At 41.3% G+C, this 144,179-nt stretch overlaps 1 protein-coding gene across 1 annotated transcript; it reads right to left on the bottom strand.

Annotated features, from left to right (window-relative positions):
* Positions 1 to 74,151: 74,151 nt before the first annotated feature.
* Positions 74,152 to 138,465, bottom strand: CALCRL (calcitonin receptor like receptor). Its single transcript, XM_009911200.2, has 13 exons — positions 138,232 to 138,465; positions 102,878 to 102,974; positions 101,757 to 101,901; positions 99,820 to 99,930; positions 98,389 to 98,501; positions 95,262 to 95,353; positions 90,092 to 90,218; positions 88,390 to 88,543; positions 87,263 to 87,323; positions 87,074 to 87,140; positions 82,232 to 82,450; positions 81,874 to 81,915; positions 74,152 to 75,343 (listed from the first exon to the last, which is right to left on the bottom strand). The coding sequence occupies exons 2-13, from the start codon at positions 102,923 to 102,925 to the stop codon at positions 75,122 to 75,124; spliced, it is 1,401 nt and encodes a 466-aa protein (XP_009909502.1). The 5' UTR covers positions 102,926 to 102,974; positions 138,232 to 138,465; the 3' UTR covers positions 74,152 to 75,121.
* Positions 138,466 to 144,179: the final 5,714 nt, after the last annotated feature.

Raw genomic sequence — 144,179 nt, 5'->3', positions numbered from 1 at the left:
GGAGACAGGCCAGGATATCAGCCCACAGGTGGGCTGGATCCACAGTGCCCTTGAGGGGCACTGTCTAGGCTGCATCACAGTGGGACTTGTAGCTCATGTGGAGGGGGCAAATGAGAGAGGCTCATCTTAAGATCAGCTCCCACAGGAAACACTGTTAATACTTTAAAACTCAGATTTCCCTCCTGCCTTTTAGCCCTTCCCCCAATGGCTGCTATGTGCTTCAACTATAGAACTGAAGTGTTAAAACTGTTTTAAATCCACCACCTGCCATTCTAATTTTTTTCCCCTCTGCATTGCATACATAATTTCTTTTTCCCTTGATATAAACACTGTATGTCTTCTGGATTATATTTCTCCTTGTGTAAAATAAGGCTGGCAGCTCTCTGAGATTGTGTTTCTCGTGCAAACTTAACCAGAAGCACACCCTGCCACAGACTAACAACAAATGCACCGTGTTTTACTAGCATAAATTTCCATGCTGTATGGTAAGAAACTGATTTATCAGCCCTTTAAGGGCCTTTGGAAAAAAAAGGTGTTTGGAAGCCTTTAGTAATTCTGATACAATTCTGTCAGTCCTTTTATCTGCATGAACAGTTTCATGACTGTCAGGGTGAGATGAATGTGGATTGAGTCCTGCGGTTCTAAGTTACTTCGCTGTTGTTGGCTCCCAGCCAGCACCATGAGTAAACATGAAGAATATCTCTCCTTATCCCTGGCATTTGATAACAGTGGCTCCAAACTGATTGTTGCAGCTAGCAAGCAATTCAGTGACCCACAGGAATTCCTAAACTTGTAAGCAGTAACCTATGCCATTCTGAATGGAGCAGCAGTATGGATTTTCTTAGACTTGCTGTGTTGGAGAGAGTGATTACTGCCTGATAATTTTACTTTGACCTTCTCTAAACGTTTTAAAAGGTCAAAATAAACCACCAGTCTATTACAGTAAAGCAAATCTATTTCGTGTTGTTACCTTTTGCATAAACCTTTTTGTTAGTGTGTTACAATTATTTGTTCTGCTGAAAAAACAAGCTGCCTTTATTGTTTCCAGCTTTTCTGGGGTAACCTGTCATTGAGCAGCTAGTTCTTCACTTTTCCACAAAGATAGGACTGCACAGAGTTGATAAATATGGATTTGGATTTCATTTGAGGATCAAAGCACAATTGTACAGACAGATACTTTTTTTTTCCTAAAGCCTTTAGACTTGAAAGAGTCACACTTTCAAAAAATCAGAAGTTAGCAACAAGCAGCAGGTACCTATTGATCTCTCTACTATATATGTTAATCTACTCCACAAGCACAATTCAGTGTGGTTCAAATCTTGCAAGCTGAGATAAGTTCCTGTCTTGGTATTGCCTCATTCACTGAACCTTGGGTAACCTTCTCTCTTAATGAACTTTGAGAAAGCATGTAAGCGTAAGCCTACAGATTAGTTTTTATTTCTGTGTGTACTTTACTGTTTGCCAGGAGAAACTTTTCATTTCCTGGTGACAGGAAGTCCTCTTTGGGGAAAGAATCCCATTTATTTTTTTTTCTGCTGGTATTATGAGGACCAATACTTAATTGCTTTCTCTTCCATTTACAAACAAAGGATCTCTGTGAATCTGCATAAACTAAGTATGTACAGGATCTACTGCTGTTCTCCAGCTTGTATCCTTAACAAAAATATAGTAGTCCAGACCAAGATGCAGATACATCTTTCTGAAATACATTGTTCTGAAGAGCCATAAATGTCCCTTACACTTCCAAAATAGATAAAGCATCTTAAATGTATCTGCAAGTTTAAATGCATCAAAAGCTTCCAAAGCAGAGTTTGCTGTTTGTCGGTAGGTGTCAAATGTCTCTTGCCTTCTGGCAAACAGTAACACTGGAGGCTGGCTCTGGGTCAACTTCTGCTGGTGGAATCTGCAATAGCTTCCTATAGATAGCAGTCAGTAAAGTCTCTGTAATAGAAGATGTTGCCTAATAAAAAGTATAATCCATTCCTGCCAGTGCCAGCTATGACGATTCAGTGATTTGAGTGAGGTCTAAGCTTTGCCTTTTGCTCTTAGGAAAGGTTGATCCTGCTTCAGTTTAATTTCTTTGGGGCTCCCAGATCTTGTCTTGCTGCTTGGGTGCTGCTTTATTGTCACTTAGATGATGATATTTGCAGATTTGTTTAGGCCAATATCTTCTATAGAAACACAGAGCTGTCTATATTTTTCAGTAGGCTTTGAAGTACTTCAATAGGAGGTTGCACCTGATCTATTAACGTATTTTTGGCGGTCCCATCCAACCTCTAATATTCTGTGATTCTATGAATAACTCCTTTCCCTCAAGAATTTTATTATCAATCATAACACTTATTTCAGGATGGTTTTGCCCTCACTGAAGTCAATCACACAACCCACCAAAACTTCCACCTATATGTCAATATACCGAACATCTTAAAATAGCCAATGGGTTCATAGTGTTTACCTGAATTACTGCATATTCAGGGCTAAAATACTAGAGGCAAATGGTGGTTAGAAATACAGAGAACATGAAAGAAAAGAGGGAGACATTAACTGGGTAGTTGTTTTCATTATTTTAAGAAGAGAATTGGTTTTCATTGTGGGTTTGATGTGTGTTATTTTAGTAAAAAACCTGCCATTGCTTTTCTTGGCATTGCTCCCACGTATGACCTGCTTTTTCATACATCTGAAGGACAAGCTGTCTGTAGCAATCTAGGACATTTCAGACATATAACCAGCATGGGCAGAACTTTCCTCATGAGCAAAAGGCTGCCTGCTATAAGAAAATTGGAACAAGGTGCTGGGCATCATAGAAACACCTGCAAGAAGAAAACCCATCAGAACAAATTAGTTCTCATCTCAAAGAAATCTTTGTCTAGGTGGACAGGTGGTAGTAGCTTCCACAGATAAAATGTCTCATTACAGAATCCTAATTCCAGTTTTTCTTCCCTGTTTCGTTTAGCACTGTAGATAACTTCACTGTTGTAATTCAGGTATATTTGAGTAATGACAATGATGAGTACTCAATGCATTATTCTGTGTCCACAACCAAGATGGTTGCTTTTGAATCTGCCTGGGAAAAAGGGGCTGTTCTGATTTCAGTGGGACATATCAGGGCTGCTATCACAGAATCATAGAATTGTCAGGGTTGGAAGGGACCTCAAGGATCATCCAGTCCCACTCCTCCCCCTCGCCCCCGCCGACATGAGGCAGGGACACCTCACACTAGATCAGGTTGCTCAGAGCCCCATCCAGCCTGGCTTTAAAAACCCCCAGGGATGGGGCTTCTACCAGTCAATATTTAATAAAAAGGTAGAGCATTTTGTTTGTGTCCTTTCAGCTACTCATCTTTACAGCTAATACATAATAGAAGGTATATCCATGCACTATTCGTTGTTCTTGTCAGCCTTCTCATACTTCATATTATATCAGCAAGCACAAAAGTGTTTTGCCAAGTGGCCCACATTCTAGTAGCTGACAAATGCTTGGCGAGGGTCCTGCTATAACCACTGCTGTGTTCCTCCTGGGTATAGTACATTGCCCAGGAAAGCAATGGCAAAAGAAAACTGATTTGTAACAGAGATCAGGTATGCTGTTTACAACACCTGAAAGCAACTCTCTTCTCTGTTACAGCTTTTCAAATGTCATAGCAGAAGAGGCTTAGTAATGTTGAGAAGGAAGAACAGATGGTTTGGAATGTGGGCTGTACATCTGCAAAAGGGGAAATCAAACCCTGAGATTATGGTTAGCAATAAAACCACAGACTTGACATGTATAAAGAACTGTCTCTCTTATCAATTGGCTGGAAAACTTTAAGCTTGTTTTGTTTCCATAATCCTCACATCTTGGAAACACATTTGGAGTTTTTTCTTAAGAACCACTTGACCTGGAGTTGCTTGCCTTTTTTTCCTGCTTCTCATCAAATGCATGAAGACCAGAAATACTATATTTTAAAAAGAAAAAGTAAAAAACAACAAACAAAACCCCCAACAACAACAAAAAACAACCAAATCCCCCCCAAAAAATCAACAAAAATAGACTACTAAACCAACCAACCAAAAATCCCCAAACAAACAAAACACAACAATGACAATAAAAAAAAGGGTATTGTGTCCAATTTTGTGCTCCCCAGTTCCAGAGAGACTGGCAGCTGGTGGAGAGAGTCCAATGAAGGGCTACAATGAGGGGGCTGGAACATCTCTCTTACAAGGAGAGGCTGAGACACCTGGAAAAGAGAAGCCAGAGATAGGATCTTTTTGGTGCATATAAATATCTAAAGGGTGGAGGTCGTGAGGATGGGGTTGGTTGGTGATAGAACAAGGGGCAATGGGTACAAACTAGAACACAGGACATTTCACTTCAGCTTCAGGAAAAACTTCTTTGCTTTGAGGGTGCCAAAGCACTGGAACAGTCTGCCCAGAAAGGTTGTGCAGTCTCCTTCTCTGGAGACTTTTGAAACGTGCCTGGATGTGTTCCTGTACAACCTGATCTAGGCATATCTGCTTTAGCAGGGGGGTTAGACTAGATGATCTCTAGAAGTCCTTTCCAACCCTTGCCATTCTGGGATTCATGGTGGTTTGATTTCAATTGAGAGATTTCTTTATTGGAAAACACCAAGGCATTGAGCATATGGAATTATGATTGGAAGAAAAAAATGCATCTGCTGATTTACAGCACAGGACTTGCTTTATGGAATTATTTCTTCAGATGGGGTGGGGAGGGGAAAGAAAGGAGTGTCTCAGCTTTATTTTAGTCAACGTTTGCATCTCTCAGAACCCATACCAATAGCTTCAGCTCTTTTAGAGAAAGATTTCAAAGATGTTTAGTATTTGTTGGATTATTAAATATGTTCTGTAGGACTGCCTTTCTTTTGTATGGATAATTCATTGTGAATGGCACAGTGGGGTCTGCATTTTCCCTATTATTGTGCCAAGTTGAAAGAGTCCACAGTACAAATAAAACTGGACCTCTGAAGGTCAAGAATAGTTTAAAGTGTGTTCTTGAAGAATATTTGTCTTTTTAGATGATGACAGATAACATCCAGATAGGGGACATAATCTGTTAGACAGAAAGCTAATATTCTGTTTGGGGAACTGTAATTAGCTGAAATTCTTCAGAGTCAAAGACAGTGGCTAAATGGCACTCACTGAAGAGAAAAAAAAAAGTCAAGGGAAATGTATTTGAAAGGATTTTATTATAGTACCAGATGCTTTCAAGAAATGTCTGTCAAGGCTCATAGAATCATTGGAATATAGTTGAAAGCAGGCTTCTGTTACTACTCTATGATTAACATATACCCTCAGTGTCCTCGGTGAGTTGTAAAGCTACACAGCTGCCTTTCGAAGTAGAAAAGAGTTGAATTTTTAATGTAGGAAAGAAAATTTTCCGGAGAAGAATACCATGGGAGATTTTCTACACCATAACAACGTTGAATTTCTTCTATTTCTTCGAGATTATCTTTCAGGAGGAAAACAGTCTGGGGACGGAATCTGCATCTCCTCCTCCAAGAAAATAAATCAAAAGTGTGCAAAAAGAAATTCGTTAACACCCTTGTAAGTGGAAACTTGATTTCCAGCCTCCTACCTGGATTGCTCCCAAATAGGGCAGAGAATGTCTTGGGAACAGGAAAGGTAATTAACATTTCTGGGAAGATCATATGCTCCAAGGAAAAATGCTTTGCTTTGCGAAGGCTCCTGACAGGGCTGCATCCTTTTCTGTCCCTCACCAGCCTTATTTGCTACCCCAAGGGAATGGTTTTTTTCTTCTTTGCAAGTAGTAGATTTAATGCTTCAGAAAGATTTCTGGATTCCTGACCAGACATTTAAAAGCAGGGCTTGTTAGAAGCTTTCCAGCTCATTAAACAAATTGAATTAACTTATTTAATCCTTAGGCCTGGGGATGGCAAAATTCAATTCTGTGGAGGTGGCAGCCTGGTCAGTCTTCAGCCTCCTCTTCTATGTGCCTCCACTTCTCTCCTACTCTGTGCCCAGCCCATTTGGAGGGATGCCTGACAGCTGCATGGGCTTTTTCCCCTGAGCTTCTCACGCAGCCTCTGCTTTTATGGTGATTTTCACTGTTCCATTTGAAGCCTCAGGCAACTGCCTTCTTTTCTGACTGCTAAAATTGATGCATGGGAGCAGCCCTGTTTAGAACAAAATTCTCTTACTAGAAAACAATTAACTTGAGGTACAGCTTGTGCTGGGAGAGGATTTCTCAGGCACTGAAGGTGAATATTCAGCTTCCATGTGAATCTGTTTGACACCACATGGTAATTAAACGTTTCTGCTGAGAAGAAACACATGGTGGTGTGTGGTACAACGAGTTAACTGCTCGCCTGAAACAAACAGAAGGCATTCCGTTTCCTTGCTGTATGTCTGAGTGTGTGCACATTTTCAAGACATATTTTAATCAAAGGTTTAAATGCAGATAATTGTGGCCTAGACCAAAGCCAACCCAGCCAAAAGTATTCTGTAGCTTGTCACAAGATGGTGACATCATTCACAACATACAAATACACCCCTGCCAAAGTTTTTCAGAACACAACAGCTGCAAGTTTTCTTTTAGAGGAGAAAGTTACTGAAATAATATCTTCAGGAAATTTATATTTAGAGGAGCTTCTATCACACAAACTTTTAAAATAGAAAATAAGCCAAATTGCTCCCTTAAAGTATTTGTTAGTTGAAAGATACAACAAATAACTAAGATGGCTTTAGCTAACCTATTGTTACACATCTATTTTTATTTAATTTGAGCACAAACAGAGGTTGCATGTGGTGGAACTTCTAATCTGATTGCAAAGATGGAGACTGATATTTGGTTTTAGGAGCACAGTAGTGGCACTTGGTGCCATGGTCTAGTCATGAGGTCTGTGGTGACAGGTTGGACTCAATGATCTTTGAGGTCTCTTCCAACCTTGGTGATACTGTGATACTGTAATCAAGGCATCTAAGGCTTAGTACTTGATAATAAGGAATATTCCTATTCTGCTGTTTCTTTACTTTTTCACCTGGATGGACATGATGAGAGAATCAAAGTCCCTGAAGACAATAATTGAAGTATGCATTCCTAGAAGTATTTCTGACTAAGGTTGAATATGGATGCCAGAGGATATCTTTAGAGGGGTGCTTTCCCCTCCCATTAGAATTAATTTGTTAAACAGAAATAATTGTGTGCTGGTATGGGAAGTGTAATATCCTGTCACACTTGGAACAAACCTCAGGCAAGTAAGAACTATATGATGGTATACAGTAATTAGTGAAGGAAGGGAATGTTTGAAGGAAGCACCTTTCCAATAACATTTTTCATTCAAGCACTTAAGTTGAATTACAGTAAACTAGTTTGTAATTTGTCCTATATTCATCTGGGTGTCATTTGAACAATATACAGATAAGCTAAGAGACGAAAAGTTGACCTGTTACAGCTAAAAGAAGCTTAGCAATTGAGTGGAACAACCACCTTGATTGTGTTTGTGGAGAGCACTCTCATCGTCTCCCTGACTGAGGGGTGGCAGCCAAGCCATAGGGATTGTTCTGAGGACAGTTATGTTTTTCCCCTTGTTCTGTTTCTATTTTAGGTGAAGCAGTGGTCTAGCCAATGAAGGTTATACCTGTGTTTGCTTAGTAAATATATTTGCTCTTCCCTCTTATTTGCTAGCATTTCTGTTGAGGAAAATTTTTTTCACTGTGAGGGTGACAGAGCCCTGGACCAGGCTGCCCAGGGGGGTGGTGGAGTCTCCCTCTCTGGAGATATTCAAAACCCACCTGGACACATTCCTGTGTGATCTGGTAGAGGTGATCCTGCTCTGGCAGGGGGGTTGGACTGGATGGTCTTTCAAGGTCCTTTCCAGCCCCTAACCTTCTAGGCAGCACTTGAAACTGTCTGTTATTTGATTTTTAAAGTGATCTATCAGCTTGTCACTACAGAAGCAAAATTTTATCAGTCTGAATCTATTAGGACAAAACAGTAATCAGCAAATTTTAGATGCCTTCTGTTACTGTAAAACAGCTACAAGTCCTACTCATAACAGACCTAAATCCTTTTTAAGTACTTGTTTTCACATTTACAGCCCAACATATGTAGTATTGGATTGCAAGATGGACTTGAACTGTGCCACAAGCTGAACAGGTATCAGAATGACTTTATTTGTAAGCTTTGTAAGCAGGCATTACTTTCAGAGTGATTCTAAGCTATTGTAGTGTGTTAATGGGCACTCACTTCCAAACTGTTTGCTATACACAGTAGCCACTTGAATATTTTTTTTTGTCTGCTATTTTAACTGTGTAATTGTCTGGCCAGCTGCTGTTTCATCTTTCTTTTCGGAATATTTGCACATTTTCAGTGCATGCTACATAAAAGCAGCAGCCTAAGAGGACAGAAACCTTTTTCTATCCTTGCTATATTGCAAAAGTTATTGTAAAATCTAGTAGGTGTACCTGTTGAAGGCAGCTTGGCCCTTCTCTAGCTCATTCTTTCAGATGTTGTTAAATTTTCAGGACACTTTTTGCCAAATTGCAAATCAATACAGCATTTGTTACAGACTTTCTTAACTATTTCACTGCAGTCCTTTGCTTGTTAATCTGGAAGCTTTCTCCCTCGTTATGAATTTTCCTGCTTCAAGGACACTTTAGATATTAATGGCATAGCTCCAGTGTAATCACTTGTATTACGATGATGCACACCAGCTGGGGAACGGATCTCTTGAATTAAACTGCTTGTACTCAGACCTGCAAAGGAATATTAGAGGAAAATGGTCTTTTTGTTTTCTTCTTTTAATTCATTCTGAGGAAGGTGAGTTAAATATATGACAAAATGGAGTCAGACTGAAAAATAACCAGAGTCACAGAATATTAGGGGCTGGAAGGGACCTTGTGAAGATCATCCAGTCTAACCCTCCTGCCAGAGCAGGATCACCTATACCAGATCATACAGGAACGTATCCAGGTGGGTTTCAAATATCTCCAGAGAGGGAGATAATAATGATTAAAGTTTGCTTAGCATAACAAAAATCAGATTTTCATTTTTTTTTGAAGGGATGCCATAATGAAGAGCTCTGTCATCTTTTTGTTCCTTTTTTTTCCCCCCTTTTTGTTTGTTTGATGTGAATTCTGAAAGTCAGGCTGCAAATTCCATGTTAGAGGATCTGCACCGTGTCTCTGTGTTGGCTTAGCCGTGAAAAGAAAAACATGGTCATGGATGGGATTTTCAAAATCCTATGCAATTCTAGGCCTTATTGTGTAGTAAAATTGAAACAGTCACTTGCCACAACTTGTAATAAAATCTTGTAAGAACTGAGTTGCACGAAAGTCTTGCAAGATCTTCTAGATTACTTCAGTTGATACTTAAAAAGCAGGATGATCCTGATAAGGAGCATAATCTGTAGCAAAAGCCAGGATGTAGAATTAGAGGGGTTTTCCCCATGCTTTGTTCATCCTTGTGCAGTGACATTCATGTTAAAATATTCCACTTATAAAACACACTAAAACCCACCTTTGAGATATCATACTTGCTCACACTACATATTGAAATATAGTCCTTCTCCCAGGCAACCAGTACCAGAACAAGAGGACACAGTCTCAGGCTGCATCAGGGGAGGTTTAGGCTGGAGGTTAGGAGGAAGTTTTACACAGAGAGAGTGATTGCCCACTGGAATGGGCTGCCCGAGGAGGTGGTGGGGTCGCCGTCGCTGGGGGTGTTCAGGGCGAGGCTTGACAGGATGCTTGGTGCCATGGGTTAGTTGATTAGGTGGTGTTGGATGATAGGTTGGACACGATGATCTTGCAGGTCTCTTCCAACCTGGTTTATTCTATTCTATTCTCATAAATTAACAGGACTTGCACCCTTCAAATGAAGTGGAATCTTTGGTATCACTAAGTAGGTGGTAAGAGGAGGTGTCTGAGACCAGAGACCAAATCCTTTACAAAAGCTTGCCCTCTCTGTGGCAAAGCATTAAGGAAAGCAGCAAGCAGCCCTTTTCATTCAGAAAATAAAACCTGGGAAAGTCGCAAGTTGCATTCAGTCCTCTCTGCAAAAGATGTTCTGTTCTCTGGCAGTTTTAGCTATAGCATTTTGTAGAATAACCAGATGTTTTTTCCCCTTGATATTGGCATTAAATTAAAATGAAAAAAAAACCAACACCACCACCACAAAAAAAAAAAAGGCATTTTGGCTTCCATCTTCTCAATAAATCAAGCAAGGGAATGAAAGCCAAGTGTTGTGTTCAATTGTTTGTTTCTACACAAACACTCTTCTCTTCCTTTATTTGGTTTTGTAATGTTTGAAGGGCTTTGATTAGGTTTTTTTTAAGTGTGGTTTTTTTTTTACAGTTGATGCTATTGAGCTGACTGAAATCATAAGCTTGTCCAGAGGAGCCATGTTGAGAAAGATGAACTGTTCCTTTGTGCTAATACTGAAAAGACTTGAAATAAAAGCGTACAAGTCTGAAATTTAGAGGAACGCTGTTTTCCTACTTGTTCTAGCCCTTGTACTCCTCAACATGCAGCTTCTGTGCCTCAGTGGAGCCATCTGTTATGAACATTATGTGCTGATGTATTGTTTAGGGAAGTTTTCTGTGACCTCTGAGTAGTGGGTGCTGGTTCTGTCAGGATATTGAGCATAAATATACAATAAATGAAAATGCTGTCAAATGACAGGACCGTTATTTAAGTTGGAGGACTACCAAACATAAGGCTCGAAAAACTTGTCAGTATGTGAATGTCCTCCGGAAGCAACCAAATTTCAGCAACCCAAAGCAATTGTAAGTGAGCTTCACTTTAAAAAAATATCATTCTCTTCCCTGTGGAACAGGGCAGTAAAGGAAAAATACTCTGTGTGACTCTTCATCTTGTTACTGCCTCTTCTCAACTACTCGGGGCTGCCCAAGGAGGTGGTGGGGTCGCCGTCGCTGGGGGTGTTCAGGGCAAGGCTTGACAGGATGCTTGGTTCCATGGTTTAGTTGATTGGGTGGTGTTGGATGATAGGTTGGACATGATGATCTTGAAGGTCTCTTCCAACCTGGTCTATTCTATTCTATTCTATTCTAAAACTTCCAGCTGTATATTTTCTTTAGTGGGGCTCTTTCTCTCTTGATCTTGTCTGGTGCTGTCTCAGCTGTTTGGTTTGGTTCCATATCCTTCACAGCTTTGTCTTTTGGTTTGTTGGTTTGGGTTTTTTTGTGTGCATGGTGAGTTTTCTTTAAATGATCTTTAAATGCACAAAGGTTCTGGAAAGCTTTTGTTTAATTTCTGGATTAACCTCCTGCAGGGAAAACAAAAGACAGTTAACTGTCTGAAAAAACCCAAACACAAAACAACTAAAACCAACAGGAAAATAATCCATGCTACAAATGAACAAATCTCTTGGCAAAAATGCTAAATAAATAGATTTTGAATCTTCAAGAAGTACCAGGAAATAGTGTAAAGAAGGATTTAAAAACTGTAATTGTAAGACTTTTCCTCCAGGTGGACTGCTGTTGTTGTTGCTTCTGTAGGATGGGTTAGCACGTTGTCAGTTATATCTTCTGGGGGAGTTTGGTCTCTTTAGCATCGAGAAGAGGAGACTGAGAGGTGACCCTATTCATATTTATAAATATGTGAAGGGCAAGTGTTAGGAGGAGGATGGAGCCAGACTCTTATCAGAGACCCCAGTGATAGGGCAAGGGACAATGGGTACAAGAAGGTTCCATGTGAACATAAGGTAAAACTTTTCCACTGTGAGGGTGACAAAACACTGGAACAGGCAGCCCAGAGAGGCTGTGGAGTCTCCTGCTCTGGAGATGTTCAAAACCCACCTGGGTGTGCTCCTCTGTGACCTGCTCTAGGTGGTCCTGTTCTGGCATTGGGGGTGGACTAGGTGCTCTTTCAAGGTCCCTTCCAACCCCTAAGGTCCTGTGATTCTGCGATTCTCTGTTGCAATACCTATGTGGGGATCTGCTGACTGAGCAACTGTGATGGCTGGAAGACTTTTCTCTGAGGGAGGATTAGTTTCTAACCTATGTTCCAGGGCTATGCTGATGTGGAGTATGTTTTACCTGAATCTATTACCTGTTTCCAGAAAACAGGAGCCTGTGAATAGGCTTGTGCTGAGACTGGGTCTCTCATCATCTATACATATCAGAAATATTTGGATAAGACTTAACTAGATTCCCTGTGGGTGTTAGATGCCCAGCTCTACAGACTGGTATGAAGTCATTAGTAGGCCCTTCTAGGAAATAGGTATTCTGCAGACTTTGCATGGACTTCTTCAATCTCAACTGAATTTTCTTTCTTTGCCCGAGCATGTGAAACAATGGCCTCTGTGAAGAAAGTACTAGGATGAGGTCCAAGTTTAGCTGAAACTAAAACAAATCAGTAATTACTTGCATTATGTTCCCATATGGCTCTGTGTTTGCTTGCTTGTCCTGTTTATGAGCTAAACTGATAGAAACTGTTGAGTCATGGATGCACAATGACAAACTCAGATGGTACTTATAAAGATATGAGCAGCAGACACTGAAAACATCCACCAACTAGGAAATTATAAGTTCAGAGACCATGGAAACAAGATTTAATCTCTTGAGCCCTCTTCCCTCCCCTCTCACCCCCACCCTTAAAGGCAAGTGCTGTGTTACATGGAATATATTCCATGGGTACTTCTGGGAATTATTTTCTCGATCAAAATCCACAAGTCAAATCCATCAGTCACTAATGATCATACCTTCGAAGCTGAAAATATTTTTGTGGACATATTTTTTTTTGTAGTCAGTGCTGAGGGAATGATATTACTCAGTGATTGAGAAATATCAAGATTAGGCAACATTTTGCCCATTTATACTAGATAAATGCTAAATATCTGTGACATTCCCAAACGTTCTTGCCAGCCGGTGAACAAGATTTAGCTCTACATAAAAACATCTAAGGATTCTGGCAAGCAGCATAATCTTGATGGTTCTTATCTGAGACTGAAGAAGCTGTAACTTTGTCAGAGCAATGCTTGGCAGTAAGCTCCAGCTATCAACAGGGATTCTTTTGCTTTGTCTTTGTCGCTTTCCTGATCCAGTAGGTTTGGGTTCATGTTTTCTGATATTCTCTCTTTGCTAATTCTATGAAATCCCTTTCTGCTTTGTGTCTTGGTTTTACACTTCACGCACCCCAGCAGCACGAAGAATTACAGCAGCCAGGTTAGACAGCAAGAGCAAATTCTGACTTTCTAAAGTGAAAATCCTCTGAAGTATCAAACCCCATTCATCTTATTTCAGGCAGCTTAAGATGCTTAAGGCAACACTTGATTTTAATTTAAAATATATGTGGAAGACTAATTTGTAATTGAAAATGTTGCTCATTAATGAAAACTGGAATAGGTTTCTCTTTCCATTTTAATACTCTGGGGAGTTTCTGAAGTAATTAAGAATATATTGGATCACTTTTTTTACCTGAAGAGAGGGAAGTTTTGTTCACATATTTTTGTTGAATTAAGATGGACTAAAGGAAGCAAAAAGGATTAAATCCCTCATAATTCATGCTATGTATGATGTAACTATGCTTTAGCTTACCCCTTCCATTATTGGTGCATGTTACTCTTGTCCATGGTAATGTTTGTTTCAAGGAGATGTTACTCAGTCAGTCCTGGGGCTCCAAACTGGAATGCCAAACCTATTGAAGTTTCTGTTGTGGTTTCTTTCTTTCATTCAAAAGAGAAAACAATTTTGAAGTGATAGCTGAAAGGATTCTTCATCTTAATTGTGTTATGGAGTTACACCTAAAGGTAGCAATCAAAGAGCTTCTTGTGCCCATGGATGAATTAGGATTGTGTGGGTAATAAAGAGAACTGAGATGAGGAAGTGACTGAAGTCCAGGAACGATTGAAGATTTATTTATATGTTCTATAACACGGATTAAACTGTCCCCAAACTGAAATGGGAGTAGGACCTGATATTCTGTGGTTAGCAAGGTAGGCAGCCTTGCTAATACGGATGGCAGTTTTAGTAAGTGCCTAAAGTATTGTTCACTGCTAATCATTATTTTGCATTGTGTACCATTCTTATTTTTCTATACCAGAAGAGTAATAATTGGCATGAGCAAGCAAGGACAACATTTTTTGCAGGAGTAAGAGTTTCCATTTTCTTATCTGTCAGGTTGAGGTCAGGTCTTCAGTGGCTGGTAAATCCTCCTTTCATTCAATCAGTCTGTGTTTATTTGATGTCTATTTTGAAACTTTCCTGCAGAGGGATTACGTGGAAGGCAGTAGGCTTAACATTTAATATGTGCTTGAGTTCATGGAACCTTTGCAAGTGGAGAAGAGCTGAAAATGATACCAGTACTCAAGGATTTGTGGTATAGGGAGGGTGGTGGAATTGTTGACAGTTACAGCAAAACAGGAGGGAAGGAGCTGGGAGGAGAGGAGCTCATTTTGACATGCTGATTTTCATTTGGCAAAAGGATGTCTGGTAGAAGATTCCGTAGAAGCAGTTTGAATTACAAGTGTGAACAAAAGGGAAGTGAGTGAGGAGGAAAGAAATCTGGGAATCATTGACAGGGATTGTAATTCAAATCCTTGAGAATAGCTAAGGTTGTGCAAGGACATCCTAATTATGCAGTGTGCATACTACAGAGCCTATTCCATCTTAAGAGCAAAAATTTCAATTGTATACTAATTCTGCAAAAAAGATATTAGGAATGATCACGAAACGTGGGGTTCTGTTGCTCAAACATAAGTTGACAATATTTGTCTCTAGGAAAACTGTAGAAAATTGCAGAACTCCATGAACTGAAAAATAGCTTCTCATTGGACCATAGCATGCCTTCAGAACTGCAAAGGTGAAAACTCAAGTTGATTTCATGGTGTACAATTTCCCTGAACACACAACAGGCAACGTGTTAAAAGCATGGTTTTAGCAAGGAAGCACCAAAGAATTCTCTTGCAGTAACAGTGGGTTTCATGCACTGAATTTTCCTTTAAAAGAAAAGTAAAATCCAAGCCCAGCAATCCCCCTGGTACAAGTTACTTTTTGAATGTGAGGGTTTTTCGTTGCCATGCTTGTGTGAGAAATGCCTCCGATTGCGAGTTTCGCACGCCTGGAAGTTACCGTTCACGCCCAGTGATAAAAGCCATGCAGAATACTGACATAACTGGGTGTACTGGAGTTCATCTCCTGCTGACGTGTCTGCCTCTTGGATCCAGAAAACATCAGCTGTTCAGAACACTGCATGGAGAAAAATAGCCAGAGAGTTAGTTTCCTCAGACATTCAGCCTTGTGACAAAAGTCAGATTATCTGCTTCTGGTTAGAATTTGGTTTCATCTTTTTGTCACAGAGCTAAAGAAAAGTCACAGAATCACAGAAACATGCAGGTTGGAAAAGACCCTCAGACTCGCTAAGTCCAACCCAGAACCCAACCCTGCGAGGTTCACCCCCAAACCATATCCCCAAACACCACATCCAAACCACCTTTAAACACATCCAGGCTTGGGGACTCCACCACCTCCCTGGGTAGCCCACTCGTTCCATGAAAAAATGTTTCCCAATGCCCAACCCACCTAAACAACTAACCCATGGCACCAAGCACCCCATCAAGTCTCCTCCTGAACACCTCCAATGATGGTGACTCCACCACCTCCCTGGGCAGCCCATTCCAATGGGCAATCACTCTCTCTGTGTAGAACTTCTTCCTAACATCCAGCCTAAACCTCCTCTGGTGCAGCCTGAGACTATGTCCTCTTGTTCTGGTACTGGCTGCCTGGCAGAAGAGACCAACATCTGCCTGTCTACAGCCTCCCTTAAGGTAGTTGTAGGGAGTGATAAGGTCACCCCTGAGTCTCCTCCAGACTAAGCAACCCCAGGTCCCTCAGCCTCTCCTCACAGGGCTGTGTTCCAAGCCCCTCACCAACTTCGTTGCCCTTCTCTAGACACATTCCAGCAAGTCAACCTCCTTCGTAAACTGAGGGACCCAGAACTGGACACAGGACTCAAGGTGTGGCCTAAACGGTGCTGTGTCCAGGGGCAGAATGACTTCCCTGCTCCTGCTGGCCACACTGTTCCTGATGCAGGACAGGATGTCATTGGCCCTCTTGGCCACCTGGGCACACTGCAGCCTCCTGTTCAGCCTACCATTGACCAGTGCCCCCAGGTCCCTCTCTGCCTGGCTGCTCTCCAGCCACTCTGACCCCAGCCTGTAGATCTGCATGGGGTTGTTGTGGCCAATGTGCAGAATCCGGCACTTGGATGTGTTCAGTCTCATGCCATTGGATTCTGCCCATCTGTCCAGCCTGTCGAGGTCCCTCTGCAAAGCCTCTCTAACCTCTGTTACTACCTGAAATCCACAGCTCTGCTACTACTCTTCCTTGTTCTGGGAAGTGATGTCAAGCTACAAGGGATGAATCAGATTAAACAAAAATTAATAAGTCCCCAAAGCTCTGGCGTTCAGATTCCCTGCCTTGCAGCTTCCCCCAACTGCTGAAGGTCAACTTTTGTCTCTTGTTGGTTCAGTTCTTGTGTCTCCTTTCTGAGCCTGGCAGAGGAATTGGGAGGAACATTGGCTCAGACCGGGAGGCTCATAAATAGAATCCACTCTATCTATTTATATCCCTTCGTGAAAGGTGGTTGTTGGCGGCTTCGTTAAACAGCTGTTAGCATGCTCTGTGAAGTGGATTAACTTTCTCCTTCAGCGTAAAGACTAGCCTGAACAACTGAAACCTGAAATGAGATTTATCTGACTGAGGAAAATGTAATGCCTGATGCTTCATAAGAGCTACATGAGAAGAGCATTGCTGTGGAATGGCAGAGGATGTGGTTACAATCGAAAATGCACACAAGAGAGCAACCCACTTTGTTCTTTATTGTTTTTACAGAATAATTGGGCAGGCCTTCTAGAACTCAGTGAATCCTTAAATAGAAATCCTGGTGACTCAGAAACTTCTTGGATGTTGGTGTGTACACGGTTACCTTCAATTGTTTTGGAGATGTTCATGCTGATAGTTGACTTGTAGATTCCTGTAATTACCAACCAGGTGGTAGTGGGCTGTATCTGGTGAAATTTCTGGGTAAACTGCCATCTTAACAGCAGTGTAGTAGCTCACTTTGGCTTGAGTGTTTGGATATGCTTTCCTAGTGTTCACAGAAATCATAGTGCTGTAGTGCTGAAAACTTTATTCCAGGAATTTGGAGGCAGTAGTGATTGTGCAAAGACTTTAATTGTGAAGCAGAAAACGTGTGTTCTAATGCCACCACCCAGCTCTTCTCTGACCATTGTTTACTACTTAGACTGTATAGGCAACACTTTATTTGATTTTGCTTTATCCACAGCCTCAGTATGCTATGGGTAACAACCATTACCTTCTCTGAAAAGAGCACTTCATTATTCTGGTTGGTCTGGCAGTTGCTGGTTTTGGTAGCAAAACAGTCCTGCCTCTTAAACCTGAGGGAGGGGGATAACATGCTGGACAAATCCATTCACAGCAATAACATCTGGCTCTGGTTCTCAGTTCCTTTTTAGTTTGGATCTGGTTTGAAAGTCACAGAATCGGCAGGGTTGGAAGGGACCCCAAGGATCATCTGGTTCTAATCCCCCTGCCCTGGGCAGGGACACCCTCCAATAGATCAGGCTGCTCAGAGACACATCCAGGGATGGGGCTTCTACCACTGCCCTGGGCAGCCTGTTCCAGTGTCTCACCACTCTTACGGTGAAGAACTTGACATCTAATCTAAATCTACCCTACTGTAGGTTGGATCCAAAGATGTCTCACTGAGATAAGGCTGGACCCAAATATCACTAAGCACTTTGGTTTGATTGCTTGTCTATGGAGATGAGACAGATGTTGTAAGGCCATAAAATTTTGCTTCTGATATCCTTCTGTTTTCACATTTCTTCTGTAATTTTCTTCCATCTAATAGTTTTCTTCACATTTCTTGGAAGAGCAGCATGCTTTGTGATTTCTGTAGTTTATAATTTATGAGGTACTAGCAGATCAGAGGCTTGGCAACCAGAATTCAGATGGAATTTACAGTCTGATTCTTTGTACTCATGAGAATCTAATGCAGAAATCAAGCAGTTCTACTGTATCTGAAGTAACTGATGCTTAACTTTATTTCTTCTTCTTTTTTATTTTATTTTTTTTTAAAGTTGAATCCTTACTTATTTAGCACTGACAAAATAGCTCCTTTATTTCACCCTGAGGTTTTGTTCCTGCTGGGATAAACTTGTTCCTCTTCTGGCCCTAGCATTAGTCATTAGATTAGAACAGGATCTGTGTTAGGCAGGAGAAAAAGGAAAAATCTGCAATTGAATTAGTCCCAGAGCTCTCCTCATGAGAGCAGAAAGGCAAAATTGCACTTCATTGCTCATGGCATGAAAAGGAGACAAATCTTGTCTGCAGATGTTTTTTCAATATTCAGGACCACACCTGGTGCAAGAGTTACACTATACAAAGCTCTGAAGCTGTAGCTAAGTGGGGGGGGGAGGGGGGAGATAAAGCAGTTCACTAAAGGAAAGAAGCAGCCTGGATTTTGGGAAGTGATATGTAGCTGTAGCTGGTGCCCTGGCACTACTAATAGACTTGAAGAGTAACCTGCTAGCCATAGAGAGGAATATGTGGAGCCTGTGCTTCTTTCTGCAGGAATGTGAATGTTAGAAGTTCCACAGCAGGGTCCTTCTGTCTGTGTATGTTGTGATGTGAAAAATCAAGGAGGAAAAAATAAATGCTGGGTTATTGATATTGTTGTAGTATTAACTCTGTGTGAGGAACACTTTTGTCATACACAACACAACCATAAACTTGCAAAAATGTCATCATGTACGGTCATTTTTCAGTTGCTTGTTGTTTGTGTGTTAGTAATGAACCAGGAGATTGTGATTCTTGTTTGAAAGGCAGTTTATGGTTGGTTGCTGTTGAGAGAATTCCTGTGGAACTAACTGTTCTGAAGGAGCTGTGTGTTTAGGCTAAGGGGAATGAAAATCAGAACTCCTGACCTCTGTTCTCAGTTTTTCTGCTAACTTAATGTGTGTCCTTGTCTGAGATTTAACCTCTGGGTCTCAGCCTCAAATTCTGTAGAATGAGCATAAAATTTTGATTTTTCTCTGAGCGGTTCTGGGTGTGAGTATGCACCCTGAGCCTGGAATGAGAAAGTACTGCTTAAATGCAGTGACTTCAGTAACAAATGCCCCCAGCTTGCCACTGCCTTTGTGATTGTTAAAACCCTCACAATGCTAATAACTAAAGTGAGCTCAGCTGTTATTTGCTTGAAGCATAGAAAACTGCACTAGCCAAAGCTCCACTTCGGTGCTGTGCATGGCTGAACTATACAAAAGCTTTAGAGAAGTGCTGCTGCTGAGTCCCTGAAGTTTGTTGATGAAGTGGAAGTCATTATTCTGTTTTTACCTGTTTCAAGAACATTTCTGTATAAATTGAAGGAACTGACTTTATTCTGCTGCATTCAGCAGGTTAAAAGTGCCAAGACTGGGGAGCTATGTCCCCTTGTCTTCCCATGTACTTCTGGGCTACTTCTGAGCTTGAACGCAGAGGCATCTGTATGGAGTGCAGTGCTGAAATTCCCTCTTATGTAGCATGTGCAAAGCACTGCTGTGACACCAGCTTCTGTCACAAAAGCAAATCAGCATAGCACTGAGCCTGGGACAGCTGAAGAGAGCTAGTTTGTTGCTCCTGGGTTTGGATCAGTATGTGCTTAAGGTGTATTCAGGACACACATCAGAAATAGTCTCTGATTGCTTACTGTGGGCGTAGGTAGGTTGTCTGCACAGCAATGTCAGTCCCTGGTTTGGAAAGGCAAAGTATTAAGATCAGGAGTGTAAAATCTTATTCTTCACCAGTATATGTTGGAAAAAAAAAGAAAATTAAATTAGAATAATTGTATATTTATTTAAAATTACGATTTGGGGGGTAAAGCACATGCAACTAAACTCAATTCAGAGCGGGTATGTGGCTGAATGTGATTAAAGGAGCAAATCTAGTTTCAACCCAGGGATTTTATTTCACTGAGCAGACATTTAAAACAGGGAGATGTGTAGAAATAGATGCAAAATGTCTGTGCTGTAGCCTGGCAAGTGGCAATACCATGTGTAATCTATTATAAGATGAATGGCATGTTGAGAAATGATTCAAGCTGGCTAATTTACAGAGCTCTAATTCTGCAACAATGTCATGGAGGATGCCAACTGAAACAGCAAGTCCCCTGTTAACATTCCGCATTAACATATGTGTATGTATATATTTAATTGGCATATTACAATAGCAGTAATGAGTGAGGTTCAAGATGTTTCCTGGGACTTGGAGATCAGCTGGGTTTCAAAGTCTGAAGCTCAGCCAGGTGCCCTCAGCTCTCACCAGCCAGTCATTAATCCCCAGGAAATGCCTTGCGCTTCAATCTCTGTTCCTTATCTGAAAGTTTTCTTGCTACGATTTCAGCTGTGGCTTCAGACCTTGTGAATAATTAATTTTCCATAGGAACTAATGGCTTCAATAAATTAGAATATTTCCCCCCACCCTGTTATTAGTGCTTAATGAGCTTCCAGTTATATCTGGCTCGCGAAGTCGAGGGGCTGCTTTAACTCCAAAGAGTTTGGCCCCGCATTGGGCTTTTCAGTGGTGTTTTTGTAACATCAGGCGGTGAGCTTGTCAGTTCAGCTGCTGTTCGTGATGGATGTCTTATCTGTCTGCCTTTAAAGTCTGCTCTTCCTGCCTTTACAGCATTTCGGTGCCAGAACTGCTAGCTCTTGTTCCACTGAATGTGCTTGGAGGAACAGGATTTTTTCTGGTGCTTTTTTTAGCGTTCACATACCAAACTTTTCTGTGGAATACTGGGAGTGGGTTAATGGGGAAAAGCACAGGAAACGTTAGAGGAAGGTGCATCCGGGGAGTGTATTTGCCCATCCCTTTTAGGAAGTGACAGTCTAGTCCTATGTCATGTCAGTCAGCTTAAATCCACTTGATGCATCCAGTTTCCTGCAATTCATGGTTGTGTAAGTAGAGCACTGCTAGGCGTTGCTTTTCCAAGTTTCAAAGTCCCCTTCTAGGAAAAAAATATAAAAAAGAAGCTCTAATTCCACCATTTCCTGCAATTGTTCTACCTTAAGCTGAAGAAGATATGTGTATAGCTGGGAAAAGGCAGGATCCTGGAACTCTTAATTGCCTTTGTTACCTGATTTCTTGCCAGAGGGAGGAGGGGGGATGTTGATAAGCTGCAACATCTTTATTGATAATGGAATTTTACAGCAGCATATGAAACTGGGCAGCCGACTGAGCAACGAGAATTTGAACATATAGAATAGACCAGGTTGGAAGAGACCTTCAAGATCATTGCATCCAACCCATCAACCAATCCAACCCACCTAAACAACTAAACTATGGCACCAAGCACCCCGTCAAGTCTCCTCCTGAACATCTCCAATGATGGTAGCAAAGTAGAAAGCAGAATCTTACTGCTGCTCTCATTCAAACTCCCTCTGTGCCTTTTAGTTTGATGGCCACATGGCAAGACTTATATATGCTGTAGCTGCTTCCTTGTCAAGATGATGCCCAGCCTTTCCTTATCTTGGTTCTGCTTGGCAGCTTGAAAACACTGTTATGCAGCTGGTATCCTGTGTGTACGTCCAAAACACACTGTAAGGGAAATATCTGCTATCACAATGCCCAGAATAAACCAGGGATCCTTTCAGCAGCATGTCATTGAAAACAGCAAGCAAAGAACAGTTCTGTTTGACCATGCGGAATATATCCCCAGGTAACTAAAGTGTTAAAGCACAGTTTCAAATGGAATGTGCACATCTTCAGGGCTTAGAATTATTTGACAGTGGAAATTGGATGCAAAGAGGTGAACCCAGCTTCTGTATGGCAGTGAAAATGTAGCCCAGAGCTCACAAACTGAGAGCTTTTGCAAAAAGCCACACTGTCTACAGTCAGAAGCAGATCAGAAACAAAGAGAGAAGAAATCCACCCTCCTCTCTGTGCTGATGGAAAAATCTGGACAAATGTTCACAAGTTCTGATTTTTTTTTTTAAATTTTTTTTGTTTTGTGTTTTCATAAGAGCACAAAATTTGTAAGGAAAGGCTGATATTTCTCACTGCCTTCTCACTGTGATGAAGTACAAGCATTTTCACGTGGTGGAATGCCACTGCCTTTGGAAATGCTTTAAATTAAACCACAAAATGCTCCATTTACCTCTCGGTAAGTGACCTTGGGGAAAGTTAGTAGAGAACAGCAATCAGGCTTAAGATTGACGTTGCAGCTTGTTTTGCATTTCCCTGGCTAGATGTGCCCTTGTAAGAGATTGTGCTGAAATCAAGGTACGAATCTTGGTAGGCTCTGCAAACTGTCAAGTCCCTGAAACTGTTGCTGTTGTTTTTCTGTCCCCTGTCTCTGAAATACAGCCGAATCAGCGCTAATGTGCAGTGGCATCATTCCAGCTTTCCACTTTCAGATCTCAGATGAAACTAGGGAGGGTGGCAAAATGTTACACGGAGCTGAAGCTGCCAGATTACAAATGAGCAAAATAATTCCAGCTATTGCTAAGACTTTCAATATCCTTCTTCCTAACAGTAATCATTTGTAAATCCTAGCTGGTTTGTTTAGTTGTATGGGGTTTGGTTTTTCTTTTAATTTTCCCTTTTTAAAGCTTGGAGGCAAAGAAGAAGAATGACTTGGGAGATATTTGGCTTCTTCCTCATTTAATTTTCCTTTAGAATGCATAGCAGTTTGTGTGCTTCATCTAAACAACTTCTTTTTAAATAAATGTCTGGCTACTGATTTTCAGGTATTTGTTTAATAGTTCCAAACTGCTTTCTCTGTGGATAAGTCATTTGTTACTGAGAAGTATGAAGAGAAAATGCTCTCTGTTCTTATCCAGATGAGCCAGCAGGGAGCAGTATCTTTCTTGGCATTAATTTTAATAGTCTCAGTATTTGCTGGCTGCACCTTAGCTCACTTTTTTTCTCTGTCAGGCTGTGACCACTTGGAAACAGACATCCTCAGAAACAAATTGCCATTGTGAGAAGTGGATTCCATATTGACAGCATGACAGATGAAATTCAAAACAGAAGAGCTTTTTGGGAAAGCTGGTGTGACATTACTTTTTATTAGTGAGTTCACTCCCTACCTGGCTATCTGGAGGAAGGGCTAATTTAGTTATGTTAGCTACTGAGTGTGCAGTTAGCTAAAATCATCCAAGTGATGGATGTTATCTTCATAAAAACAGGAGGGCTGTGATGTCAGGTCATACAGCAGAACCTGCAAATGGTTTGCTTCAGTTTGGAGCTTTGTGGTCATGGGTGTTTGTAGCTTTATTTTTATTTAATAGCCTCTTAAGAAAACAATACCCTGAATCTCTGGAAACTGATCTTGAGCCAAACCTTTAATTGCCTTCCTGTCTTCCAATTGACGACTCTACCTTGTAGTAGCAAAACAGCCTCTATTTGGCATTCAGTAGTGCTCATTAAATCAGGACATTGCAAGTGAAATACTGTTTCTTCTACTGTTTCAAACCCAAGTAATCCATAGGCATATAGGTTAATAAAGGCAACACCTTCTTCACATTAATCAATCTGCAGATGTCAAAACAGAGAGAAAAAATTTCATGTGAAAAATGGCAAAGCTTGCTATTTTGTGTTTCCTTTCAAATCAAAGCTGAGGCTTTCTTCTCTGATTTCCAAGCATACGATTTGTCAGCAGCTAAATCTTGAAATATTCAAGCATGATGTTGTTTCCTCTTACCAACTTGGTGTTTTACCATTATGACTGATAGTTTTCTTTGTACCAAATAGCCACCATCTGTCATTTGACTTCAAAGATACTACTCTAAGTTGGCAATTGCATTGCTTCTTATGTTAAATGAGGCCTCCATAGGTTTAACTACAAATTAACTTTGTTCCAAAGATGCATCCCAACTGCTTGAGTAAAAGGAGGTATCTAGTATGTTAGTTAGGAACCTAGAGCTTACTTGGTGATATGATGGGGAATCTGGATAAAGAAAATATCAGAGTAAAGGAGTATGTGAGTATGTGTGGAGGCAGTTAGCTGCATGAAGAGGTTCTTAAGAGCTAAGATATGGCAGGACAAGTTTACAAGTAATATTGATGACAGGGGAGCTGAGAGAGCTGCTGAGATGGAAAGTATTAGAGGATATGGACAAGGGATTTTGTATAGGACAAATGGGCAAGGTCATGAGTTGACAGCGCAGAAATAGGTCTCTTTGTAACCTCAAGGGGACACTATTGTGAAGTGCTAATTGTAGAAGAATGTAGGAAGAAGTAGGTTGGAAACCTCACTGGAGTGAGAAGGATGTAAAGTTCTAGTATGAGCAACAAGAAAATGACATGCATTTTACTAAATAGTTTACAGCCTAAAAATTTCATGTTTGTGAGGGTACAGTCAGACCATATCACTCAGGAATCATACTGCAGAAAATTATGCCTCAATAGCCTCTCTGAATTCTCTGGAGGAGTAGGATAAATTTATTTCATAGTGTGAATGAAAATGGGCCCTGCTAGGTTCATGTAGCTCCCTCTGCTTATCTCTGGCCTGATTTTTTTTGCCCCCAGACAACACCAAGACCTCTGAAATTTCAGTAGAGCTTCTGAAGAGAAAAAAAATAACAGAAACATCATACAATAGCAGGAAGGAATTTAAGATTCCTATTAGCAAACACAGATGTATTATTATTGCCTTGAAAGATACTTTAAACAGAGAGAAGTGTCATTTTTCTTGAGCTTTAAAGCTGTTTATAATACAATAAAACATCACGCTAAAGGTCTGGATAGGTAAGAAAGCAGTCTTGTTCAGATTGGATGTGACTGTTCTGGAAAGTGTTAAAGAAGAGCATTATATTGGAGTACAATTTCCTTGAGTAATTACCAGATGCTTGGTAAGGTAGGGAGGAACTGGAGTGCTTGACAAAGTAAACAGAAGTACACACAGCACTAATCAAAAGTACAAGTCGTCAATAAAAGGATTTAAACAGGCTATAGGTCAGGCCAGTCTTGCAGAAGTCATCTTAGTAATGGATTTCCCCAGCATGCAGCACGAAGGGGACTCTTTCTATGTGTGCCCAAACAGTGTATTTGAAATGCTTCCAGCAGAGTTCATCTCTTACTTTGTCATTAATTTATTTCATCTTGTTAAACTGCTACTATATGATTGAAATAAATGTTACTTTAATGGATGCTGATAAAAAGAGATGGACCTTATGACATGCAGTTTAGTTTATGAGCCTGACTGCTTGTTGCCAGCCCATAAATAACTTCTCATTGACAAAAATCCCCTTACAGGTAGCTTTTAAACATCTAAAAAGCCTAGGGACATATTATTTAGGGGGAAAAAATAAATTCAGTTTAGACTTTGGACTCTTTGAGTGAATTTCCTGTGACTTGCTCACAGAAACCATTTGGGAAAATCTACTGGTGAAATACTTGAGTGTTGTGTTGCAATTGAAATTTTGATCAACTCCATCGATTCCATGGAGAATAAGGTTGCATTTTAAACACATAAATACAGAATTAACTAACGTTCCTCTTCTAGGCAGCCACACTAAATTGTGATATCGTTATACTTAGAAATTACCTGGTTTTGGGGAGTTTTGTTGTTTTTCATTCTAAAATCATTTAGAATTTTGGTAAGAGTGAGAAATGGAACAAGATAGAGGCTTTCTGTAGGGTGGAGCTTGAACTGGAGAGACCCTCCCACTGTTCTGTGCAACCTTTTGCAATGTCAAATTCTTCTCCTGCTGAGGAATTAGTTTCTTCTCCCCATGTGGATTTCCCATTGAATTTACTTGTGCCGGTTTCCTTGTCTTGTCACCACTTACCCTTCTGAAGATAGCATTTTTTCTGTAGCTACCTGTTAACTATTACAAAGCTGATTAGATCTTCCAAACTTTCTCTTCTTTCAGCTGAGACAACCCATCTCCTTCACCCTTTCCTCATGCCTCAAGTTCTCCAAGCATCTTATCATCTTAATAACCCTCTATGGGCCTTCTCAGTTGGTCTATGTCTCTCTTGAAATTGGAGAACTCAAATGGGATGCCATGTTCCCACTCCGGAAAAGTGAGGTCCTGACAGCCCTTGATCTGCTGTCTATACTTCTACTGATGTAGCCCAGGACATGGCTTGCCTTCATGACCACTGCTGTATCCCATACTTCCAAAGCCACACACTAGCTAGTGAGGTCCCAGCCTGTGTTGCTGCTTGGGTTTACTCCATCCCACATGCAAGACTTTAATCTTTCTTAACTGTCCTGTGCTTCCTTTTACTCCTTTCTTCCAGCCTGCTAAGCTCTCTTCCTAAGGCAGCTCTTGTCTCTGCTGTATCTATCTCTCCTTCTAGCTTGGTGTCATCCTCAGACTTCGTGAGTGTGCGTCCATTGCATCGTCCAATCAGTTGCAAAGATATTGAATACTATTGGACCCTAATAATGAGCCCTGAGGAACTCCACTTGTGACCAACCCGCTGCTTTGAGTTTGAGCCATTAAGCACCCACACATATCCATTAGCCTTCCCTCACTGACATTTCCAACAGTTCCCCCCATTAATTTACCTTGGATGTGTAGCATGGAGGTGCCAATCTTCTGAGCATAAAAAAAAATGCTCCTATTTTGTAGAGATTTACAGCATTTATACATAGATGGCTGTGACCTGCAAGGTTAATGTTTAGATGTATACACCACCCATCTGGCAGTGGGTTCCTAGAGAGTAACTTACAGAAGAGATTCATGCATTTGATAATACTTGAATGCTCTAGAGACGTGCAGTGAAAACCGTGCTTTGAGGCACATCTGTCTGCCAATACATTTTGTTTACACATGGTTTGGATTCAATGATCTTTCATTTTTGCTATGTTTTTGTCCATACTGTCTCCTCTGAGACATGTTGCTATCAATAAAATGAATGCAAGTAATATTGCTAGAGTCATAGATGCAGAGGTGAACGGTCATTAGAGTGTGGAAAAAAAGAAGATACAGATTAATTGGCATGGTTCACAGCATAAAGTGCTTGGCAGGTTGGCTCTTACTAGGTTGTTTCAGAATAGAATTTATGAACTTGTTCAGTTTCAAATTCTATGTCATGTTGAAAAGCTATCTCCTCCTTTTTTTATTGATGCTCCTATAGTAGGTTTCAAGAGTCTGATGAAAAGAGGAGAATATTGTGACAGCCTGATGTTCAAGAATGGGCTGTATCAAGGTTTTGTATCTAATTGTGAGAAAACAGAAGTAGAATTAGAGGGCTTGGAATCTTTCTAGGCTTTACAGCTTTGGTCATTGTATGTGGAAAGAAGCTTCACTGGCACAGAGAAGTTTTCAGTTACAAAAATCCCCCCCCAGTAGCATACCCACAGCACTTCTGTGAGGTAAAGGATTGAGTAAGATCCTTAAAGCCTTGGCCACGAGAGTTATACTGTAGCTGATGCATGTCTCTCCTCTCTCACTTCTCCCCTTTGTTTATGCCTCATTCCAGGTGAAATCTGTGAGGAACTAAACATTCATTCTTTCCCCAATTAAACCACTAGGAAATCTTAGTTTGGCTTTGGGATGGCACTTTGTTCTCCTTGTGTGGCAGCCAAGCACTGATGATTCCCAGGATAAGTTTCAGATGACAAAAGCCTCTCACTTGCTCTTTGATCTTCAGTTTCAAGCACTGATGGAAAACATGTAATCATCACTGGTTTTCGAAGTATAAACCTGTTAAAAGTAAGAATTAAACTGCACAAGGGGAAAAATGGTTACTGAAGGAACTGAGCATTTTGTTGTAAAACTTGACAAACATCCTGCCTGTATCTTATGGAGATTTATTTTTTTTGCACTTTTCTGTCCAGCTGATTTATTACAATCAGTCGTGTTGGAGGGTGCCTGAACCTGCTTCCTCTTTCCTTTTCAGCTTCCTTATTTTAGCTCAGATGGTACTTTACTTTAGAATCACATAACATGGTAAAAGGTCTGTTATTTGACCTGGGACTAGGGTCACACAACCAATCTTAGCCGGTCTAAAATTAATTGTAAACACTGCTAAAATCTACTGAATAATTCTCAGCTTACACTTCAGAGCTGCCAAGTAGAATGAGAATTTATTATTGCACAATAAAACACAATTAGAATGAAGGCTGTTAACGATTTCAGGTGTTTGTAAAACGAATATACCCAAACTCTCATTCCACAGTACTGTTATTGCAGCTGCACCCTATTTGTTGAAGGGTTGGGGAGGTGTTTCCTATTTTGTTTGATTCATAGCCTTTTAACTTCAGAAATAGCAGGAATTTTCCACAATGTATGGAAAGGACAGAAGTATTTTGACATTGATCATGCTTCATGTATTGCCACTTCTCCACAGTCAAGCATTTCCCACCTCTGCAGAAAGTTCCCCACCCCTCCCTCTTAATCATGATAAATGCATCTACGGAGTTAGCTTCCCAGTTATTATCCCAACAGGATCTTTTTTTACCATGGAATTTGTGATCTAGGAAAGCTGAAGTTAAAAAAAAAAGGAAGGATCTTAGACAATGAAGTTAAAAAAAATATAATCATAGACACACAAACTGTAAAAATGTTAATATCAAGATTAAATTATTTATTTGGGGGTTCTTATCTTCTTCTGTCTTTGCTGGATTTAAATGTGTAGCTCCGTCAGCTCAGGCAATTCCTTCATACGTCGCTGTGAAGGGATGAGAAGGGCTAGGAAACATTGCATGATTTGAGGAGTTGGAGGCACTGTGGATTGCTTGCAAGAACAAATCTAGAATTGCTGGGAATTAATTCAGCTTCCTCAGTGAAGCCTCATGAGCTGTGTCAGCCCTGTGTTCTCTTCTGTGCCAGAATGCTTCCAAATACCTGAGAGTAGGCAGGTATCCAGACATATTGTTTGTTGTGTGTCCCAAGAACAGCTGTGGTTGCTTTCCTCCTAATCTGGCATGGGATTCATTCACATTTGGATCTTTCTTTGATGAAGCTTCCAAATACCTGGCACTAGGCAGGTATCCAGACGTATTGTTTGTTGTACCACGTGTCCCAAGGACAGCTGTGGTTGCTTTTCTCTTAATGTGGCATGGAATTAATACGCATCTTGCTTTGATGAATGTGTGTGGGGAGCAAGACGGTTTAAGATGGCTGATTTTTAGTTACTGCAGTTCACTTGGGGCAAACAGAAGAGAAATGGACTGTTTTCCCTCAGTAAGAGGAAACAAATTAGCAATACTGAAACAAAAAGAGTGAAATTATGTGAGAAAATGTGGAGTGTCTTTGTTAAACTGTTAGGGGTTTAAGTGTTGCTGCCTTACAGCTAGGAAAACTTGAGGCTATTTGGCCAATGTTTTGTATTGGCCGTGGAGTCCAGACAAGTCTTGTTTTCCATCACAGACACAAACAGACATGAAAGGCTTCTTTTTTACAGCTTACTGTCACTCTGTTGGTTAGCCTACTTAATACAGCATTGCTCTGAGAAACTTGTGAATAAGAACAGCCAAAACTGGAGCTATTGTTGGTTGGGAGGCTGTGCCTGCCAGAAACAGTACTTTTCTTAAAGCACCCTTCATGTGACTGTGATTCACAGAAAAGTTCTGGTGTTTTTCAATAACTGCTGAAGGTCACAAACTATCACCTCAACGTGTTAGCTCTGCTGTGTGGAGTAACTTGCTAATCAGCAGCATGTCCTCCTTGTTTGCGCTACGTTTGAAAGGGAAATCTGTGGTTTCAATGTAATGGTATGACCTCACTCTTGCAGCCTGACATGGGTGAAGCTTTCATAACTGTCCCTCACTTATTACATAAACTGAGAAGGGGAGTGTCATTTGTAGCAAAGCCAGAGAGAATCAAGACCCTATCTCAGTTTTTCATAAGAGGAAAAGACAAGAAAAGATAATAAATGAAAAAATATCTGTCATCATCATCTTTGGTTTTAACTCTTTCACTAGAAGCTTCCTTAACTAGTTCAGACAGAGGTGGTTGTGTGCATGTGTGTGTGCCGCTGTGCATGTGTTCTCCAAGTATTTCTCTTACATTTGCTGTGGTTTGTAGTAAAATGAAGCTGGGAGTAAAGTGGTAAAAGCTTGGACAGCAGTTTTAAAAGTGTCTCTTGAGTTCCAGGAACTCAGCTATTGTGAATTATTATTCTGAAAAAGAGGAGTTTCTGTCATTTAAAAGGAAAAGGCAGATTCTGCCCAAAGTAGTAAGTTTTTTAAAGCCTGAAAAAAGGTGTGGTTTTTAATGAGTGAGATTTAAGCATTGAGCGAAAGCCTGGATCACTCTGGTTAGCTTTTACATCTAAAATTTTTGCACTGCAGTGCTGATTTTTGTTTAGAGATCAAGAATACACTGCAGTCAGATTCTCCTTTTAAAGGAAAATCAGTACAGTTAGAACAGAAAGCCAAACACCTTGAATTTTGCTGGGTTGATTTTTAAAACAGGAGCTGAAGTTTTGAGGAAGTGAAGACTTTTGCAAACCACAAAAAAATTCAGTCTATAATACTTCAAGGATACACTGGTAAGGGAACATTTTTTATTGTTATTACAAAAAGCATCAAGAAACATTAACTTTATTGAAGATAGTTGGTTCAATCGATTTTTAAGTCGATGATAGACACAACCTTATTAGAAGATTCTATTCTATTCTTTGCTGTTGAAAACAACAAAAGCTGAATTTTCATGTGGCTGAAACTTAGAGTACTGCACCTGCAGAAATGAATGTCAATCTGTGTGTGTTCTTGTGGAGAGAGTGGTTGGGCAATCCAGCATCTGTTAGTTAAATATGTGTATTTGGTCCTGAAGACAAGCACAAAGTCAGAAGTCCTCCTTAATATGACCTGCTCTACTCAAGAGGCCTTGCTTGGGTGCCTCAGTCTTGCAACACTGGCTACGATCGTTAGTGAATTGAGATTTTTGGATCAAGTGTAACTGGTGAGGAAAAATAAAATCTCAGCATTTGAGATACATGATGCAAAGCCTCTGAGAAAACTGTGAACAGTCAAAGTGATCCAAGAAATCTCATCAGACAGGATACAACCTTTCACTTACCAAGTGTCCATTTATTACATGAGCTATGGAATTAGCTAAAACTCAGATGGTGTTTGGAAACAGAGGTACTTCATTTTAAAACAGATAGGTTGATGTATTCCTTAAGATTACACAGAACCTCCTTGTCTTTAAATATCCAAGAAATGAAGAATTTCATTGTGCAGAAGAAAAAAAAATATACAAAGAGATTTCACTGCAAGAAAAAGAAACAAACAAAACCACCACCACCAAAATGCCCCAAACAAACAACAAACAAAACCCCCAAACAAACTTCCCCCTCCCCCAACCACAATCAAAACTGTTGGTATATGCTGACAGAAACAGAGGAAGCTTTCCCAAGTCAAGAAAATACAGTGCAGTTGGAGGTGATGATAGGATCTGATAGTGTGTTTGTGTTTCAGAGATCTTAACTTTAATGCACATTGCTGTAGGTTGCAGATGGTTTTAGTTCCCACTGGTAAAGGATTTTTACCCTGGCCATGGTAAATATAATGCTAGTAAATTAGAAATTCAGCAGAATTAACAGGAATTTAAAAGTGTGAAAACTTCATATAGTTAAATTTTGGAAGTATCTTCAGGGTCTATTTAAGTTGCATTTTTTAAAGCAGTAAGATTTGTTATCGATTTATCCACCCTTTAAGATTATATCCTGATTTCTTGGTGTAAAATGTACCCAAGTGTCACTAAATAGGAAGTGTGCATTTGTAGTTTCATCGCTAGCAATTAGTCAGACAAAACACCCACAAAATGGAGTGTGAATATCACCATGTCTTGGAAAGCCTCAAAGAGGCTTTGCTGTTCTGCAGCTTCTTGGTTCATCCCGTGTCAAAAAAAGGAGACCATTAATTCTTGTTATATGTTGTGAAAATAGAACCTCAGTGTTTTGATCAGCTGACAACAGTTTCACAAGTGCCCAGAAGTATAAAGCTGTGCTCAGGAAAGAGGAGAAAATGTCGCACTTCTGCTAAAGTAAGGCAAAAGTTCATTGTGAAAAGGTAGCGTTTGACCTATCTCTGCCTGTATCCCTGTTTTTAAATCGCCTCTTTCTTTCACTAACTGCTGTGCTCTGCAGCTTTCCACAGTGAGGACATCCCTGACATAGTCACATGGCAATCTTGGGCAATTTTGGGTAATCTTAGAGATTCCTCTGAAAGGCTCTCCCCAGAAAAGGGTTTCAAGGGGCTCTCTGCTCTGTGGACCCAATGGCAGCCCATATCTTTTGTGGCTTTCACTTTTTGCTGAATATTGAAGCAAAAATTCAGCCTTGTCTCCAGTAGAAAAACTTGGTCTAAGTGTTTAAATCTCTGTAATGTGATACAATGACAACCTATCTTCACTAGATCTTTGCTTTAGACCACTCTGCTTTGCTCTAAGAGTACAGTTTTGAAGTGAATCCCCCTGATGTTCACCCTTTCTGTGCAGTAGATCACACTGCAGAGCAGCCAGTGCCTAACAAAACATTGAAATGGAAAGGATGCTCTAGAAGCACACTGGGCAAATCTGCTATTGTATTTACATTTGTATAACTGCTTGAGGCTGATGTGTGAGCCCAAGGAGGGGCTGAGAACTTTTCATGTTGCCTGCTGATTCTGGGTTGCTTTGAAACTTAGTGAATAGATAGTCCTGGAAGTCTGCCAAAGTTGCAGCAAGGGGCTCAGCATAAATTGCTGGAGAAGTAAGTTTGTTACTGGAAAAAGAGAGAGCGTATTCAAAGCAAACAGCACAGACACAGCACGCTCTGACTTTGTGGAAAGGTTGGCAGCTTTTCAGGTAATTCTTAGGCTGAAAAGCTGGTGTGAACACTGAGTAATAAATCCTCTGTTGTTTATTTTCAGGGAAACAATCTTTGTAAGTTGGATTTTATTAGGGAAGTATGAAACCCTTTTAGCCTTTTCTTCTCCTAGTAGCAGTGCTATTGCTGCTCTGCCCATAGAACTATGAGCATGGGTCAAAGAAACATCTGTCCCAACTACGAGTTTCTTCTCTGTGTAGATCTGCAAGCAATCCCTTCCTGACCTGAGCTCCCAGCTAAAAACCAGAAATTCATAATCAAAATCAGAATCAAATAATTTTCATTGGAAAGAAAAGAGTTATTACAGAGTAATTGAAAAATAACTTGAAAACTTCTGGCTGGTCTTTTGCCTTTCCCCTTTTCATTTTGATTCTCGTCTGCCGAAGCAGCAGTTTTGAAACCATAAGGCATTGTTTCCATTCAGTTGTCAAAGAATAGATCACAGATACCAAGTACTGGGCCAAGTTTCCTTGCTTTTGCTTTATCTCACATAGTAGTGAGACCAAGGCTCTGTACAGTTAGATATGTCAGTATGAACTTTATATATCTCAGTGCTTCACAGGGACATGAAATCTGCATAGTTTGTTGCCCAGTGGGTTGTTCTGAGCTTTTGATACTGGCACAGGCATGAGGCTCTACAATTGTGTTTAGCACACTGCTGTGTCCTGGCCAGGCACGAGTGCTTGGCACTGCTCAGTGCCTTTGGAGAGAAACTGCAGTCTTGTGTGCCCTAGCTTTTATAGGCAGCTCCTAGGTGTAATTTGATTTCTCAAACACTGCTCAGTAAGTTCTACATAAAATGCCAGCATGCTGGTAATGTTTTCCCTTTGTGTCTCCTCCTATCTATGCATCCATCTTCCATTGGTAAACTTGTGTCTTGTTAAAAATATCCTCTCTGAGATAAAAGCCTTCACAGTTTCCCTCTTCATTACTGCTAAAGAGTCAGTGATTTAACTGCTTATAGTGGGGAGCACATGTTGGCTTTTGGCCACTGACAATATCACTGAGAAATGGCAATGTAACTGATTTGCTTCCAGCACTTTGCTTTGAATACTGACAGACAGGAAAATGAAGAACAGACTGCTGTAATTGCTTTTGAAACATCACTTTGTATTTAGAACAATCAATGTGTCAGAGGATTTCTTGAATACAATGATTTTATCAACAGATTTTATTGGGTTTTTTGTAGGCTGTGCAATCTGCACTTATTTACTTGATTCATGCTGGCATCATTCATTAATGTCATATTTGTCATGCTAGTTTAAAATATTTTATAACCTGTCAAGCAATAGATCTTATCTTAGTTCCAAGATTAGATTTCTTCTATATTATTACATTATAAAACTCTTACAAAACATTATCTCACAATTTAATTAGGTGTTATTACTGCTGCTTCTTTCCTGAGTGAGAGTTGTAACTGCCTCTTTCAGTTGTAAACTTCTGTCTTGGAGAAAATTCATTTCTTCAGTTCAGTTCTGATGCATCTTTTGGCTGATAAGTGATGATATCACTTTGAGTCTCAGGGGAGAAGTCTTTAATATCAACCAAAAACTAAACAAGTGTTTTTAATACCACGTTTACAGGGGGACATTTCTAAATACCTTACAAACTCTTCACGTTTGCTGCAGGGTCCTTTGCAATAAGTTCTCCTAAAGAATCTTACAAAAAGAGTCTGTTTAAACTTTTATTGTCAATACTTCATTTCTTTCATTGTAGTTGCATCTATGTTTGTGAGTGGGTACTGCATCTTCCCTTTGATAGTCGGCATAATCAATCAGCTTCTATCCCCAGAGAATTCTTCCTAGGCATTATCTGTGCCAAAACTACCCCCCTTCTAGTGCAGTCTTCAACCTATGGGGAAGCTGAATATGTGTTGTTTATGGTATCCTATTTAATTTCTGTTTCATATTGGAATGCTTGTTTTTAATAATAACAAATACATTTCAGTCCCTGTGCAGTCACTGAGGCTCTGATCCTAAGAGATGTTAGCTACAGTGATCTTGGCAGCAACAGCAACTGTAATGTGCAAGATCCATATTGAATCAATTGATTCTTGCTGTTCAAAGCTTCCAGCTTTATCCATAGGACTGGTTTCTTTCAGGATTCACAAAGACAAAGTGAGAAGCTGGGTGTGTTGACATGGATGTTTTAGTCACAGGCAAGCTAAGCTTGCCATATTTACCATATTTGCCATATTTACCACATTTACCATAGAAAGTGAGAAAAGTGAAAAACAGAAGGGAAATGATAACATAAGAGATGAATCCCTGGCAGAAAGTGATAGCACTTCAGAATCTCTTCATTTCTGAGAGAAAGTTTAGCTGCTCTTATAAGCAATTTCTCATATTTTAAGTATTTGATGAAGCTGTATAAAGTTTTTCAATGACTACTGTTTGATTAAACCGACTCTTTGTTCTCTTTTCACTGAGCCAAAGCATGCTGTGTTTATCACACACTCATCCATGTAAGCAAATTGTATCAAAGAGGCTTTTTTTCTGCTTTACTTGCAAAAATTCTGGGAGCAGCCCCAGCTCTGAGTGTATTTCCTACCATTGTCATCAATCACTAGCTAGATGTTTTGCCTTCAGTTGGGAAATTCTTTTGTAAATCAATAGCTGCTCTCCAATCTGTTGTTTATGAAAGCATGGTGAGAGCTGTGCTCTGAGGTTTTAATCTTTTTTCTGGGACTCAACCTATTTTTTTCTTCCTCTCCCCCCAGTTTCTGTGATATTTTAGCTTCAAATACTCTAAACCCTATAGTTATTAGTGTTTCAGTAATGAGCTTGGAGCAGCTTAATATTGTGTTAATTTTGTGAGAGAAGACTCTGATTTATTTATTTATTAAACTCTTATCACTGCTTCTGTCTATTTTTAAATGCAAAATAGCTCCAAAATATGTAGTCATACAGCTGCCATATTTTGAGTTTAAATCTCACATGTCTTTGTTAGGTGATTATTGTTTTTTATTTCACCCACTGTATCTAAATCCTAACCAGTAAGCTTCGTTGGCAGGGATTATTATTTCACAAATGAAGCTTATTTGTTCCTGCAATACTTGGCTTTGGAAGGGAGCTGTAGTAATTGTATATATTGGAAACAATTAAACACAGTTGACCATCTTTTATAGACAAAAGTTGCTGTAAGGCCAGCTATTTGCCTTGCTGTGTTTCAAGATAATCCTATATCATATGGAGTCTGCAGTGCTACTTTAGTGAAATAGGAATAGTAACTTTTGGAACTGAAATTCTTGAAATGAAGGTAAGAACACTATTTTAAAGTGTGGTTTTGCCAGTTATTCCTAGGTGTAATTGATGCTTGAAGCCTTCACTGGTTCGTTTCTAATCGGGACAAATTCTGTTCCCGGCCATATGCTTGTATTGCATGGTGCACAGTTAACAAACATGGTGTAGCAAATGGTGTAACAGAGTTTAGCCATGGCATGCATTGCTATTTTTTTGGTTTGTGGGGTTTTGTTTGTTTGGGGTTTTTTTAGGGACATTCAAAGATAATCTTCTAGTGTTCTCAGAGCATTTTATTCCCCTCCTCTGAGTTGGAGCTCATAGTCCTCTCAGTCCTGCAACCTCAAGTGAAAATGCTCTGAAACTCAGTTGTGAAGTGAGCCAAGGGCAACTAATACAAATTACAGCACAGGAGGTTCCACCTCAACATGAGGAGGAACTTCTTCACTATGAGGTCACAGAGCACTAGAACAGGCCGCCCAGAGAGGTCATGGAGTCTCCTGTCTAAAAGCACCCAACTGATGTTTATTTGAACTTCATTTCATTATCTGAACTGCCTGCATATCTTGAGATTGCACTGTAAACATAGACATGGAATTGTTTTTGTTGGAAAAGACCTTTGAGATCATCAAGCCCATCACCAGCATTGCTCTGTTCTGACTTCCTTAAAACATAATACTTTCAGCTTCATATGATAGAACATTGAGCATTGTATTATTCACTTGAAATGACAGTGATTAATTGTATAAATTGCACGTGTTAACAGACTTTGCAGGGCCTGACATAGAAATGAAATGGTTTGTAGGTTATTTCAAAGGCCTTTGGATCAGCCAGGCAACCACTGTCTCTATCCCTTCTCCATCCACACTTCCCCTTCAGTACTACAAGGGGAAGTGTATAGAGCCTCATGTGAGTTCTAGGGAGCAGCTTGCCCTTTATGGTCAGTTTTGTGTTAAGAGACTTCAGGGATGGTCTTAGGAACATATTCTTTATCCAAAGTCAATGTAGATCTGAAGGCACTACAAGTGTTTTAGGCTTTGTTCTTAAATCTGTCTATAATATAACAAAGAAGGTTTGAAACGAGTCCAAAATCTGCTATGATGTTTCAATTAATAGGATGCATAACTTCAGTGTTTGTGTTGTGCATGCAAAAATTACACAGGGAGGCTTAAAAAAAAATAGGAAGGAAAGAGAGCAGCTTTGTGATTCAATTTCAGTGCATTTTCAACAGCATTTGCTTTTCAGTCAGCACTTTCTGGTTTGGATAAACACTGTGCTGGTAAATAGTGAGTGACAAGGAGTGGCCAGTTAGCAGTCAGCATGTAATCACTCAGTGAGTCATGAAACCAATATTATAATTATGCCACTATGAGATCAGGTTTACAAACATTCAAGCCAGTATCCAAGAAGGTTTGTTGGCTAGGTTTTGTTCTTTTCCAGTGTAAGAGAACTGCAAAAAGGCACCTGTAAAATAAATTAGGCACACTGAAATGGGGGATGATAAAGTGCAAATGCATCTGAGCTCCAGGTGGTAGACAGGCTGGCTGTTGGTTTTGTGGGGGATTTCTGGTACAGTAGAAAATACCTGTTGTGTGTTTGTGGCTGCAAAGGTGTTGATAAGGGTCCAAAGCCAAGCTGGGATTTTTCACTTGTTTGTGCCATCCTCCTGGTGGTGCAAAACATCCAGAAGCCTCATATATAAACAATCTAGACTTACCCTACTGTGAGGAAAACCCTTTCATGGTAATAACCAGCAAGGCCTGTTACATGGTTGTATGTCATGCCAGTCTACAATACATATTGTATGTGATGAATATAAAAGGGTAAAAGGACTTTGGGCAGGAGAAAGGGATAGTCCAGAACATCGGGACTGGGAAGCCTAGATGACCTTTCATTCTGATGGCTAAGAGCATCCCACCAGAATGTGACCCTTAGCACTGGATTTTTATAACTGTAGATCATCACACTGTGTAATGTCCTAAGAATGGTCCTAGTAGAATATTTGACTCTGTTTCCAGCTTGATCAATTACATAAAACCCTGGATATTTGAGCAGTTTGCTTGTCTAACTTGAAAAACTATTCTTGGGTTTGTATATAATTAGGAGAGCTTTTTTGTGTGTGTTTTAACATTCTTTAAACAAGCCCTTTCAATATTTGCCTCTCAGCATTCAGATCAAATATTCTTGGGTTTGTGTATAATTAGGAGAGCTTTTTCTGTGTGTTTTAATGTTCTTTAAACAAGTCCTTTCAATATTTGCCTCTCAGCATTCAGAATCCAACTCCAATTTATTTAGAGGAAATTGCAAAGATGAAGGAAAGAGGTGGGGGAAAAAGCCAATACCTCCTTATTCATATTGTCATTATTACCCAGATTTAAAAATATAACCTGATAGTCCTGCTGTTTCTGAACAGAGAAGTACTTGTGGGCAGCGTAGAGGTTGGGGGCAGTCTTGGCCACAGCGTTCACCAAATGATAGAGTTCTCGGTTGTTGGAGAAGTAGAGAGGAGGGTCAGTAAAGCTTCTACCTGAGATTCCTGGTGGGCACACTTTAGCCTGTTTCAGAGACTAGTGAACAGAGTCCCTTGGGAGGCAGTCCTGAGGGGCCAAGGAGTCTGGGAAGGCTGGACTCTGTTCCAGAGGGAAATCTTGAATGCGCAGGAACAGACCATCCCCATGTACTGAAAGACAAGTCAGAGGGGAAGGAGCCTGGCTGAAGAAGGGCTTGGGGAGTGCTGTTTGACAGCCCTCTGGGCATGAGCCAGCAGTGTGGTGAGGTGGCCATGAAGGCCAATGGCATCCTGGCTTGGATCAGGAATAGTGTGGCCAGCAGGGAAGTGATCGTGTCCCTGTACTTGGCACTGATGTGGCCTCACCATGAATACTGGGTTCAGTTGTGGGCCCCCCACTACAAGAAAGACATTGAAGTGCTGGAGCATATCTAGAGAAGGGCAATTAAGGTGCTGAAGGGTCTAGAGAAACCAGTGGTGTTTAGTCTGGAGAAGAGAAGGCTGTGGGGAGACCTCACTGCTCCCTACAACTCCCTGAAAGGAGGTTGTAGTAAGGTGGGGAGTCAGTTTCTTCTCTATATGTCAGGTGATAGGACGAGAGGAAATGGCCCCTTGTTGCCTCAGGGGAGGTTCAGGTTGGACAGTAAGAAAAAATGTCTTACTGAAAGGGTGGTCAGGCATTGGGAATAAGTTACCCAGGGTGGTGGTGGGTTCATTGTCCCTGGAGGTGTTCAAGAAATGTGTGGCATTTCAGGATGCCACGGTGGTGTTTGGCTGATAGTTGGACTCGATGGGGTCTTTGCCAGCCAAAAAAGTTCTATGATTCTACAAATATGTATAAATAAAGCTGTTGCAGCTTTTTAGAAACTTTAAAAATCCATTTACAAATCTTTTAGACTTGGGATGTCTTCTGAAGGATAGAAATCATCTGAAGGATATAATCTCTGAAGGATACAATCGCTGAAGGGTGTAAGTCAGATGTAGAGTAACTAATACTAAGCAGGTCCATTGCTAGATGTGAAATCAAATTTAGGTATTCTGTTTAAATTACTTTTGGTTCTGGTGTTTGTTTTTTGTTTGTAAGTGTTTTTGTTGAATACCAATAGTGTCTGTTTATAGAGAATCATTTCTAGAGAATACCTTGTTCCCCTCATTAAAGCATATTTGTCAAAACAGATTAATTTACATGTTAATTACTTGTGATATTACTTATAGTGGGATGCTACTTTAAGTGAAAAATAAGCCCCTGGAGTAGATGCAGTCTTGCTGGAGAAAGAAAAAGGTTAATTTTACATTCATGAGGAAGTAACATGGAAAAATTAATGTAGGAAGGACTCACAGAAGTGTTATTTAATGGATTATTTTACTTTGTTCTGAAAATACAGAGAGTAAACTGCCCAGCTGCAGTTTTAGTTTTGCCTTTTAATCACAAATGTAATGGTATCTTGGGTAACAGGTCAAGTGCCTCTTGTTGGTTTTTTTTCTTTATCTTAATTCAGCAAACCTCAAAACTGTGATATCAAGAAGCAAATTACTGTTAGAAAAGCGACTTACACGTTGGGAACAGTGCATGCATGGAATTACATTTGGAGTTTGTGGTAATGTTTCATGACTGATGATTAATTGCATAGGCAAAGGGTTATCAGAGGAAGCAGTAACTCAAGTGGCAGTAGTTTTGTTTCTTTTCCTATAATTGCATATCCTTGGGAATGCTGCATAGTTATGCATTGATTGCAAGCATTAAAAGTCTGCTTGAGCTAATGAGCACAATTTTCAATTATTCTAATCCCAAGAGCTGTGTTATTTCTGCCATTTGAAATAAATACATCTAATAATAATATATTTTAAATGAGGAAAAGTTTACTAGGAAGGAATTCTGAAGCAGTCTGTAGCACCACGCCAGTTTCTACTGCTCAAGGATCTGATTCACATTATTACAAAACAGTTTTATTCAGGGCAATCCATAGTTTAAGGAAGAGTTGATTGCTAGGTATAAAAGAAACTGGTTAAAGATTAAGTTAAAATGCAACTGTTAGAATGTTCTTGGAATAAAGCATTTCCCTGCAGCTTCTGGGGCAGCAGGAGCTGGTGAAAGAGGTGCTCCAATAAGTATGAAACAGAGGAAAGATGCTTCTCCACATCAGTCATTCAGTTAGTAATCCAGCCTACTTTGTTCTTTTGGTTTGGGTTTGTTTGCACATGTGCTATAATTCAGCAGCTATAAAAGCAAACAATTTTTGTCTTGATGCTCTGGTCAAGTCATTCCCTTAACTTCTCAGGCCTGGGGGATGTGCCTCGCTTAAAACCCACACACTTTCAGTTCACAGTTAACCCCATCCCTCAATCCAGCGAGGAGCAGAAAACAAGATTGTTTCCTGGTTTGTGACAAGCTTTTATTCTGCTGTCTGTCCTCCTTCTTGCCCAAGCTGAATGGAGGGAGGTTGGCTTTCCAGCCTGTGGGCTGATTTATGCCATGTGTTTGAAGTTTGGAAATTATAGCTGGCTTTCTTCCCTGCCTGATTTTCACTTTCCAGGAATCTCATTTCATAGAAAGAAGTTATTGTTTCTTGTGAGATTTCCATCCTAGTTTCAAATAATGAGGAGATCAGAATAAGAACAATAGAGACTTTCATGTCTGGTTCAAAAACCTCATGTATATAGACATGTCATTACAGTCTGAAATTTCCTCTTCCTATTTTATGATACTTTTCCGAAGGGATATGAGGGCATCTTCTTTGCCTGTATTATGTAGAAGAAAAGAAAAGTAGTGCTATCAAAGTATTTTGAGATGAAACAATACAGAAGACACAAAGTCAGTTGTTTACATGGCAGGCAAATCAAAGAAGAAGAAAAAACAGTGATTGTAGAAACAAATAAAAACACATGAGCAAGCCTTTCCCAGGATTATCCCAGTTCATAATCCTCTCCGTGAAAGGAGGCTGGTTTGCTGAAAGAAAGAAATGCTTGGGTAATCAGCCACAAATGCAGCCTAATAGCGTCTGAATATTGCCTTAATGCTTACTTTAGGTCAAAGTTTAAAACATGTCTTCTCAAAATTTGCACTGAGGAGGTATTGAAATTCGTTAATAAAATTCTTCATGTGTCTTTGTTCCCTACTTTGTAATGTATCATATTAGAACTTTTGAAGGTTTCTTTTTTTGCTGTTGGAGTCTGGGGTTGGGGTCAGGAAGTAGTTTTAGCACCTCTGAGGTAGTTTAATTATGGAAAACTATTAGGTTGGTTGTTTTTAGAAACAGATGTTTTACCCTTGACTCTGAAATGATGAGGAGTGGTCACGTAGGACAAGGCACGCTGCTGAACTCATCTCAAAATGTTTTTATGCAGAGCACGAATGGAGACTTTGCAGGGGTCTGAAGGGACTCTGGAATGTGGTGGAAGATTGTTTGACATATTCAAATGCTTTATTCCATTACTTTTGATTTTAGATGAAGAGGTAAATGCAAATCAGTGAGACTGAGACCCCTGGGGCTCTTTAGGCTAGAGAAGAGAAGAGTGAGAGGGGATCTGATCAATGTCTATCAATATCTGAAAGGTGCATGTCAAATGGAGGGGGCCAAGCTCTTTTCAGTGGTGCACAGTGATAGGACCAGGAACGATGGATACAAACTTGAACATAGAAGGATTCACCTCAACATGAGGAGAAACTTTACAGTCAGGGTGGCGGAGCTGCCCTGGGAGGTTGCAGAGTGTCCTTCTCTGGAGACTCAAAAGCCACCTGGATGTGTTCCTGTGTGGACTACCCTGAGTAATCCTGCTTTTGCAGCGGGGTTGGACTCCATGATCTCTGGAGGTCCCTTCCAACCTCTAACACTCCGTGATTCTGTGGTTGTGAACATGTTGTTTGGCCTTCATGCAAATGAAAGAGCTACTTTGCTTTAAACCCTTTTAAAACCACCTAATTGTGGGGAGCTGAAGCCTGCAATGTTCTGTATACCAGCATTAATAATGACTAATGAATTCTAGCTGTGGTGAAGCAGCTAGTCTCCTGTAAGTAAGAGATCTTAATATAAACAACTCACTTTTCTCATTAAAGTAATTATTGAATCAAAGCCAAAGCAATCATTTTGAATATGGTGCAGTTCTGCTTTGGAGAGCTGTTTGGAATCAGTGCAGCAAAGCATTGGAACATATTTATGAATAAACTTCCAACATTTGGAGCCTGCCTGGAGAAGCCTTATAGGCATAGGACAATTTGGACACTCTTCATTTGATAGTCACCTTAAGTTGTGCAAGGCAGAGATCCTCTGGGCTCATGCCCTTAGAAAAGTTTCCTGCTGCCTGTTCCATTTGATGATTCTGCCTGTTAGATGGGATGCAGAACTGCCACAGTTCAGGTAAAATTACCTTAGGTGTTAAATTCAAACAGCTTTGAATAGAATAGAATAGAATTAACCAGGTTGGAAGAGACCTTCGAGATCATCGTGTCCAACCTATCATCCAACACCACCTAATCAACTAAACCATACAACCAAGCATCCTGTCAAGCCTCGCCCTGAACACCCCCAGTGTCGGTGACCCCACCACCTCCTCAGGCAGCCCATTCCAGTGGGCAATCACTCTCTCTGTGTAAAACTTCCTCCTAACCTCCAGCCTAAACCTCCCCTGATGCAGCCTGAGACTGTGTCCTCTTGTTCTGGTACTGGTTGCCTGGGAGAAGAGACCAACCTCTGCCTGTCTACAACCCCCCTTCAGGTAGTTGTAGAGAGCAATAAGGTCACCCCTGAGTCTCCTCTTCTCCAGACTAAGCAACCCCAGCTCCCTCAATCTCTCTTCACAGGGCTGTGCTCCAAGCCCCTCACCAACCTTGTTGCCCTTTTCTGGACACGCTCCAGATCTCCTTGAGTGCTTGAGTCCTTAAACTACAGTAGAGCTGATTCTCATAGACCTCTGTTGCCTATGCACCCTCACGGAGAGTGGATGGCAGGTTTTGGTTCTCCTTCTTAGCTGTCATAAGCTGTGTTCATGAACTGGAGTTCTAAAAATCTGACATCTCCATCTCTGCGTTGTATCTTAGAATTCTGAAGGAACATTACTCCTTACAAACTCAAATTGAGTCAGATTTCTCCCAGAGAGCATCTGCAAGTCATCATTATTGCTACAAAAAGAGAGGGATCAGAACAGTTTGCTTGGAATGTTGAGATAGTTAAGGAGAAGTGAAGTGTGAAACTCAGCTGGGGACTGGGTATTTGGAACGTGCCCTCACAGCCTTGCCATGGCAAAGATGTCTATCAGGCTTTGTTTTCGAGGGCTTCATAGAATGAAGTACACACCATTGTTTTGATAGTGCTTAGTAACTTGAGAAAAGTAGGATCTCCTGTCCTAGTTCAAACAGGTCATTATTGTCCTCCAACAAATATGAAACTGACAATTAGTGACTGCTAAGCTTCCTTTTAGTTATTCTTTTGGCCTGAATCCTAAAGACACTACATTAGCACTGCAGAAATGGAGTCCTGGGGATTGTTTTAAGTGCTGGAGACTCCCTCCCTTAACTTACTTCCTTCTTTATCAGAGACACAGCTGATTAGATAGGAAAGCACGCTGGCTGGCGCCTTCCCATCCCACTTGTTTTTGTACCTCACTGTTGTGTAGTGTCGGGTCATGTTCCTATTCATTTTTCACGACCTTTCCTCATTACACCCTTTTTAATTGCAGCTTGTTTCTGTGACCTTGGAGTCCTACAGGCCAATCCAAAGGATCAGGCACTGTGTTTTTAAGTTACCTTCTGAGAAGGCTGGAAACAGGAGGACATTTTTTTCGGCAGAGAAGGTTGTTTGTAGGCATAGCTTTTACTTTTCATCACATAATATTTGGCCCAGTGCTGTAGACTGTTTTTGCAGCCTGTTAGCGACTGTGAATTCTGGTGTGGCGTGATTCTTGTTTTACATCTGGTACTCATGTGGTTGTTTATTAATCAACCAATATTCTGATAGCATCTATCTTTATTTTACTGGCTTTGCTGCTTGTTCCTATGCTGCGTTTCTGCCCCTCTAAAAATTGTACAGTTGTAGTGGCTTTGAACTAACATCTCTTTAGTGCAGCCACGGATTAGATGAGGTGTTAAACTTCTGCTATAGACAAACTGAAGTAAAAGTATGCCCACATACTTTTTAATGTGCTTTTCCACACTTAGATGCCCTTAGATAGATATTTTCTTTTGTTGGACTTGTTTTAGTGTTTTATTCACAAGTTCGCTCTGAGAACTTCCAGTTGATACTCAAGTAGATCAAAAAAGTGTTGCTGTCCTTTATTGATGAGGAAATGGATTATTACTCAGTAAAACTACTTCCTTCCCCTCTAAAACCATCTGCCTTACAGGCTCAGAGGCAATAAAGGAAGATGTGGGAATTGTACTCTATGTTTGGAGAAAATATGAAGTATATCTACCTCTGTGAGAGTACAAGAACATATTGTTATGGATCTGTTCTCCCTGTAGTCTAAGTGGGCCGGATGTGAGGCACTTCTGGCCAGCAGTTGTGTAACCTAATTTGTGTGGCACAGAGCCTGAGTTGTCATACCTTGCCTCTCGGCATCCAGTGTGTGCTGCTGCATGACTTCCAGATGGGAGCTTTCTCAGACCTGGTGAGATGGGTGGAGCGGATACACCATTGTCCATACACAGTCATGTCAACAGACAGCGCTCCCTGAATGGGACTGAGGGCTGAGGTATGAGCTTTCTGTGTGTACACAGTACAAGCCTTGTAAGAGCATTGTCTTCAGGTGTTTGGTGCTTGGGTACATCACGTTATTACAGCTCTTCCTAAAGGTAAAAGAGAGAAAAGAGATTTGGAAGACAGAAAGTCAGGATGCATCCAGATGCTTACTTTTGGGTCAAAGTTGCCTTACCATAGGTACTTAGATCTATCAGTTTAGCCATTGGTGTATCCTATTATAAAACCCTGTGCTAGGTGATGGGGCAGATGCAACCTTGATGTAAACTGGAAGATTCTTGGCATTGCACCTCCTCTGTATTTGGTATCCATACCTCAGAGGCAAATGGGACTTCTTTGTACTTCACCAGTGGTGCTTCCTTTCTGTATCTTCTCTTGCTTGCCTAGCTCAGCTACAAAGGGAGAGTGGCCAGGGTATTTCAGGACCTCTTTGTGCAGTTTCAGTTCTTTGGAGACATTGGCTGCTACTGTAATTCAGAATGGTCTTGGCACTGAAGTTAGGGAAGTTGTCACAATATACAGGGATGCAAGCATTTGTTTTACTGTTGCTCCGCTTTCTAATGGCAGTAATAGCTTGAATCATAGTAACATGAATAGTGGAGTACCTGATCATAAGCTTACTTTGAATAAAGCCATGCTGCTAAGTAGAGGTAGAGGTGTTTTCCCCCAAAATGAATTCAAGTGTATTTGGAAGGCAGATCTTTCCTTTAGAAGTATGTAGATCTCCAGCACTGTTTAAAATGCTGCTTCTGTTAACTGTAGCTGTACTTTCATGTGGTGGTTGCAGAGGTAATGCTGCTTTCCTAGGGGGACATATTTCTTCTTTTTCTTAAAAACCAATTCAATTGTTATTAGGCTTTTGAGCCTAGCAGCTAGTGCTTTAAATTTCTCAGAGGATTCACTCTAGCAGGTTAACCAGCTGCAGTCCGAAGTAAGATTTCCGCCTGTCAGCCTTTACACTGCCAAACTGTTAAACATTTGTGTATGGTATATATCAACTTTGTTTCTTAACATAATATTGTGCCATGTTACAATACATGTGTGAAGTACCTGCTGGCCTCAAAAGAATCAATACCACAGACCCAGAGGTTTTGTTATGGTAGTGGTGAAACAGTCTGTTGCCTTATAGCTAAAGCACAAACATAACATCAGACAAAGACCTTTGACAAGAACTTAGACTTGTTAAAAATATGCTGCTACTGAAGTTAAGGGTAAGTTTGTCTTCTGTTTCAGCTGAAATATAGCAAGTCCCTTGTCAACAGCTTCTGAAAAATGCCTCTGAAAAGATGAAAAGAAAATGGTTTAAAAGAAATGGAGTCATATGATCTATCAGCCCTCCACTGCTTCCTTTGCAATTTGAAAACCCTCTTGGACCTAACAACAAAAAAATTTGATTCATTAGCTGCCATCAGTTCAAGGTCTTCCACTGACTCCATTAGGCACTGATGCAGTGCCTAATGAAGAAGCATGTGAAGAACACATGATTTGTGCTCAGAAAGTATTTTTCCCAATACTTAATTACAGCAATCTAACGAAAATGTGTAATTATAGCAGGAGATCTCACTTTTTGAGCTGCTAGGTAACGAAGAGAAGCAAGTCATGTTTGATAGATCTTACTCTTTATAATTTTTGCAAAAAGGATGCAGAAAATGAGGCTTTGTTTCTTGGAACACAGGGTTTGGTCCAGGTCAAGTGTATGCCAAAGCGAGAGACAATATTTAAGGAGATGAAAGCTTCATTTTTTGAAATGACATTGAAGAGGAGGCTAAAAAAATGGGTAATTACCTACCTCTCATGATGCTGTTCAGTGGTAATCACTGTACCAAGGGATAATCCAAACAAAGCCTTCCTCATCATTCCTGGAAACAGCTCCCATTGTTCTTGTTCTGGCTGTTTCTGATGATGTCAGGTAATCATGGGCACTGACGCTTGTCATCCGAACTGCTTCCGAGAGTCCCACATTTGCGAAGCAGACTGAAAGGTAATGCGAAATAATCCAAAGAAATTTAGAGTTAGTTACCCAAGGCCTGAGTATGGCTGAACACATCTCCTGTGTAACCCCTTTTAACACTTAAAACTGTGTTTGATCTCTGCAGAAGACATAAATATACAGTCAAAGAGGAGTGGGCTGGACACTTACAGCAGTGAGACCTGAGAGTAATTTCCTAAGTCAGTGGGCTGTATGAGTATGATTGATTTCTTCAGCTTAAACAGACTGTTCTCCTTTCTTAACAGTCAATATGAAAACTATTTATTTTAATATGCAACACAAGAGGCAAATTTGTTTCTGGTTAGTTCAATTTTGTATGTATATGTGTGTGTGTGTGTATATATATGCCACTTTTCAGCCAGCTGCCTGAAAATGATAAAGCTGCTCAATGCTAGCTAGGGAGGGACATTTCCTTCTGTCCTCAGCACTGTCAATAAGCAGTTGGTTGGTGCCATGGTTTAGTAGTCATGAGGTCTAGGGTGACAGGTTGGACTTTATGATCTTTGAGGTCTTTTCCAACCTTGTTGATTCTATGGGATGCTTTGGGGCACCTGAGATTCAATGTCTGCATTGCCACTCATTCCTGGGTAATTAATACACTTTATCCAAACCAGAATAATTTCTTCAGGAAGAGAAACTACTTTTCTTACAGGCACTGTAGGGAGTATAACAATCTCCTACAGGAGACCAAGGAATCAAGAGAGGTAGAAGGTCCATCCCTGGAGGTTTTTAAGGCCAGGCTGGATGGGGCTCTGAGCAGCTTGATCTACTGTGAGGCATCTCTGTCCACAGCAGGGGGGTTGGAACTGGATGATCCTTGAGGTCCCTTCCAACCCTGATTATTCTGTGATTCTATGATTCTAAGAGAACTGTTTGATTGACATATTTGTTCTGCCTCATGTACAGAGAGGTCTTGACCCTAATTCCCAAATATCCTGGCTGTGCCATTTCAGCTCTGAATTACGTGGTCGAAGGTGAACAACAATGCTTTGCTTTCATTTTTTTAACTGGTTTTATGAATTTAATCCCTCAAAATGAGACCTATTTCAATGCTCCCTGCTCCTCCTCTCTTCTCCTCTCTCCCCCTCCTCTTCCTCCTTCCGTCTCTCCCTTTTTCTTCACGTCTTTCTTCCTATTTAGCCAATACAGATCAAATACATGGATGTTTTCAGTGATATGTTTTTTACTTTCCAGCATTTGCACTCAGTTGCAAAATCACCATGAGCAGCTGGATATAAGCAACGTTTAAAAGCATATTTTATATGTCCCTACCCAATAGTTATATTGATTCAATAAGGGCAGAGTTTATATATAGAGACAGACAGACTTGCCTAGATCCTTTACAGTTTTTTCCCCCTTTGTTTTATAATCTGTTTCCACCAATAAAGATGGTCACAGGTACAATGCAAATTGCCTATTGTTCAGATGTTAGACAGTAAGAGATTTAATTGATTAATTTCATTGAAACTTTAATTTTATTTAGTCTGAACCTAATAGCAACATAAACATGTTGTTTGCTTTTCAGTATGAGATGCTTAATTAGTAATTTGGCAGATATGACAAGTAGGGAGGGTACTTCCTGATGGCTGACAATTCATTGAGTTGAGTGCCAACAGCAAATCTAAAATCCCTTAACTGCCATTAATTAATTACCAGGAAATACCCGTCTCGGGTGGAGTGGGGTCATTATGCTTCTATTCCATGTGAAAATGAGAAGGGAGAAAAGAAATCAAAATAATCCCCCAAAATGTGAATTGTACAAAGCTGCTGTGGAGAGCAAACTCTCTGCACTCACCTCATCTATGCAGTGACACAAATAGGTCATCACAGGCATCCTGGTCACAGGGACAGCTCAGAGGCACAAAGAAGGGCAACAAAGTTGGTGAGGGGTTTGGAACACAAGCCCTATGAGGACAGACTGAGGGAGCTGGGCTTGCTTAGCCTGGAGGGGAGGAGACTCAGGGGTGACCTTATTGCTCCCTACAACTACCTGAAGGGAGGCTGTAGACAGGCGGAGGTTGGTCTCTTCTCCCAGGCAACCAGCACCAGAATAAGAGGACACAGTCTCAAGCTGTGCCAGAGGAGGTTTAGGCTGGAGGTTAGGAGGAAGTTTTACACAGAGGGAGTGATTGCCCGTTGGAATGTGCTGCCCAGGGAGGTGGTGAAGTCACCGTCCCTGGAGGTGTTCAAAAGGGGATTGGATGTGGCACTTGGTGCCATGGGTCTCGTAGTCATGAAGTGTTGGGTGACAGGTTGGACTTGATGATCTTTGAATTATTTTCCAACATTATTGATTCTATGAATTTTCAGGGGAGCTTTCCCCTTCCCTCCTTCCACAGCAATATCGTTCGGTTTGGAATGTACTTAACATGTACACAAAGTTCAGTATTTCAAATGCCTTGAGAGCCCAAACCTCTTTCAAACTAGAATGATAAAAGATTAATAAAGAGAAGAAACATAATTATCCCCTCATGCTTTTGCTAAGAGGAGAGCATATATATGCAGTTATACTGATAACTTTACCATTTTGATTTTTGAAACTTCCCATTAGTATGTACAAACTCATCTTAAATGCAAGAAATCCAGGGGCATAATTTAGCCCACATGGGAGTTCCAATTACTTAGGACTTTCACTTGAATTTTTATTAAATCAAATCATAATTTGGTGGGGGTTTTGTGAGATCACTTCATGTATACAGCAAGACTCTTCATACTGTTCAGAAGTAGAACTGGCAGAGCTTTGAATCTGCCCTGATCAAGGAACACTGTTCTTCACCTGGCCAGGCAATATTTTTTACCATGTCCTGACAGCATCAGCACCTGGTGCTTGAGCCCTACAAACTTTCCAGTGTTGGATTTTGGACAGAATGTATGTGCAGGGAGAGGAAAGTTATTTTAGGTGGTGGTGCAAGAGGTGGAGGCACGAATGAGATGGAGAAAGAAAGGGGAAACTATAGGAAGCGTACAGCAAAATAGTTCATTTCCTTATATTTATGAAATGAGTGAGTTCCCACACTTTATTTTTGACCAGAATTGTGTTATATATTTTAAAGAACCTTTCAGTTGATACCAGGGATAGATAACTCATTGAGGCACAGGAACCTTGCCTTTTCTTTCACCAAGTAACTCAGGTTTGTTTTGCCAGAGCGCTGGGTCTCGGGTGTTGTATCTTGACCAAACAAAGAATACTGCTCTGATTCAATGGCTGGTTGTTTAAATTTAAAGAGTGATTCCATGGGACAGGAAAAAAGGCTCCCGATAAGAAACAATGTGGTCTAATGGTAAAGATCTTCTGACTGGGGGCTTTTCAGTGATCATTCTAATAGTTCACGTACTTTCATAACAGAACAAGATATCTTGTACTTAGAAATGAAGGGTGGATGTTGCTGCATAAACTGCACACAATGCCTTTCGAGCTTTTTGTTTAGATGCTGTTTAAATATGCAGCTGAAATCCCACTCTCGCTGGAGCGAGTGATACAACTTCAAAAAGACCAAGAGCACGCCTTCTTTATCTGATCTAGCAGAGATACAATGGGACAATGAATTCAAGAACAGTTTAATTTTTTCAGATGTAAACTTAAGGATAAGACAGGAATGTATTGTGTTGCTCTGTCTGCCCTGCAGGACACACCTAATGAATGTTATAATCTACTTAATCTTTTCATGAAGATGAAATTGCAGATTTTGTTTGCAGCCAGATCCCATTCAGGAGATTCAGCAGTATTTCTTTTTAACTAAATGTCTAAACTGAGTTCCTGTTTAAAAAATCCTAATGCTAAATGGCCTAAAACTCAGAGCTACTGGTAACTCTGACCCTGTCTTAAACCTTAGAATTGCCACTGTGTTTAATTATACTGTTGTGATGTGACCTATTCATTAACAGCAGCCACATTTAGAAGTTCAGATGTACAGACAAAAAAGAACCTTCAATGGTGTGGTACTAATTTCACCTCCTTCTTAATGAGGAAAATTAACCAGCTATTTGAAATGTGATCTCCTTTTACCAATATCTTTCCTAGATTCCAGAGAGACTTCACTGGAGATACAGAGGAGAGTGATGAGACTGGTGAGGGGGCTGGAGGGAAAGTCATGTGAGGAATGGCTGAAGGAGATGGGGGTGTTCAGTCTGGAGAAGAGGAGGCTTAGAGGGGACCTTATCACTCTCTACAACTACCTAAAAGGAAGTCATAGTCAGGTGGGGGGTCAGGCTCTCTTCTCCTTCTCAAGAGGGCATGGCCTGAAGCTGTGCCAGGGGAGGTTTAGGTTGGATATTAGGAAGCACTTCCTCACAGAAAGGCTGATTAGGCACTGGGGCAGACTGCCCAGGGAGGTGGTGGAGGCACCATTGCTTGGAGTCTTTAAGAAAAGCTTGGATGTGGCACTTGGTGGCAGGGTTTAGCTGATGTGGTGGTGTTAGGTCATAGGCTGGACTTGATGATCTCAGAAGTCTCTTCCAGCCTCAATAATTCTGTGATTCTGTAATTGTTTAATTGATCTAAAGGCAAATGATTGGTATTGTGGTATGCATTACTGAAAAAGATGCCCTTCAAGTTTCTTGTAGGGGGCAAGTTGTTTTGGGTTTGGTTGTTTGGGGTTTTTTCAAAGTTGCTTTAGATCTAGTCAGAATAGGATGTTCTCCCCTGATTATTTGATCCCATTTTGCTTCATTGCATCTATGCAGTGTCAAAAAATGATACTGTCCTTAATATTACAGTGGTCAGCCAGTGGTGTACTTGACCATAGCTTAACAAATCTCATTTTGAACCTGGAGAGACTTTGAGGATAGAAAGATATGCTTCATAATTCACTTACATTGATTAGAGATACTCTTAGAAGGATAATAGTTTTTACTGAGATGAGAAACAGGAAAAAGTTCTGTAATTGCTAATAGGGACCTTGGAATTTAATTTCTAACAGATTCCTTTAGTCACCTTAGCATTTTATTTCATTATTGGACACTGAACTTTGCTAGGAAATTAGATAAGATATAGATTTTATTTATTATACCCATTGTAATACAGTTAAGGTTACATCTGAGTCAGTTTGCAAATATAAAATGGGTTTTATGCTATTTCAGTTTGGGAAGGTATTAAAGTGTGTGGGAGTGAATATGAGAATATTGCTTTTATTTTTCCTGCACTTTTGTCCAGTAACTTTCCCATCAGATTGCTTTTGTACATTAAATTATACCTTTAACTTGCAGCAAATTACTTTGGCATTTAAATTAGTCTGTGGATATTAAGCTTTCAAGCCTTTATAAAAAATAACTTTACTAAGATGCTTCAGGTTTAACTTTGTTTTTCTCTTCACCAGTATCACATCTTCCCTTAGGTGCTATGTTCTTTAGCATAAATTATGATGATAAATGTAGTAAAATGCTTTTAATCAATGAGCAAGACACATTCTATTCAAGAGACACACTTGGATGTATGTCTTCTGAATAAAGACCTTGTTGTGAGACTTATTTTTAGACCAGTGCTTTAATTCATGGATTCATAGAATAGGTTGAGTTGAAAGAGACCTTAAAGATCATCTAGTTCCAGCCCCCCTGCTATGGACAGGAGCCATATCCAACCTGGCCTTGAACATCTCCTGGGAGGGGACATCCACCACCTTCCTGGGGAACCTGTTCCAGTCTCTCACCACCCTCACTGTAAAGAATTTCTTTCTAATCTCCAGACTAAATCTCCTCAAGCTTTAATCCATTCCTTGTCATCCTATCACTACAAGCACTTGTTAAAAGTCCCTTTCTGGCTTTCCTGTAGGTCCCCTGAAAGAACACTCCTTGCTTTAGAGAAAATGGGAATTGTCTGTTATCAATTCTAACCTTTACACACAGCCAAACAGTAGCTTTCCTGCTACCAGCATATTATCTGTGTGTTTATTGTACAAAGTGGGAAAGTTTCAGGTTTCATTCTGCAGGCTTATGGGTATGCATATGCACACAAGAGGTAACCCTGCTGATGCTTTAGCCAAATCTCAGAAGGTAGGAGACAAACACTTAATTTCCAGTTCCTTGTTGGGTTTAAGTGAGAACTGCCTGGCAGGTGAACTGGGGTGTGGAGGATCTGGTGCTGGACAGATGCAGAACTCTGTTGCTTGTGTCCCTGAACACACCACTCTGGTTTCAGCAGCAGAAGGGAGTGTTTAGTATGGCAGTTAAAAATTGTAATGGCTTTTCTTCATGCAGCTCTTCCATATGGTTCATTAAACCTTTGTCAGTGTAATCCTTTGTGTGATTCTAGACATCTACAGTAATTTCTGAAGCTTAGCTCTCATTCCCAGTATCTGTACAGTCCTAAAAAGCCAAAGATGTTATATGATGGATGTTACATGATTCCAAGGATAGATACACTTCAGGACAATGGAGGAGTTCACTTCTAAATAATTCCTTGACCAGATTCTCCTCCCACCACAATCCTTTCACATGCTGATAAATAGGATTTGTTTAAATGGCAAAGAAACTATAACATTCACTATCACTGTTTGGGTTATTCCTGGCTTTATAATATGTAGTATCTGTATCTGAACTGGGCCTAAAGTTTCACTCTCCCTTGTAATTTCTGAGTCTGATTTATTTCTGGTTTATTCAGATTGTAGAGACTTGCATTTAGATGTTCCAGTTGGCAGGTAACTGAGGAGGATAACTTCTCGGATGTTTTGTCAAACGGATACCTAACAGTTGGCAAACAATGGGAATGTTCTTCTGTTTCTTGGTAAGAAAGTTCTGGGGTTTTGTTCTGCAGGTTTATTACTGATATATAAATGATCTGCCCACAGCATTCACTGATGATCTCACAAGTGGCATGTGTCTCATCCTATTGCCCATGTTTTCTTCTTTTACTTCATCAGTTATGTCATTCTTTGACGCTTTTCCTATTGCATTCTCAACACTTTTCTTATCTCTCTCCACATTTGTTTCCTTGTGGCATTGCCTCATTCAGTACATTGCACCCTCTGAGTTCCTTGACAGCTTCTAGATTCATTACTTTTTTTACTTCTATGAAAAGGTTTTGTTTAGCCTTTGATTTATTTTCCTCTTGTGCCAGTTCCTTTCCTGCAATTTCAGTTGTCCAGTGCTCTCTCAGTGGTATTAGCAGTTCCCTGTGTTTGCTGGATTGCACACCAGCAGGATTTTTTGTAGTCACTTGCTGGGATTTTGTAGTCTTCCATTTCTAGAATTTTTTACTACACCTGGACTTAAGTTCTAATTAAGCTCAGCTGTATTTGGCACAGGACATGCATGACGTACGTGAGTGTGTGTATATACTCAGTGACCATCACAGAATGTTTGGGGCTGGAAGGGACCTTAAAAGATCATCCAGGCCACCCCCACTGCTAGAGCACGATCACCTAGACCAGGTCACACAGAAACACATCCAGGCAAGTTTTGAATATCTCCAGAGAGGGAGACTCCAAAACTCCCTGGGCAGCCTGTCCCAGTGTTCTGTCACTGTTTTTTCCTCATGTTTCCATGGAACTTCCTATGCCTCCTCTGCCACCATTGCCTCTTGTGCTGTCATTGGGCATCACCCAGCAGAGCCTGGTTCCATCCTCTTGGCACTCACCATTTATTTCTTTATATACATGAATGAGGTCACCCCTTAGTCTCCTTTTCTCCAAGCTCAAGAGCCCCAGCTCCCTCACTCTCTCATAGTATGCTAAGAACATACTGAGTTCATCTGGTCAAAGCTTGTTTTTCAAATTACATCTTAAGTGAGGGTCTTCTGCAAGGTTCTCTGTGCTCTTTCTTTTGCCATGCTGATATGTGACTTCTTAAAGTGCTTTTTCTAACGTTACAGAAAAAGAAGCAGAGTTTTCCATACCAGTGGTACTTTGAAACTAATTATTATCAAAGAATAGTTTTTGAGATTGCTCAGAGTAGGAATAGAGCTTGTCCTAAAAACAAAGCAATATGTGTTTTCCCTTGTGAAAATCTGTTGACCTATAGAGGATTGTGTTGAGCTCTTGGTTCAGGAAATCTCTTTTTTTCCTTTGTTAGAAGATACATATTAGCAAAAGAAATATTTCAGAGGGCTGTTAGAATTTCATTTTGGTCTTGATGTCACTTTTATGTTAAAGGCCCTGGTGATTATTAAAGACTATGAGAAAATATGGCTAACCAAGCATATTTTTGACAGAAAAGTATGCAAAAATATAGCAATTTTTGACATTTACTGTGAAAATACCATTTGAGTGAAATATCCTGATATTAATGAACTTACTCAAAATTAATAGAACTTTCAGGGTTAGTCTGTCTTATGACCAAAACAATGGGAAATGTGTTTTGTTCAGAACTTACAGTGGTTTACTGTCAGTGAATTAAACATGCTTACCTTGTCCTATAGCCTGGTCCTAGCTTTTGTCATTTTATCCTTTGTCAGAGTTTTCACAGTGGGAGGGACCTGGGAATATTGGTTGACAGCTGACTAAATATGAGTCAGCAGTGTACTCAGACAGCCAAGAAAGCCAATAGCATCCTGGCTTGTATGAGGAACAGGGTGGCCAGCAGGGACAGGGAGGTGATCATTTCTCTGTGCTCAGCACTGGTGAAGCCACACCTCGAGTGCTGTGTTCAGCACTCACTACAGGAAGGACATTGAGGTGCCAGAGCATGTCCAGAGAAGGACAATGAGGCTCATGAAAGTGTGGAGCACATGGCCTATGAGGAGCATCTAAGGGAGCTGTGGTGGTTCAGTCTGCAGAACAGGAGGCTGAGGGGAGACCTCCTCACTCTCTACAGCTACCTGAAGGGAGGTTGGAGTGAGGAGGGGACAGCCTCTTCTCCTTCATAGCAAGTGACAGTGCCAGAGGAAATTGTTTCAAGCTGCACCAGGGAAAGTTCAGGCTGGATATTAGGAAATACTTCTTTACTGAAAGGGTTCTGAAGCATTGCAATGGTCTGGCAGGGGCAGTGCTGGAGGCACAATCCCTGGAAGCATTTAAGCAGCCTGTTGGTCTGGCACTTAGGGACATGGTTTAGTGTTGACCCTTCAGTGCTGGGTTGAAGGTTGGACTGGGTGATCTTCAAGGCCTCTTCCAACCAGATGTTTTCTGTGATTCTGTGGCTCTACAGCAAGATATTACCACAAATCTTATAGAAAGGCAGGAGTGTAGCATAGGGTGGACACGGCATCCTGTTAAGAAATACTGCTTTGTAGGCAAGAAAAAACAACCTCCTATATCAATATTTGCCGAACAATTGTTCTGTGTGGATTTTAAAACCAGGTACTAGCAGCAGGAGCACAGCTGATTTATTCCTGAGTTAGGCTGTTTCTTGCCATTTTAGGTGCTGATCTCACATTGGTTTCTATTCAGTCTTCTATGCATGGCAATGAAGTCTCATTGTCAGTACTTAAATTTGTAGAGGAAAGCATAAATCAATTGTTTTCTACTCCAAGCTGTAGTTTTTGAAGAAGATGGGAAGCTTCTGCCCTGTTTTGCAGGAACCTTGTGCAGTCACAGATGTGCAGATGAGAAAGCAGCTGAATCGGTAGGAGAGCAGAGCGAACAATTAGTAGTATGCAAAGGTCAGGCTAAATACAACCTGAGAATCCCTGTTGTGAATGAGGATTGACCCTGTTTTCTTTGGCTCCGTGTCAGCACCAAAGAAAAACTCATCTACATTTTTCTGCAGTCTAAGAAAACTAAGTCAATATTCTGTAAACACAGAGTGACAAATGTGAGCAAAGTTTCCTGCCTGAAAGCTGCAGAACTTTGGAGGTAAAAGTGGCTGCTTCATGCTGAGCCCCTGCAAGGCTAGTCCTTGACTGGCAATGTCTGTCCCAAAGAAAATATTACATAGCATTTGACTGCCTCAGCTTTTGCTGTAAATAGTGTGTTAGTTGTAAGCAAAGCTGTTGTTTAGATCTCTTAATCCCCTGAGCAAGGATTTGTAATGGAAGATACTAATTTGGACTTTCATTAACTTCTTTGGAGCAAGCAGAAGTCCAATGTACATTTAAGGCCATAAGCCTTTACAAGCTGTCAGTGTAGGCAGGAAGGTCTTGCCTAGGGTTGACATGAAACAAAACTAGACGAGTTCTGAAGAAAACCAAATAGTGAAGACAATGCTGAGAATGTGCTCTGGAGTGAATCTGACTCTGTTTATTTGCATTATCTGTAAACATGATGGGATGAAAGGCAGTGCCTGAATGAGAGCCATTGTTAGGAAAAACAAAACTCACTGCAGAATAGGAAAAAACAACTAAAGAACTCAAATGAAGAAACAAAGGGTGAGCAGGTGCAAAACTGGGGCAAAGAAGAAAATGAAGATTATTCAAACATCTTGAAATTTAAAAATGGAAATGTAAAAGTAAATCTCTCTTTCCTTATTGTTCTGAAGAATCAGAATGTTTTACACTCATTTACTCCCCTTTACTTTGATTCTTCTAACCAAGTTAGAAGAGCCAGCACCAGAACAAGAGGACACAGTCTCAGGCTGTGCCAGGGGAGGTTTAGGCTGAAGTTAGGAAGAAGTTCTACACAAAGAGAGTGATTGCCCATTGGAATGGGCTGCCTGGGGAGGTGGTGGAGTCACCATCACTGGAGGTGTTCAGGAGGAGACTTGATAGGGTGCTTGGTGCCATGGGTTAGTTGATTAGGTGGTGTTGGATTGGTTGATGGGTTGTACGCGATGATCTTGAAGGTCTCTTCCAACCTGGTTTATTCTGTTCTATTCTATTCTAAGTTGCAACTGGCAGTGATGCATTTTTATGAGAGAATCATTTTCCTCTCATTTTGAGTTGTCTTCTTTTCTTACCTCTTAACTGGGTCTCCACTTCTTCCTTCTTTGATCACTTCAATAAGGATTTTGGAACTTTACCTTCTTCTAGGCTTTAGCCTTAAAAAATTAACCCTGTGATGAGTACTTGCATTGTTATTAGTAAAACAAGAAGTCATTGGCAAAGCCTCCCAGAAATCCAAACCACAGGGGAACTAGACATGTAGAGTAAAAGAACGCTTCTGTCATAAAGAATTTGTATTTTGAAGGGACCATATAATAAGAGAAATGCTATTATCTCATTTAAGAATGCAGGATGAAGAACAGAGCAATGAAGTGACTTGCCTAATGGTTTAGGTCTGAGCTAGGAATAGAATCCAGACTGCCTGACTCTCCAGGCAGGGCATAAAAACAGATTGCCCTTCTCTGCTCCATGAGCACTAACTGAGGGCTACGTGTTTAACAGCCTGGATTTGATGAAATATATACTGCGTATTGTGGGTAATGAAATGTGATTCATCATATCTTTCTTTTCTTTCTAAGAAGTAACTCTGTGGCTCATTAATGATCAATTATTTATGTGCTCAGTGTATTGCTGCTGGAATGATGCTTCTCCCTAACCAAAGTGACTGTATCATGTTTATTTTTCAGGGAATAAGTACCAGAAAATGCTGCACAGGATGTTCTTTCCTGTGTAGAACATTATAAACTGATCTGAAATATGACTGCAAAGGTTTTACTCACTCCGTGGTGCTAATGAAGAGGAGAGATATTTTTGTGTGTATTTAATGTTACAGCAATGAAATAATCTACTTATCTAAAACATACTTCTACTCGTCCCCCATTACAGTAGTTGGCAGTGAGGCAGGAGAGTTCACCAACAGTATTCTGGGGTGCATTAGGAGGAGTGTTCAGAGCATGTTGAGTGAGGTTCTCCTCCCCCTCTACTCTGCCGTGGTCAGACCACACTTAGAGTGTTGTATCCATTTCTGGGCAGTTCAAGAAGGACAGGGAACTAGTGAAGAGAGTCCAATGGACAGGCACAAAGATAATGAGGGCACTGGAATATCTCTTTTGTGAGGAGAGGCTGAGAGACCTGGGGCTGTTTTCCTGGAGGAGACAAGACAGAGAAAGGATCTTCTCAATACTCATTAATGTCTAACAGATGGAGGTCAAGAGGAAGGGGCTGGGCTGTTTTTAGTGATGCCCAGTGATAGGACAAGGAGCAAGGGGTTTCACTTAATGTAAGAAACTTTTCCTGTAAGGGTGACAGAGCTGCCCAGAAAAGTTGTGGAGAATTTCAAAACCCTCCTGGATACATTCCTGTCCAACCTTACCTAGGCAAGCCTGCTCTAGATGAAGGGCTGGACTAGATGATCTCTTGATGTCCCTTCCATTCCCTACCATTCTGTGATCACCCTGTAACGGCAAAAGTTTCCCTCAGTGTTTAGTTGGAAACTTAGCTGTGGGACCAACTGAAAAGCAGATGTGGAACAGGGTTCTCAACTAGCTAACAGGAGGGAGAAGTCAATGAAGTTGTTAAAGCTGAGTCCTTGATCTGCTAGCCAGTTTTCTTCAAGCACTGGAGAGGGAAGATGTGGGCTATTATTTTGAAGAACAGGTGTAAAGACTATTTAGCAAAGAACTCTCTGTGGTCTTCTCAATGGCATTAGCCAGAGAGTTAGGAGCCCTCCCTCGTGCCTGCAGAATGTGTAGAAATTAGACCATATTAGAAATGCCTGAATTATACTCCAAATTACTGCCAATGCTATTCAAACCATCAAAGCACTTCAGCTATTGCTATTGTTCTTTCAAGTTTGTGGAGTAGTAACAAGAGACCTCACAGTTTCTGTGTTCATTTCTTTAAGTACTGTGTATGACAATGGTGAGCAAAACCTCAGGGCTCATCTTCGTTGTTCCCAGTTATATTCACCTGATATGTCTATATAACTCCCTTTCCTTCCCCCTCCCCCTCGTTTTAGCACTTTTTTTCTCTGTTCTCCCTGCTCCCTCTCCTGTTCTCCCTGCTCCCTCTCCTGTTCTCCCTGCTCCCTCTCCTGTTCTTCCCCCCTGTTTCTTTCCCCCCCTTTCCCTTTCCCTCCCCTTCTTTTTCCCACTCCTTTCTCTCCCCCCTCCCCCAACTCTTTCTCTTCTCTATTTTTTTCCTTTGTTTTCTTTTTTATTCTTTTATTGCTTGCTTTCCCCCCCTCTCCTCTCTCTCCCTTCCCTCTTACTTATTCTTCTCTGTGAAGAAGTCTCCTGGGATACACACAACTCATCCAATATGCTATTTTGCTGCTGCTGTGAAAGTCGAAGAACTGAAGATATCAGAACTCCTTTATGGAGTCTGGAATATCACACAGTTAGAATATATGGTGACAGCAACTCTAATCATTTGAGTCCTGATTATCCCAATGAAGGTGGGGTTAATAACAGTTTTGTGTGAGAGTTCATTCTGGGTGAAAAAACCTCCTAACAATATAAAGAACATCATCTCTTATTGCAGCCAAATATTTGTAAACTGAAGTTGCTGGGAAGGCTCAGTGGTAACAGTCATCTTGCAAACAGATGAGACAGCCCTGTGTTTGTGAACTTTTGCCTTAGGAAGCAAGAGGGTAAAGAAAAAGAGCAGGGGGGGGAAACAGAACAAACAGTAATTATTTCTTATTGCACAGTGCTGCCTTGTAGTCATTGTTTCATTTGGGCACATGCATGTAATAAGTCTCTAGAAAGAGTCTCAGAGTAATTTGGGTCCAGCAGGCTGGAGTCATTATGAAAATTGCCACTGGATAGTTGTGTGTATTTGTAGAATGGGTTGGGTTGGCAGGGACCTTAGAGATCATCTAGTTCAAACACCTTCCACTGGACCAGGCTGTTCGAGGCCCCATCCAACCTGGCCTTGAACACCTCCAGGGAGGAGACATTCACGACCTCCCTGGGCAACCTGGTTGAGCATCTCACCACCCTCACTGTGAAGAATTTCTTCCTAATATCCAGTTTAGATCTGAAGATTAATTAAATCTACCCTCCTCAAGCTTAGTTGTTGGGTTGATTCCTTGTTTTTAGCCACAGTAAGCAGAGTGAGAGAGTGATACACTAGGCTGTGAATGTTGTCATAGACCTGATAGACAGAAGTTTAAATCCTACTTTTGGATGAGTTGAAAAATCATTACAACGTTTAAATAAAGGCTGTGCACTTTTTCATCTCTCTAAATCTTGTACTTTGCATCCTAAAGCAATTTAATTCCTAGGGTCTGTGAGGCTTAGTGTGGTCTGAAATGTAGGTGAGACTTTAGAGTATTTAAGAATAAACTTTGCTACTTCCTCTGGCATGGTTTCTTAGAAGACAAAGCATGCTGCAGATGTTCGTGATGGCAGAACATGAAAGAACTTTTTTTCTGGATAGGAAGTACTTACCAAAAGACCCTCAATGGCTGCTTCTCTTTTGCTGCTCTCTCCACTGCTCCATTTCTGGGATTCAGGCTGTGCTATTCTCCCTCTGACCTTAGTGGCTTCTCTGTTTTGTTACTCTAAGGTACAGGGGGGACCTAGGCAAAACTGTTAAACTGTATATGTGTGTGTGTGTGTGCAAACACACTCTGTACACGTTTATTGCCTTTTATAGTGTTATATTTAGTTTCTTTTGTAAGTAGAATTCCGTTTTTACTTTCAAGTTCTGAGTGTGGCAAATTTGCTCTCTGGGGCAGGTTTTCTGAAAGATAAGTTATTGGGGGGGATCCAATCCAGCTCATAACAGGTGGAATCTTTTCCTGAGAGAGTCATTTGTCATTGGAATGTGCTGCCCAGGGAGGCTGTGGAGTCACCATCCCTAGAGGTGTTCAAGAGGGGACTGGACGTGGCACTTGGTACCATTGTTTAGTCATGAGGTCTGTGGTGACAGGTTGGACTTGATGATCTTTGAGGTCTCTTCCAACCTTGGTGATTCTGTGATTGTGTATAGTTGTGAATAGCACTTCCACTTCAATATCCAATTCTTTCCAATACCGTGTGGAGCATTTTCTTTTACTCCTTTGGGGAGGGGTAGAAGAGCTTCTGTCTGCTCACTAAAATTACAACAAGAGCCTGGCACTTGTGTGTCCACAGTTAGATGTTTATCCCATTTATCTATAGTTCTGAGGAGATCTATAGAGAAATGTTAATAGACACTTCATTGTAGGAGACAATAAAAATATCCACAGGGCCTTGTTGTATGAACAGACTCAAAATAATTAAATAAGTAAGGGAATATTCTCACTTCTTCATAGTAATAGAATTTATAAGTCAGCTGTGTCAGATATTTTCCCAAATAGTCGATGATTTTCTGTACTAACTTAATGAAACAGGCAGAATACAAACTTGTGGCCTTTTGGAGTCTGTTGCAGCAGGTAACAATCTGACAACCTCTCAGTGCTTCACCTCTGTTTGCTGAACACAAGGCAAATGTAATGGTGTAAGCAGGGATTTAGTCAGAAACCTAAAAGAGGAAGCAGATCATCATCATCATCAAGGCTCAGAACAATGCTGGAAAGATCAGGAACGTCAGCCTGTAGCTAAATGATAATGTAATCAATGGAGATAATAATACTGACAAAGAGGTGAATGTGCAAAGATGTAGAAGATACCATGAGTATCCTGCCTGCCTCAGCTGCCTGTGTTTCCATTCCTGTGGAGAAGGGGTGCTTCAATGGAGACGTTTTTTGCTTAACCTAGCTGGATGAATCAGCAGTGTGATGCTGCTGGACCAAGGTCTCTGTGACTAGTCTGAGTAGCTATGTTACTGGGACAACAGGAGTAAACCTCAGCTGTTTGGAGACTTTTCCAAGGAGGATACTGGCACAGTCCTGCTATGGGAAAATTGGAGTTTTGCAGCTTGTGCATCCCAGACACTAACCAATCTTAGTGCTGTTGTGATCAAATAAAGCAAAATATTTGTCATCTAATTGGGCTGGGCTAGGAAACAGAAATCGGGAGTCATGGAAGGGCCACATTGTTTGACACTGTCTGAAAGGCAAAAAACATCTACTGCAAAAAATTATCCTAGTGAATTCTTTTGCTTGCCAAGAGCAGGCAGATGAGTGGTTTAGATTCAAAGACATGATTTACAAACTGAATATAAATCTGAAGTGACTAAAGGATTTGAGTGCACAGGCTAAAAGGACAAGACACAAAGCATCTGTTTACTCTGATACCAAAAATCATGAGACAAACCCACGGGTGTCTTACTTTGCCCCAAAGGTGAATGCCATGTTCAAGGTTTTTTGATTTAAAACTCAAATTATTGCTTAAGTTGAGAGGAACCTAAAAATGTTCTGTGATTCTATTGGAGCAAAACTAGAAATGGGTTGATTTAGGTTGCATGTTAGGAAGAAGCTCTTCACCATGAGGGTGGTGAGAGACTGGAACAGGTTGCTGGGGGAGGTGGGAGAAGCCCTATCACTGGAGGCTTTGGAGGCCAGGCTGGATGTGGCTCTGAGCAACCTGCTGTAGTGTGAGGTGTCCCTGTCCTTGGTGGTGGTGGGGTTGGAACTAGATGATCCTTGAGGTCCCTTCCAGCCCAGACAACTCTATGATTCTAATGTTGTTAAGGATGTTAATATAGTTTGCTGTTACCCCTTGGGAAGGGTGCTACATGCATATAATTTCTTACATATTAACTGTTCTCAGAATAAAAGCACTACAGAAATTGGGGGAGGTTTGTCTTCCTTGGCACCAGAAATGAAATAAACTACTCAGCTTTCAGACTGCATACTGCATAATGAGAAAAATGACAAAGTAGGTATGAACTGATGCAAGGTAGGATACCCAGTGGAAGGGGTTAGCTGGCACAGTAAATCTGCTTGGTTGTATCCAAGCTGTAAATGAAATTGTACAGAAACACTGATAATATGTTTTTACTGCTGAGAGGACAGTGCTGTGGGAGGACAGTCAACTTTGTGAGAGCAGCTGGGGCTGGAGCTGTGGGCAGTAACTACTGAGGCATAATTATGTGGGGTTCATTCAAGAGTGCTGTTACAGAGTCCTCATAAAACTGAAATAGTGTTGTTTGAAGGGAGTTAAGAAAAATAAACCTGTCTAGAGATACAACCAAATCTAACCTGAAGCAAGCAGCTGGTAGGAAAGTAGGAGTTTGCATTTAGAGCAGATCTGAATGGTAGATAGGGCTGTGTTATTTATAAACTAGGCTGATACTGCAATCAGGGATTTCAAACCAGGGATCTGCACCAGCAATTAAATCATCTGTGATGAGAACAGGTTTAATATAGTGAGTCTGAAATGAATTGCGTGTTGACAAAAGGAAAATGTCGAGGAAAAATAACCCCAAGGTATGTTGGCTGTAATCATAGAATGGCAGGGGTTGGGAGGGACCTCTGGAGATCATCCAGTCCATTTTCTCATGTCCTGTTGTGGGACAGCCTCATGAAAAGTCCATCTTCAGTCTTCCTGTAGGATCTCTTCAGGTATTGGAAGGCAATTCTGGTTCCCCCAGAGTCTTCTCTTCTGCAGGCTGAACAATCTCAGCTCCCTCAGCCTATCCTCATAGCAGAGGTGCTCCAGCCCTTAGATTGTCCTTGCAGCCATCTTCTGGACTCACCCCAACAGCTCAGTGTCCTCCTTATGTGGGGGACACCAGATCTGGGAGCAGTATTCAAGGTGGGGCCTCACAAGAACAGAGCAAAGGGGTAGAATCGCCCCTCTTGACCTTCTGGCCATGCTTCTCTCCATGCAGCCCAGGACACAGCTGCCTTCTGGGCTGCATGAGGGCACTACCAGCTCATGCTGAGCTTTTCATCAATCAATGCTCCCAAATCTCTTTCTTTGAGCTACTCTCAACCCACCCTGCACCCAGCCTGGATTTGCGCCTGGTATTGGCCTGATCCAGATGCAGAACCTTGTATCTGGGAATGGAAATGGAATTTAGTCTATTTTATTGCCATTTCATTTAGAACTTGACCCTTTCCATGCTAACCAACCACCTCTAATGGAGATCCCAGCAGCAGAATGAACAAAGAGCAGCACTTCTGTATCCTGGACCATATGAAGGGCAATGTTTTCCACCAAAGGCCATGTGTCCATCAGACTTCTTAAGACACATTGCTTTCATTGATGGAGCCTGGCAAACACCAAAGCATCATGCACAGGAGCTTGCAAATCTTAACAGATTTGATGGCTTTGAGCTTTTTGCTGATTGAAAGACGGTTGATTAACACATTCAGCTGATGTTGTAGAACCTTATGTTGAATGAGTATGACCTAAACTGAGACAAGAAAGGGTTTGTTTAGTTGTCTCCAAGTAGGCTGCCTCTTGGGTGAAGATTCTGAGGTCAGATTTGCTGATTGAGTTCAGGAGAGTTACATGGGAATAAAGCCAAGGTTGCTGGGGACTTGGCTTGAGTATGAAGACTTCTTTAATGTTCATGCAAACACTGGTTGCAATTTCTGTGCTTTTGTGCCTTTGTAAAACACACATGCACCCACGCAGATTTCTAGTGACACAGCTCTTGAAGGCTTAAATACAAGCTTTCTGCAACTTCTTTTCCATTGTCTTTCAGCAAAGCCTCGCTCCTTGTGTCTAGAAAAATGATAAGCTTAATGCAGTACATTTGTACTATCATGACTGTTTGCTGTACCAGAGATGGAGTCATGTGGCAACCGTACAAGAACAATAAGTTTTTAGCACCAAATCGTTAGACAAAGTTTCTTAGAGGACCTAATGTAGGAGACGCTGATTTACAGATCCAAAATATGCCCTGGGGTCTCGGAAAGCTTTATGGTTCTCTTCCCTGCTAGCTACTGAAGGGTCAATTGTGCTTGGAAATTTGCCAGAATAGATATTTCAGAAAGAAATTATTTATGGTTATGAGGTTTTGTTCCAACATGAATGAAGTAAATAGTGAATAAAAACACACAACCCTCTTTTATTCTGGAGGAACTCCACAAGGGGAGTCCTGGAGCTTGGAACAGTGATCGTGGGAAGCTGCCAGTGTGTGGAGCACTTGCTGATGGGTACTGTAGTGGCTTTGCAAAAACCCCTTCTTTTAAAGAAGACAACAGATGTTGAACAGAACATCTTGGCTCTTAGAGCCAAGAAAAGAAAATAAACTAAATATTTAAACAAAGGAGGACCAGAATATATTTGGCCCTGCTCAAATTCACATGAGAGGTGGAGGTCTCGAGAAGCTCTTCTCTTGCAGATGTTCCTAGTATGTCGTACGGGAAAGAATCAGAGAATAATGCAGCAGCAGACAGTGTCAGCTCAAAAGGAGGATACCTGAACTAGTTTATGGCCAGGACAGTGGGGTTGTCACAGACCAATGAGGTACACACTTGGTGCCATGGTCTAGTCGTGAGGTCTGTTGGGACAGGTTGGACTTGATGATCCTTGGGGTCTCTTCCAACCTTAGTTATACTGTGATGCTGTGATACTGTGAAAAGAAAGAGAAGGAGCAAATCCACCAAGAAATAATTTGGAGTCAGCTTGGAAGTAGAGGGCTAAATAATTTTCTTTAAACTAATGTATATATTTTATATATATATATATATGTAACAATAACAGGTAGGGTTCACAAGGGTAAGGAACAAGGACGGATGGGAAAAAACTAAGAATACAAAACCAGTGTCTTTGAAGAGGTGTGGATGTAGCAGGGAGAAGGACCAGGCCTGACCGCATGGCAGAGAAGCAGGGAGCCAGCAGCAGTCCTTGTCCAGGCAGAGGCAGGGGCCAAGAGATCTATGGCTGCAATGGCCTCCTTTTTATAGGCTTGCTGGACAGGGAGGAGGAGTGGAACAGACTAACTCAGTTTCCCAGGGGGAAAAACCCCTGCAGGGAGGGCAATGCTCTCACAAGCCCTCCCCTCCCTGCTTCCAGGATGGGCATAACCCATCACACCAACCAAACCAAAATACCATTCCCCCCCTCCCCCCAAAAAAAACCCCCAAAACCCAATAAAAAAAACCCCTTCAATGCATTTTCAACCTTCAAAAATATTGTGCTTGCTTCTAGACATGTGGGTCTTGACATCATCTTTAAAGTGCTTTACTTAAGTCTGTGGGAACTTCCTTTATCTTCTCTAGAAACAGAAGATAGAGTTTAAACTCCACAGTAAATACATTTCAGCTTTAACAGCAACAGGAGTTATGTCTTCATCTTGGCGCCCATGGTAGGGACCTGGGCTGGACGGCTGAGGGGTTTGTGCCGCATCGCTGCCGTTAAAGGCAGATGATAGTATCTTGTCAATAAAAGAAGTGGTCAAGGGAGTTAAGGAGGGAAGAGAAAATGTTGTACCCCTTTCTCTTGGACCACGTGCACTGATGTTGGCAGAAGTGTCAGGCTCCTTTTTGACTTTTCCTCTCCTCATCAACACATGTGCCTGCAAAGTCAGTGGAGGGCATCTGTAAATAGAGGGCTATGCAACTCCTCTTTATTCTAATGTACAGTTCTTTTGCAGCAAGAGAGACTCTGTGGAGTTCTTAAATCACCACTAGTCCATCTCTTCCTGCTTAGTTAACACTGCTCTGCAGGCTTTGCAGACTGCTGATGTCTCTGTGTCTGTGCAGTGCTGTCAGTGGCTCGCAGGGTGTTCAGCCTCTCTGTGTATGTTTAGTAATTCGAGGCTTTATTTATTTTGTGCTTCTGCTGGATTAGGAATATGATGGATTCTTACATTTGTCTGGCTTTCAACTTGCAGCTGCTGCTGCATGTAGAAACTGATGGGGATTCCTTCTCCCTTCAGTTGTTTCAACAGCATTAAAAAGGCATAAACAAGGAGTGATTGAGGAGAAGGTCAGAGATTCCACAGTGCAGCAAGGAGAGTACAGCCAGAAAACCAGTTCAGTGCATTCTTCCTTGCAGGAAGGCACAATGCCAGTTGCTCCCCAGTGCCAGAACAACTTTACTGAGGAAATGGGTGTGAGTTACAGACTCTCTGAGGCTTCACTGCTTCGCTCCTGTGCCAAGCGTACCTCAACTGTGATGGAGTGTCAGTGAGTGCTAGTGACTGGCCGGCTGCACTCCTCCTGTGGTCCTGGCGCAGCTGGTGGGATTGGGAAATAGATGCTAGACTGGAACAGTGTTACCTCCAGTTCCCAGGGCCTTGGGAGATAGCTGGCCATATCCCTATGAGATACTTCCCCTTTTTTCAAGGTCAGCTAGTCCAACTGCCCCACAGTGAGCAGGGACATCTTAAACTACAGCAAGTTGCTCAGAGCCCCAGACAACCTGGCCTGGAAAGGTTCCAGGGATGGGGCATCTACCACATCTCTGGGCAACCAGGGGCAGTGTCTCACTACCCTCAGTGTAAAATAGATTTCTGCCTTGTGTCTAGTCCGAGTCTCCGTTCTTTTAGTTTAAAACCATCATCTCTTGGTCCTGTCACAACAGACCCTGCTAAAAAGCATGTCCCCATCTTGCTCATAGGTCCCTTTACGTACTGAGAGGCCACAGTAAGGTCTCCCCAAAGTGTTCTCTTCTCCAGGCTGAATAACCCCAACTCTCTCAGCCTTTCTTACAGGAGAAGTATTCCTCTTGGATCACTTCTGTGACCTCCTCTGGACATGCTCCAACAGGTCCACATCCTTTTTGTGTTGAGGGCCCCGGAGATGGACATAATACTCCAGGTGGGGTCTCACCTGAGCGGAGCAGAGGGACAGAATCCCCTCCCTCGACCCGATGGCCACAGAACATGGATACCCATTGGGTGCTGGTCTGTGGTGAATGAGAAATGAGGGGAGGACTTCATTTGGAAGAGAAGGAAGAAAAAATCATGCCAGTGCTGGTGCAGCAGTGGGGTCTGAAGTGGTGGGAAAGTGGTTTAAAACTCAAAATATTTTACTGGAATGTACATTAAAAGTGTATTTTATCACGTCAAGTGCTCCTGTTTCTAAAACCCCCAAACTATATTACTTTAAAAAAAAGTCTTTTTCCAGTATGTAATGAAAGAACAGAGCTGGCTGTGGTGCTGCTATTGTCTGCAGTAAAAACACCTTTTCAGAATTCTGGTCCTAACATCTTTCCATTTTTGCTTTCAGTAGTTCTCTCCTTTCTGTGACAACTTCCTGATTCAGCTTTCTTCATCAAGGATTTCTTACATTTCAATTACAGATCACTCTAATCAGCTTTTTAATTACAGCAAGAGTGGGCTATTTCCAGCTCTCCTGACTGTCAGAAACAAGTCCCCGTGGGGAAAAGTAAGACAAACAGAGGTGATTAGAGGTGATTAGCTTTAAAGGAAGAACAAGGCAGCATCACTGTTCTGTCACACACCACAGAATGGCAACGCAACTTCATTAAGATTTTTCAAGTCATCTGAGATCTCATGCTGTGAATTTTATTCTTGTGGCAGATTCTGAAGTACCCTTAGTGACCCTCTGCCTGCAGAGTACTGAGAGACCCTTGAACGAGCAGATTCCTACTGTCATCATCTGCCCAAAGTAGGATGGAAAGAGCCAGCGTGCTTGAACACAGCTCCTGGAGCCCAGGAGGAATCACAACATGGGAGTCCCTTGTGAGTAGCTATAGATGCTCTTCTGGGGAATATGTGGCCAGAGATCCTTCCGGGAAGCCCAGCCAAGCGTGCTTCTGGCCTCTCCCTTAAATGCACGTATTTGGCTCATGTTCAAGGTTAGCTAAATAAAATGTGGTGAGTGTTTTTGTCTCCAGATCATCGTTGATGTTTAAGGTCTTACATCCAGTGAAACTTAGGGGACCAAGTCATTATCATTGTCTAAGTCTTACAAGTATGTGCTATGAAAGGTAAAAATACTCTGATTCCAAACCTTTCTGCAGCACATTGACAAAACCAGGCACAAAACAATTGATTCTACTTTTTTCTCTTTACATCCAGTATCACCAGCAGCCTTTTTATCATTGTGCTTATCATTCTGTTTAACAAAGCTCTTTGACAGATGTTTCTGTTCAGTGCTATAAAGCCTTTAGCATCAAAAGATGGTTGTTCACTACTAATGCAATATTTTATCTTGTATGTTTAAATGCAAAGCTGTTGCGTGTCCAATGGGCTGTTACAACGTGGAGCAGCAGACTGTGACCATCCTTCTTCAGAAGGAATAGACTGCTATGTGTCAAGGACATCACCACTTTAAATTCAAACCCTACCCAGAGGACCTTCAGAAGCACTTTCTCTGCTGCAGACACAGGTATAGGAACTAAGCAAATACATACTTGCATTCACCCTGGGCTTCTACTTTCACAATCTGTGCGGTCCTTATGTATATATTTGCTGCAGAACTTTAGGATTCATTCTTAAACTCTGGCCCTTGGCCCTCTGGCAACTTCAAACCATTTCTCTGTATAAATGAGGATGTTCTTCTAGGGCAGAGCACAACAACGCCAGAGGTTTGTGTTCTTGGGCAGCTCTAGCTCCTGCCGAGTGAAAAGCTCCATTTGGATTGCCTGTATCCCAGATGACTGCACTCACCATTACAACTTGCTTTAATCAGCCAGCACCGGGAACCTCAGCACCTGTCTTCACTCCTCTTGCCTTTGTGGCATTTTTTTGTCACTGAGCATGCAAGCTGAATTTCCAGAAAAACTTGATCATGTGAAATGCAGGAATTAATGGGCATGTGTAAGGACTTTTCAGGAAACAAGAAAGCTCTCAAGGCTTTGACTTCTCTGTATTTGTCTTCTGTTAAATGCACATAAGCCAATCTGTTGAACTTTCTGAGAGTTAGCAGCACCAGAAGACACTTCCATGTAGAAAGCAGTGAGATTTCCTGAGGGGAAGAAAACTGCAGTAGTCGTTGGGAAGTGTAGTTGCAAAGAGCTTTACAATGTGGCCTGCACATTTTTATTTTGAGCAGTGAGAGGGCTGAGTTTGATTTAAAAAGCAATCCTGTATGGCATTTGTCTCAAATGAAGCATGAACTCCATGATGAATATAAAGTCTTAATTCAGGCTCTGTGCATTAGCAATATGTCACTTGTCACCAGCTCACCTCTTTCCTTTCTGAGGGGGCCCACACCTTCTGTAGTCTTCTTTTTACCCTTAGTATACTTATAGAAATTTGTACTGTTCCCTTTGATCTCCCTGGCTAGATTTAACTGTAACTGAGCTTTAGCCCAGTCAGAACAAAATTCATTACCCGGTGTTAGTTTTGGGGTTCTTTTTCACCCTCAATTGAAGATTTCTGTGCTGACTTGTGATAGAAGACCAAAAGCAAAGTGCTCCTTTGCAACCCAGACCTCTGAGATGAGGGACTTCAGAGCAAGTGCAGTACTGGGCTGCTTTTCATTGTTACGAGCTAGCTAACAGCAAAGAACCACATCTGTTTGTAAACCTATACTCATGATTTGTTTTGCTTCTTGTAGCTCTTATCCACGCTGAAACTGTTTTGTTCTACAAGTCACTTTGGTTGAGATCTGGTTGGACACCATGCTGGGACTGATGGAATGAAGAAGATACATCTCACTTGGTCTCGTCTCTGCTGCCACATCACAAGGGAAAAGAAAATCTAGCTTCTTAAGGTAAGCAAGCATTAATGAGTAGTTATTGAAAGTCAAGATGCTGGGGACAAGAAATAGCAACCTCAACCTCTTCAGTAAGTAATTTTGAAGTGCAGCTTACTGTGCAATACTCCACTGTGCACTGAAAACGAAATATTAAACACACACTGAAAAACTGAGTAATTGTTAGTAACTCTAATGGGTTAATATTTAATTAACACAAAGTCAGGATGTGTGAAAAGCTAATGTAGATCATCTTTGTTGTTTTCATAGTACAGCACAAGAGATCTGAATACATGTAGTAACAGTTTATTGATCACAAACATAATACTTTTCAGCAATTAAAATGCATGATGAGTCATATGAACAAAGGGAAGATAAAGCACAACCAAAAAACTTCACATTTTTTTCCATTTCATTCCTAGTGTAAGCAATAAATACAATGCTATAGCTTCTAGTAATCTTATTTACACAGTACAATACTTGAACGTTGCCTGGTTTCCAGCCCAAATGCTTCATGACATGACAAGGAGCTCATGTTGGAGCATTTCTACAGCCAAATACTGTAGCAGATTATCACCATGAAAAAAGACATTGCATAAATGCATCCCAAGAACCCAAACAGCAAATGAGGGAGGGGACCCTGCCATGGAGTGTTTTAGTAATTGAAGACAGTAGCATTAAAAAGAGACATTCCCTCTCCTGGTATTACAGAGACCAAGTACAGGACAAGTACTTCTGTGGCCCCTGCAGGTTGATACAATAAATCCTCACTAAATGACAAACTAATAAAGAACAGATAACAGCAGGTAACTGTTTGCATGCTCAAAGGAATCTCACAGCCCCACCAAAACAGAATTTACCTCCATCTTAGAGAATACAGATGAGGACTACAACGTTCTTTGAAGTAGAAAATCAACTGTGACAAATGAGTATAAGGATTTGGTTTTAAATTATTCTGGCAGAAAACCATTTTAAGAAGCAGATCCTTCTCGTGGTTGAGTAGGAACTAAGAAAAGTGAGGTAGCAAGACAAAAGCGCAGTGCAAGACAGCAATAACCTCATGAGGAGGGGCAAATGTAGCTCTCTGCCACGTAACCCTCCACAGCCACAAACACTCCCTGCACATCCAGCTGGATGCGGGTTTCCTTTCCAAAGTACAGACAGACTGATTTCTGTGGAAAACCAATCTTCCTTCCTAAATTACCATGACAAGTTTCTCTAACAGAGGACAGGAAGGAACTAGCAACCAGTGCTTTGCATTAAATGATAAAATCTTACGGGCTGTTAACTCCAAAGTGTCTCTGTGAGAAGACAGCTTACTTCACATCTAATATTGTGTCACACTCTAAACCATCATATGTTTTAATGATGACAACCCACCAGGTACCATTGAAATAACTGTCTGATAAAAAGGGACTTCAAAGCACTTCTAACTGGACAGGGATGGGTCTGGGCTTTGATTCTGAGCTGGTACCCATTGATTCAAAAAATGGAACTCAAGACAGATCTATGTCAGTTGATGATCTGGTCCCCCAGGTGTAAAGCTGCTCCACCAGAGCTGGGATTACCTGCACCACTCACATTTTCTCACCATTGCACAGGTTTTAAGTAGCACTAGATAGACCAGCAAGCAGTGTTGGAACTTCCCTCCTATCCATGCTGTAACCAACACTACTACTGTATTCCTGCAGCTTAAGAGAACTTGACATCTGATTGTCAAATTTCACACTACCTGAAGCACAGAATCCAACTGATTTTCAGATCATTCCTGCCAATCAACCAGCCAGCCTTGCAGAAGAACAGAGATCCTGAGTTGTGCATTCTAGCTGAGAGTGTAGGTTATGAAACTAAATCATTAATAAACACTTTCTAAAGTCAAACTCTGGACATCATAACCGTAAAGAACTACAGAAAGGTGCAAGTGGTGTGCACTTACCACATCCTCCTAGTGTTTTCCTTCTAAGTACAAAGCATTTAAAACAAGTACAAAGCATTTAAAACCTTATGAAGTCACAAACCAATAAAGGCTGTGACAAGCAAATTAACTCCATGCTCATAAAGCTTACAGAAAGGCTACTGACAAAAGTGTTAAAATCCAGTTGTTCATATAAAAATGCAACAACCTAAAACAGAAGTGGTCTCAGGATTGTCTTTTCTTTCACTGACTTGCGTACACCCGAAGACATTAATTAGCATCAGAGTCTACCAACTCCAGCATCTACTTGTCTTCTACTTTGTTTTTTCCCCATTTGGAGCAGACTTACCTGTAAAGTAAATCAACTTTTATGAGTCTTAGTAAGATTTTTCTTCATCATGCCTGCACTCTTGAGCATTTCTGTCAGTCCACTTCAGAAAGATGTACAAAAATCCAGACTGATACAAAGATGTTTTCTCAAGAGCTTCCTGACAGCCTTCTCTCTGTCAGCAAGACCTTTATTCATCAGCAGGGCCAAAGAAACAACTTATAAAGTACTGTTCTATGCTGAGTAACTGAGATGGAGATTCAGAATCAAGGACTCCAAAATAATACTACAATTCTCAATCCAGAAAGTTTTGAACCTTTGTCACACAAGTTTTACACTGCGCTTTGCAAATGATGACAATAGCATCGGTTTGCTCCGTTAGTCTGACTCTGACAGACTGGTGTTGAAGGCAGTACATCGTGTGCACCACATTCAGTCCTGCACCCTTGTCTCAGGCAAAAAAAAAAAGTCAAATTAATCAAACCTTTGCCCCAAGGATGAAGAAATAAATTATCAAGTATATGGCCAGGGAAACACTTAAAACAAAACAACAACATGGTTACAACAAACTCTGTGCATGATCTTTTCCCAGCTGAATAAATTCTTTAAGCAGACAGCTAAATTCCATCAGCTGCAGTTATGAGATAGTGTCTGGAAGGATTTACTGTTACCCAGGTTACTACTTTCCCTTCTAGTAGTAAGGCCTCAGCTATCTTGTCTGTGGTAGAGCCAGTGAGAAACTTCCCCAAGCCTCAGAAGGAGACATCCTTATATATATATATAAAAATAACTTAAATAAAGTTGCTTGAAGGCTGATGTAAAGTCATACAGTGCAGTATGGAGGTGAGGAGAGTCTCAGACTTGCACTGGTGTCTCTATGCTTGGTTCCAAATAGTGCATAAAACAAACTGGCCAGATCAAAACCATCTGCCTGCTGTCTCAGACTACCCGTTGGGCTCTTTCAGCAGTGAAACGCTGGGCACAAAACTAACCTGGACAACGTATTGTTATTATTGCACCTACTTTAACTGCTTTCCTTCACTCTGTTTTAGGTTGAATTAAGACAATACAGTGTGGTATTTACACTCTATAGGCAAACGAAGTGGCTTCAACACAACAGTCATACAAACTGCCAAGAAAATAAGAAATCCTTCAAAGTAAGCAAGAAATCCTTCAAAGTAAGTAAAAAATCCTTCATTGATTCCCTTTGTACAAAAAATTGCCAACTTTGTCTACACAGTAGAAACTGAAGAGGCAAAGTTTGTATCCTCATATAAATGCACATACATATATAGATATATATGTACAGATGTCCATACTATATAGATGCACAGAAACAAACATATGTATATATGCAGATATATACATACAGGTGAAGGAGGAGTTGGTTTAGTTTGCATCATTCAGGAGAATAACACATCCCAAGTTAGGCAAAATCTGCTGGCCGTGAAGTCATTCACTCAAACTTGGAGTTCAGGGCACTAAGCCCGGCAGGTGTGCTGAGCCCTGGGTGGTCAGCCATACAGCTTTTCTGTTTTCAGCACAACACTCTCCATGTCGTGGTAGCCCTTCCCATTCAAATGTTCGCTGGTGCAGTCGTGGTTGTAGCTGTAGCCTTGGACGTCGCTGATGGTCGACACGGTGTAGGAAGCGGTGCGGATGGCATCCGAGTGGCTGAAGCTGTGCTCAAACTGGATTTTATACTGATTCCAGTGCCTTCTCAGAACAGCTTGGACCTGTGCCAGAGAACAAGTGCACATAAACCACCTGGAAGGATCGTTCCTTGATGCAGGAGTGACATGGCACATGATGAAGGTGGCTAAGCTCAATAGGAAGCAAGGCTCGGTAATCCTGGAAAGTGGGGGTACCCGCACGTGATCTCTCACACAGGGTGTTCTGAAAGCTTTACAGTTTAAGGAGGTGCTGCTATTCTTTGGCCAGTTTGCTGTGCCATAATCACCTTGTACAACTCCAGTGTACTAACTGCTCAAGAACAGCAGGGTTTACAGGAGCAGCAGCAGAATTTTTTGTGTTCTCCTCTGTGATGTCCTAAGCAGACAGATCAGACTTACAGATGAAAAAAGGTTGCGTCTCTTCCCCCTGGTTTTTCCAAAGGCCATATCCTCAGCAGCTCTAAATTCTCCTACCCTCAAGAAACTACAATCTACATTTGCCATGGTTCTGGCACAAGGAAGCCTTTCCCAATTTCTGACTGTACCTTAACCAAATGAGTAGAAGGCCAATTTCCCTGAACTCTCTCTTTCTACCAAGGCTAAAAATAAAGCTGATAAAATAGCTGCAGGCCCCAGCTGGTTTACATGTCCCCTCTGAAAGGATGTTATGTTTATGGCAGCCTTCCTCTCCTACAATATGGTTAAACACCTGTGCATACTGGATTGATGAAGTGTCACATTCATGAAATTCACAGGGAATTAGTCTTTCAGTGAAGATGCCAAGTGAGGAATGCTAAGAATGGTAGTAGTGACTCTTGTTGCTTTTTGAGATCTTTTTTTTTTTAATGTTAAAAAATCCCTGCCCACAGATCACAAATGTTTACTTTCTTCTTCAGGCAGCCTCTGCACATAAAGTGTCCCTGCACAGACTGGCAAGTGCTGGGGGTGCACTGGCATTTATCCAGCACTGCACCCTAAGCCACAGGCCTCCTTCACCTTCATTTCACTTTCATAGAATAAACAAGGTTGGAAAAGACCTCAAAGATCATCAAGTCCAACCTGTCACCACAGACCTCATCACTACTAAACCATGGCACCAAGCGCCACGTCCAATCCCCTCTTGAACGCCTCCAGGGACGGTGACTCTACCACCTCCCTGGGCAGCACATTCCAGTGGCTAACAACTCTCTCTGTGGAGAACTTTATCCCCACCTTGAGCCTAAACTTCCCCTGGTGCAGCTTGAGACTGTGTCCTCTTGTTCTGGTGCTGGTCACCTGGGAGAAGAGACCAACTCCCTCCTGGCTACAGCCACCCTTCAGGTAGTTGCAGACAGCAATAAGGTCAGCCCTGAGCCTCCTCTTCCCTAGGCTAAACAATCCCAGTTCCTTCAGCCTCTCTTCACAGGGCTTGTGCTCCAGGCCTCTTACCAACCTCGTTACACACAAGAACTAACCACTGAGCAGTGTTTTCCCCCACTTAAACAGTGATAGAGTAGATAAATATTTTTAGGATTTTCCATAGGTCTTCAGGGTTTCTTTGGTGTTTGCTCTCCATTTCCCTAACACAACAGCTTCTTTTGTCTAATTTTACTCTAGCTTTAATTATGAAAAATAAAAATAGAGAAGGGATGCTGTTTTTAGACTTCCTGCAGGCTGGTATCAGAAGCCTTTGCTCAAAGAACTTCTTCATAGTTCTCAAAATCCTTAAAATGAAAACGTTCAAGGGCAAGGGAAGCAGTGTCAAATGAGTACCATAAGAAATTCGAATTCTTGGGCAAAGGGGATGCTCTTTGCTCATCAAACCATGCCAATCTACTCCAAACATCTCAACACAAATCTACAACCACTGGAGTGATCAGTGCCTTAAATGCTTCTGAGTATCTGATCTTAGTGCTTTCCATACCCAAATACTGTCTTTCTTCCCAGACTAAATGGAGTTCCTGTTTCATCATGGGAAGGTTTTGATGAATTAATTAGCATTGCATAGCAACCTCTAGCCTTAAAGATGTTCATGGCTTGAATACATTTCCTGTCACCCCTCATAAAGCCATCTTTTCCAAGAGGGAGGCTTGGATTTAAAGCACATCGCTAAGCCACGTTGCATTTGTTCTCCTCTCCATCGTCAATTGCCCCACTAAGATTAGTGGTCTGCTGTAGATGCACACAGAAAAAAAATAAGCATTGAATAAGTTCCACTTTAGACAAGATGGTTTTGACAAGATGGGAGGACATCAGCAACTGCAACTGAACGGCTTCTTCAAGGTTAAAGGAATCTATGGGCAGAGCCTGAGAATTAAACTAGACTTGCCAGGCTGCAAAAAAGCCTCACAGTCAGGTCCTGCCCCACACTCCTCCTGCCTGCCTCAGTAACACTTCTTAGTTTGTCTCACTTTCAATTGTTAATAACATTTGTAAACCAGACCTGGATGGGTTGTCAGTGCCTATCCCTGAAGACAACCATCAGTGCCCCTGCAAGACAAATGCCTTCAGGCTGCTTCTAGGGAGAAACCAGCTGGGTTTTCACTTCCTATAATTAGTGTTTCCTGTATAGGTAAATACCACTTCCTCTGTGCCTGCCCTGGTGCCCATCATGCACTCTCGGAGCATTTCTAACTAAGCCACATGCTTCTGGCACCTTTCCCACAGCCTCTCTGTTACTGCTGACTCAGTATCTCACCTCTGGCCCCAGAGCTCTCTTCTTGCAGGATGTTACAGCCTTTCGTTTATTATTACTGTCCTTCAGCCTCCTCTAAGCCATCCAATCAATCATACATAGAAGAATCACTACTCATTACCTTCTGTTTAACCACAGGCACGTCCACCCATGAAGTGAAAACTGAACAGCTTTGAGCAGTTGCATGGAGCTGTTTGTTATCAGAAAGGGTAACAAGCAACACATTTAAGAACAGAAAGTAAAGTAATAACTACAGTTGTATTTCTTAGTCAGTAGCAAAGATGCCAGTTTGAGTGGGCAGATTCTTGCTTTCTCACCTTAGCTAGTAATGTTTCTTTTTGATGAGTTTCATGAAGGGCTCCTTAACATACTAGAGCTTGATGTTCAGTACAGAACAAATGAAACGTTTCAGCAGCCAACAAGGAGCAAACACCCCATGCTACCACCTCACCTGTTGATAAAGGGATTGCAGAATCTTGCAGACCTGAGGCCACAATCTGTACTACAAAGCCAGTGGAAAGAAAGGAAAAACCGCCCAAACCCCCAAAGCTACCATGGATATGTCATTAATTAGCACCTGTTAGTAATAGCTCACCAGCAATCTTTCCACTGATTTATCAGAGAGCTGGGACAAGCTTCTGCTCTGGCTGCAGCCTGTCACCCCCAAGGCTGCTCTAGTCCAACCCAAACAGGAAAACAAGATGAAGAGTCAAGAAGCATGGTGCTCTGTAGGATGCTGGCACATAAGCAGGAGAGCATCCTTAGGGAGGCCCTGCCACAGAAGATAAAGATGAAGGTTTGGCACATACACCCTTGTCTGTAGGAGGCTTGGGATGCACAGCTGCAGTGTGTGCTAGAACTGAATTTGACAGACTGCTCAAGAAGGTGATCCTTGGCTACAGTCAGCAGGACATACCAGCTATTTTTCTTACATTTCCTAGTTTCCTGTTCTCCAGAGCTCTCTGCAGGCAGACCACTTCTATTCCTTTTTATTTTTTCCCCCACCAGAGGTAGCCTGCAAGCCACCACACTTGAGCAGGGCTTGGGTCCGGGTATTTGGTATAGAAAACACTAAAAGGTGCAGCAGCAACTGGGGAGTGCCAAGAATTAGCTTTTAGCATTTTTAATGGCTTAAAGTCCAACTGGAGAACTCCTTGCCCCATTGTCAGTGCTGATCCCAGTATCAGCATTCAGCACAGACCTACTACAGACAAACATTGACACCTCTGCTGCCTCTTCTCTTGCTCAGTCTCTAAGGAGGCAGTGCTGGAACAAGCGATGATACAACAGCACTCTGTTCATAGCAGCTAAGCCACAGCTGCAGGCTTTCTTCAGGCACTGGCATGACAGCAAGAGTCTGTAACAGCAATGGAACACCCCTGAGCCTGCAGGCTGGCATGCCAGGAGCAGAATCTCTTAGCAGACAAAGGAAACAGGTTTTCTGATGTGCAGACATTTGTCCTAACTACACTGCCATTCTCCTCATGGATTTCCTTGCTGATGCAGTTCTTTATAAAGCTCTAAGTCCCTTCTTAAACAAGGTCTAAAAAAAGTGAATAGAATGATAAAATCAGAGTGGTCTGGGCTGGAAGTGACCTCCAAAGGTCATCCAGTCTCATCCCCTCTGCAGTCAGCAGGGGCATTCTTAACTAGGTTAGGTTGCCCAGAACCCTGTCGAGCCTCACCCCGAGTATCTCCAGGGATGGGGCCCCAAGCACCTCTCTGGACAACCTGTTCCAAGTTTGCAAACAAACTAGAGAAGAGTAGATTTAGATTGGATGTTAGAAACAAGCTCTTTACCATGAGGGTAGTTGTCAAAGGCCTACAGTGATACCCTGAGGGGCCATGGCTTCAGTCTCCATCCTTCAGGCACTGGAAGACTGCTATTGGCACTGAAGCACTGAACACAGACTGGTTTAAAAAGCATAAATTTCCACTGTACAGAGAGCAAATACTAACATGTATGTTTGACAAAGTCAAGGCATGTGGTCTAAAAATTAAAAGCCTTAACCAGTGCTAAAATGGCTAAACCTCCCTTTTAACAGTATCCTGCCAGAAGTGATTCATCTGTTACCATTTTGGGAGCTATGGAAGAGCTCATCTTTTACCCCTGATCAGACCATGGTGAATTGAGGAAACTGAGGATGACTCAGGTTTGCTTTTCTCACACAACAGCAGAGAACATGTGAAAAATGAGAGTTTACAACAATGGAATATTAAGAGATACAATACTTAACAATTCTATCGCCTTTCAAACGTAGGGGTTTGACTGTAAGTTATAAAGTAGCCTCAGAAGATCCACAAGGATTAAAAGGCAGAGCTGAACAGTGGGCAATGTTGTTTCATAGAGATTGCAGAGATTTCAAGGGTTTCCCTCCTGCTTTTTGCACTGAAGCAGCACAAATTTTTTGTTTGATTCATTCCAAACTATAAAATTTAGGAGGGAAAGTGTGTGAAGTATCACTGCTGGATGTGGGCAAGTGATCAAATCAGAGCCAGGACTATTAATGATGTGTTCTGCTTTGAATCAAATACATAAGTGGGGACTTGAACCTGGATCTACTTGATGTTAAAAATCAGATCCAAAGCACTGCTCCATACCCTCAACACTGTGACAAAGCCTTTCCTCATCTTTTTCAGTTCCTTATCAGAAAAGCTTCAAATCACCAAGACTTATATATTTAGGTAGGGGGATAAACCTTGACACCCCCACAGAAGTTTCATTTCAATTCAGCCAGCTTCAGACTTAAGAACAGGGGAAGGGAGGAGCTGGATGAATGAACTGAGCTATTAGCCAGCTCCTTACCTGTAAGTCAATATGACTGTCAAGTACCATTACATAAGCACGTTAATACAACTTTGCAACATCTGCTAGAAGCAACTAAGGCCCCAGTCACTTGAAAACATCTGGTTACTCCCACACATCTGCTTACAGCCATACACTGCAACTGCACTGGATGTAGAACAAATGAACAAACAGATGTGTAAAGTGCAGCACTGCAACTGTTCCTCTGCCAAAGTGTTGCAAAAGCATCAGTTTGGGTTTTGGTGGGGTGTTTGTTTGTCCTGGGGTTGGGTTTTCACAAGCAAGAGCCAGATAAAGAATTTGTAGATCTACTTTTTAGCTTTTCTACCACTGTCTCTTACATTGTAAGTCTCTGCATGTGTGCTCACTAGAGCTTGGGGGACAGAGCTTTTTGATGAAGGTCACTGTGTGCACCCCAGAGTTACAGGGCCATAATCTATCCAAGACAACAGCACAGCTAGTTCTCCTGTACAAGCTCAATACCATACACCACTGAAATATGACACAACTCTCTTACGTAACAATAAGGAAGTTTCTTCCTAGAATCAACTGAGGATGGGTCTTTGAAAGTGCATTTCTTACTCAACACATATTTCTGACCCAAGCAGGGCTAAAAAACAGTTTTCCAAACGTCAGCTTAAAATTCTCTCAAAGAACTGCCATCACACAACAGCATCCCAGCACAGCAACAGGCATGCAGTATGCAGTATGCTCTGCTCCTGCTGCAGAAAGACCAAGTACAGTGACTCACCAGGATAGCAGATGCTATACAGGTTCTAAGAGAGACAAAGGTACCTTCTGGATAATGAATTACATTATACTCTTACATTTTATTTACTGAGAACTGATATCTAAGTGACAAGTGCCTTCAAATCCTTATATGAGCAAGAGACATGCATATTGCTCAGCACAAAAGAGGCAGTCTGAAGGTACTTTCATGATGCCAGTAACAGTGGCATACTTCTTCCCAAGCCCTGCTCTCAGTAGCCAGATTATTATTACTTTAATTATTTTTACCTGACAATTTTAGATTTAGAATTTGGTTTACTTCTCTTTAATTGCTGACACAAAATAGAGAAAGGAGCACAAAAGTATTAAAAACTGTTACTGTACCTCTCCATTAAAGAAGCAGAAAATCGTAGCCACCAGCAGACCCTGTAAAACAAAAAGGAAAGCATTTGGCTTTATTTCAGATGCATAGGGATTCTCCCCAGGTGTCAGATCACTAGAGGCTGCTGATAGAATTAGCTACAGAGCACACAAAATGCAGTACAAACCTAATGGTAGCAAATAAGCTCTAAAAAGAGATTACTTAAAAGCACTGGGCAGGTGGTCTACCATGGTGGGTTTTTTACCTTTAAGACATGACAATTCAGCATCATGGAAAAAAGCAGCAATTGATAAGAATATTGCCTCACATGCCACTTGCTATCTCTCTCAAGTGAGCAAAAAACTGTTTAATGCTTCCTACCTGGTAGTGCATGAGGATGTGCATCACATAGTCATAAACTTCCTCAGCGATCCGGCCCTCTGGTCGCCATGGAAACAGGACAAATTCAATGCCAAGGAGTGGCACGAGAATCAGGGTAGCTCTCACTGCTTTCATGTACAGGTTGGATTCTGCCTTGTGGGTGTCTTTCAGCTTGGTTATGAGCACACGAACGATATTTAGCAGGAAGAAGAGATTCACCTGTTGGAAAAGAAAACATTGAAGAGAGTCGGAAAAATAATCCCACGTGGTTTTGAGGCAACCCAGAAACTCAGCAAAACTCATAGGAGATGGATGGCATTGCAAATATACAACAAACACAGGTCCAAACTCTTTGAAAACACCTTTCAGTAACTGCAGGTGGGCTATCCACATCCCTTCCTCTGTCTTACTTGGCAAGTATCCATCCAGATCACCTTCCAGCATCAGCAGCCCACACCCCTAGCTCTCTGCCATCACAGTAACAGTACACAGGGGAGTGATGAGGTTTTTCACATGATGCCACCCTTTTAGGCTGCTCAAGCAAGAGGATGACATTCCTCACTGTTTGTAGTGAAGTATGGTTCTTCAAAAAGCTGCCTTTTTTAGTTTTGAAATACAGATTTGGCAAATTCATAGAGAAGAAACAGAATTTTTGAAAAGTAAAAAGATGCAATACCATTGCAATTAAAATGCTGCTCCCAGGAGCCACAGGCTGCTGTAAACAAACAGCAAGGTTGAACATTCAGACAGTGGGTGATGTTCCGATCATTCAGCAGCACTGCAAATGGAGCAAGTGTCAACAAGATGCTCTCCATCATCCTCATGCATGTGGAACTTGATTTCTCTAGCTGTGAAGGCTTTTCTTGTTTGTTCACTGTCACTAAAAGGAAAGTTCACCCCTAACTGAAATCACAGCTATGCACACTGGCTCTTTCAGCCCTTGAGCACTCACTGCAAACATCCACAGAACTATGACACACACTCATCCCACAGCCTAAGATGTGAGTAAGCAGCACAAGAGCAGTGTTAGGGATGACTACACCCTGTCCTCACCTATCATACAACAATGGCAGCCCCTTACAGAAACTACAGCTAGAAGAAACCTGGAGAGCTGAGCCAGTCCCATGGCCTTGCAAAACAGCTGCTGCTTAGGTGCCCATGATGGCTGGCAGAGACCTAGAGGAGCATGGTCCTAGCTCTGCTTCCATATTCCGTTCTTGCCAACAACTATCCAGAGACAAAAGGTATGGACAGGGGAAGATGCCATAAGATGGAGACAGACAGCTACCTTCTGAAAGACCTAGGAATTCCTGGGTTGGGTGGGAGACCTCTGTCTCCCCGTAGGACAAATGCAAGCCAGGAAGCCATTTCAGCCCATGCGTGTCACCATGTCCTCCACAAGCCTGGCAGAATTCTTTTATGTTGGTGAAGGTTTTCATGATAAACAGCTGTGCATTGTTATAGCAACAAGGCCCCTGACAGATATGTGAGGTTATTTATATTCCTCTTACATGCTATTTAAATCGTTTTAACAGGAAATTGTTTTACATAGGAAACTACTGCATGAATGTCTCATGGAAGTCTCCAGCTACCTCTAAGCTTTGTTTAAGCAACCAAGGTCTTCTGATTCTTTCTCAAGGGATTTGTGGAGATTTTATGCAGCCCACGATCCTCATCCAACTTCCTATAGTACACACAGACAATAACTTCTTCCTCCATTTCTAAATTTAATCCTCCTTATATCTGCTCATTGAACATCAGCATGGCTGGAGCACAGAGTTTTCAGCCCTCTCATGTTGTGGCCAGTTCCTACAGCACCATCCTCAAATGCTAAGTGAAGATAAGAGATGCAGCATTAGGCAGAAAATACCACCCAGCAAACTATTTTATTTGTGACATGCTGAAACACAAAGAATGTTACTAGTGGTTCCACTTAGCCACCAAACTAATCAAAAATCCAGAAAGAAGCACACAAAGAGGGGTTAGGGCAAACAAAAAAGATGGACAAGGCCAAGCAGGGGACAGAGAAGAAGCCTGAGTCAGTAAAAGCATGCTGCCCTGGTTTTGGATGTGTCTGTCTATTCTGTCACAAATACAGGTTGAACAGTATTTTATATTCATCCTGAGCAGCTCAGGATGAACTGGTTCTTAAACTGGTGAAAACAGGTCTTGATTTGAGGCAGGTAGTGCATGGGTTTTTACATGTAAGCAAAAGTAGGCCAGTGGAACTACTCGCATATGTATTAGCATCACCGTGCCTGTGCTGCCTTGGGAAGCCTCAGAGGAGTCCTGTGTGCTAGCTGCAGTATGAACACACACACACACACACACACACAGAGTAAAATACCAGCAGCTCCATAGTGACCTGGAAAGTGAACTGAACAAACACAGATGGAAACAAAGGCAGAGAAGGGATTCCTGGAGAAAAAGAACCAACACTGATACTTCAGGAGAATTTAGGTTCTGCCTTCAGAGTGGCTCTGAGCTTAGCTGAACTTTTGAGTCAATAGTTGCTGCAGTTTCTGAATTCAGCTCTCCTCAGGTCCCTGACACTTGTACATCTCTGCATGCTGAGTTTGTGCTAAGCAGTATGGCAACGCTTACCAGCACTCTCTTCTCCAGGGTTGTTCAGCCTGGAGAAGAGAAGGCTCCTGCAAGGGGCTTGCAACAGGGACGCAGAGAGACTGTTTAACAATGGCCTGCAGTGACAGGGTGGGGGGCAATGGCTTCAAACTAGAGACGAGGAGATACAGATTGGATGTTAGGAGCAAGTGGAACACTAGAACAGGTTGCCCAGGGAGGTGGTTGAGACCCCACCTCTAGAGTTATTCAAGGTGGGGCTGGACAGGGCTGTGGGCAACCTGATCTAGTTCAGGATTCCCCTGCTTACTGCAGAGGGGGTTGGACTAGATGACTTTTGGAGGTTTCTTCCAGCCCAGACAATTCTAAGATTATATAATTCTATGTAGTTAAATTTCTGCTGAGGATGACAGAAACAAACCATCCCCAGTTCACAGAACTTGGATACTCTTAGACACTAGCTGGCAGCCATTGCATGGTGTTTAACATAGCTATGGAGCATCAATCTTAGCCTGCTTGAGCCTGGCTTTCTTGGGCAGAGCTCCTCTACTCATCAAGACAAGTTTTATAATTGGCTGTGGGCATTTCCAAAGCTGGGCATGTGAATGCTGAATCTTGTTCTCAGTCCAGCTTGAAGTGATTAATAAGTTGATGACAAAGCCAGGAGCTCCTGCACTTCCTTCTAGTACACTTCACTGAGTACACTTCTTCTGCTAGAAGAGTTTGCATTTTTCAAAGGCTTTCAAAGTCCAAGGCACTAACACATAACATCATTACCAGGCAAAACAAACAGTCCTGGAATATTATTTATGTAAATAATGGCAGAACTAAATCAAAATCCACTGTTGGGGCACCACTGCAAACAAAAGCAGCTGGGCACTGGTACATCTGAAACGAACACTGACATTGCTACTGCTTTCACCACCCAATTGCTTTTGTTCCCCACCTCCTTTTGAGCAATCTCTGTCCAGTGCAGAAACTCACACCACCCTCTACTGTTTCATTCTTTAACTGTGGTTGCTTAGGCAAACAATTGCAATTAAATGGCAAACTGAAGACAACTCCAATCAAAATGTAACCTATGTCTGCTCCCACTTCCAGCTTCCTTGGCAGGGATCTGTCACAGTTACATAATAACAAAGACCATAAAGGCAGCATTATTGTTAGCTTTATGTAATTGTTGGATTTTCAGTGATGTGCAAGAGTTCAATTCCCATTGGCTTCTGCCAGTTCTCCCTGGCACCCACCTGACAGTCCCCTTCATGTTATTTGAGCTACTGCTCCTGCGAGTAGAAACAGCGTCTTCTCCCTCGTTATCTAATTTGCAATTGAATATTGCTGCTTAAGCGTCTCCTAAAGCAGGTCATGCTTAGTAAAGTGTGAAAATTGTATCTGGCAAGCAAGCTGCTTAAGCAAATGAGGGCTCTGTTCACACAGCCTAAACACATGCACTTCATCTAACATCTTTGTCCCTGGCTTGTCTTTTCTCAATTGACATATGACATTCTTCCATTACCAGAAAGGAAAGCAACTCCTTTAAGGTATTTTCAGATCATAAGCAACATGTGCAGCTGTGCTTAATCTTTGTTATTCCTACAAGGCTTTCAAATAAACTTACTGATTGCACTGAGGCAAGAAAATGCAAGAACACCTTCAGTCAGCTCATGAAACATGCAAGCCTATGGGAAGTACACATGTGTAAACTGCGAAGAGAATGGGCAGGTTCTGCCCAAATCAACCACACAGAGGCAATTACTAAGCCTCCAGTAGAATTCTTAGAATTCTTAGGACATTCTTAGTACTCCTGTGAATGGAAAGAAGGTTTGACAGCTTAGGACTGATTCAGCACTTTTGAAATGAGGAGTCACACTGTTTTCAGTGTGACTTCTTGGAGAAGTCTGCTGGGACTTCCCTTTCCCCCTTTCTGCTGGGAAGAAGAAAATGATCTTACAAGCGAAAATGAAGTCACTTCATGGAAGATGGTATAGTTTCATAACTTTCACACATTTCCATTGTTTAAGCAAGCTCTCACTCCTTGACACTAACATTTCAGTGTAATGATAATTTTGCAAAACCCAAGTTTTTCATAGGACCAGTGGTACAGCTCCTTCATATAGCCAAGACTTATTTATCTGGTGTGTCTAAAGCACCTGTTAGGTTCTGTGAGAGTCCTGACAATGACCTCTAGATGTTAGCTTTAAGGCTCTTAGCGGCTTCATAATACCATGAAGAAAATCCAATTATTATCTGCAAAACACCTACCAAGAGTGCAGCACAAATAGGGCCGTGGATGATGTAGAGCAGGTGAGTATCAGAGCTGATCCAGCAACTAGAGAAAACAAAGAGGAAAAAACCCACAATTAAAATTGGCATTTTACTCCCTGTTATATTCTGGTTTTTCCCTGAAAGAAAATGGAAAGGTTTTGCAAAGCAAATTGAGGCAGTACTTACTTGTCGTTATAATACAAACTTCTGGCAACGGCGTGTATGCAGGCAGGGATCAGCGGAAAACCTGTGAAGAGAAAACACTGCTTGCTTTATATATAAACCTGGCTAATAACTAAGTAAACTTACACTTCTTGCAAGAACCTTCGGAATTTTCACCTTATCCACAGTATATACTCCTAGAGCAAATGAAGTGACAGGCACCAATTCCATCTTGGTTTTCTCAGATTTCATTCTGAGGCGTTTGTGGAACCTTAGTCCCAACGTCTGGCCAGAAAATTCACACCAGCAGACAGAAGGGAAAGGTAAAACAAATAGTAACTCTGTAGAATGCAACAATCAGTCCTCAGCAATAAATGGGTACACAGACCCTGGAAATCAAATACATTTAGAAAGAGCAAACGAATGAGTTCCCTGGGGCCCTTGATACGCTGGTGGTACTTCATTTCCAGACACTGCTGAGTGCCTTTGAACCACAACCCAGCTGTGTCTGCAGCAGGACAGCTAGTGACACAAGTAGCAAGTCAGGTTATAGCTGGACGTGCCAGTACACTGACACTGAGGAGAAAGCCCTCACTTGTCCTTTGTGAACATGCTGTTGTTCTTCATCTGAAATGACCAGATATGGCTTGTTGGTTTTGATACTGGTACCACATGAGGACATTCAGCTACAGCTATTTGGTGTTTGCCTAGTGAACAATACAGGTCAAATGGAACTGCTGGAAAAATAAATCTGTGGCCATCTCTCACTCAGTTCTGACCCTCCTCCCCAGACATGGCGAGACTTCTCTGAAAACATTCATTCCTGAATAAACATCTTCGAGTTGAGGAACAATGAATAATTGCTTCTTAATGTCTTCTTTTAAATAGGAGACTATTTTCTCTATACAAAGGAGGAGTCGTTTCCTGACTCCAGAAACACAGAATCTCTCTTTCAGCAAAGACAGAGGCATGTACAACTTCCTACATTAGTATCTCTAAGCCTGTTAAAACACTACAGACAAAGCAGAGGGGTGTGTGCTCATTGTTCAAAGCAACCAGCTCAGAAAAGCAAAGGTACAGCTGTTTGAATTCTCCTCCAAAGGAGGAAGAGGTTGCATTGCCCTGAAGATACTGAAGGTGAAACTGCATACCCCAGCCAAGAAGGTAATACCACATCAAGTGTTGCTTCTCAGCAAAAACAGCCACCACGATGAGAGTGTGCAGGTAAATGCCTTCACACAGCATCCAAAAGTAGTTGCAGCCCATCAGGTACAGGTAGATGAACTGTGACACTTTGCAGCTAACCTGGAGGAAAAAAAACCAGAGAATAACATCTCAGAGTTGTATTTGCAAAGTGAAAAAACCCACACCGACTCAAATGCTACTGCTCAGTCTCCTTTACACTACAATTACTTTCTTTTTTTTCCATTTTAAATAAAATTATAATTCCATACTTTATGGAGACAAGTTGGTAACCAAGTCTGCATTTGCATGATTCAAGCACAATGACCTCCAGAGCCTCAAGTGTGATGGCAGAAAGCTCTAATGGTATTTTCCCTTCTTGCAAACTGCCACCTTTGACTATGGCCCTAGGAAAGCCTTAAGCTACCTGACAGGAACCACAGAAGAAAATGTCCTTTGATGAGGGTAATCCCCTCTCAGTTCTACCAGTCATAAGATGCAAATACTCCTTTTTCTGATGCTTACAAATACTTCCCGTTTTAGCCTTGCCATAACTGCACTTAGGGCCAGTTGAGACCTGGCACAGCAGGCTCTGGAGAAAGCCCTCTTGTTGGCATGTATTTGTATTAGGCTTCATTCTAAAGATATTCAACAGAAGTGTTAGAACAACTCTCATGAAGACTAAAATGTGAGGCTGTGAAAAAGAGGCAATAGTTAACTTGCAGATATGGACATGATAGATGCCTTTATTTTCCACACCTGAAATTGTTGTATGTTTGATTGCTCTGTTTCTGGAACTTAGCTTAAAACAACCCCAAAATCTACACTGTATTATCATGTTTTGCTCCATAAATCACTGGAGGATCATTATCAGCTGCTATCTCAAGCCTGTTTTCCAGCACTTCAACAAGCTTTTACAGGAGAAAGAGAATTTATCTTTTCACTTGATTCAGCTTCTGGAGTTCTGCCCTAACTTTCACAGAATTTAAGTTCATCTTCCAGGCCTAAGTAAACATAAAGCCACAGTTAGAGATTTGTTTGTGTATTTCATTCTGAGGAGTTGCTACAACTCCTAGCCTTTTGGGAGAGGCTACTGATTCACACTTACTCCAGTACCATCAGGAAACGAGAGAGAGAAAAATCAGACCCAAATGGATGGATTTTATTTTCCTTTTTACTTCTGGAAGATGATGGCCAGCTTTTTACCTCCTTTCACAAAAATAAATGGATTCCTCTCATTTCAATTGAAGATGTCAAAATGAAAGCCATAGGAAAGTAGCTGACAGATCCAAAACACATGGTAAAGCTTTTTATGTATTTTTTTTTTCCCCCACTGCCTTTCCTTGGTGAATTCAACTGTCATAACCTCAGTGACATCATCTAGATTTAAGCTACTTTCTAGCAGTTGTTTCAGTGTGAAAGTGATTTGTAGAACTCAAGAGCAGCTCAGTGTGCTCCATCTCCTAGAGTGTTTGTACTGTTTCGAAATCTCAAATGTGAAATGCCCAAGTCACTCTCAACCATCTGTTGTGCTACGTCACAGGGACACATCCTCACTGGACCTTTTAACCTCACCACATACAACAGTTTATCAACTATCTGTGTCTCTTCTGCGTTGCTGATGGCTTTCACATACAAATAAATGAGGCTGCCAAGTATACTTTCACTTACTGGATTAGTTGCAACTAATTCCTGATTGTTGGCAACTGCAGTCAGTGAAATTATTGTTACAACAGAGTTGCAAACAAAAGAGAAAAATAGGTTTTTATGCAGGGTAATCCTTTGGCAACTCAAGCTCCTAGAAAAGAGAAACAAGAACAAATGAATACACAGGGGGACAACTGTGTGCACTTGGGGACAGCTCTGAAATGTTGAAATAAGAGAGCTCTTTTTTTTATGGAATAGTCTTACATCAACCCTTTCTTCAGCTGCAGTCCAAAGTTAATAGAACGATGTGAAAGGTAACACCTTTCATAAACACCAACAGGAGGCAAAGTGAGTACATTCAGTTACAGTATGTTCTACTCCGTAGTGGCTAGCATAAAACATTTGAGCAGCAAGAACAGACCTTGGTTTAGCAGCTTTATACCTTTGGTTTTGTGAGTACCTGAAGAATTTCTCTATAAGCTCCCATACCAGAGCTTGAAGAAGCCATCCTACCTCACATTTCCATTTACCCAAACCACCTAAGAAGTTCTGAGGACAATTCTCTTTTACTCACATTTTTGTCATAGTATTCCTTAATCCTATAGCTAGAGAAACACCCAAATAAAATTACAAAAGACAACAACAAAGCAAATATTACCTTGACATTTGCATATAGCCAAGTTCTAATCAGTATATAGGACACAATTATAAAATGCAATATATAACTGCACATAATTGTGTTCATTTGAAATGCTTGGTTTTAATCTTGCAATAATAGGAAAGAGAAAAATTATCTTTGGAAGGGTTTTCTGGGGTTTTGTTTGTTTTTTGGTTTGGTTTTTTATCAGAGGTTCAATAATATTAATCAATGTAAGAAGTTAAACAAATTGGCTGCCACTATGTTCATCTGCCATTCTAGACAAAGCAAGACTAAATCTGTGCCATTCCAAGAGGCAGAAGCGCTTCTCATTCAAGTTTTTCCAAAGAAATTCAGCTTCACCAACACAAAAGAAGACAGGAAGCCTACATGGATATAGGAACAATTAAACCTTGACTCTCCAAACTCTCCAAAGAGCAAGTAAGATCCTCTTTGTTCTGAAAGCAGATGAACAGTTTACAAAGCTGGGTAAAACCGATCCTGCCAGACTGAAGATTGAGGGTGCACAGCACATATAATTAAACTCTGTCAGTCATACAGGATGTCAGCATGGGCAGACAGGAACAGAGCCTAGTTCTTCAGGGTGAGCACTACCCAGAGAAACCTCTCCCAGAAGCAAAGAGAGGTGGTAAAGACTGTGCTACTATGATCTCTCTCAGGAAATGCTCTTTGGTTACTTTGGAGAAAGAATTTACTGAAGCTTCTGACGTAAATAGTCTGTGCTTTACAGCCACATCTGCCTGCCCTAATAAATAGCCATCAACACAGAGTGCAGGTGATTGAGAAACTGAAATGACTAACTGGAACAGGACAACCTGGCACCTACACATGCAACTACTCTTTACTGTTAATCAGAAATACACAGACAAGGTCAGCAGGGGAGAAGCCTAAACTGTCACACAGGAAAACAATCAAGTTTTCTAACCTTTTCAAATGGTGTACCTGAAAGAAAAGATGAGGTATGGACATTGGTGATTAATTTATAATTTGAAGGCCAAAAGGGAGAAGAGCATCTAACACTGAACCAAAGATATGGAATAAGTCACAGAAGCTAGAGAAGTGTACTGAAAACTGCTGCAAAGATGACAGATGAAAGAAGAAACAGAATGGCCCCACTGAACAAAAGTGACAGCCCCAAAGGACTGGCTGGATAGGAGATCTTCACAATTGCATTCTTTGCAGCTGCCACAAGAAAAGCATACGAAGCACCCCACACATACACACAGTAAGTGAAGAGGTTCAGGCCTGCAGGGTGCCACAGAAAGAACCAGGCAGAGTTTCTGTCACTCAGGCCCTGCAACATTCTAAGCCTCATGTCACTAACCACGGGGGAAGGAAACCATTCTAGTGCTGCTTGCTGTGCAGTGCAAGGAACTGCCATATACAAACCTCCTTTTGCCAAGAGTAAGCTGCCTGAAGACAAGTGTCCAAAGCAGAGGATACAAGCTTGGATTTGGCATACTGAATAAAGTGTATTCCATCAGGCTTGGTCATTTTCTTTTTGGTCTTTTGCTTTTTTTTAATGTTCAAAATAGATTGGTTTGATGAGTATAATAGCCAGGGGTTTATGCTCTTTGAAAATGTGTTTTTATATAGGGTTGGGCTATTTCCTATACAGTTTCTATATGAAAAGAGAAGCAAGGCTAGATTCCAGCTAAGGGCTTTTGTGTAAACAAGTGCTGAAGAACTCTGGAATTCCGTCTGCTTATTGTTAAGATTCAACGCAGAGGCAAGGAAAGGCACGTACAGCTAATGGGGCCATCTCTCAGGGTCATCCAGCAGCTGTTCCTGTTGAATATTCAAACACACCCATCCACACCCACCTCCACCCAGGCATAAAAGGACTGAAAGGATCACCGGACAAGAACCAAGAAAGAAGACTGATGACATTTAAAACTGAAGACTGCTTTTGGTAATAAAAGGATTCTTTCCTAAGCCTCCCCACCCTCCCTCTTCTGGTACCCTTCCTATATTCCTTCTTCTGACTGTTTTCCTTAATGACATAATATCCTTTAATCACTTAATTCTCATAATTATGATCTAAGAACATTTGAGTGACCTAGCCCTGGATTGAAGCATATGCAGTAAAATAAAACCAGACCTCATGCTAAATTACCTATTTCCCTTCCTAGCTTGACTCCTGTATGTCTTGGGCATTAGCAAAAAAACCTAGTTTCCCCAGTATTTCTCCAAAGGAAAAGAAGCCACATTTCAAAAGCCACCAGACATGTTTCAGATGTGATTTTTTAAGGTATTCAATTACTGCAAAACTCAACTGGTGAGACCCACAGGCCACTTAGGGGGAATTAATGTGACTTAGGAACCTCCTAGCTCTCAATCTACTCTTCAAACACAGTGCTGAGTGCCGCTGCCATGGGGTTTGACACAAAGTTGATTGGCAACTCCTATTTCAGGTAGGGGTTTTTCAGTTGGTTGGTTTGGGTTTATGTGTGGGGGTGGGGGTCTTTCAAATTACAGGTCCTGTTTCTCTGCATTCACTGTTCCCTTGCCTTGATTTTCTTTCTTTATGAAAACCACACAACTACTGTAACAGAAGATTTATAATAAACACATGTATGATCTACAGACATACAGAACAAGAAAGCAGAGCCATGCAAGAAGTTAATTCTGTGTGTCATAGATGACTTTCCAGAGAGGAATATCAGAGTTCCAAGTTGATAGCCCAAATTGATGCTGTTAAACCACAAACTCCAATCCAGCTGGGGAAGACACGTCATGAACTGGATTAGCATTTCCAATGAGACAACATTCAGAATGTCAAATGAAAAAGTAAAATGCACAAAAATATTTGAATCTTAAACCTCACCTAGTTAACTACAACCCAGCTAAGCTGGTATTTGAAAAGGTGAAGGCATTTGAAGAGTCTGTCATTTCTCCTCTGGAGAAAAGCACCACCTTTATAATCAAGCCTAAAAGATCCTCTAATGATCCACAAGCCAGCAAATGTCCTTTGGAAATTATCAACTGACTAACAAGAGCAGTTTTTTGAGAAGCATGACAAATTCAAAGGCATCTCCACACAATAGCAAAAAAACCCACTAAAAAGAAAAACAAAAAACTCCAAGCAAGCAAGCCACCTGTTAAAGCTATGAATAATCGTACAGCTTCAGCCGATATATAATACATCCCAGCACTAATCTAGATCCTTAAATACCCTCTGGTACTAAAAATACATTAGAGGAACTGTACCTCCCAAGAGAACAGCTTGTAGAGAACTTTCTTTAGCTGCCTTTAAATTTTGTCATTTCCTTTGACATCCCAACATAACCACAGTCTAGAAAATGTGGTTTGTGGGTCTGGATTAATTCCATGCAGTTCTCTGAGGAGACATGATCCTTCTACCAGAGGGAGAAAAAAAAATCCTGGGAGGGTTAGACAAATGTGACAGTTCCAATGGCTGTGAGGCAGCTCACCTGCTTTTGCAGTGAAGTGCCCCAAGCCCTGAGGAAATTGGCTTGTTCTTCATGTTATAGTGCAGAAGAATCCTACCTTTCTGTCTCTGGAGTTATACAATCATATCGTATTCCAGATCTTTTTGTTTTCTCCTGAGAAGTTAATGTCAAAGCATTTTTCCTGTCACACTGTTTAGTCTGCTAAACTTTATGTGGCATTTATCACAACAGTACAGCCCTGGTTTTTCTGCAAAATTAAGCTGCTTATAAGGAACTCAGGGACATTTCACACGTTGATTTCGAGGGAAAGGGAATTTAGAGGTGGTAAGCATTGTTTTCACAGGTCACATGTAAATAACCACAACGTTTTGGTTTGTCTTGATGAAAAGAAATAAAAAATAAAGCTTAAAAGTCAAGTCAAAGATGAGATTTCATAAAGAGCAAAACAAAACTGAAACACTCTGGATTGCTGGGGATTTATGAAAATGTCCCAGAACCTGGAGAAATAACACAGAACTGAACTGGAAATATTATATTCAGCCAGATGTGACTAAAAAGGGTAGTTTTTGTTGAATGTCTGCTAGCCCTGCCTAACTGAAGTCCAGAGCATGAGGAAAGCAAAGCTGATGTGCGTGCTACTCATATTTAGCTGTTAGGAAAAACAGAAGATGGAGCGATACAGTAGGGTATAGTGATAAGAAACAGGAAAGCCCATAAAGCAGGTCTGCATCACCCAATGGAAAGCACTGCAGAAACAACTAAACTAGTGCCAGGTGACAAGGGAGGCCTGTGCTGTGCAGGGGTAACAATTGGCCTCCCTCAAACACAAACCCAAAACAAACAAAAGTTTTCCCTTTTCCTAGTTTCGATGTATTCTATGGGGTTTGATTTGCAGGTTTGGAATTTTGGGCTTCTGAGAAAAGATATCTAGAATTTTGTTACAATCTAAATCACACACAGGATCACAGAATCACCAAGGTTGGAAGAGACCTCAAAGATCATCAAGTCCAACCTGTTAACACCAAACCAATACACTGATTCCATATGCTGGGACAGGCTGATGTATTGAAACTGGGATTGTTGCAAGCACTGGTGTTAGGTAAAGGATTTGAAACACACTTACTTGAAATAGAAGAATATGCCAAGAGAAACCAGAAGTGATGCAATTGAAAGGCCATGTCCGATGATGGCCAGGTAATACAAATTCAGAGCAGTCTGCAAAACAAGGAAGGAAAGCAAGCACCTGTGATGCACACAGCTATTGGTGACAAATATTGGTACACATCTCTTCTGCATAAGAAATTACTATAATGAGAAAATAAAAACTATACAGACAATGATGAATCAAGCCTAGAATCCCAAAAATCATTGGCTAACTAAAATCTCTGTAGGACACAAAAGCTTCATTGAAATCATCAGTAGAACTTCCCTCTTCTCAGCTAAAATACTGGGTTTCTAATACATGCTGCCAGTCTTTCTGAGTATTTACATAAATCTGACTATTTATGCTACTGTACTGGGTGCATTCTTGTCTGATGCTTGATTCATCTATTAACACAACCCTTAAGCAAAATATGTGCTTCCTATATGAATTAATTTTCCCCTGTAGATCTTTTTTAACTATTTAAAGATACTGCCTTCAAAAGCAAGCTGTTGAGTCTGATACTGGAAAATTTAGTTTTCACTTGGAATTTAAAGAAGAACGTGGGGGGAAAAATAAATGACTCAAACCCAGTGAAAACTGAACTGCCTTGGTTAAATAGGTCTACAGCCACATTGCAGAATGCTGAGAAAGCTTGGGAGATACAAAAGGTAAAAAGGAGGAACCAGTAGGTTCAGATTTGCAAGAGGTTTTCATTAATGCTTTGAATTAATAAATATATTAAATTCTACCAGTAACAAACCCTCTGCTTTCAGTCATGGAGTCTCCCTCCCAAAATTTCTCTTGTTCCTCTAAATGTAAGGCTATTATTTTGCACACAAAGAAATGAAGTTTTTCAGGTTGAATCTTATAGCATGACAACAAAGCAGAACTAGCTGGATGCTGTATGAAAATGAAACAGAAATGCTCAGGCACCCAAACTGTATGGATCCTCTGAATTTATTATTCCAAATTAAGAGACTAACTGCAGCTTGCTGCAGCTTCTGACTTTTGAAATAATATCAAAAGACTGCAGGTAAAAGCTTTAAGAAGGCTGTAAGATAAGACAAAGTAGTTCCCTGTACAAGCTGGAATTCTTTCACTTTAGTCCTGTTCTTAAAATGAGATCAATTAATAAAGATAAAAATAGCAAAAAATGCAACAGGTTTAAATTGAAACTTTGGTTAAAATTTGGAAGTGCTCAAAAAAACCCAACAGCTACCCCTGAAATGCTAAAGCTTGTCTCCATCATTGCAACGACCACCTTTCTGTGACAGGTCAGTATCACCACCCCATTCAGTGACCAGTTCAGGCAAAGGTGCCTGTTAAGGATTTAGAATTCCAGGCAATGTTGAACTAGCACAGGACAGTGGTACAGCAGGGGCTGCTGGTTATGCACTCAGCAATGGGCAACACTCACAATCACTCTGCTTTACCTTTCCCCTGCAAAGCAAAGTGAAAAGATAATGCTGCTTAACAGAACAGCACACAGAACAGCAGCAAGACTTTCTTCAGAGCTATTATTCCATTTAAACAATAGCTTCTGATGCACAACAGAGTTGAAATGTGCTGGCAAAAGAGCTGAGGGAAATGAGCTCATTATTCATAAAGAAGGATCTGCATGGATCTGCTTCTGTCTCAATAACATTCTCTCAGATTCCAGCCAAATATTAGCAAGAATCAATGAACTGTAGCATCTCTGTCATTAGGGCATTCAGTGCCTCACAATTTGAGAAAAAGCAATACCAAAGTGCCTCATTATCACCTATGACCTCCTTTTCTCAGCCTGGTTTCTAGGTAAATACCCTAAAGCACTCTTGCAGCACCAGCGCAGGCAGCTAGGATCCCTAAGAGATGTCAGCATTTTTGGCTCGATCTCCTATCTCTTTTCCATGAGCTCCAAAGCAATTTACAGCCTATCCTGACCTACATTTTATATTCCTAATTCTTTGGCATAAAGAACATTAGGTGGAGGGCTGATACACATTCAGTTTTATCTGTTATATCCTCACACATCACAGAGTGTTTCAGCAAGAAGGAATTTTTCTTTTTCTAAACTGTAAGTGGATTAGCATCTTCAGGATAAGCTGAAGTCTATAAAAATGTCATCTATACATATCAGAATGGTCTGAGTTGGAAGGGACCTTCAAAGGTCATCCAGTTCAACCCCCTCTGCAGTAAGCAGGGCCATCCTCAACTACATGAGGTTAGCCAGAGCCAAGTTGAGCCTCACCTTGAGTATCTCCCCAGGGGTCTCTGTGTGCACAGATTGGACCTTTGATATACAGAAAACAACTCTCTCAAGGTATTTTGCTGCCTGGCCTGTAATAATTTTGGATGCTTGCAAAATTTCACTTAAACAAACTGGAAATATGTATTTTCCATTCATGTGACCAACCTAACATCTCAGAAACTGAAAAAAATGGCACTTGGGGGCCAGGATGCAAGACATACACAGGAAAAGGACCACAAGGACTTTGCATCAATTACTTCCCTTTCTCTCAAAAGATGCTGTGGTGAATCCACTCAATTACAGCTTGCCTACCTCTTGTAAACCAAACCAAACCAAAAGTATTATCTACTTTTCACACAGGGGCAAAAAACCCAAGAAAACAAACCCCCAAACATCTGAACTCTTACGTAAGGCTGCCTTGGAGAAGTATTAATCCCAAGGAAAACTTTGGTTGTGCAGCTGCTGAAAATCTGTCATGATGAGTTAACTGGATAAGCCCCTGTGCTCAGCATGCCTTCCGGAGATGTGCAGACCTCCTGCAGTTCTGCTGAACTTGGAGCTTACTTCAAATCACACAGCAAAACATAAAGGCCTGCTCTTGTAAGGCATACCAGTAGATGGTTGCCAGTAGATGACTGTGGATGACTTCCCAGTACTTGTACCTACACATTTAAAACAGTCACAAGCAAAACTGTAACCCCAGCAGGTGGGTTTGGGGTACTGAATCTGTCTGGCACAATACATCCTTTTCATTCAACATGCTTTCTTACTGCATTGTGATGTTGTACCAGTTCTGCTGCTGCTACTCCAGCTTTCAAACCTGAAGTTTTTCAGACCAGTTTCTTGACACTGTAACATGCATGACTCCTTCCTTACCTTCACTTTTTCGTGTGTATAGATATTACACTGGGTATAGTTTGTCCACGTCCTGTTGCTTTCTGGGTGTCTAAACCAATTCCCACTGGGATCACAAATCTTTGTAACTTTTTCTACAGTCAAATCAGATGGGGGAAAAAATGAAACAAAAAAGACAAACAAAAGAAAAATACAACAGTCAGCACTGAAGTTTTGTTTTCTGATGTCGAGTATTTAATAAAGAAAGATTGGCAAAGAAATGACAGCTTTATTAATATGACCAGAGAGACATTGCTTGTTACTATGAATTCTGAGAAACTAGAGGCCACTGCTTTTGCTTGGCAAGGGCAACTGATGATGTAGTCTTCTTAAGAAAACAAATAGATTTCCCTCCTCCAATCTAGTAAGTAACAAAATGCATCCAACTGACTGTTAGAGAACTACCAGATGAAGTGACAAGAATACATAATGGTTTGTTTTACATCTAAAATCTACACTGAAGTCAGACATCCTACTACTGTAAATTAGGATTGGATAGGCAGGAAAACATCCACATGTTGCTCAAGGACCCAAATGGAAAATTTCTAGGACCACATAATTAGGTTCCATTGTCAAACAGAGGCATGAAAGGACCCTGGGAAAATAGCAAATGCAGCAGAAGGAGACAAGAGTGGAAGTCTGTGACATTTGCCACTGCTCACAGATGCAAAGTTTATCCTACAGAAACAGAAGGAGACTCACTTGTGGGAGAAACTCTGCATGACTACAATTGCTAAACTGAGATAAAAGGAAAAAAACCACAATGCTGCTTGTCTGCCCAAGAGAAATGCTCCTCTCTAAGAGGAAAACAATTGTGATCTAATGTCAATTTCTATTTCCTAAATCTATAGCATAGAATAAACCAGGTTGGAAAAGACCTTCGAGATCAAGTCCAACTCATCACTATCTAATCAACTAAACCACGGCACCAAGTGCCTCATCTAGTCTCCTCTTAAACACCTCCAGTGATGGGGACTCCACCATCTCCCCGGGCAGCACATTCAATGGCCAATCTCTCTTTCTGGGAAGAACCTCTTCCTAACATCCAGCCTAAACCTCCCCTGGAGCAGCTTAAGACTGTGTCCTCTTGTTCTGGTGCTGGTTGCTTGGGAGAAGAGACCAACCCCCACCTGGCTACAACCTCCTTTCACAAGTAGTTGTAGACAGCAATAAGGTCTTCTCTGAGCCTCCTTGTCTGCAGGCTAAGCAACCCCAGCTCCCTCAGCCTCTCAATGAGAGATTTCCTAAAAGAAAATAAGTAACTTGCCAGTTTGCTATATGATAGAGGGAAAATGCAAATGATGGGTTTGGAGTTACTGAAATTCTGGAGCGTTAGTGACTTGAGTGAGGCATGAAAGACCCAAAATCTCATTTATTAAGAAAAACATTGATGTAGAAGCCCAGCACACTTACCTGATGGGTTGAAATCCTGAAAGTAGTCAGGACAACGCTGTACTGACACAGTGCCAGCAGCAACATCACTCCAGCACAACCAGCCATCCCACGTCCTGTTGCAGTAAGGCCCTACGAACAAGTGGAGACCTGATTAATAAAATGACCCTTTTTCTGTAGCAGTCTCTCCAAAAGAAGGTGTAAGCCTGCAGAAGGCAAGTTTCTCACTTGCAGCCAGGAGTAAAAATGCACATTAACAGAGTCTTAAGCTTGCAAAGATCATTTCACTCAATGTATTATGCTTTGGATGTTTACCAAGCCTAGCCATATACTTATTAGCTGACTGGAAACCCCCTGGGCTGCTAGAAGCATCACCAAGCCTAGCAGGGGGGCTGCTGCAGCTCCTCTGCCCCAGGCTGAGCTGAGTCTGCAGCATTATAGACAGACACTTCCCTAAGTGCTCCTGGGAGAGGGAGTCCAGGGTGTCCCTCAAGAGCCTGTTTCAGTGCTGCATTGCACTCACACAAACTTTACCATCTTAAATAAATCTCTCTTGAGAACGAGCTGGAGTTTCAAAAACAAATCTTTCCCAACAGGCACGCAGAACAACTGACCCTCTCTACAGATTTCAAGATGTTTTTAGCATCTTCCTTCAGTTTTCCTTTAACAAAATCAGTAATGCCCCCATCTCAAAGGCTGGATCTCTCAAACACCATGTAATTCTGCCTCTTCTTACCTGGGAATTTTCCAATTTGTCCAGATCCTTCTGAAGCTGTGGTGCCTCAGGCTGGACATGAGCTTATACTGTAATATAGCCATTTCTGACCTCCAAACATTCAGTAGAATAGAATAGAAAAGAATTAACCAGGTTGGAAAAGACCTCTGAGATCATCGAGTCCAACCTATCATCCATCACTATCTAATCAACTAAACCATGGCACTAAGCATCCCATCCAGTCTCTTCTTAAACACTTCCAGTGATGGGGACTCCACCACCTCCCTGGGCAGCCATTCCAATGGCCAGTCACTCTTTCTATGAAGAACTTCTTCCTAATATCCAGCCTAAACCTCCCCTGGAGCAGCTTGAGACTGTGTCCTCTTGTTCTGGTGCTGGTTGCCTGGGAGAGGGAGACCAACCCCCACCTGGCTACAACCTTTCTCCAGGTAGTTGTAGAGAGCAGCAAGGTCTCCCCTGAGCCTCCTCTTCTCCAGGCTAAGCAACCCCAGCTCCCTCAGCTTCTCCTCATAGGGCTTGTGCTCCAAACCCCTCACCAGCTGTGTTGCCCTCCTATGGACACGTTCCAGTAACTCAACATCTTTCCTAAACTGAGGGGCCCAGAACTGGACACAGGACTCAAGGTGTGGCCTAACCAGTGCTGAGCACAGTTCCTCCATAGAATGATTTCAGAAGAGAAAAAACTCCTTGTAAAGAAATGCAATTACCTCTTCTTGCCTCAACAGGATTTAAATGTCACCAGAAGTTAAAAGTCAGAAAGAGTGGATACAGTGACAGGTAGAATTACTGAGCTTAGCTCTGAATGAGTGATCAGAAAAAGCACTGATGACACCAATACAAGCCTCAGAGCAGGGAAATTACACAAAATTATGTGTACCAAGATGCTTTGCATTTTTAAGGGCAGATGTGAGCAGGGATAAAGAGGTTTTATAAAAGCATGTAATGAAATAAATTTCTTAACCAGGATATCTATTTAGACCAATGCTTTCTTATCCCATCAGAAAGAAAAGCTTTGTGTTACATCAGATGTGGTGCTACGGGCTGGTAATAGAATGTTCCACTTTATCTTCATGAATCCTAAAGTGATTTTTCTAAACAAATTGCACAAATACAGTTACAGCCCAAGACAGGAAATTTATGCAACTAATGGATCCTAAATTACCAATATTGTATCTGTTGGCCATTTGCCTTTGTAAAACCTTGTTAAGAAAATAAGCTCTACCTTCTTTCCTGTGAATAGGATCTTGCATAATTTTCTGGTAGCATTCATACTGTGCTGTCATGATTTTATTCCGTGTAACACTCAGCTGAGCGTAGTCCTCTGTCATATTCTGATGCCCTTCTGACGGGATAGCTGTGGAAAACAACTAAGAGGAAAAAGGCTTCTTTTTAGCAAGTCATGTACAAACTCCAATGTCAACTTCTTAAACATCAATCTTTCAAATATGATATTTAAAACACTGTTTTAATGAGGGAAAATGATCTTCAAATCTTATTACTGACAAAATGATTGTGTGTTTTTCTGGTTGATTTAGCAGTTCTTACTATTGAGTCTTGATAGCTATTCTCCTGAATGAGCCAGGGGGAGTAACAATCTGCAAGACCTGTAAAATAACAATGAAAAGATGCCTTGGAAGCACTTAGACAGTCTAAAGTATATAAACAGCTTTGTGTAAAATGTATGCAAGTTACATTAGTCTAGAAGGCATCTGAATCAGGCTCAGACAAACAAAAGGCTTTCCATACACTGCATGCATTGAAGCTTTTGGCCTTTTTAGAGCTATCTGGTTTCTCTATAATCTTGTGAGACACAACCCTCAGAACTTAAAAGGTATTCAAAAGACACGACATCCACTTTCACAGTAATTAAAAATAATGGAACAACAACTTCAAAAAGAGTTGCTCAAAACGGGAATGTTTTACGTGCATTTGAAAAAGCTAAATATGTTATGGGAAGCTGCTAAACTTCATGGCAAAATAAAGCTGCAGATTGAAATCCTGCACCACTGTCACACGAGGGGTGAAATGCAAAGTTCTGAGGATGTCCTCTGAATCCGAGCTGGATGTCTCCTGCACTCTTCCCAGGGTCTGCAGAGCACAGCTCACATATCTTGTCAGCTCTTACTGTAAAGTTCTCTGCTCAAGAAGGATATGCTGGGTTCAGCAGAGGTAAGTATTATTTCTGTCTCTTTACCATAAGAATTAAAAGGAGAACAAAAGGTAGATAAAGATCCTGCTGCGCAGAAACTACATTTGATCACGAGATTAGTTGTTCCTGCATTTCTGTACTCTGTAAACACTTGTTAAAATTAGAAGTGATTTACAAAATTGATTAAGACTCACCACAGTAACTGACAAGAACAGCAAAAGTGTGATCCAGTGCTTTGTCATCTTTCTATCTGGGGCAGTGAAATCTGTACTATAATCAAATTAACTCAAACTGCAATGGAAAAAAAAAAAAGAAGAAGAAGAAATTTAGTAATTTATGAAAGCTAAACCCGATAAAAGTTTTCATATTTTCTTTCTGAATGAAAGCAAATCAGTGTAAGTCCTCTCAATCTCATTCATGCACAGCAATGCCATGTGAAAAAATTCACTCACACCCAGCAGCAGAGCGAAGAGAGGGAGAGAGGAAGAGGGAGACACCCCAGCAGCAGAGAGAAGAGAGAGAGAGAGGAAGAGGGAGACACCCCAGCAGCAGAGAGAAGAGAGAGAGGAAGAGGGAGACACCCCAGCAGCAGAGAGAAGAGAGAGAGAGAAAGAGGGAGACACCCCAGCAGCAGAGCGAAGAGAGAGAGAGAAAGAGGGAGACACCCCAGCAGCAGAGTGAAGAGAGAGAGAGAGAAAGAGGGAGACACCCCAGCAGCAGAGAGAAGAGAGAGAGAGAGAGAGAGAGGAAGAGGGAGACATCCCAGCAGCAGAGAGAAGAGAGAGAGAGAGAAAGAGGGAGACACCCCAGCAGCAGAGAGAAGAGAGAGAGAGAAAGAGGGAGACACCCCAGCAGCAAGGCTCTTCCTGCACTGCTGCCTCCACTGCCTTACCTAGCATGGGTTCTCCAGAGCGTTTGTCTTCTCAGGTAGCTACTCAGATCTAACAGATCTCTAAGAATTAGCCCTGCAATACTAGTTGACTCCTTGGTATCTCTGCCTCTGGGCACCCACAACAAACAGCAGAGGCTTCTCTAAGGCAGACAGACTTTCACACATACTCACACACAATTATTTCCTGTCCCCTTCATTACTGGCTGCTTTTTGATTTTGCCATTTCCGGAAGAACCGATCTAGTGAGCAGCCACTTTATCTTGAAGTTCCAACTTTGCAAGGATGACAAAAGCAGTCCAAACACTGTTTCTCTTATCTGCTATAGCTGTAGTTTCTTTATCTGCAGTAGCTGCAAACTAGTTACTGTATCTGTAGCTTGGAGAAGAACAGGCCTACACAAAGCTGCTATAATCCTTTTACAGTACAGGCTACAATTGATTCCTGAAGTGTGAAGTTGCAGAATACACTGACTACAAAATGTGGGGTCACTGCTGTTTATTGTACAGTGCAATGCAAACGCAAGCAGCAGGCTGCAAAATCGGTGCCTGTTGTGCCTGTTGAACCCAGGCTAAAGCTGTATCAGTAATCTTCACTCTATTTTTACCACTGTCACGCAATCCTCCAGCACTGACTGCTGGAAGCTCTGCAGGTAATTCAGCAAGACACTAAAATTCAAATATACTACTTTGAAGGTTCTCAGGATGCCAATAAAAGGACTGATTAGCATACACAAAGTATCTTCTCAGACTGAGTTAATAATTCTCTGAAAAATCCATGTCTGATGAGAACTATGGTGAATAGCCAAATGCAAAGCCCCCTGTTTGTTAACTAAAGAAAAACCCAAGTAACTATGTGTGGTGACTGAAAAAATACAGCTAGAAATACCTAAATTTAGCAGGCAATATGGCTTCACTCCTGCAGGATTATTGGGGGCAAGGGAGATTAATTCAAACCTCTCACAGGTTTCATTCACTTACAGGTGTGTTTGTTTATCCAGGATGAGGAAAAAAAATGACATTGGCCTTCCAAGGGACTTGAAATTAACTACTTGGTTGCAAAGCAGTCGAGTGTCCAAAGTATGCCAAAGCTCCTCTACACAGGGTTGAATTCCATAAATGATGTGCCCAGGACAAATAAAGAGCTAAGCAGAACATGGCAACCACAATTAATGCAAGCTTCCTATATATGTGTACAAGAGTTCAAAATGGGTTTCTCTACAATAGTTCCAAAAATCCTTATGGTAAAACAACTGCTGGGTGGCAAATTTGGAATGTTCAAATATTGCCCTCACTTAATCTTGCTTATTCTTATTTAACTAAAAGATGCAACACCAAGCAAACAAAGGCAGAATTCATCTGCTTTGATACACAGTCCACTGTTCCTGTTTCCCAGTATCAAAAGTCACTCCTTGGCTTGGTTTCTTCAATGGTCCAAATCTTTTCACATCTAGTGGTTTTATAGACATTTCCTATCCATGATTCCAGTAACTGCTGCTAAATTATTAACTCTTGTCAGGAGATAAAAGATTAAGTCCAGTCCAAAATTCACTCTGTGCTTTCCACTCCTCATACTTGCTAACTGCAAAAAAACCCTTACATAGGGGAAAAAAAAATCCTTCTTCCAAACATGACTACTTTCTGACTTAATTACAAAGTGGAGAATGAAGGTCACTCAGATGTCGCTCTGGACTTCACAAAAGCGTTTCTTGCATCACTACGTGAATTCATTTACTCCACGTTTACTCCAGATAGCTTGGACAAGAATTTTCACAGCAACATAGTCCACTGACTGAGGTAGCAAGCCAGGACTGCCAAGAAAGTCAGGCTGCTTTTATTAAACATCTGTTCTGATGAGATGCAAAGCAAATATAATTCTCAGAAGGTTCCATCCCTCTCGGAGCTGGGAAACGTTAGATGCACACAGAACATAAATAAATAAACAATAAAGGGACCTATTCTTAGGTTTCCTTAACTAATAATAATGCTTCCCACAATGTTCTGCTATTAAGCAGGTTTGACAATTTTACTGTGGGGAACAGAAGACAACTGTGCTGGATTGAGATGAATTTCGGTGCATTAAATGCTAGCCTGTGGGAAAAGGTAGTGGAAGCTTAGACAGAATTCCCTGCCTCTGTGACAGTGGGGATCTGAAGGACAGCCAGCAGGACCGTGGTTTACATGACAAATATAGAATGAAACTGTGTCAGTGAACACAGCACTTGCAGTCCTCAGGCTCAAATGTTTTCCCAGTAAAAGGGAACATCAGTGGAAAGAGAATGGGGATTTGCAATGGCAAATCAGATCTTCAAAATCCCATTTTGGTTCTTAGTGCATGTTGTGAGAACTAAACAAATATAACTAAGTGTATATATATTTATATTTTTAACATAGGAACAGGAACTGCCTGTTTTTCCTCTTCATTACATTCTCTGTTACCCAAATTGACACTGCAAAGGTGCATATTGTGTTTGCCACTGCTAGCAGTGAAATCTACTGAAGGAGGAGAAATTCAAAAGGAATTGCATGCTGAACTTCGTCACAATAGACATTGGTATAGCTTTAACAGATGTTGACATTTCTCTTCCTCCTGCTTTCTCTACCCAGCCATCCTGCCTCATCAGCTGTTTCTACTTTCAACCTTTTCCCACCCTCTCAGGAATAAATGCCATCTCTGCTGTGCTCTAAACATTTCCCATTCCAAAACTACAGCAAAAGGGTTAAAAAAGTATTCAGCAAGGAAAGTAATTTTTGGAACTTAAATCACCTGAACACATTTAGTACCGAAGAAAACACTCAGGCAGCTTGTACCTTAAGCAGCTGCCCTCTAAGTCTAACTTTAATTCAGTACAGAATCATAGAATGGTTTGGGTTGGAAGGGGCCTTAAAGATCTAGTTCCAACCTCCTGCTATGGGCAGGGACACCTTTCACTAGACCAGATTGCTCAAGGCCCCCTCCAATCTGGCCTTGAATACCTCCAGAGCTGGGGCATCCACAAGCTCCCTGGGCAACCTGTTCCACTGTAAATTAATCTCTTGCAGTGTGCTACAATCACGCAACACTGAAGTTGAACATATGCAAACACAGATGAGCCTTCCTCTCTGACTGAAAGCAGGGATCAGAGTATTTTCCTGACCATCACCACGAGCCCCCTCTTGCTGCTGGTCTCCAGCACTCCCCAATTCGGTTTTGTTTTCATCTCTCTCAGACAGAGCTATACACACTCTTTTGTATTTCTCTGGTTCTTTTTAGAGGGAGGCATACAACTCAAAGCATTTAAAACCCCAGGCAATGCTTGGTTGTTTCAGCCCAAGACTGGAAAATGCCCAACCCTTTTCAAGCATCCCTAATGTGAATTGCTGTAGTACACAGACAACAACCAAGCCTAGTCTAAAATGGAACTACAGAGAGAGCCTTGATTTACATCTTCACTCACAAATTTTCTGGGAAATACTCTGCCTGCAGAGGGGAAGAATCTCTTTAACTGAAATGGCTTTGCAAGTCAGCAATCCTAGCCAAACATTAACACACGTCAGATTCATTTAGACTTGAAAGTAGACTTCTCTTAGGAGCAATGCAGGACAAGTTGGACATCTTCCTAATCAATTTTCTCACATCTGAGGAACCACTTCTGCCACAATTTGGACCAAACTGCTTTGATGGTATCACAGCTCTGTGTGTGGGATTTACTCCATCCTCCTAACACTTACATTTAAGAAGGCTCAAAAATAATAGCTATGGAATAAATCCAGTGAAGTGTGGGCAGCACAGTTGCATGAAACTAGAATTTCCTACTCACTGCCACTGTGAATTAAGACCATCAGCAGTTATAGACTCTTAAAAGAGGCAAGACAGGAGATAAAACAGTTTGATCCTCAGCGTTGTTTTTTCTGTACAGAAAGCTCTCCACAGCTTCCAACAGATTTCACTGCACTGTTCATTCAGTTAGTGACAGGGCTTGGGATTTTCCAAACGCATTCTCCTTCACTTGAGGGAACACCATATTACCCAAATACATCAGATCCATACGTTGCTGTATTCTACACTAAACAAGATTTAACTTACTAGCCTGGTTTGAAACACTGGTACAACTCAACTTCTGTAAGAGGGCATTCCTATCCTCTCTGCAGTTATTCTTTCATATCCCCACTGTGACCTTCTCTCTTCAACTCAGATGGGGCACATGTCAGACAGAAAAACAGAATAAACAAACGAATAAAAAAAGCTCCTAACGTAATTTTGAACTCAGAGGTAGTTGTGTGCACCACTAACTGGTAGCAAGCAGCACCATAAAGACAGAGCACTGCAAAGAGCTTGTCTGATAAATGCAGTGGCTTACAAAGGGATAAAGGGAGATCCCATCTTGCACAGCAGCATGAAGAGGCTCACAGGGCGCATGAAGATCTTCACAAGTGAACCAGCAATTAGGAAAAGAGCTGCAGCATTCCACCATGCAAAGTATTACAGGAAATAAACTCCAAGTTTATAAACAAGGAATATCCTTAGACATCTCATTCTCTGAGCCCACAGCATTGCTCACAAAGTGATCAATATCACACCAAAACATTCCACCATCTACCTTTTTTCCCCCAGGATTTTTTCCCTAAGGAGCTGTGGTGGTACAATGTCATTTACTCTCTTCTTGAGGAGGCAAATAAAGTAAGTTAGGGGTAAATCTCCATTTTACTGTTCTAACAACTTCATCATGCATTTAGGTGGTAGTTCAGCTCAGTATGAGAAAGCACTCACTGGTTGTTTCTTGGGCACATGTTCTGCATCTTTCAAAATTGCAGGTTTATTGCAAGAAAAAAATGAGGTCTGGTTCATAGAGGTGTTTCACATCTTTTATGCTCTCTATTAGTATGCACACCTTTTGGGGCTTTTGCTTTTGCATCACTGTAGTTGCTTGCCAGAGGCCTTGCAGAGAGTGAAGAACCAGCTGTAGATGAGATTGCACAGATTAAATAAGTCCTGTGTATTTTCTCCTATTAATAGCTTTTGGCTACCATTCAGCCAAGTTTTGTCTCCTGCACCCAGCAGAAATTCCTAGCAGTAATTGACCACACTGTTGGCCTGTTCTAATAATACCTAAAATCCTAAGAACTTATCACAGAGGGATGGTGGTGCTAGTTTTCCCTGGGGAGAAGGAAGACACTATTTTGCAGCACTTCTGCCCTGTTCACAGGTTTGGATGAGGTTCACAGGTTTATAAAGTATTCTGGGAAGAAACAGACAGTTAAAAAACAAACCAACCAACAACCAGAAGAAACCTACAACAAAAGCCTCCACATGAGGGTCTGGAGGAGGTAGTGCCCACAAGGTTCTTCCCCTGGAATAATCTGCAATTCTTGCTCTTGGCAACATTACTCCTCTACACACAGCAGACTACAGAGCTAAGATGGTTTCGTGTCTTTTTCCATCACATCAATACTGGCTCTTTAAAACAGGACTTCTGCTGATAAGAAAAGGTAAGAGTATTTCCTTCTTGCTTTTACACAGACTGGTCTACTCTTGGCCTCTGTCCTTTCAATGCCTCTCTAAATTGTGAAGACTCTACTCCTCCTTCTCAAACCTGATGAACTATCTGTCAGCTCAAAACCGAAACCATCAGTAACAAATGCTGCAATTGCACATGAAAGGTAGGCAAGGACTCAGATTACAATCCAGTAGGATTATCTAACTTTGCTAAATAAATGCATCATATGAATGCTGAAAGCATCAAACCAATGTAAAATTATTTAGGGTCAGTTAGAGACAAAATACTACATGCTTCCAAAATAATTTCACAGTGTTTTCCTGACTCAAATACTGGTTATTTTATCTTCTAAATAGAAACCTCTATCAGAGCCTGAGAGTGTAATACAGCATGACTGTCGTGGTTTACAGTGAGACAGATTGCTCTTTTACCTCTTCCAAATGGGGCAAAAGAAAAATGTCCCTCCTACAGGACTGGAAAACTGGAAAGTTTAAATGGAAAGGTTATTCTCAAACTTCTAGTCCACCTCCTGGACATTCTCGACCTCCTGGAGGTCTGCACTTTGTGGTTCTTAACAGCACACAGCCTCTAAACTACCACAGGCTTTCTTAGTTTTAACCGGTCGTGATGGAGTAAGAGCTGGCAGCTTACACACAGCCTTTACTGCAGGAATCAGTTCCCCAGTTACACACTGCTGTACATCATCAAAACACAAAAAGCTCAGGATAGTATCGCTCCCATTACTTACAGTTTTTTAAATGACAGTATTTTTTACACTCTCTTATACAGTGATACTGACACCCAAAATGTTTCTCATGAGGAACTAGTTGTTAAATGAAGGCAACTGAGATTCTGGCAGGCCAAATCTTTAGCACAGGCTGACATGGCTTATTCTCAGAGACACAGCTGGGCTTTCCAACAGTTTATAGTTATTAATGCCTCTAGATTTTTCAGTGAGTGCTATTTGACTATCATTCTGTAAGCACTTCATTACTCTTCACTTCACAGCCTTAACCCTTTTCACCCTGTATTTCTAACCTAAACTGTTCCCTGATGTCTAAAATTGATCAAGACAGCTATATATGTCATTAGGCATAACTCACCAAGTTCAGGTCAGCGTTCTGTAAGACAGGGCATTTAAACTCTGTAGCACTCAAGTACAATGAAACTGAAGGAAACTCTCTCTGCTGAACAGAGCCATCCATAAAAATGCTAGAGTGGCCACTATCAAACACCACAGAAATTATTACTAGCAGAAATGAAGATGACAGCAGAATAATGAAATGTTGATTTCCAATCACTAATTAAGATTATTTAGCACCAGCATTTCTCTGTTTTCTATCATATTAATTTCCTGCCATGGTAATGTCAAAATGTAGTTAAAATATATTCAGTAAACTTTCTTGAAATGTCTCTTCCTCCAAAGCAACTGCTATGCTGTGGCAAGGATGTTCCAGTTGTTACTTTCAACACAAGGGAATTGCTCATGACATTCTCTCTTTTCCACAGATTTCATGCTATGAAAAAGTTGGAGAGCTCCCACATTCTTATTAGGTATACTTTAATGCCTCATTACCCTTTGCCAATCTGTAGTCTTCATGTTCAACAACAAAAACAAAAGCTATCCACAGCCATATGTGACAAACCTTCATGAGACAAACATAGGGATGTGTAACTGATGTGACCTCAAATCCAGTTACACAGTATAGCAATCCATCACAAATACACCACTGGAGCTATCCAATCTTCCTGCCTGAACCCAAACTCTGTTGCTTCATTCCAGGTGCATATTAAAACCACTACATGCCTTAAAGATTTTAAGAGAAGCTTTCAGGGAACACTGAAGGGAGTGGGGGCCTTCCTTAACTGAGTGCAGATACCGACTTTGCTGTGACTGAGGAAGAGAAGACCCTAATCACATGCCCCAATTTAGAGAAAACACAAGTATTTCCCATCTTGCTTTCCCCAGCATGCACCTTGATAGTAATAACAGAAGTATAACCCAAAAAAGCCCAACAAACAACAAAACCCCCCAACCAACAGGATTATAGTTATCTAGACACAGTCATTTAGGGATGACACTTGTAGTCATATGGTTTAGCTGTAGGCAGTTGTATGAGGAGCAGGGAGTTGGACTTGGTGATCCTTACGGGTCCCTTTCAGCCTGAGATATTTCTCTGATATATGTGACAAGCAGGCTGTATTAATTCAAAGAAGATTTTCTGACCTCCAAACAAAACTGTAACTATTATGAACTGAACCCCTGACAGCATGAATTTATGAATTTATCAACTAGACCTTAACACTTGTATAAATCGACTGTTCAGATGTATTAAGGGTTCCATATATCCCACACACCGCCGCTTGAAGGCTGCAGAGAGCTGCTGCTCCATGTATCCCTTCTAGTCAGTGTTTTTATTTGAATGACTCTCTTTGATCCTGTTTACCAAGTAAAGGCACAAAAGAGATCCAAAGGTTTCTTTGTGAAAAGTGTTTACAGCATGAAGTCATTTTCTCAACTGGCTGGGTTTTAAAAGTGTTTTGTTATTCCTTCATTGACACATGCTAATTTTACAAGAACAGCATTTCCACAGTTCACACACTTCTCTCAAGGTCAGAACATGGCAATGGGATTGGGACAATAGGTTAACCAAAATGCACCAGGACTTGGTTTTTTTCAGAGCTTACCTCTCAAGCATTCTCTCCCACTGGCCCCAACAGAGTCTGGCAGTGTATGGTATGGAACTCACAGGTTTTACACCAGATTCACTTCTAGAAATGTGAATGCTCACACATAAATATCCTCTCATTCAGTTCTGAATAATTTTTTGCAGAGTTTAAAATGTGATTTAAAAAAAGGAAATTATTAATTTTAAGGTGCTCACACCACACCAGCAGCTCCAAGCAGGATGGGGTAGGAGCAGGTGGCCAGGAAAGAGAGCTGCTTCTGCCAGCACAAACACAGTGCTGCTGCAACCACTGCATCAGAACTGGTGTCCTAACTTCGGGTTCACTATTGGTCAGTGACTTGAGTAGAACTGATGAACCAAACATAAACTCTCCATGGAAATGCCAGAAGCACTACAGGCTTCAGATTTGCTGCTGGATTTTTTGGTTTGTTTTTTAGACGTAATACAAAGAACTAAAGTATCCCCAAAGCACTGGCAATGATTTTGGTCTGGGTGAGAATGAAACTTCAGATGGGAAGCTGATGCCAAATATTAACATTTTCTCTACTGGGATATGAATTTACTATTTCAATAACATTCAGGTAGATTTAAGGCAGCTTGAGAAAAATTTATCTTGGTTCTACTTATTCAAAACAAAATAAACCACTGGATACTTCAAAGACTTTACCAGGTCAACCTAAGTCACCACAGTTCAGAACATTTCCTCTTAAATTTAAACTTTCACATGCCAGAAGTCAAAAGTGCAAGATCTGGAATATTTCACCCTTGGAATATTAGACAATCCATTTTATACTGTACTAAATTATCAAAACTACTAATCCGTCCTGTAGCAAAAGCCAAGAATAAGCAGCAGCCAAAACCAACCTTTTGAATTCTAGGGCTCTGAAGCTTGTCTCCTTTGGTTTTAATTAGCCACAGATATTTCCCATCTTTCCTATGTTTTTTTCATCTGTTACTTTCCTAAAGTGGCATGTTAGCAGCAAATGTTTAAACCTGGGCTCACACAGAGCATGCTAGCCATAAAGGAGTTTGTGAGACTCCATACAGTTAAAAACCAGAAGTAGTTAAAATTAATCTCAACAGCACAGAATGAAATTACCTTCCATACACATGTTTTTCAGTCTATAGCTGCATACCAGTATATACACATCTTTTTGAGAGCAACACAGACAGAGGTTTTGACTTCCAAGGGTGTATACTCAGTAGAGTGAAGAGCAGCAAAAGCTTGGGAATGACTTCTAATGGCAGAAAAGAACGATTGCACATACTCAAAGGAGAGATTACAACTAACATCAAAGGTTTGTCCTTGCATTTATAAGCAGAGCTTTTACACACCTCTCCTGCTCCTTCCAGTCTAGCTGCAGAAATCGTCTTAAGGTAGGCATAAAGCAGGCAGAGTGCCAAAAGATTTTTCTATCTTCTACCTACATCTCCTTGAAGCAAAGAGAGAAACCTCAATACTGCTGCAGACAAGATTATTATACAGTAACTTCATTTTCTGTCAACCTAACATTTATGTTGACAAATTAAGGAAAATACCACACATCGATGTCTCAAAGTCTTCTAAAAAGGAATTCCATTCAGCTTCATCCACATCTTACCATGCCCACAAGAATACTGACATCAGCAGAACTGTGACACAGACTGCAGGAGTGAAGAAACACTTGTTTTGCTGGAGCTGCTGTCAGTTTAAAAAGTAATGAAAATTAATTACAGAATAATAGCAATTAACTAATCGGTTTAGCAAGATAAGAAGTGAGATCATTTGAACAGGAAGCAAGCAGCTATGAAGAGACTACACTAGCCTCTCTTAGGTATTTCCCTATGCATTCTTTACTCTGATTTGACAGTGTACATGGAGAACACAGAAGTGACACCGGTACAAACACGAGTCTCAAACTCTTCCTGTATGCATACCCCCAAATGGCACTGATGACAGGACAGCTAAAGCCATATTCAACCAACTACAATTTATGTGGTAATCTTTACCAATTATCTCATTTGTTTGGTAATCTCTACCAATTATCTTTGACACTGTGCCTTTTCTTGTCAAAGAATAATCTCTCTTTTACAGGAGGACAATCTTTAACTCTGACTATGGGCAGTATCTAAGAGGAAGGCTTAGATTTCCTAACAGAAGGAATACATGTGTAGTCCTTTGACCACTTTGGTAAAATTTCTTCCTCCTGAAATTGTACTCACGAGTAAGAAATTGACCCTTTGCAAATTTGTCCATCAATTGTCTCCTGCAAAGCCTGAATTCTTTTTTGGAAATCCCAGAGACTGACAACAGCTGAGGAGTGGACATGCCCAGGTCTAACTGACCGTATATTGCAGCTGATATCCTATTACACTTTCACACTGTTAACAGAAAAGTGATTCTGTGCCACTGAGATATTCTACTTGCAGAGCTTATGCTGCTGGGAAAGATGTTAAAAGTTTGAATAGCAAAAGCAGTTGGTGGGTCATCTAACAATTCAGCTGGCACGCACTCTGCAAGCCACACACTTTGATGGTCAAGCACTGCACTATTTCACATCCTCTGAAGGAGAGCTCCAAAGATGAGTGTTACTGGGATCCTGGAGCTCTTGCATAACTGCATTGCGTCGGACAGTCTTTTCCGAATGCATTCCATCTGTTCCACAGAGCTGTAGAGTAACACTGCAGTAAAATGAAATGTATCATTGCTCTTTGTGAGGCAGAGATTTTACAGACAGTGCCAGCTGCAATCTGTAGGAAGCAGTGTGAATGTTTCCATGAATTCAGTTGAAGATCATATGCTCAGGGTGTGGCCGTGGGAAAGACTAGTGTATCTTACACACAGTCCCCAAAGTCCAATTAGTGTTCCTTTAATTACAAACAGACTTTTCCATATCCTTTTGCAGTATTCCACCCTGACTTACCTGAATGCAAACCAAAATGAAGTACTAACTATGAATATTATTCACTGTGAACTTTAAAAACGTTACATAAATTGGCCACGAGAAACACTGCCTTGACAAACTCAAGTCTCACTTGAACAAGGTACTTCATGAGGATGAAATACTACGTACCAAATGCAATAAAACTAGTTTTGCTAGCTGACTTCAATAGCTGAGCTTGGACATCAAACTATCAGGAATTACTTGTCTCAGGCAATGATGTACTGATAGTCACTAGAAAAAATAACCTGCACATGCCTTTTTTTATCCTTTCCTGCAATTTTTAACTTAATAAGACACTACCATCAGAGGAATGAGAATCAGGCATAGCTATTCTTGTCATAAATGACATATAAATGGGACTGCTATTGCATTTACACATGTAAGGACTTTATCTCCCCCTCCAAATGTAAAAACAGTAGAAAGGCAGAAAGACGTGATGGAAAAATCTCAGTGAAAGCTCATCAAAATTGCAAGCAACTGCAAATTTCCACTGCAAGCATGGAAAATCTTAGGTGGCTTTAACAAAGGTGTTCATATTTTCTGCACACTCACATCCTGCTCTTATTTTCCTGGTGGGGAAAAAAACAAAAACAAAAAACAAAACAACCAGACCGCAGAATTTTCAAACTGATGTCACACATTCAAATATCCCTGGTGGATCTAAAAGGCATGGATTTGATGGGAAACTTGATCTCTACCAAAATTAAGTTAAAATGCATTTAATTGAGTTGGTAATACTAGAGATGAGCTTCCACCATTGGTGTGCAGTACTCATAATTCACTAGTTTTGCTAGCTGACTTCAATAGCTGAGCTTGGACATCAAACTCTCAGGAATTACTTGTCTCAGGCAATGATGTAGTGATAGTCACTAGAAAAAATAACCTGCACATGCCTTTTTTTATCCTTTCCTGCAATTTTTAACTTAATAAGACACTCCATGTCATGTATGTTCATTTTAGTCAGAGTCTGGACTTGCAGCCCTCAAGCGTTACCCTCTCAAAGCTGTATTTGTGTATCCTGTTCCACAGAGCATGCAAAACTTCATCTCGCTGAGAAATTTCGGTCACAGCTGCTTGCTTGGCAGGGATTTGGTTGGCAGAGGGAGAGACAATTTTCCAATCAATGGGGAAAACAGTGCAAAACTTTCATCATCAATGGCCTTGACATTGCTGGAGCCAGCAGAAACATCACCCAAACGATTCCACGTGAGGGAAACATGCAGAAACAAACAAACAAAAAAATCTCCTGCATTTGTTTCTATTGAGCTAACTTACGCCAAGCTTCCAGGTTTCTCCCAGATTGGCTTCCTCCTGCTGTTGATTGAGCAGGATATTTGCTGAAACAGGGCAGGTAATGAATGAATGAATCAGCCTGTATGGGGGAAAGAGAATTTTATTCTCTCCTGAAGCTCTAAGAACAGCTATTGTCATGGTTTTTTCCAAAGGAATGACCCAAGTGCTTTATTGGTGAGATACACAAGTGGGCCAAGAGCAGACACACAGTATCTACTAATCCTTAACTGGATACAAGTCTTGCTAGCAAATGAATTCCACAACAGGTTTGTGTCCTGCTCAACATATTTGGCTATTGCTACAGGTCTATACCAGCCAAAGAATGGGTGACTTTTCATCTTAACTTCTCATTGCCTGAACATCTCCAGGTTTCTCCAAACAAGTACAAAGTTACAGGAATACAACCTGGTAGGTTTACTCCCCTCCCAGAAAATACTCTTTCTCAGGAGAGTATTAGAAAACAACAACTACACTAGCAGACAACTATTCAATGATGAGAATAACACACAAAAAAATGCAAACCCATCATTACACTTCATTTTCTTTTGTGCCATCCCAAATCTTTAAACTGACATCACTCCAAAACCAGTGGCGTTTTAATGAGGGCGTTAATTATTCTGGATATCATATAAATATTTTCTACACTGACAAATAAAGTACTTTTTGCTTTGTCTAAGTAAAGCATAAAATGGATTAGATACAGACCCTGGAAAAGGAGGACACTGACAGCTTTAGCTATCGTCTCCCAGATACCAATTCAGCAACAAGTTGAGATGCCATTGTCAGCACACATCACTTGCGACAACCAGACTAAGTCAATTCATTCCCATGCTGTTGCTATCAACTTCTAACTGTGAAGTCATTATCAGTCCTCAGGCCACCTCCTTACACTACTTTATAAGGTGATAGAGAAGAGAAATAAGTTATTGATGAGTGTTTTTACAGAACAGAGAACTTTAAATCTGAAGCAGCTATCACCCAAACCCCCCTTGGTTGGTCATCTCTGAGGGTCAGACATCACAGGGAGAATGACCCTAAAACAGCTGTTTAAAACCAGACCACCAAACCGCTGGGAAATTCAGACTAATCCAAAGGTGGGAGCCAAATCAGCTACTGAAATTATATTGTGCTATCAAAAGCAGAATGATTACCATATGAAGAAAATGAGTTCAGTTCTAAAATTAAGAAACAACTCAAAAAATCCTCCAATGTAGTTTTTCCTTTAAAGTCACAAAGAAGCACTTAGAAATAACATTAAGGGAAGATGTAAGGTAATTAAAAATACTGATCCTGAATCAAAGGGTTTAGAATCAGCTGTGATCTTCAGTAAGGGTTTTGTGAAAGAATTCTTAAGCGATGTCTGGCCCTTTTCACCTAAGAAGCGTGAAGTAGCCTTTTCCTGTAGAGTGAAGTGAAGGAATTATTACCTGAAGTGACCTCCTGCAAACAGCTTTATCCCTTTCTAATCTCTTGCTACTTATTCCAAGCACTTGTGCTACAGACTGAACTTCATACAGTAACACTGTGGGTATCATTTTTCTCAGCCACCTTAATAATGACTTGCATGATGAGCCCCAAGAACCAAATATACCTTTGATTTGTGTATTTCTAGCAATTTGCAGCTGCTGAATCCAGGCTAACTACTTTGTAGGTAATTCAGTTTAATTAAACACTAGTGCTACAGCAGTTACCTGAAACATACAGGCATTAATAAAGGTGACTTAAAATACTCTATTTTAACAGACTGACAATCGATCACATTGATTTCCGTGATTCCTTCATTTCTCCCATAAAGTCCTGGAAGGAAAGAAATCCACTCCTAGACACACTAAGGAATCACGACCACTGAGATTCCTGAATGCACCTCTACAGCACCACAAGCAAAATAAAAGGACCTGAAATATCACAGAACCACAGAATTAACCAGGTTGGAAAAGACCATTGAGATTATCAAAATCCAACCTATCACCCAACACCATCTAATCAACTAAACCATGGCACTTAATGTCTCATCCAGTCTCTTCTTAAACACTTCCAGTGATGGTGACTCCACCACCTCCCTGGGCAGCCCATTCCAACGGCCAATCACTCTTTCTACGAAGAACTTCTTCCTAACCTCCAGCCTAAACCTCTCCTGGCACAGCTTGAGAATGTGTCCTCTTGTTCTGTTGGTGGTTGCCTGGGAGAAGAGACCAACCCCCACCTGGCTACAATCTCCTTTCACAGGTAGTTGTAGAAAGCAATGAGGTCTCCCTTGAGCCTCTTCTCCAGGCTAAACAATCCCAGCTCCCTCAGCCCCTCCTCATAGGGCTTGTGTGCCAGACCACTCACCAGCCTTGTTGCCCTTCTCTGGACATGTTCCAGCACTGAATATACAGGTTTGAAATACTACTTAGTTTTTCGAGTGATCCCAGTGACAGCAGCCAAACTCATTGTCTTATTGTTATGAGTGATACAGTAACGGTGCCAGAATGAACTATAGGGAGTAGGTATTCTGACCTGTTCAAATGTGTATCCAAGGACAAGAATGTTAAGAAAGGACAAAAGGACAGGAACCATAAGAGAATTATTATTACTTGAAAAAAAAAATAAAGTATTCCTTGATTCAAAATGTGAAAAACATTGCGGTGTAACTGGAATACAGCTCACATGAAAACAGCAATAGTAGGTAAGAGGTAAATAGCCATGTTACTTCACCGAAGAGTTAAAAACTGGTATCTGGTAATTACATAATATCAGGGGTTTCAGGCAGCTGCAGACGTCAGATTCAAGTCTTTATTTAGACTCAGACTAACTGATTTTGAACAACAGTTCTTTTAGTTGGGGAAATTTATTCCAAGCGGTCCCAATACACTGAGGATTTCTCAAACCAAAACAATAGAAATGAAAGGGTGTTAATTTCAGAAGCTAATTATAGTTTTAAGTACCAGCACCATTACCAACTTTACTGTCCAAGAAATACCCTGGGAACATTCATAACACGTGCTGATGCAGTGGAAATGGACCTGCCTAGCTAATCACCATCATCCTTTCATTTTTCATTGATCTTTCACAAGAGCAAAAGGTGAAGAATACAGATGAATATTACAGACAGAACCACCATTTCTGGGTTTGATTTTTCTTCAGACTGCTACTAGCATCATTGGTCTCCTCTACTAATTCCATGATTATCATAGAATCACAGAATCACCCCTGTTGGAAGGGACCTCCAAATGTCATCTAGTCCCTTCCCTTATGCAGTAAGCAGGGGCATGCTCAACTAGATCAGGTTGCCCAGAGCTCTGTCGATCCTCACCTTGAATATCTTCAGGGATGTTAGATGTGCCCTTGCAATCTGCAAACACACAGATGTAGCTACACACGTCCTGCGTCTTGCCAGAGCTACTCCTTGTGTGTATAGGTAATGAGAGATGAAGGCCAAACGCTAAGTTCACTTCCTTGAATCCTTTGAAATGCCCTGAGGGTATAAGAGACACTTGCCAAACCTGGCCCCAATGTCTTCTGGGACATCAGAGGCAGCCAGGCTTGGTCGGCTCCCCAGGCAGCAGCAGATGTCTGTGCACTGGGCAATCACATCCAACCCAAAATGTACCACTACAAAATCCTTCCCCTATTAACTTCCCTATAAACAGCTTAGCTGAAGGAGGAGGAAGAAAGAAAAGAAAACAACCCTTACCAAAACCAAACCAAACCAACAAACACACACCAAAAGCAACCACCCACCCAAAAAACCCAAACAACCCACCACCACAAAAAACCAAAACCAACCAACCAACCAAAAAACCCATAAAAACCAAACCCAGAATGCAAATCTGATGAAGAATAAAAAAAATACAGAGCATATTTATGTTTTGGGTTTCCTAGCAGTTGCACTGAAGTCCCTAAGTAATGACATGCCCAGAGCAGAACCAAAAAGAAGGGTTGTGTGGAAAGGGGGTCACAATCAACGCTGGAACTCCTCCAAAGACTGCTTGCCAGTTTGCAAAACTGGCAAGTAAAGTTTTCAGACAAAGCCCAAAAGAAGCCAGGAGAGCACTGTGCAAATTTGGGGCGAGATCCCAATAAAGAGCTGAAAGATCATCAGGGCACGGTTGTCAGAACCCAGAAGGCAGCTGGAGGAACATTTGAAATACAACTTGTGCAGATTTCCAGCAACTGTAATCCGTTACAGACACTAGGGCAGATGAGTACTGGAGGCTGTGTTTAATTTGTCCTGTTTACACAGGGCTTCAGCTGATGTGCACCAGAAACATGGGAAAATGCAGAAACACGAGTCATTTTTGCAGGAAATAGCTCCTCCCAGAGTTTAAGTGACCAAAAGATTCAAGTATCGTCAAGTACAGAGACGGGTGGAGGAAAGGGTGGCATCCCTTCACAACAAAGATGAACTGTTACTTAAGTATCATTATCTGATGAGCTTAGACACACGTTTCTGTGCTTGTAATTGACATTGTTGACCTCTGCTAAACAGTCCTAGAAACAGCAGCTCTGAAGGTATAAAGGAAGTACACCAGTGCCCTTCTCTGCTTACCAACTGAGCTCAGAAAAAATACATCTTAGCAGAGACAACATGGGGTGAAGACATATTCACAGAGAAGTACCATACTTGGCTGAAATCAGATCAGGCTGTAAATCTAGATGGTGCCTTGAACAAAATGTAAATTCTCAAACACAGTATTTTCACCCATAACTAAGAGCTGGAAATACCAAACTGATCTAGCATTGGAGGGGGGAAAAGTGTACCCACGATGCAATATTAAGTCTAAGTTTTGCTCAAGGTCTCCTCCATGGACCCTTGGTGACTGTTTAGCTGGAAATTAAAGGCCCAAGAGACTTTTTTGAGAGCAGTAAGGGATATCCTGAGTCCCAGCCAGCAGCCTAACAATACAGCCTGCAACAGCCAAAACTCTGTGAACCGTGTTCTGAACATCGCTCATTACTGCACCGGCTGCTTACAGAGCCTTCATATCATGGTATGTTACCTACTAGAAGTGGTTTGTGTAAGGTGCTACACTGGAACCAACAGATTCCTACTCTAGTTAAAAAAAAATAAAAATCAAGCTATGGTTTTGAATGAATTTTTATTTCTACATACATGCAGCTAGTTGGCTTGGAAAGCTACACTGTGTAATACTGAAGTACTTCTTGGGAACAGAAAGTGAGGCTGTGAAAGCCTGTTCCATTCTTCACTTTTACATAACTTGCATTTCACATTGGATCAGCATAATAGCTATTTTTCGTTATGAAGGCCTGTTTTAGGCTTCAAGACAGAAACAAAATAAAACCCAAAGTAAAACAAGAATCAAACAAACCCACTTGGTTTATATTCTCATGGAAAAATCTCATTTCTACTACAAAATAGCTCACATCCATTTCTCTAAGCCACATCCTTTCTCTCCTTCAGGACAGTGACATAGGTGGAGCTGATCACTGTGGGACTCGATTAGGTTCCTTGGCAAAAGCTGTTATGACGTCTTGCTGCTACAACCTAAGGTTTGTTAGCATTCCTTGTCCTAGCTGTATCTACCACATCCCACAGGGATAACTAAAGAACTATTATCTGAACTAGGGATTTCAGAATTTCCTTCTCTAGAGCTGTACTTTTGTGGCATTAGCTGCACTGATGTCCAAGTGATGCAAGGCTTCAATAACTTTCAGAGTTATTTGCACATTATTTCTTGTGTGTACTAAAAAGCATGGAAGTAAGAAAGCAGAACTACTTAAGTTAGAAAAAGATACAGTTCCTAATGTATGTTTTAACACTCACCACATTTATCTGCCATGCAGCTGTTAAAGAGCTATGAGCTGTTTAGAATTGTGAAAGTCTAAGTCCTGCCATTTTTTGGTATATCCAACACTTCATTTGGATTTGGGTCTCTTCATTTAACTGCAGAGACAGACTTCTTTAGACAACTATAAATGTGAGTATTCTCCCTGGGCTACTTCTGCCCTCACAGCTTGGTTGGACACTGAGAACAAACTGCTCAATGTTGTTTCTTCAGCATTACTCCCATTAAGTGCTTGTGTGGCTCACCACCTCTCAGCCCAGGAGAAGCCTGGGTGTGATCATGACTCCTCCCTGAAAACTGCCCCCCTACTCTGCCCTAGTGAGGCCACATCTGGTGGACTGGTTCCAGTCTGGGTTCTCCAGTTCAAGAGAGACCGGAAACTTTGGGAGAGAGTCCAGATGCTGAGGGGACTGGAGCATCTCTCTGAGGAGGAGAGGCTCAAGGACCTGGGGGTCTTTAGCCTGGGGAAGACTGAGTGGGGATCTTATCAATGCTGAACAATATCTGAAGGGCAGAGGTAAAGAGGATGAGGCCAGACTTTTCAGTGGTGCCCAGAACAAGACAAGGGGCATCAGACACAAACTGGAACTGAGGAAGTTCCACCTAAACATGAGGAAAAGCTTCTTTCTTGTGAGGATACTGGAGCCCTGGAACAGTCTGCCCAGTGTGGTTGTGGGGGTCTTCTCCAGAGACTTTCAAAATACCTGTATGTGCTCCTGGGCAAGCTGCTCTGGGTGAATCAGCTCTGGCAGGGGGGTTGGACAAATGATCTCCAAAGGTGCTTTCCAACTCCCACCATTCTGTGATTCTGTCAAAGCCTTCTTCGCTACAGTAACCATGATGATCATTCTTTCACTCTTCTGCATACTCCATTGGCCCTTACAGCACCATGAGTGAAAACAGCCCCTAAAAGCTAACTACTGTGTTGAGGCTATCAGAAACTATTAAAATGCAGAATGCTTTATGCTCACATTATTAATCCAATTCTTTTCTCATGTTGATGTAAGGAGGAGTAAGAGTAGCCAGTGAGTACTGATCCTGTGCTCAACAATGCTAGATGTATAAATGATCTTTGTGCATGTTTGATTACCCTTTTGGAGACCTGCAGTCTTAAGGAGCGTGCTGCCTAGCTGGCAAACACCAGCTTTGTCTCTGTGTACTCCTTAGGAGCAAGTGAACTTTAGAAAGTTAGGGAGTTGTTGTTGCTCAAGGTTTTAAACAAAACACAAGCATGTCTTCCTCTCTGTGCTAAATCTAGGAGAAAGAGGAAGTAAACACAATTAATGGCTGATAATTATAAAAATGCTGTGTTACTTTATATAGCCTGGCATATAGCTTGCATAAACACTTAAGCCCTTACAGGCAACTGCTTTCAGTCACCGGCTTTTTCACAGGTCTGGATGGTATTATGCTGTCTTTGTTAGCTACATCTGCAATTAAAGATGCATGAATTGCAGAGTAGTAACTATTTCCCAAGTCTGTCAAGGTGAAATTATTTTTTCCTTTATGCAAAGCACTGCACAAACATATTCAGCTTCTTAAGGTGCATGTTCAGTTTTTTCACTTCAGGAAGCACCATGCACAGGCTACAGGCAGAAGCCAAAAGAAGGATCCTAAAGCTCACTGGCCTCAATCAGATTCAAAATGGGAAATCCTCCATTTTGAGTGTGAATATTCCAGCTCACTTATACCTGTGAAATATCATGAAGTAAGTGAAAAGCAGGAGTTGCATTACAAAAATATAATATCCCTGTGATATTCTGATCCCTGAAAACAGAATGTCAGTGATAACAAATCAAAACCATCTGCTTCCACAACATTAATTGGTCTTATGAGTAATTTGTTGTGGAGCCAAACTTAAGTGCTTAAAGAAAGAAGAAAAGTCATTGAGAATGGAGAGAAGGTGGCATTGGGTAAAATTGAGTAAGTCTCTTTACACAGACTGGTACCAGGCTCTCTTTCTTTAGCTTACAGCAGATGGCATATTTGTCAGTTCTACAACATTCCTCAAGCTACAGCTACAGTACACTGGAACACAGGATTTCAGGAGTTCAAAGGGACCTTTGGAGATCTTCAAGTCCACCCCCCCAACAGAACAGGACCATAGAATCTAGCACAGCACACATAGAAACACATCCAGAAGGGGCTTGAAAGTCTCCAGAGAAGGAGGCTCCACCACCTCTCTGGGCAGCCTGTTCCAGTGCTCCGTGAACCTTACAGTAAAGTTACAGTATCACAGTATAACTAAGGCTGGAAGAGACCCCAAGGATCATCAAGTCCAACCTGTCTCGACAGACCTCACGACTAGACCATGGCACCAAGTGCCAAGTTCTTCCTCATGTTGAAGTGGAACTTCCTGTGCTGTAGTTTGCATCCATTGCCCCATTGCCTCTTGTCCTATCACAGAGTGCAAATGAGCAGAGGCTGCCCCCTCCTTCCTAACACCCAGCCCTCAGATATTTATAGACATTTATTAGATCCCCTGTCAGTCTTCTCCTCTCCAGACTAGAATACCCCAGGTCTCTCAGCCTTTCCTCATAAGGTGCAGGCTCCAGTCCTTTAATCATCTGTTAGACTCTCTCAAGCAGATCCCTGCCCCTCTTGAACTGGGGAGCCCAGAACTGGATGCAGTACTCCAGGTGGAGCCTCACTAGGGCAGAGTTGCAAGGTAGAAATATGTATAGAATATGGTACAAATATATGGTATGTTTATATATTGACCATGACCACCTTGCAACTGCTTAAGCTGGACAATTTCTGGTCCATGTGTTATAAAAGTTATCCAATCACCTCTTAAACTTTGCACCAACTAAATTCCTTAAGTGCAACAGCCAGGAATCAATACACAAATTAAGAGTAGAGATAAGAAGTTTTTCCTCCTGAAAGGCTAATTAACTAAAGCTGATGTGATCATCAAACTGTATTTTAAGGGAACATGGATGCTAAAGTAATGAATAAAATGCAACCCACACATCATCTCACTAGCTTACCTATTACAGAATCAAGGAACCACAAATAGGTATCACCACTGCATGATATGTATTTGTCCATACAGGTACTGTATGTCAAATGGAACTTTCCTGGAATGATTACATTTACTGATTTTTATCAGTGAAAGGAGAGAAACATTTCCACTGAGCACAATCCTACTTCCTTGAGAAAAACAACAAAGAAAACCCCAACAAACAAACCAACAACAAACAAACAAAAGCAAGAAGCAACACCAGCTGCTTGGCAGGACTCTGTTAGAATGACAACATGGTCTCTGAGCACTCTTGTTCAAGCAATGGAATTAATTACTGTTGAATACTTAAGAGAGCACTAGCACTGGCAACTGCATCACCTACACTGTCTAGCAAACAAGCTGTTATGCTCACATTGACCACTGTTCTAATACAGAGCTTTTCCAGAGTTAATTTTGCATGTGTTGTACTTGCAGAATAATATCTGAACAAAGCAGTCAACTGCATCTAAAACTATGACCCATTTACATCTAGTAATGATTTGTTAACAAGGAGAATTTGATACAGCATGCAAACTCATTATTAATCTACCTGAAACTAAGCACACAAAAAACACTGGCTTAAATAATATTCAGTTAGTAGCTTGGGTTAGTCTTCAGTGGTGATACTGCTGTGTGGAGAAAATGAACAGCTTCTGTAGATCATTCTGAAAAGTCTCATGACTTTAGCAGACAGCTGTTCCTAAAAATGACACACTTCTAAGAGAACAGAGAATTACCAACCTGAATAAAAACCCATTAAAGGGACAAAGGAAATGCTTACACAGCTGAGAAGACAAGAATAAAATACATGCAAATATGTGTAAAAATTCTTCTACAAAACAGTTACAAGGGGGAAAAGGCAACAACCAAAAAAATCCCAACCCCAAAACAAACAAATCATGAAAAACCCACAACAAAAGACAACATCAAAAACCCCAACCACAAGCTCTGCTGTAATTCTGTAATTGTGTAAGTATCTACATGTCTGTGGAGCATGTTCCGGATTTGGTGGTCTGGAAATGTGGACAGGAATCTCCTGAGAACAGCCTTTCTGATGATGTTTTACATAATCCCAGGTTATAAGCCTGCCAGCACTAATGCAAGGCTAGCTTTTTTTTACATAATATTTTGGTACTTTGATCCTAACTCCAACAAATGAATAGGAACTCGCAGAGGCGTGTGAACTTTCAAGAGAGAGCAATCAGTAACAAAACTCTGCCCATTCCTCACCAGTGTACAACATGGTAAAGCCTGAATTTTGGGGAAGACACAAGAGGACTCTGGTGTCGTTTGAATCCCATCACCCTTTTCTGGTTTAGAAGAAAGTAGTAGTTGGTGCTATTTCCAACAAACACAAGAGAGGAGTCACAGCTTTACTCAGTTTGATAACAAATGGTTTTCTAATACAATCACAGATTTCTGTCCTTCTTGAGCACTGTGCTGTGACTTCACACACAGGATTCCTGCAGCTCACAGATATAGCTGGTAAGTAAAACCGGATGTTTCAAAGGTTATCTTCCTTACACAAAACTAGGAACACCGTTAATTTATTGAAGACTGTGAAAAGGATCACAGGATGTTAGGGGTTGGAAGGGACCTCTGAAGATCTTCAAGTCCAACCCCCCTGACAGAACAGGACCATAACGTCTAGCACAGAGTGCACAGAACACATCCAGACAGGCCTTGAAAATCTCCAGAGAAGGAGACTCCACAACCTCTCTGGGAAGCCTGTTCCAGTGCTCCATGAACCTTAAAGTTCTTCCTCATGTTGAGGTGGAACTTCCTGTGCTATAGTTTACATCTATTGCCCCCTGTCCTACTACAGGGTGTAAGTGAGCAGAGGCTGTCCCTTCCTTCCTCACCCAGCTCTCACATATTTATAGGCATTTATTAGATCCCCTCTCAGTCCTCTCCTTTCCAGACTACAAAGCCCCAGGTCTCTCAGACTCTTTTCATAAGGCACATGTTCCAGTCACTTAATCATCCCCAGGGACCTCCTATCCCTAAAAAATGTAACACTTCTGCTAGATTTTAGATGGAAACACAAAAAACCACAACAAAACGAAGAAGAAAACAACCAAACCAAACCCCCTGATTTTGCATTACTTAACACAAAAATCTCTTCCTGCAAATCACCACGTAACTAGATTTCCATATGTACGTCTTGCACTAGTTTGGAAGAGATGCAACTTAGAAATATGGGTCTAGTAACAATGCTCCCAAGCAATCAGGATGAAAGTAAATCAAAAGGGCTGATGGAGGAAGGCGGTTTCTGGCTCAACCACCCTTTGCATTATCTGTATCGGTTTGCTGAGCAAGGATAATTCTATGCTTTAATCACAACATGCACTATATGTGGAAAACACATCAAGTTCTTCCAGAAGGCTGCAGAGAAGTAGTATTCCTTCTCCTAAAGACTGGGGAAACAGACAGCCTTGGAAAGGCAGCTGTCAGACACTCTCAGATCACAGAAAAAGAAATGGAGCAAAGATCTATTTGGTTGTTTTACAGATTATGCTAGATGGAAAGAGAGTCACTAGGCTCACATGGAACAAAAAGGAAGTGAGAATGAAAATAATTACATTTCAGTCTTCTTTTTGGCATTTTTAAGATAGGCAACAAGGTCTAGACACTGGGAAATTGACAGGAGCAGCACTGTTTTCTCTTTGAAAGCTGAGGTTCTCCAGCAGTGGGGCAGGAAAGGAAGTTAAATCTCTTTAAACAGACAGAAGCTGCTTGATAACTTGGTGACCTTCCTATTAAGCCCAAAGGGCCAAAACCACACAGAATCCATACAACCCACGACATCTTCAAACACTGGAAGTTGTTAACCAAGTGCCAATGTCAGGAAACGTCTGTCTGTGACAAGCGGAGTTCATCCCCCTATGGGGCTGCAACTAACGTATTTTCTACTGGAGTATGGCTACGACCTCTATCAAGAGTCAAGAAAAGAGATTTGCAGGCATCAGTTGTAGATACCCCATTGGAAACCAGAAAAAACCCAAACCACCACCCACCCAAACATCACATTTTGGCACGTTCAATGCTCTGAGCATTTACATGTTTGCTCTAAAAAGTTACAAATGGATTCTGGAAATCCATGTGTATTTCTTAGTGCTCTTTCCATTCCAAAAACGTGCACACACAGATGCACATAAAATCATGCAGTGTTTCAGGGAGAACACATTAACTATTGTGCTCTAGTTAGTGTGACAGAAATACTGTTGATTGGCATGAAATGCTTTATTTTCACATGAAACGGTGCATGCTCCCAATGCCAAGCGAAGTAATAACATTCTTTGTTAAACAGCTGCAAATAACATCAGGCATGGTAAGTAATCACTGAGCACCCTCTGTGTCTCACCTTTCACAGGGAGCAGTCCTGTGAGCCCAGTGAACAAAAGACATTTCCAACCCATACTTTCTCTTCAATATTTTCTTGCCAGTCACTAGCTTTTTCCCCCTCATTTGTAGTCCCTTTAAATTGCTTCTGGGTGTGCAAACCCTTGGCCTTGGTCTGTGCTCTGCATGTCATCCATACAATATCACTACAAGGAACTGTATAGGTATCCTACTTGTAGCATTAAAGACTCAAAACCCAAATGAACTCAGAGAGCTACATAGAAATAGCTGGTCTCTAACACTTTTAATGAGCCATTTGTCAAACTGGATAACAGCATTACAGTTTGGAGAAGCTTTTGGTGAGCAGCATTAATTCAAATCTTATCCACTGACACTTCATGTCAGTTAATATGTTTCTCATTTTGCAAGAACCAGACTCACACATGCACTTCTGTAGTGGCCGATTCCTCCACTCTCCTTGTCTTTGCATGCAAAACAAGGCAGCACTGAGGCTGTAGGATATCCAGCTGCCAGACTTCCCCTTCACAGTTCTGCTAACCTCAGTACTGACCTACAGTACCCTCAGTTTTCCATTTGTTAGACTCTATTACACAAATATAGCCCAGTATTCCAAATCAGACTGTGTTTATTCCAAGAACACAAACAAGACCATTTTCACATCTAAGAAAATGATGTGTCTTGATTAAAGATTGAGACATTTTCATACAGTGCTGAAAAAAACCATGTGCAATTTTCATAAGCATCCCAAATCCCTATGGACTGGTTTCTGCTCTGTTCTACTGATCCCTGGATCCCAATCTCAAATTCACGTCTTCCCAAGTTTGACTGAATCCTCTTGCTCAAACTCGTTATTTCACATTATGGAAAAAAGAACATGTAAGTCCAAAAGCAGCACTGCAATTAACCCAGTTTCTTTCCAAACTCCAAAAGCATTTTTGGTTTTTTAAACTGATTTACCTAGCCTTTTATATTTGACAGCCCATCATAAGCTCCTGCAATTTCATTTTGCTAAGTACACTTAGAGCTCACTTGCAGTTTGATAGTGAAAAATTTCCTGGCTCATTTTTTCATTACCAACGATGATAAATTAGTGAATATTTATTACAGAATAGCTACATTTATTGTAAATACTGAAAAGCAGCTTTCCACAGAGCTACTAGACATTTCATTATGCTGAACTTTGTTAGAAAACAGGTATTTCATAGCCTTACAACACTAATAACAGGGTGCTGACAAACGAAGCAAGCTGGTAAATATGAAGCTTATTCATAACAAGATTGCACAAGAAAATAGACTGCAATGACCCTGTGTTGAACATCCTGTAATACCCATTGTTCCTCTCTATTACTCTCATTCAGCAGTATTTTTTTTAAACAGCGGATGTGTGGCAGCAAAGGAACCAATGCAATGTGGGACTGCACGTGCACAAATCGTGACACAGGGTAGAAGTGAGAAAAAGACCCTAGAGAAATTGTGAGTGGGCTGTTACCTGGATGTGAAGCCTTACAGAACAACCCCGTGTCTTTGCAGAACCTCCACAAGACAAAGCTATTTATCTTGCCAACAAACAACAAGAAGAAAGGAATGAGAAAGGAGAAAAATCATAGGTTTAAAGTCTGAGAGATTATGGAGTCTTCTAGTCTGCAGGTTTAGAGCTGGCATGGTAGCAGAAATAGGAAGAACCCTTCCCTTGCACAGAGGATGTGGTAATAAACATCTTCCACGTGTGACAATTGAATGTTTCACCTTCACTCTGTACAACAAACGAGTTAACTCATCACTGCAGCTACTGGCATCTTACCTAGAGCACACACTGAAAGCCAGCATCTGCTTTTGTTGCCAAATTAAAATACCAAATGAACAATTAATTTAGCAACCCTACTGTGAATTCATTTCATACGCAACTCCAAATACAGATTTCTCACCATCTAAAGGAATCTTTCAGCTTATCCAAGTGGCTGCAAACGTAAAGAAAAGGCTTTTGACTGACCCCAGGTTATGTGACTCAGCCTTGTCTCTGCAGTTAGAATGTCACACTAGAGGCAGCATCATTCCATTTACTAATTCGTTGAGTTTACTTTCCTATGGGAACTACCTACAGAGGTTCATGTGTTTTTTCTTGGTGCATCTGTCATTCCTTCCATCACTTTATCTCCCCTGCTTCTGTGCTCAGACACTTCACCATTTTACTGTTACTTACTGCTCAAGAAATGAAGAGTTGGACAACTGTCCTGTCTAAAAGCTGTAAATGTTTGAAAATGGAAGATCTTGGGAATCTAGGACACACAAGAGCTACAAAAATTGTAAGAATGAAATAAACCAAACCTCTGGCTTAAGAAGTCCCACGCTCCAGCATGGTATAATGCTATTTTTGAATGCTTTGGTTTGGCAAAAGTGCATTCCCTGAGGAAGCTGAGTTACTGTCTGTCCTATCAGTCTGTCTTCAGTGAATAAAACATATTTCAACAGTATCTTTTCTACCCTTCTCTGATCTGACTTAGAAAACTTATTGCCATAGGTCCCTGCACTCTGCTTGGAATTTGGACTTTTTTGGTGCCGGCTTCATCCAAACTGCACACACCTAACCTTGCAGATGGCAGCATACACTGACAGGTTCTGGTGCCCCAGTGCCCCTGCAAAGACAGCTCAAGTATTTTGCCATCCTTCCAACAAACCCTGAATTACTGCCATGTCCTTCACTGGGCTGTAATGTGACTCTAGGAAAAGCTTAGCATGTCAGAAGACTATTTTATCTTTGTAGCTCTAAATAAAAAGTGTCCAGTTAAACTACATTATCTGAATTCTACTGTTGGATTGCATGGATAGTTTTTAGAAGAGGGGTCTTCTCTAGAGAGGAGACTCGACTGGAATACTTGGGGGAGAAAACCAAACCAAAACAACAAAACAACAACGAAGGAAAAAGACCTAGGCCCAGAAGCTTCCCCAGTGGTCCATGCTAAAATGTTAAAAACATCTGAATGATGTTTTTTCTGCCTAGTTTCCTAAGAACTCTGAAAATGCTGAGATAGCACATCCAGCATGCAGGATTGGGGGAGACATAAAGCTCTTTTAAGATTATGCTGTGACTTCCATAATCAGCCCAAGAATGACAAGCCAAGATTTGAAGACTCCTGAAATCACCTCCTTGAATCAGAAATTAAGTATTTTCAGTATGAGAAATTAAACAGACACAAATATAAATGACTACTCAGTAAAGTGCTCCACAAAGAATTGTTTCATCTTCCAATTACAGCCATGAGTTTTGTTTCTCATAAAATCTATACTGTGATAGCAAAGAGAACTGAACAAGTTTCCTATTTCTGCTCTACTCACTGGTGTGTAAATCGTGTCCACATTAATTAGAGTTATAACATAACTGGCAGAAAATGATGGAGTGATATTAATCTTTCAGAACTCCATTAGTGAAATCTACTGGAGAAAGATATTCCTGAGGTCTGGGAGGTAAGGAGAACACCGCAACAGCAGAGTTCAACTTGATGGAAGTCTCTACTCTCGTTTGTTTTTCAAGTTACCGCTCTTTAGGACTACAATTTCCCTGTTTGCTTGCAGCAGAAAGGCTTTTATTTCCTGATGCACACAAGATTAGAAACACTAGAAAAATAAAAATCCCTCTTTACCCATTGCTTCCAAAACAGAGAAAAAGGAAAAAGAAAAAGCATAACAAAAAACCCCAAACCTCACACCACACTGGCATGCAGATAACCACAAGAAAGGCTACAATTTAGTGCCCACTTAGTGCTAAGCATGTGCTTTTGCCAATGGCTGCTAGCTACACAGCAAAAAAAGCACAGTCCTGGGGGTCTTTTCAATGTATTATGATGCAATAAGCAACACACTTATTAACAAATTAATAATGCAGAATGGTGACCAAGCAGAGAGTAGCTAAATAGCATTCAGAAGAGTCTTGATTTTGGCTTTCCTGACCTTGTCTAAATTAACTTTTTTTCCCAACTAAATACTAAACCAATATTAAAAAATCAAAAAGGTTACAGCTCTCAGGACTCTGTTCCAGCACATGCATCTGCTATTCCTCTTCAAGGAAGAGGACTGGATTTAAATAGAGGGTCACTTATGGAAAGGGTTCTCACCCCCACCTCTCCCTTCCAAGAAACTAGACATGTGAAGACACATTTCTCTTTGAGAGGAAGGATAAGGCAGAGGTTAATTTCATCTCCCTGAGCAGTGTAGGATAAGCTTTTGGAAATACTGTCAAGCCCCATTCTTAATGCCTGGCAAAGTGACTCATTCAGAGTCATCACAGGAAGGGAAGTTGAATAGAATAAAAAACGGAACAGGATGGGGGCTTAAACAGGAGACAAAAAAAGTGAGAGAAAGGAAATTGGATTGTTTAAAGTGGCCTGAGGTTACAAGCTCTATAACAAGACAATTTTAAAATATATATACATATGTACACATGTAAAAAAATTAAGACAGACACATGCATGGATATATAAAATACATATATATGGATATAGAAAATACATATATGTATGCAGGCCTTTATAAAAAGCAACTTATTTCTATTTGAAAAGAGATTTGTGTTCGTGGATTGCCTTCCAAAGCTGCCTGCTATTTGTTTCAGTATGAGGTGGAATTAACACAGTATGGGAAATAAACAAGAATCTCTTCTAGAAACCCACAAACTTTAATGACTATCTCCTATTCCAAGCAATACGCAATGCACAGAATATGGAGTTATACACTTGTGTAAAAATTCACCAGAACACAACACACACAGTTATGCCATTCCCTAAAGAAACACTCTGTGATAAACCAACACTTTATCCTATTTTTTCCCATAAAGTACCCCTTGTACATCCTTAGATGAGTAGCTCAGGGCAATGGAAAGAACTTCCTCTTCTCCAAGGAGTTTTACTGTGAGAGTCCATGTAATTAGCCACCTATGATGTCAATTTTAGCTACTCCAAATGGAAAACAACATGTAGACACTTTCAAAAAACACACTCGTAGCAGCCTAGTGCAGAGCCTTCTCTTGGATTCATCATGACTGAAACCACATGTGCAACTGGAATTTCCATTGACAAGAAGAGTAATTTTGGTTCCCAGAGAAGATGACAAAAGCCTTTCTTAATGTCATAAGGACAATATTCAACTGATTCCCAGCTCCCTATGTTTCAAAACCAACACTTACGAGTAAAACTCGTCATTGCATAGTCCAGGACTAAGTACTGTGGCTTTTCTGTTCAATGGGATACACAGAAAGAGGAATAAGCCCATTAAATCACATAATTAAAAGAAACTAACAAATTAAATAGGCATGTGTGGTCAAAAGTTATCCTGGAAAAATATCTTGGAATAAATATTTCTGCATTTCACATCCCATCTCCCAAATGGATATACGTTTGTGCAATATTCCTTCTGTAATCCCCAGAGTGACACCTGCTGGATTTTGCTCACAGAAACAAAAGGGCAGATAGCATACAGAACTTTGCAGGATCGTTATGGCAAAAAAATGCTCTTTTGGTAATCAAAGGTTGCACAGCACCATTTTGCTCTGTTTAGGGCAGTAAATAAATACATAGATGCAACCACGGTGGGAAAAAGTATGATGTCTCATTCTTTGCTGAAATAGCTGTATTTAAATGTCTATCTAGTGGAAGGCCGTTGGGAGACAAATACATTAATTGCTAGTGATAGTTATATGAAAAATATTATTGAAGCCTAAACCAAATGAGTACATCTGTTTTAATGAAACTCTGCCAGCACTGCCAGTACCAGAATAATAATGAATTCATTGAGGTTGAGTGCCAAGATTTTACCACTGTGATAGGGGAGAGAAAAAGCGATGGAAATGCAAAACGGTAATATAAAGCGTGATGCTTTGTGCCCATGCAAGCATCCAGGTTGTGCAGTTTGCAAGCACAGAAATTTCAAAGAATACCTGGAAAAGATTATATAATTATAAGGAACTACTCTTCAGTCTAAACACAACTGATGCTCTACCACAGCATGTGAAGCAGCTGCTTTGAACATCATAATAATGTAAATAAAAATAGCTCATTAATCACTGTATTTCACTTGATATTCTATGGAAAGCCAGAATGGTCTGGGCTTCATTAAACAAAACTCTCTCACTATTTTTCTTTGGGATATTTTTAAAAGAAGGCCTGCAGAATCTGGGCATAAATCCAGAAACACAACATCGCTTGCTTTTGTTTCTACAATTCATTAATGGTCAGCTACAGCTTAATAGTGGCCAAAACTGCTTAGAAAAGTCTTGAGTGACATCTATGCTGTAATCAAAACGTAACAGCTTTAGAGACACACGCAAATTTGTACCGGTTCAGAACGTGGCATTTGTTTTTCTTCTCTCTTGAAGTGCTTCTCTCACTGCTTCTCTCATGGGAAATCCTTCTTAAATGCACTATACTCAGTTAAGTCCTTTTCAAACGCAATTTTTCCAAGGAAAAGCAACTCCAAATAAATCACTTTGGGTTTTTTGGACAGCATATATCACAAGTGTTTGCACAGAACTAGGGCAGAAAAAGAATGACTTTGCTGGGAAAATGTAAACAGTATAAACAAGCCTGGGAGACTACAGCAGATATCCATGAGAGATAGCTGTGAAAACAAACGTTGAAAATGCGCAAATTTAGCCTTCCAGTTTTGCCCAGATTCTAAAACAGGACAAAAAACATTGCTAAAACTAGGCTCTTTAATGGAAACAAATTTACTGTGAAGACCTTACATTGTACTGCACTAGCTGTGGAAGTCTCCATTAAGACAACAGGTAAGCAGCAAGTTAATTCTTGCTGCTCTTTGTGCAGGCGTATTAAACTGGAAACATCAGAATTGCCAAACTCAGTACAAAAAGGAAAAAAATAACAGGGCTGTGAGCACCCATGGAAAGCTTTCTCCTTTTTAAGTATGAAAAGGAAACAACATTCAAATGTGTTCAATTTAAAATATTAACATTCATGACTCATTTTACTAAACAAAGGATGAGGTTTAAGACTAATTTACTTTGAAAGTCTCCTCAAAAAATGTAGACATTTTCTCTCCAGTTAATACACCAAGAATAAGATCAGCATGATATAGACCTGCATCTACTGCACATAGGAATAATGTGTTATCTATTTATATAGTGTTATTATTTGTCTGAAACACATAAGCACATACACAAGCACATTTCCAGATTTATGTTAGTTTTTAAAAGTTGTTTGTCAACTCACATCTGTTTTGTTAACAGAAGTATTCATTCCTTCCTCGACAGCGGTATCAAGGCTATAGTCAATTCCAGAGCTCTCACAATTTGCTATACCAAAACAATTCCCAGGCAAAATAGCTACACCGGACAGCTACAGCAGCTAAGTGTAAAACTTAACCAAGCCAACTACTGGATGTGAAACCAAACAACATAGCCACATACGCTTTTACAACAGAGGTGAACGCAGCACTGGGGTAATGCCAATATTGTCTATGGACTCTGTAGGAATGACAGATGATCATAGGCACAGGAGGAATTTTGCTAGGAGATCAAGAACACTATAAGCACACAGGGAAGAGATGGGAACAGCCTCTTAAAGAGAAATTCTGTTTTCCTGACTGCAGACTTGCACTCCTCATTGAAGAAACTCCTTCAGTTGCCTTCATAAATAGCTGATGTTCAGAATTTGCTACAGAAGTGACTAGATATATACTTTTAAATATATCCCTGGGTACATAATATTGAAAACATATTAGTAGTTCTTTCCAAAGGACCATGGACTGGTTTGAATCTTTCATCTGTATGATTACATGGACTCTCAGGGGCCCAGTCCTATGCAGCTCTTGCACATGCTGGGAATGCTTTTGGAAACAGCTGGTTAATTTGAATGCACAGAATAATGTATTAGTGTGTTTTCTTCCCTCAGTTTTGTTGTTAATGGATCCTACTCTAAATGTGAATGGCAATACCCAAACAGCCCACAGAACAGTATTGCACTCACAGAGCAGGCCCTTTTGTTAGCCAGGTAAGACATTAGTCACCAAGAATGAGACTTACAGATTCCCTATTTTTCAACCTGAGCATTAAAAAAACACTCAAGTTATCAAAACACAGCTGAAGAACTCAAGTGGATGGATAGGTGATGCACATACAATTCCTTCAACAGAAAAATACTCACGTTAAGGAATATTTTGCCCTTTGACAGTCAGTGGAAAAATTCCTATTGGCTCTCGGTAGATTTCAACAGTTGTGTTGTATCAGGAAAAGCCTATTCAAAGGGACTAACACCCCATTTCTTACTGCATAGCAAGACTCCAGCTGGTCAGGAATTAAGAGTACAGTAACACTGGAAGTTGCCAGGACATAGGTAATGTGAAATTATTGAACTTGCAATGCACGTTATGCATTCAGGTCCACTAAAAAGTGCAGTCACATTGTTCTACATCGCTACCCTGCTACTGCCTTTGCTTGAACTGCAACTAATGACATCAAACCTACACACAGAAGCCTGGCACTTGCCATGTGGGCACTTCCACCACAACCTAAACCAGTTACTTGAGGAGAGCATTAATATAAGAATCTAAATTATTTAGCTGAAACCCCTCTGGAGACACTTGTTCCTACTGCATTTATCATTAAAGCAACATCAACACTTTTTTCAACGTGAAGCAACATTTTGCTTAACATCACTGAGAACCTTTGTGTTGAAGATTCTCAAAGCTGGAGAAAGACTTTGGGATTGCTCCTATATGTAGTTAAGTCAATGATAGTTTAAGCAGACTACCAAAGCAAATACTGTGAGAACACAGATCATTATTTTTGATTGAGAATTTCAGACAGTACGGCAGCATGTCTGTTTTGAAAGAAAACACGTAGGTTTGGATCCAGTCTTATTCACACTTACCCCTATCTAGTGTGTCTCCTTTCAATCCACTGAAAGGACCTAAGGTTTAGTGCTCAACAATCGTGCCTTGAGCACATCACTGAATGGGTTTAAACTGCTATGCGCCTTATTACTGTAAGTAAATAACAAGATCTTCAGTATGCCAAATGAGATTGGAAAGATTCTGCACTGGCACAATTGTAAGAGCAGACAAATCTCACCCCCGGCTGTCTGGCACAAGACATTAAGGTAGAGGAAAAAAAAAAAGTATTTTTACTATTCTTTCCATCTTGGCCCTTCTAAAACATAGAGATGACTACATAAATTGTGCAGATCAAATCCAAATGCAATTTATAGCTTGCACTACTTCTTATTGATCCTTCAGAAACTGGTTGTACACTTGCTTACACCCAGAAGCAACTGACTAGATGTGGCAACCTCAGCAATGTGTTTGTGAAAAAGAGGATACCTCGTCTGCTTTGGGAAGCTGAAGTGGCAAGACGCTTAACTGTGCCTTCCAGTATCGGTCAAGAGGCAGAATCACACGCTTCCCACTGTTCAATAGTTTCTCAAGTAAATGGACGAGTGGACAACTACTTCCAATAAATCATTTTGGTGTGTGTGCGAAGACTCTCAACCTAGTAACCCCTGCACGCGTACGAGCTTCGAACTCAAGCGAACTTTCGAGCAAGCGGAAAAGTCCAAACAAATCAGAAGCTTCACCTTTTGAGCTGTATAATTACAACACAAACCCGAATTATTAAATAACTCTAGTATAACTCTTTCTGGTACAATAACGTCAGAGAGATTACAGGAATATTCAGTAACAAAATCTGCAACACTTTATCACCTGAATCAGCCTCTCCCGAATGAGCTCCAGTTGTATTGAATTAGTCTTAAGGAACCTTTGCAAACCAGCCTCTAATTCTCTCCAGATGCAAAGACAGAAATTTGGTTAGCTAATATTAGAGGTTTTAGGCAGAATCCTTTAAGTACTGATTAGGGTGTTTTTATCTTCTTTTCTACCTGTTTATCGTCTATTACTTCCCCAAGGATATATTAGAATAGGACCAGCTATAAAAGCAAGTCTGGTATTTCGCTCCCCAAAAATAAACGAAGCTTTTCCTCACCCCTTTCTCCCTGCAAATTCCTTCTCACACGCCGAGGCTAAGGAGAAAGCATGCATACACGGTAACTAGCCGCATTCCGACAGAACAGCGATACCGTTCTTCGGTAAAACAATGGGGCTGGTTTGATTCAGTACTCACCAAACGGAGTTTGCAGGAGCACGGTTTCAGATAGATCAATCAGTTTGAGTTCCCCTTTCAGTGAGGAAGACAGGAGATGTTTCGCTCCTTCCCTCCCCAGTCAAAGGAGAGCCCCAGGAGAGCGTGATCCTCCCCGGCGGGAATAATCCAGTTGTGCGGCTGCAGGGCACAGGAGCTGGCCGGGAGGCTGCAAGCGGCTGCAGGGCACAGGAGCTGGACCCAAGGCTGCGGGCAACGCCGGGAGCGGGTCCGATTGCGGGCGCGGAGCAGCGGCAGCGGCGCAACATCAGAGCTTCCTGTGACATCACCCGGACCCGCCCGCGGCCAGCCTGCCCTCACTTTTCTCTCCTGAACGGCGCGTCCCAGTGCGCTGGGCGGCTCGGACATTGCTAGGCAGCAGCGGGGAGCTGCCCCGCTCCTGCCGCTTGCCATCAGTTCTCTGGCAGCATTGCTCCTGCCCGTACCTTGCCCCACGCTGGCGGCAGCTCCTCCGCCACCAGTAACGGCCAGCGCTCTGAAACCAGTCGGGAAATACTGTACTGGAAAGGAGGAGACCACGGGACCTATCTTGTCACCTATCAAGCCAGTGAGATTCCTTCTCTTCTAGAGATACAAATCCGTTTGGACCTTTATTCAGAGACCATTTACCATAGTGGCGTTCCTCCCTCATCTAATGGACTCGACCCACCTCTGGCCAGAGCTGCAGGGGGAGCGCTGTGTCCCGTCCTGCAAGTGCTGAAAAGCCCCACAGAGAAACGCTTTTATTTTTCAAATGTAAAACTGCCTTAAAGGTCTCAATCACATCTTCAAATTCAAGCAAGTGCGTAATTCAAAGTGCTGCTTTGTTTCGTACACAAGAGGGGGAAAAAAAAAAATCTGTATTTAAATAAACCACTGAAATACCAAGGGTAGAAGGAAGGCAGGAGGAATACTGCGAACTGCTGAATGCAGCTCGAGGCTGCATTTGTTTAAATGCCAGTGACTTAAAGCACAAACATCGGCCGCCCGGTTTGAAAACTGCCAAAACTAAAGACAAATCAAAGTTAATGGAAGTCCCTCTACTAGCCCTAAAGAATTTTGTATCAGGACCTTAACATGTGGTTTTGAGAGCACCTGTTCTTTGTACAGCTGATACCTGTTCCGTAGGCACAAGCTGGGCACTCTACATTAAGACACAGTTGCTGTGTACACATAACAATACTATGCTAAACAAAAGAGTAGTTCGTGAAGCATTAAACTAGTGCCTGTAACACCAATGCTCCTCATGGAAAGCCTTAAGGACCTCACAAAGGTGCTTTGCTTCCTTCTCACTACCTGTTGCTCATCCGCTCTTTTTACCGGCGGAAGCATTTGTAGAACACGTTGTGAATGAAGGAATTCATCTGGCCGCTGAAAATCTTTTCCTCAAAACTGAAAACAGCAAGAAATCCAAAACTAAGCAAAATCAAACCAACCAGCCAACCCCAAACAAGCAAACAAACAAAACCACCCACCAAAACCCCAGCTCCAAGCCAGGGTCAGGAAAAACTGGAAGACAGAAAAGAGGGACAGGAATACTTTAACTTCATACAGCCACTGGACAGTATGAATTGTGAAATCACACTCTAGGGTCACTAAAAGAGCAGGCCTATGACTTTAATACTCATTTGGCACGCATGAGTGTTGGTGCTTGTAGGATCTTACATCAACAGGAGAATGTTTGAGTTTTATAATCAGCAAAGAACTAAGAAGTGGCACTCTAAACTTCCAGGCAATGTAAACAGATAAACCTGGGATTAGCTCTGATTCTGAACAGTGATGGAAATTCCCTGAAATAAATGCTGCCACCTCAGGTAGTGGAATTTCATCAGAAGGGAGTCTGGTTGCATTATTTTAGATTGGTTCTATTTTAGAGTAGTTCTGTGGACTCTACATGACAGAATGTTACATACTGTAACCTAGAAAATAATCCATCTATTCTAGCCAAGCACACGTTCTGAGACAGGCACCTGAATTAGCTGGAGATATTTGTTACATGTTTGATCTGGCATGTCAAATGCAGAGGAGTTGTATGGGGTTTGGGGGTTTATTTTATTTCCATTTAAAAGTCATATATTCTACTTATTTAGCTGTGCTTGGAACTTTCTTACTCCTACTCTACAGGTATTTCAGACTTCTCAGCTGGTGCAATTTGCACTTCAAAGACGCAGAAGGCCCCCACACCCCACACTTCCTCAGCTGCCCCTTGCATTGGTGTAAATTACACCAACACAGGCTGCCTTGATTATCAAGAGCGTGGGCCTCAGCAGTTCAGAATGGATCTATCTGAGCACAACTATGCTTTATCCAAAAGCGGCTTAAAACCTGGCAAGGAGGCAAAAAAAGCGCTAATTCCACCACATACCCCGAATTTTGATCTGAGAAGTTCAATGACAGATACGGTTTTGCAAATAATGTGACTACTCACGATGGGCTGCCGCTGTGACAAACGTCTCTTCCCTGGCCAGGGACTGGTTTCTTCCAATATTCCTCCTGGTCAGGCAGTGCAGGACAGCAGCGCCGGCTCTCGGCCATGCCCGGGGCAGCCGCGTCGCTGTGTTTCGCGGCCCCGTTCGCTGCAGAGCTCCGTCCGGCGGTGCCCGGCACGGGCAGCTCCGTTGCCCCGTGTCGCCACCGCCTCACACCTGCGCCTCGGGCGCGGCCGCCAGCGCGGTGCTGCCCCCTGGCGCGCAGGGGCAGGCATGCACCCGCCTGCGCCCCGCAATCTCCCACCAGGTGCTGCCCGAGTCCCGCTGGCGTGTGCGACCACCGTACCCCGGGAGCACGGGCAACAGCTTACGCGTACGTCATGGTCCCCTTGCGCCAGAGTGGCCAACGGACTCACGGGCAGTGATAAAAGACTCATGTGGAAAAAAAACCCTGGACAAGTGACCTGCAACATGGGAGGAGATTGCGGGAGCCGCGGGACCTGCTCACAGGTGTTGCCTATGTGTGAAATACTGAGAGCTCAAGTGTAAACAGAAACCACAAACGTATCTGCCACTTCACTGCAACCTGGTTCTTGCTCCAGGTGATACCACTACAAGCAATCAGTTCTGAAACGTAATTTACCTCCAAGGTGAATAAAAAATGGGCAACAGGCAAGGGCTGATGGTGTTAAACTAAGGGAAAAAAAAAAAGGAAATTTAGACTAGATCTAAGAAAAAAAAATGTTTTACTGTAAGGATGGTCAGACAGTGGCCCAGGTTGCCCAGAGAGGTGGTGGAAGGCCCATCCTTGGAAACATTCTAGGTCAGGTTGGATGGAGCTCTGAGCAACCTGAAGATGCCCCTGCTCACTGCAAGGGGGATGGATTCAAAGGTTCCTTCCAATCCACATCATCCCATAATCCTTATGTCTGAAAGGTACAATTTAGAAAGGTGAAGTCTCTCAAAATGTAAACAAGCCTTTCAAATGGTAGATGGATTGGAGGGAGAAATGCTGGCCCAAATAAATTGGAAAGAGAAGTAAAGCAGGGAGAGAAAGTTAAAAGGAGAAAAGGGAGGGGGAAAAAGAAAGAATAAAAAGTCTTTATTTCTCAGAGAAATTTTGTTTCATCCTATCAACTAAAAGTACATACCGCATTATTGCACATCAGGTGCAGGGTGAACTCTTCAAACCTCTGTAAAATCACTTCAGCTTGTTGGCTCCCATCTTACAAAGTGAGAAATTTCATGGCACACTCCATATTTCCTCCACAGCAACAAGGGCAGATTCTGGAAGGAAATGACTGGATGAATAGACTCCAGTTAAAACACGCAGTCGCTGTCCCACTTTGGCATAGCTTCGTTTTCTGACCTCTCCACCATTCTGCCATCTGATTCCCTATCTTTTCCTTGCCTTGTGGCTCAGTTGCCTCCCTTCTACATTCACCCTTTAGTTATCTTTGAGAAATGTGCAGGGCTTTTTTCTCCTTATTTCTGCTTTTGGTTGTTCTGCAGATATTGGAGAGACAGGAAGGAAAACAAGAAGGGCACAAAAGAAACTTCGTGTGGAGCTGATGAAGATCAGACAAGATCACACTGTAATTTGGACTTTTTATGGGAAAAACTAATTCAGTGCACTGTAGAACTACATGAAACTGAGACAGAAAGAAAGATGGGTAGCTGGTATGGTGGCCAAACGTTTTATACAGTCTACAACGCTCCAGAATTCGTTCTTATTGCACTAAGTATGGAGCCCAGAAGATTAATCACTTTGCAATGTTTTCTTTGTCTATTGAAACAGAGGCACTGCTGAGATGCTAAAAGTCTTTTTCCATTTCAACAATGATGTGAGAGATCCCTCAAATGGATCATTTGTTTAATCACTGCATGAGAAGTTTTAGTGTAGTGTAAGCAGGGGATGGGAGAGTGTGGAAGGAATTACCTTTTAGTCTGCCCTAGCTAGAGAGTTCTGGGAGAAGAGCATATTCTCTCAGTGGAGAGGCTCTGTTACTTTGCAGGAGAGCTCAGCAAGCAGAAGGCTTAGAAGAACGGGGAGCAGCCACAAAGCCAGGTTTCTGCAGAAACAGAAAGGATGATTTTTCCTTCATTTCCAGGATGGATTTTGTAGGTTTCGAATCCAGGCATCCAGGGACAAATTGCTGCACCAAAAGGGAGCCTAAAGGAGAGATACTGCCATGAAGTGACACATGCATCTATTCTTTCATAGCTAACATTTCTATTGTCTCATTCAGAATAGTGTCATAGAAAGTTCATTGTTCTAGTTCATGATCTAATCCTTGCATTACTGTTCTTAGAGGGACTGCTTTAATAAACATGTTAGGCAACCCCCTTCCCCTTCCTTCCAACCCTTGCAAGGCTCCAGTCAGAGTCCTGTCACAACTGAAACCAGCACCAGGTTCAGGGTTGCAGCCACAGCTGGGCAGAGGGATGATGCCTCGAGAACAGCTCTTTCCCCATCACCTTTACTTAGGCTTAATGCCAAGGAAAAATTCTCCTTAAAGATACATTGCCACCAGTAATGAAGATCTCCATAAAAACACTGGAGCTTCCCGAATGTTGCACTCTAGCTGCTAAAGAATGAGTTTTCCTCTTGTTACACAAAAGCTCCAGAAGACAAGGACAAATACCTCAGAATCACCCTAGAGGAATACCATGTTCCTGTGTAACAAGATTTTAACACAGTGTGTAGGACACTTTGCAGACATCAGTGACAGAAGGTGGCTGTTATAAATGCCTTATTTACCCAGCACTTGCCACTTTCTTTTTTGCTTTACTCTGAAACCACAGACGCAGTGTCCTTACTGAGTCCCTGTGCTGCTTGGAGAAGCCAAGCTGCAAGCCTACCCTAGCCAAGCCTACCTCCTCTTGGTTGCGATTCCAAGGCACATCACACAATTCTAGCAGTGACCTAAGTTTTAATCCTAGCACCCCATGGGAAACTGTTATAACTAAGAATAAAATGCTAGCTATTTTTACTGCCTTTATCATGAAATTTATTCAAGAAAAGGAGCTGATGTTTGCACGTTCACCTGCATTCCTAGCCAGGCAGACACAAGCTAGTGTCAATGTACAAGCAGGGTAACTTCCATTAATGGGGTGCTTGGCCACTGCTAAGTCCTGCCTCCCCCAACACTACTGGGGCCTAAAAGTAACACCTGCTTTTTGAGGCCATCTACACAGCTGTGCTAAAGCAGCTGCAATGCTACAAATGGAAAGATCTGGGAGTAGTTTAAACCATGTGCTCTCTGCACACTTGTCTGCAATGACAAATTCCAATGGTCCAAGTATTTAACCTACTTGCTCTGCTCCTGTGCAGTGCAACTCACATCTACAGGCTTGACTCCTGGTGTATGGAATACAGATGATACCTGAAGAGTAAGATCAATAAAAATGATGAATTAGAACAAGAAGATATCAAACTGGAACTGAAACTGGCAGGTAATGACACACAATATTAATTCTGCGTGGAAAACTGATGTCACT

This window comes from Dryobates pubescens, chromosome 37, assembly GCF_014839835.1.
Source record: "Dryobates pubescens isolate bDryPub1 chromosome 37, bDryPub1.pri, whole genome shotgun sequence".
Taxonomy (NCBI): Eukaryota; Metazoa; Chordata; class Aves; order Piciformes; family Picidae; genus Dryobates; species Dryobates pubescens.
Note: the sequence above shows the minus strand (reverse complement) of the source record. Positions and strands in the feature narration are given on the sequence as shown.

Coding starts and splice junctions, on each gene's coding strand:
- CALCRL (XM_009911200.2), bottom strand. CDS start 102,925: ATGACAAAGCACTGGATCACACTTTTGCTGTTCTTGTCAGTTACTGTG. Junction 101,902..102,877: donor TGTTCTTGTCAGTTACTGTG/GTGAGTCTTAAT, acceptor TTTTCCTCTTAG/TTGTTTTCCACAGCTATCCC. Junction 87,324..88,389: donor GTATTACCTTCTTGGCTGGG/GTATGCAGTTTC, acceptor TTCTCTTCACAG/GTTTTCCGCTGATCCCTGCC.